Source organism: Hypanus sabinus, unplaced genomic scaffold (genome assembly GCF_030144855.1).
Source record: "Hypanus sabinus isolate sHypSab1 unplaced genomic scaffold, sHypSab1.hap1 scaffold_337, whole genome shotgun sequence".
Taxonomy (NCBI): Eukaryota; Metazoa; Chordata; class Chondrichthyes; order Myliobatiformes; family Dasyatidae; genus Hypanus; species Hypanus sabinus.
Genome location: NW_026781241.1, coordinates 35,766 through 179,944, shown reverse-complemented (window position 1 = coordinate 179,944; position 144,179 = coordinate 35,766). Strand labels below are relative to the sequence as shown.

At 47.0% G+C, this 144,179-nt stretch overlaps 2 protein-coding genes across 7 annotated transcripts in view; both read left to right on the top strand.

Moving 5' to 3' along the window:
• LOC132388509 (zinc finger protein 229-like) overlaps positions 1–16,438 on the top strand; it is an 18,536-nt gene extending 2,098 nt beyond the window's left edge. For 2 of the 6 annotated variants that reach the window (XM_059960882.1, XM_059960883.1), the window contains exons 2-4: positions 568–727; positions 2,554–3,567; positions 14,302–16,438. In XM_059960882.1, the coding sequence (XP_059816865.1) occupies positions 14,715–16,259 (1,545 nt within the window). In that variant the 5' untranslated portion in view covers positions 568–727; positions 2,554–3,567; positions 14,302–14,714 and the 3' untranslated portion in view covers positions 16,260–16,438. The remainder of the gene's footprint in view (positions 1–567; positions 728–2,553; positions 3,568–14,301) is intronic. The other 4 variants (XM_059960881.1, XM_059960884.1, XM_059960885.1 and 1 more) reach the window with 4 other exon arrangements.
• Positions 16,439–66,242: 49,804 nt separating this feature from the next.
• On the top strand, positions 66,243–126,145 carry LOC132388507 (NACHT, LRR and PYD domains-containing protein 3-like). The gene is made up of 14 exons (XM_059960878.1): positions 66,243–66,843; positions 76,423–76,582; positions 79,817–79,908; positions 81,503–81,669; positions 84,291–84,462; positions 84,561–84,626; positions 89,437–90,080; positions 90,510–91,186; positions 119,297–119,383; positions 124,065–124,235; positions 124,391–124,561; positions 124,717–124,887; positions 125,043–125,210; positions 125,375–126,145. The coding sequence occupies exons 3-14, from the start codon at positions 79,899–79,901 to the stop codon at positions 125,460–125,462; spliced, it is 2,592 nt and encodes an 863-aa protein (XP_059816861.1). The 5' UTR covers positions 66,243–66,843; positions 76,423–76,582; positions 79,817–79,898; the 3' UTR covers positions 125,463–126,145.
• The last annotated feature ends 18,034 nt before the right edge of the window (positions 126,146–144,179 follow it).

Here is a 144,179-nt window from a genome sequence, read left to right as displayed (position 1 = left end):
TGGTTAAGTAAACCTACCGAATGCTGAAAAGTCTGGAAACAGTGGACACGGAGAGGATGTTTCCATTAGACAGAGAATCTGTGATCTGACAGCACAGTCTCAGAATAAAGATGCTTCCCGTTAAAATTCATTTGAGTAACTTTTTTTGCCAAAAGGTGTCTGAAGTGTAGGATTTGTTGCCACAGAGTTTGCCTGAGGCTGCCATTTGGGTATATTTATGACGGAGATTAATATATTCAAGATTGCTAAGTAGCTACAGGGTTACAGGAGGAAGGCAAGAATATGGTGTTGGAATAAAAATCAACCATGGTTGAGTGGTGGAGCAGATGGGATGGATCAAATCACCTAATTCTGTTCCTTATGTCTTACCATAACTGAATGATGCCTCCTTCTGATCCCATATCGTTTTGTGTCATGTGAGAGACAATAACCGATTGTTCACTGAGATCATTACTGTATTGCCTTCAATGTTTAAATTTCAGTGAGATTTGTTCTTAGTAACATTAAGCAGACATGTTTGGATCTACTTTTTATTGTTAATGTGCTTCATTGTCTCTCTGGTTAAAGTTAGACCTGCGGTGCGAGGTTTATTGGAAGAAATACCGCAACTGGAAGCAAACCACGACTGAAGACGAGGGAACAGCAACAAATGAACCCAGCCCGAGGACTGAGAGCATCAACTGGAGAGAACCCATCTGACTCAGTGATTCAGTCAGGAGAAAGTTTGGTGAGTCTCATTCTCTCAAACACTGGTCCTTTAGACATCACATACCTGTACAAGGGAAGGTAGGAGATAGCTGGAGTGAAACTGAATGTGCCCAGAAGAACCAGTTATGCCTCTGTCAGACCCAATTGCAATCACTGCAGGTCTGGTACAGTGCTTCCAGCAGCCCAGCCCTTTAAAACCACTCCCAATCTGTGGAAATCGAATCCGGAGAAAGTCACTTAGAGACTATATAAGTACAAACTCTTTATCCCAAGTAACCGGGGCTTACTCAGTTACTCGCTCAAACAGGAACAGTCGATGTCTGTTCCCACTCAATTCACTAACTGACCAACAATTCCACTTACACCCCAGATATATCCATCCAGATACTCCCCACCCAAGACAGGCTGGAGCCAAAGCTACTTACTGCATGACAGCCCCTAAAGACAAATTACAAAACAGTCATAATGGCTTACACACACAAAACAAACTGACACTGTCCTATCTCCACACATGATTGCACAAGGAGATAAGCATCCTGAAACCCTGGCTAGCATCCTGAAACCCTCAAGAAGAAATATGGCTCAGCATGGCTTAGCACATTGGTTGATCATCAGCAGTTTCTGTCAGAAAAACAGGCTGCTATTTTTTTAATGAAGTGTTAACCCTTTTACCTTCTTTGATGTTAAAACCACTGTCTTTATTTGTATCTACTTATTATATAACAAATTAAGCACAATAACCAAAAGTTAAAGGTGTTACGAGTACACATAAGTGTAAATATAACTCCCAAACCAATGAGCTCAGGGAATACCAAGCTTTAAGTCTTGAGATGGTGAAGTATGAAAGTTCAGTTCATACACAGAATCAATGACGAGAGAGAGATATTGGTATTCGAAGGTGAATGTCGGGAGAAGGTAATTACGTTGAATTCCATAAACTCCACAGTGGTAAAACAGGAAAACAGTCGCCATAGGTCTTATCCGTCGTCGTTCTAAATCCACATACGAATTATCACTAAAAGTAGCTTATCACAGGGGTACTGTCTGCAAAGGGAATGACCACCCAGGCAAGGGTTGACACACAGGTAGATTCCGCAAGGTACTCCCAATCCAGACCCAACACACAAAGTATTACTGACAGTGATTTCCACAGAGTATCCCTTCTCACAAGTGTTTACCACATAACACACATTGACATTACATACCTGTACAAAGGAAGGTAGGAAATAGTTGGAGTGAGACTGAATGTGCCCTGAAGATCCAGCTATGCCTCTGTCAGACCCAGTTGCAATCACTCCAGGTCTGGTAATGTGCTTCCAGCAGCCCAGCCCTTTGAAACCACTCCCATTCCCTCACAGTGGTTACTCTTGCATCTTCTGAAGTCGCTTTTGGTCAGTTCTGAGTGGGGAGAGGGAAAGAGAGGGGAGTGTTTATACTGACTGTCTTTCAAAAAAAGTAATTGTTTGAACTTGCTGCAAACTCTCTACCCGTACCCTGTACTTTCTCAACTAAATTATTGACATAGATGACCAGTAGCAATGGGTTTAACCCCAGGAATCGTCACTAAGCATGGGACTCGAGTCCAAGAGACTCTCAGGGTCGGTGAGTGGCAGATTCAGCTGTGTGACTCTGTGAGGTTGGGTCCTGGGATATCAGTTTCTGATCCAAGTAAAATCGGTGGAAATCAAGCAGAATTTCAAGTTGCTGGAGATCTGCACTAAAATCTGAAAATGTTTGAAGTCATTCTGATGAAACGTTATTAACCTGAATTGTAGATCCCACAGCTGTTCCTTACCCGCTGAGTGTTTCTGGTAATTCCAGTTTCTTTTTATTACATTCACCCAGGACTGATTTGTACTTCCTGAAATGGACCTGATTTAACCTGGAAATGGAAATGACTCGTCCTGTGATAGGACATCAGTAAAGAAAGCACAGCTTTTCCCTGTCAATTATCTGGTACCATTTTGTCTGTTATTGCTGGAAATGTGTTCAGTACAGTTGTTGCTAATGAGGTTTACATGAACAATCTCAGGAATGATCAGCTTTATGTATGAGGAGCATTTGATGGGTCTGGGCCTGTGCGCAATGGAGTTCAGAGGGACGGTGGTGGTAGTGGAAGGATGTATGGTTAAGTAAACGTACCAAATGCTGAAAAGCCTGTATACACTGGAAAGGGAGGGGAGGTTTCCATTAGACAGAGTCTGTGATCTGACAGCACAGTCTCAGAATAAAGATACTTCTCTTTAAAACTGAGATAAGAAAAAAATTTTGGCTAAAAGATGTCTGATCTGTGGAATTTTTTGCCGTAGAGGTTGGTTGAGGATGCCATTTGGGTATATTTATGACAAAGATTAATATATTCATGATTGCTAAGTAGCTTCAGTGTTACTGGAGGAAGACAGGAATATGTTGGAATAAAAATCAGCCCTGGTTGAATGGTGGGCAGACCAGATGGATTGAATCACCTAATTCTGTTCCTGTGTCATATATCTTACCATGATTGAATGATGGCTCCTTCTTATCCCATATCATTCTGTAACATGTGAGGGAAAATAAAAGATGGTTCACAGAGATCATTAAATCTGCCTTCAGTGTTTAACTGTCAGTGAGTGCTGTTCAGAGTAACATTAAGCAGAAATGTTTGGTTCTCCTTTTTATTGTTAATGTGCTTCATTATCTCTGTGGTTAAAGTTAGACCTGTGGTGAGAGATTTATTGGAAGAAAAACCGCAACTGGAAGCAAACCACGACTGAGGACGTGGGAACAGCAACAAGTGAACCAGCCCGAGGACTGAGAGCATCAACTGGAGAGAACCCATTTGACTCGAAGATTCCAGTGATTCAGTCAGGAGAAAGTTTGGTGAGTCTCATTTACTCAAACACTGGTCCTTTAGACATTACATACCTGTACAAAGGAAGGTAGGAAATGGTTGGGAGTGAGACTGAATGTGCCCAGAAGAACCAGTTATACCTCTGTCAGAACCAGTTGTGAAGAAGCCCTCCCAATGTTCCCTTTAAACTTTTCGCCCTTCACCCTTAACCCCTGTCCTCTGGTTTTTTTCTCCCCTAGCCTCAGTGGATAAAGCCTGCTTGCATTCACTCTATCTATACCCATCATAATTTTATATACCTCTATGAAGTCTCCGCTCATTCTTCTATGCTCCAAGGAATAAAGTCTTAACCTGTTCAACCTTTCTCTGTAACTCAGTTCTCAAGTCCTGTCAACATCCTCATAAACCTTCTCTGCACTCTTTTAACCTTATTACTATCCTTCCTGTAATTCGGTGACTAAAACTGCATACAATACTCCAAATTCGGCCTCACCAATGCCTTATACAATCTCACCATAACATTCCAACTCCTATTCTCAATACTTTGATTCATAAAGGCCAATGTACTAAAAGCTCTCTTTACTACCCTATCTAGCTGTGACACCACTTTTAGGGAATTTTGTATCAGTATTCCTAGATCCTTCTGTTCTAGTGCACTCCTCAGTGCCCTACCATTTACCCTGTATGTTCTACTTTGTTTTTTCCTTCCAAAGTGCAATACCTCACACATGTCTGTATTAAACTGCATCTGCCATTTTTCAGCCCATTTTTCTAGCTGGTCCAGATCCCTCTGCAAGCATTGAAAACGTTCTTCACTGTCCACTACTCCTCCAATCCTTGTATCATCAGCAAATTTGCTGATCAAATTTACCAAATTATCATCCAGATCATTGATATAGATGGTAAATAACAATGGACCCAGCACTGATCCCTGTGGCACACCACTAGTCACAGGCCACCACTCAGAGAAGCAATCCTCCACTACCACTCTCTGACTTCTCCCATTGAACCAATGTCTAATCAAATTTACTACCTTACCATGTATACCTAGTGACTGAATCTTCGTAACTAACCTCCAATGCGGGACTTTGTCAAAGTCCTTACTGAAGTCCATACAGACAACATCCACTGCCCTGCCTTCATCCACTTTCCTTGTAACCTCCTCAAAAACCTCTAATAGATTTGTTAAACATGACCTACCACACATAAAGCCATGTTGACTCACCCTAATAGGTTCCTGTCTATCTAAATGCTTGTAGATCCTATCTCTTGGTACTCCTTCCAATAATTTACCCACTACCAATGTGAAACTTACTGGCCAATAATTTCCTGAATTACTTTTAGAGCCTTTTTTATAAAACAGAACAACATGAGCTATCCTCAAATCCTCTGGCACCTCTCCCGTAGGTAACGAAATTTAAAATATATCTGCCAGGGCCCCTGCAATTTCAACACTGGTCTCCTTCAAAGTCCAAGAAAATACCTTGTCAGGTCCTGGAGATTTATCTACTCTGACTTGCCTCAAGATAGCAAGCTCCTCTTCTATCTGAAAAGGTTCCATGACCTCACGAATTGTTTGCCTTATTTCCATTGACTCCATGCAAGTTTCCTTTGTAAATACAGGTGCAAAAAAAAACATTTAAGATCTCCCCCATTTCTTTTGGTTCCATAAATAGCCGACAACTCTGATCTTCAATAGGACCAATTTTATCCCTTACTATCCTTTTGCACTTAACATACTTGTAGAAGCTCTTGATTATCCTTCACCCCGACTGCCAAAGCAACCTCATGTCTTCTTTTAGCCCTCCTGATTTCTTTCTTAAGTATTTTCTTACTTTTTGTATACTCCTCAAGTACCGATCCCTGTTTCTTATACATGTCATACATCTCTCTCCTTCTTCATCAGTTCCAATATCCATCGAGAACCAAGGTTCCTTATTCTTATTCACTTTGCTTTTAATCCTGAGACTTTGTTCCCAGGGTGTCCTCATGGGCCGTCCAGAAATGATTTCAGCTGGTGACAACCCTGTTTTCCCCTGTGGGGTAATTATGTTGTGGTTTTTTGTGCCTTACAAATGACCAGGAAACGCAGAAGATTCTTCAAGAAGGGTTAAACTTTAATTTGCAAATCAAAGCTGAGACAGTCATTGAGCTAGTCGCTGATTGCCCACCGATCTCTGGACACAGCATTTTTTATAGTATTTGTCCAGTTGTATTAGCATATGTAATCGATCTATAGTTGCATATTACACGTACTACACATGCATCATGTCCCTATTGTTCTTATCAATTGGCTTAATCATGTTCTAATCTACATCTCTTAGCTACCTCTCATTAACATACCATTGTCTTCTACATTCCTAAGACTTCAGTCTCCTACCAAATTGAGTACATGCACAGCAAATAATAAACTCAGAACTGAGCAATGTTCTAATCTACATTTCTTTAGCTACCTCTCATTAACACACCATTGTCTTCTACATTCCTGAGACTTCATTCTACTAAATTGACATGCATAGCAAACTGACTAGTTACACAGCAAATGATACAAGTTTTATACTCCATAATATTTTTATACTCCAATACTCCAATATATCCCCCCTTTCTTGCACAGAGAAAGAAGACTAAGAGTCCGCGCACAAAAGCCTCAATAAACTCAAGCATTTATTCCCAAATCTCGGGTAAACTATAATTTTCTGCGCCAAGACCTCAAAGTATTCTCTCCCTGCTACCCTGGGCCGCTGAGCCAAAAACCTGTCCCCTTGTACCTGAGACAGGGAAAAAGACTCTGAAGCCCTTACAATCTACTCCCACACTGTCGTTTTGCTCTTGTTCATCCTGCAGGTGTTGCAGGCTGTAACGATACATTTTCGGTGTTTCTTTCTCCACTAAGCTTGCTTCAGTAATTGCCACGAGCATCGGAAATTGTTTGGTTGCAGCACGCACTACAAGAGATTTGAGACAAGGAAGAAAACAGCACAGCACAAGCGCACAGCTCAACAATTAATACTGACAGTTATTGCAATTTTAGTCAGCCATGCTCCCCATGCTCCGAGTCTACTTTTCAACCAACCAAAGAACTGATGTTCAAATCCTGCATTCTGTTTGACCTCCAACCGCAGATACTTTAGTTTATTCATTGCCCTGGTGAAAGACCCTTCTGGGCTAGTATTGTTCGGTATGAAAGTGCAGCATTGTTCTCCAAACATTACACACACACCCCCTTTTTCTGCCAAAAGCCAATCCAGTACCTGTCTGTTTTGCCACGCCATCCTGGTAGTTGCATCTAGCTGTTGCCCTAAGGCTGCCAGTGCATCATCGGTGTAGTTGATGAATCTCTGCTGATTATAGTATATATAGTTTATCCATTCAACATTTTTGCTGACCCCTATCACAGGTATGATAGCTTCCCAGCCTGCAGCAATCTCATGCAGTATCAGGCATGTCATTCGATTAGTTTGCATGCGGTAACTCATCAATGCTAACGGTAAAGCATCAACCCAATTAAGTTTAGTGTCTGCACAAATTTTATTTAGTTTGGCTTTCAGGGTTCCATTAATTCTCTCTACCATGCCCTGTGACTGAGGGTGGTATACATATCCAAATCTTTGCTTTATCCTCAGTGCCTGTAGTACCAATTTGACCACTTTCTGGATAAAAGCTGAACCATTGTCAAAGCTAAATTCTGTAGGTATTTCAAACCTTGGGATCACTTCATTTGTCAGAAGTTTTACCACTGTCTTTGCCCCTTGAGCTCTTGAAGGTACTGCCTCCACCCATCTGCTAAATTGATCGATTACTACCAGCATGTATCTTTTCCCTCTCGCTGTCTTTATCATATCTATGTAATCAATCACTAGATGTTTAAATGGTCCCTCAGGTACAGGAATGTGACCTAGTGGGGTTGTAATTCCCTTCCGAACATTATCCTGTGCGCATACCTCGCACTGTGACAAGACAACGTCCACTGAAGCCTGTAAATGAGGTGACCAAAAACCATCCTTTATTTTCTTTATCACTTCCCCCAATGCACAATGGTCAATCCCATGCGCTTCTGAAATCAGAATCGTCAGTCGAGGGGTGGGCACTACCAACAAACCGTCTTCTGTGCTCCACAAGCCTTCTGGGTTCTGCTTGGCTCCCCTTCCGTCTCCACATTGTCTGTTCTGCCAAAGTTGCCTTACCTTGTATTTCAATTAGGTCCTCTACCTCGGGTTCTGGAGTTAGGCTTACCTGGGAGGCAATGACAGCAGATGTTCACCCAGATGCTTTTCTGGCTGCCTCGTCCACAGCTTGATTTCCCTTTGTTATTACATCATTTTCCTTTTTATGTGCCTGATGTTTTACTATAGCCAATGCTTTAGGTTTCATTATAGCTTTTATTAAGTCGAGAATTTGCTGACAATGTTGTATGGGATCTCCGCTACTTTTTTTAAAACCTCTCTGCTTCCGCACTGCCTCGAGCAAATGGCAAACGCCATGAGCATATGCAGAATCAGTATAGATGTCTACTTTCTCACCTTCCATCATTTCTCACGCAGCTGTCAGGGCTTTGATTTCCGCTAGTTGGACGGAACACGGTTGGAGACAGGACTCCATCCTAATAATCTTATACCTCCACTGATCCTGCTGTACTACTGAGAACCCTGCATGATTTCCATCATAGTCCCTATAACAAGAGCCATCTACGAACAGAACCTTTTTATCTGCATCCTCTAGAGGTTCTGACTGTCAATCTGCACTCAATTTGGCAAATGCCATTGTCTTCCCTACACAATCATGGGGTTCTCCTTCATAGTCCAAAGGGCCAAAATCGACTATATTACTGGTAGTGCATCTCTGTATTGATATGTCAGGAAATGTCAATAGCATCTGATCCACTGCTATCCTGGCTGGCGTTAGCACAAATTTCCCTCTTTCCAACAATTATGCTACTTTGTGGTGTGTGGACAGAGTCACAGGATAGCCCAGGGTGACAAGTGACGCCTTTTCATATGCATAGTACAGCGCCGCCAATCCCTGATAACAGGGTGGATACCCCTGAGCCACCTCATCTAGTCTCGTACTGTAGTCTGCTATCGGCTGTTTTGCTTTTCCTGTGCCTGTCTCTTGTGTTAAAACCGCTGTGACATAACCCTCCTGTCGGTTGGATACATACAAATGAAAGACCTTCTCGTAGTCAGGCAAAGCTAATGCTGGTGCTGACTGCAATTCCTGCTTAATAGTATTGAAAGCAATCTCCGCCTCTCCATTCCACTGTAAGCCGTTCTTCAAATTTGTATGCCCTGCTTCTTTCATTATCTTTCTCAAAGGTGCCACAATCTCAGCGTATTCTCCTGTCCAATCTGAGCTGTACCCTGCCATTCCCAAAAACGTCATCATCTGCCCTACAGTCTGGGGTTTGGGGGCCTTAGTTATTGCCTCAATCTGATCTGGTGCTCTCGCCTTCACTCCCTTGGATATTACCCTGCCTAGGTACTCCACTTGCTGCGTGCAAAATTGCAGTTTCTTTTTGGATACTTTATGTCCTCCGTATGCCAGCTTCTCTAACAGAGTTATAGTGTCCTGCTCACACTGTTCCTTACTGTGGGAGCAAATCAACAGGTCATCCACATACCGTAACAATGTACTTTCCAATGGCATGCCCTCTAGGTCTGCCTTCAACACCTGATTAAAAACGTGTGGTGAATGTTTAAATCCTTGCGGCATTCTGGTATAGGTATACTGAGCACCTCTGTAAGTAAATGCAAACAGATACTGACACTGGTCGGCTAGAGGAATGCTGAAGAAAGCCAAACACAAATCAATCACTGAAAAGTAACTTGCTTCTGGTAGGACATTAGTCAAAAGCGTGTGTGGGTTGGGGACTACCGCTGGCCAGTCCTCTACCACATCATTTACCACATGCAAATCATGCACCAATCTCCACTTAGATTTATCTGCTTTTAAGACCGGCAGCAATGGGGTATTACATGGACTGTTTGTTCTTTTAAGCACCGCTATTTCAAGCAATCCCTGCACTGTCGATGCTATTCCCTCTTCTGCTTCTGGTCTTAGTGGGTATTGTGGTCTCCTGGGTGGAATTGCTCCTTTCTTCAGCCTTATTTCCACCGGACTAGCTGTTTTTATTTTCCCTACGTCCTTGTCAGGCTGTGACCACAGAATAGACGGCAAATCATCTAAACTTTTATCTTTCTGCTGGCCTGTACCCTTTCCCAGCAAGGGCAGGTCTGGTTGGGGAGTTATTTCGACCTCTCTCACTGTCCCTACCATATCTACACTTACCATTATTTTAATGCAATTGTTGTCTTCTGATACCCACACCTAGGGCGTGATTTTCCTCCACACTGTTATGGTTTCAGCACTCTTAATTAAGGTTCCTAAGTCTTTAGACTGATATCCCTTGTTTACCAACAACGTTATGTGGGGCACAGCCTCCGGTATCCTGTACCATTTTTCTAAAAAGGTGTTCTACTTAACTTGTAAAGCTGCCCCTTGCTTTCCAATTATCACAGCCTCCCCTTCCAGGTGCTGTTGGGTACATACCTCCAGGTGCCATCTCTCCTCTAACTCCCTGTTCTGAGTCTCGTCAAAAATCACTGTACAATGTAGCTCAGATTTGGGCGTTACGCCCTGGGTAATATAGCCTGCACGCCCTTTTTCCATTTTTCCCAGGTTTCCTGAATCTGATCTGCGATGTCTCCTATCCAAAAGACATTAGCCTTCTTGTCTTCTTGCACTATCAATTGAGCCCCTGCTCTTTCCACATTCAGCCCATTTCTAGTACATTCTAATTTTAATTCCAATTTCAATAAGGCATCTCTGCCTATCAAATTAATTGGAGTTTCTTTAAATACTGGCACCGGCAAAACAATTTCTTTATTTCCCATTCTCAACCGCACTGGAGCCGTGCACTGTGTCAACTGTGTTTTCCCCGAGAACCCTACCATCTTAATAAACTTTCCTGACATGGGAAGGTGAAGGGCAGACAGTGGCTGCACACAAGTGTACGTGGCTCCAGTATCTACCATCATTGGTGTCAGTTGTCCTTCTAACATAACCTGAACAATGGGTTCCTCATCTGCCTCCCTTGTTATCATTGGGTAATGTCCCTTCCCACTCGAGTTCTCGGGGCACCCCTAATACCTCGCATAGGGATTCACAGGTCCGCTTGGGCCTGTGGGGGCTTGTCCTTGATTAAACTTTAGTTCCCTTATCTGTTCCTGCCGGTGTGTGACAGGCCATGGGGTAAACAGACAATCTCTTCTCATGTGACCTGGCTGATTGCATACCCAGCACAATCTCTCTACCTCTCTTTCCCCCTGTCTCTTCACTGGTCCCCTCTGCCCCCCTCCTTGGGACTTCCAGTCCTGTCTGGGCTGTTTGAATTTAGTCTGTTCCTGATAGGGCATTTGTGGGAATGCTCCTCCAAAGATGATTATTGGCATGGGGTTTTCCAGCCCTTGTCTTACAGTATGATCGGTCCCTCCATATAGCGGTGCTTTGTCCAGTTCGATGGCTGTACTCGAGCCGGTGGTTGCTGGCAGCAACTTTTTGTTTTTCTCTTTTTCCTTCTTTTTGAGTTCTTCAAGCTGCATTTGTATTAACATTCTTTGCACCTCTTCCTGCTGCTCAGCCAACCTTCGTTTGTCTTTCCGGTATTTCTCAACCGCATGGACTATGTGGTCTCTAAATACTTGTGGGGTCATTGACGTCTGCCCAACCACTTCCTCCAGTTTGGATTTTACTTGTCGAGGCATTGCATCCAAAATGTTATGTCGGAACAGTGAGGTCATAAATAAGCTATTCTCCACCTCTTGTTCAGTCTCCAGTCTTCACCGTTTCAACTGGTTTTTGACGCAGGCTGCTGGGTTTTCAGTGTCTCCCAGTGGATCCCCTTTTAAGGCTTTGGGGTCCACTTTGGGTGGATAAAGCTTTCTGAGGGCCTGCCATACCCTCTGCCTCACTCTTTCAAACCCATCTCCATCAGTTCTTGGGTCGTTCGAGTTTACTATGCCAGCCATTTCCATTAGTTTGTTAAATTTGGAGGTTCCCATCAACCTTATCAACAGTGCCTTCAAATCTCCCATAGCCAATAATCGTCCTGCTGTTTCTTCTTCAAAGGCTCTAATCCATTTCCCTGCTCCTTCATGTAGATTGGGCAGAGTGGTTTTCAGCCCTTCTAGGTCCTGGGATCCCCAAGGGATATACTGCACTTGTCCTGATCCTTTAACTAACAAAGGCATCATTCTTCCTCCTTCTTCCCACCTGACCTGGCTCTCCTCCTCGCCTGACTCCCCATCTGTCTCAGGGGGTATGTCTGTACTGCCTCCCACACAAATGTCTCTGGGGTCCTCTCCTTCCCTTGGTCTCCCTGTGGAGTCCTTCCTTTCTGTCTTGATTCTATACTTGGTTGGCCCCTAGAGTATTTTTCGCATCTCTCCTGACAATCCCCTCTGAGTAACATATCTAGCTCTCTCTCTATTTCTGCAAGTTGTTCCTCTACCGCCTCCATCTGCCCTTCTAGGCTTATGCCTCCTCCCTCTTCCCCCAAATTCTCACATCCTCTCTCTCTCTACTTAACTCTTGCTCCTCCAATGAGTCACCTTCTCTTTCTTCCTGTTCTGATGAGCTACTTTCTTTTCTAGTCTGTTTATTTCTATAGTATAACCGATACTCCTCATACTCCTTTTCCTCTCTCAAGTATTTCATCCGTTCAATCTCTTCTCCCATTTCTCTCTGTACCTGTTCTATCTTTATCCTTTCTGCCTGTATCTCTTTCCATTTCGCCGCTTTTTCCTTCTCGTATTGTTTTTTTTTCCTCCTCATTATCCCAAACCTGTACTTCTCCCTGCATGTTTACCATTCTCGTCAGCAGGGGGCACTGCTTAGGGGTTCCTTCCGCATTATAGTGAGGGGGCTTTTCTGTTTCTTTCGCATCCGGGTACGGAGCTGAAGCCAGCTTCTCACCGTACCCTCCTCTCTCTCTAACAGGCTGTTTCTCCAGCACCTTATTGTCTTCCTCGCTTGTAATCAATATTCTGCCTGTCCCCCTCTGCCTTTCCGCCTCCATTCTGAAGAGTTTTTGCACTTCCATTTCTCGTTCTCTTTTTTGTCCTCTTTGCTTAGATTTATCTTTTGGTTTGTAATTTTTTAATTAGTCCCTCCATATCTTTGCACAAGCTTACATCAAACGTTCCTTCTCTTGGCCACTTTGTGGCCAGGTTTTTGGTTCTTTTCCCCATTTTTCTGAAGTTTTTGTGATCTCATATTTAATTAACAGGAATTTTTTGCTCAGAATCTCTACTGCCATTCCTTTACCTGTCAGGTTATTCTCTCTTTTTAAGGTATTTCAGAGATTCACAGTTTGTTTACTGGATAATATTATTTACTTTAATTCTACGCCTTGTCTAACACCACATGGACTTTTTCTTTACTAAATTTACTCTAATTCTACACCTAGTCTAATTTCCTTTCCCTGCCCGTTCAGCCCTTCGTTTCGTACGAAGCGGTACCTACAGTGATCTACCAACACCACGTGGACTTTTTCTTAACGTCTCATTAAATTATTTGTACTTACCCTCACTGCAGTGTTCTTGATCAATCCTCTGAGCCTCCTCTGTTAACCCCAACTCTGCCAGATTCTTTGGACCGGAGAGACCCTTCGGCAGTGGTTCCACACTTCAGAGACTCCAAGACCTCCCCAAAGCCAACCGAATTCTTAGTCCAAATTGTCGCAGAAAGCGCTTAACTTTTGTTTGGGTGCACCCTTAATTCTGTTAGCCTTGTGGGGATCCCCAGAGGGCTGGGAAGCATCCACAATCTGCCATTTCCTTTCTGCGGGTCTATTTCCGGTCCTGTTCCTGACGCCAATTATGTCGTGGTTTTTCGTGCCTCACAAATGACCAGGAGACGCAGAAGATTCTTCAAGAAGGGTTAAATTTTAATTTGCAAATCAAAGCTGAGACAGTCATTGAGCTAGTCGCTGATTGCCCCCCCCCCCCCCCACCCAATCCTCGGACACAGCATTTTTTATAGTACTTGTTCAGTTGTATTAGCATATGTAATCAATCTATAGTTGCGTATCACACGTACTACACGTACACCTTGCCACCATTGTTTCTACCAATTGATTTAATCATGTTCTAATCTTCATCTCTCAGCTACCCCTCATTAACACACCTTTGTCTTCTACATTCCTAAGATTTCATTCTACTAAATTGGGTACATGCATAGCAAAATAGCAAGCTTCAAAACTTGACCAAACTAATCTGCATCTCTTAGCTACCTCTCATTAACACACCTTTGTCTTCTACATTCCTAAGATTTCATTCTCGGTACATGCATAGCAAATAGCAAGTCAAAGCTGACTGCATAGTTTTGGTCCAGCAAAATTTATACTCCAATATATAACACTCCAATACATGTCAAGAAAGACTATTTGTGTGAGAGTGTTTCAGTTACTGTGGGGCGAAGAACCCATGCTGCTCAGCAGGAACAGGGAATAATACCAACGGAAAGAGTCAAACTGAGCCAGGAGACGGCAGAAATGCCCCATTCTTATAGAGACAGGAAGAGCATCAGGGAATTGATGGTCATTCCAGATACCAGCACTCTGACCAGTCAGGAGATGATTTCTCTGTCCAACTTGTGTTGAACCTCACTGTAACAGTGTGATACCAGATGAAACCTTGGCAACTCAAGTAATCTCATCTGAAATGTTGTCCTACACCCATTGATGGATTTTGTAAATCTTTTTACAGGTTAAAACTGAGAAGGAATTCGTCTCCAGGAAGCTCAAACACGGCACACCAGTTTTGTTGTCTCTGTCTAGATATTTAACAAGTGGAGCAAGGGATCCAATTGACCATCCTTCCTGCTCAGACTGTGGGGAGGGATTCACTCGGTCATTTGACCAACTGTCACACCTGTAACTTACACAGGAGAAAGGCCTTTCACCTGCTCAGACAGTGGGAATGGATTCACTCGGTTATCACAATTGAAGTTAGATCAGCAGGTTCACACACTGGGCAAGGCCATTCACCTGTTCTGTGTGTGAGAAGGGGTTCAGTCGGTCTTCTCACCTGTGAACACACCAATCAGTTCACACCACACTGGGCAGAGGCTGGTCATCTGCTGAATTTCTGGGAAAGGATTCACTCGGTCATCTGACCTAATGGCTCACCAGCGGGTTCACACTGGGGAGAAGCCATTCACCTGCTCAGTCTGTGGGAAAGGATTCACTCAGTCATCTACCCTACTGGTACATCAGCGAGTTCACTCTGGGGAGAAGCCTTTCACCTGCTCAGTCTGTGGAAAGGGATTCACTCAGTCATCCAACCTACAGAGACATCAGCGAGTTCATACTGGGGAGAGGCCGTTCACCTGCTCACTCTGTGGGAAGGGATTCACTCAGTCATTTGACCTAATGGCTCACCAGTGGGTTCACACTGAGGAGAAGCCATTCCCCTGCTCAGTCTGTGGGAAAGGATTCACTCTGTCATCCAACCTACAAAGACATCAGCGAGCTCACACTGGGCAGAAGCTGTTCACCTGCTCAGTGTGTGGAAAGGGATTCACTCAGTCATCCAACCTACAGAGACATCAGCGAGTTCACACTGGGGAGAGGCCATTCACCTGCTCAGTCTGTGGGAAGACCTTCACTCATTTATCCAACCTATGGAATCATCAGCGAGTTCACACTGGGGAGAGGCCGTTCACCTGCTCAGTCTGTGGGCAGACATTCACTAATTTATTCAGCCTACAGAGACATCAGCGAGTTCACACTGGAGAGAGGCCATTCACCTGCTCAGTCTGTGGGAAAGGATTCACTCGGTCATCCACCCTACAGAGTCATCAGCGAGTTCACACTGGGGAGAGGCCTTTCACCTGCTCAGTGTGTTGGAGAGGATTCAATATGTCATCTGACTTACGGAGTCACCAGCGAGTTCACACTGGGGAGAGGCCGTTCACCTGCTCAGTCTGTGGGAAAGGATTCACTCTGTCATCCAACCTACTGGTACATCAGCAAATTCACACTGGGGAGAAGCCGTTCACCTGCTCAGTCTGTGGGAAAGGATTCACTCAGTCATCTACCCTACTGGTACATCAGCAAATTCACACTGGGGAGAAGCCGTTCACCTGCTCAGTCTGTGGGAAAGAATTCACTCAGTCATCTACCCTACTGGTACATCAGCGAGTTCACACTGGGGAGAAGCCATTCACCTGCTCAGTCTGTGGGAAAGGATTCACTCTGTCATCTACCCTACTGGTACATCAGCGAGTTCACACTGGGGAGAAGCCGTTCACCTGCTCAGTCTGTGGGAAGGGATTCACTCGATCATTCACCCTAAAGAGTCATCAGCGAATTCACACTGCGGAGAAGCAGTTCACCTGCTCAGTCTGTGGGAAAGGATTCACTCAGTCATCTACCCTACTGGTACATCAGCAAATTCACACTGGGGAGAAGCCATTCACCTGCTCAGTCTGTGGGAAAGGATTCACTCAGTCATCTACCCTACTGGTACATCAGCGAGTTCACACTGGGGAGAAGCCGTTCACCTGCTCAGTCTGTGGGAAAGGATTCACTCTGTCATCTACCCTACTGGTACATCAGCGAGTTCACACTGGGGAGATGCCGTTCACCTGCTCAGTCTGTGGGAAGGGATTCACTCGATCATTCACCCTAAAGAGTCATCAGCGAATTCACACTGCGGAGTAGCAGTTCACCTGCTCAGTCTGTGGGAAGGGATTCACTCTGTCATCTACCCTACTGGCACACCAGCGAGTTCACACTAGAGAGAGGCCGTTCACCTGCTAAAAATGTGGGAAAGGATTCACTCAGTCATCCCACCTACTGGCACACCTGTCAGCTCAGAATGGGGAGTGATCATTGTTATGAATCCCTAGGTTTTGTTTGCTGTGGGGAGGGAGGGAGGGAGAGAGGGAGGGAGGGAGAGGGAGAGGGGGAGAGGGAGAGGGAGGGAGAGCAAATGTGTCTGACTTGCAGCTTGTTTACATCGCTCGCAGCTTGTTTAGTTTTAACCGAGGACACAGACACTCAGAGTCAGACGGAGATGAAGGAGGAAAAATGGAAGAATCGAAACCAGGGAACTAGTGGCCAAGGGCCACTGTTTGGAACTTTCCTTTGCCCACAAGGGTGGGCTAATTATCGATTCACCATACTCAAATGTGTGGTTGTCACCTCATTTGATCCGTAGGAGTGGATCTGATTTGGTTTATCCTGCAGAGACCACTTATGTGTTAACCCTTGCCTGGCCGTGGTGTGGTAATTCATTTGAAGACGATACCCCTCATGATAAGTCACTTCGGGTGATAATTAGTTTGTGGATTTAGAAGGATGACAGATAAAATCTACAGCCACTGTTGGTCTCATTTTACCACCATGGAACCTGTGGAATACGACATAATTGCCTTCTCTCAACATTTACCCTGGATTACAAATATCTCTCTCATCACCTATTCTGCGGTTGAACTGAACTTTCATACTTTACCATCTCAAGACTCCAACCCTTGTCTCCCCCGAGCTCAATAGTTTGCTAGTTATATTTATAAACATAACACTCATGAGGAAATTGCAGATGCTGGAAATTCAAACAACACACACAAAATGCTGGTGGAAAACAGCAGGCCAGGCAGTATCTATAAGGAGAAGAACTGTCAATGTTTCAGGCTGAGACCCTTCGTCAGGACTAACTGAAAGGAAAGATACTTAGAGATTTGAAAGTGGTGGGGGGAGGGTGAAATGCAAAATGATAAGAGAAGACCGAAGGTGGTGGGATGAAGCTAAGAGCTGGAAAGGTGATTGGCGAAAGTGATACAGAGCTGGAGATGGGAACGAATCATCGGACAGGAGGCCTCGGGAGAAAGAAAGGTGGGGGGAAGCACCAGAGAGACATGGAAAACAGGCAATTAAATATGTCAGGGATGGGGTAAGAAGGGGAGGAGGGGGCATTAACAGAAGTTAGAGAAGTCAATGTTCATGCCATCAGGTTGGAGGCTACCCAGCCGGTACATAAAGTGTTGTTCCTCCAACCTGAGTTTGGATTAATTTTGACAGTAAAGGAGGCCATGGATAGACATATCAGAATGGGAATGGGACATGGAATTAAAATGTATGGCCACTGGGAGTAGTCTGTTGCTGCTGGTTCATTTCTAAAGCGTTACGGTTTGTAACAAAATGGGGCCTGCACCTGGGATATGAACAAATTTAAGGATTGATTTAATATGGATTTCATTGGGGAAATCCCTTTTGATTAATTTGTGTGTGGAAAATCAGCAGCAATGGATGTTGATAGATATCTGGAAGTGTGAACCTCTCAGGCATTAGAGGACACCAGAAAGATTGAGTTGTTGAGTATTGCTAGAACGTTAATACTTGCTGAGGTGAAATTGACTATGAGGAGGGCACAGATGCAGAGGATAACAGCTGACCATGATGTATCTGAGGGTGTGTTTAAAGTGGAGGAGTTGGAGTTTCCTGAAAGTAAACATCATGAGCTTGAGCTCCAGTAGAAGTTAGAAAAATTGAAGATGGAGGCTCCGGAAAGGCAGAGACAGTTTCAGGCTGGAAAGGCAGAAAAACAGACAGAAAATTCTCTTACAAAGTGTAATTAAAGGGAAGGCTTAGCAAGCCTATTCTGCTTTGACAGTAGCTGAAGCAGCTGATTATTTACTTATTTATGCTGCCCCAATCATCGCCACTGGGCTATAAATATGCAGGAGCTGTGTGTGGTTCAGTGCTTTGCTCAAGGACACACACGCTGCCTCGGCTGAGGCTCGAACTCATGACCTTCAGATCGCTAGTTCACCACCTTAACCACATGGCCACGCACCACACATTATGACCCAGTGAAACAGGCTGTGCTCAAACCTTACGAGTTGGTCCCAGAAGCAGACAGGCAAAAGTTTAGAAATTTGAAGAAATCTATGAACCAGACATACGGAATTTGTTTATGAGAAATTTGTGTGTTTTGACTGCTGGTGCACATCTGAACATGTAAATGATGATTTTAACAGCTTGTAAGAGTTGGTTTTAATTGAAGAATTCAGAAGGTGCGTCCCTGATGACATAAAGACGTATTTCGATGGAAATGATGAAACATTTTCACATGAGTTGAATTGTCTTTTCCTAAACCTTACTTATATTATCTTTAATTATTTGGATGGAGGTTCGGAGTTATTAGCACTACTGTATACGTACTTAACATTATTGATGGCCCATGTTGGTTAGTGTTTTTTTTCTGGGGTCTTTTTTTTCTTTTTATTTCTTTGTTCATCAATGTTATGAGTTTGGGAGGTTATCTATTTTTATTATTATATATCTGAATGTCTATTTAAACTGTTAAATATGTACTCCCAAACACTTTGTATTCACGTTTCATTTATGTTTGTTTAAAATTAATAACAAGATTTAAAAAGAGAGCAAGAGAGAAGAATTGGTCAAAATTGATTTGAAAAGAACACAGGCAGGGATGAAAACAGAACAGCAATGGCTGGAATTTCTGGAAGCAATTCGGGAGGCACAGGGTATATACACATCACAAAGAGCAAGTAGTATTCTAAAGGTAAAGTGTCAAAACCGTGGCTGATAAAGAGAAACCAAAGAGAACGTAAAAACCAAGGAGAGGGCTCAGAACAAAAATTATTAGGAAGTTAGAGAATTGGGAAGCTTTTAAAAACAAACAGAATGCAACTAAAATAATTAAGAAGGAAAAGATGGAATACATAGATGTGCTAGCCTGCAATATTAAAGAGGATACCAAATTTTTCTTCAGGTACATATATTGTAAAAGAGAGGCTGAAGTGGATATCAGACCACTGAAAAATGATGCTGGAGAGGTAGTAATGGGGTGGGGGTGCAAGGTGATGGCAGATGAACTGAATAAGTCTTGTACGTCACTCTTATCTCTCGAAGACACCGGCAGGAATATGGAAGTCCCAGATGTCAGTGGTCAGAATGTGTAAAGTTACGTTACACGGGAGAAGGTTCTTTGGGAAACAGAGATGGTCTGAAGGTAAATAGGTCACCTGGACCAGATGGTGTACACCCCTGAGATCTGAAAGAGGTGGCTGAAGTGATGTGCAGGCATTAGCAATGATCTTTTGAGAATCGTTAAGGAAATAAAATCCAAAGAAGATTTTTCCTTCACTGCTCCCCCTCTCCCAGTTTCACCCATCACCTACCACTACTTCCACCCCTCCAACCCCCTCACTTCTTCCTCTGACGTCTCATCTTTTTTGTTCCCAGTCCTGATGAACGGTCTCGGCCCGAAACTTCGACTGTTTGCTATTTCCCATATATGCTGCCTGGCCTCCCAGGTTCCTGCAGCATTTTGTGTATGTGTTGCTTGGATTTCCAGCATCCACAGATTTTCTCCTGTTTTTGATAAAAGCAAAAGCAGGGTCACGTAATATAGCAAGAAAACAGTGGGAAGTGAGAGGATTGGAAATCTTTTACATAACCAACAGGAGACAACAAAAAAAAACACACTCACACTCACACACACAGGAGAGACATGATGAAAAATTAAGGTAAGTGAGCCAATAATATCAGGTATCAAAAGTTGTTCAGATATATAAAGAGTAAAAGAGAGGGAAGAGTTGATATTGTACCACTGGAAGATGATGATGGCGTGTTAGTAATAGAGCAAAGAAATCGCGGCCGAATGTAATAAGTATTTTGTGTCAATCTTCACTGTGTAAGACACTTGCAGTATAATACTATAAGACATAGGAGCAGAATTAGGCCATTCAGCCCTATCGAGTCTGCTCCGCCGTTCTATCATGGCTGATCCCGGTTCTCACACAACCCCATGCACCTGTCTCCTCGGCATATCCTGTAATGCCTCGACTGATCCATAAACTATCAGCTTTTGCCTGAAATGTACACACAGAGTTGGCCCCCACCGCCATCTGTGTCACAGAATTCCACAGATTCACTGCTCTCTGACTAAATAAAATCCTCCTCAACTGCTCTAAAAGGTTGCTCCTCCGTTTTCAGGCTGTGCCCTCTGTTATGGCTACCCCCACCATAGGAAAAGGCCTCTCCTCATCCACCCTTTCCGGACTTTTCCACATTCGGTGGGTTTCAGTGAGATTCAAGATTCAGGATGAGGTTTATTATCACCGGCATTTCGCGTGAAATTTGTTGACAGCAGCAGCAGTTCAATGCAATTCATATTCTGACATAGATAATAATAATAATAATAATAATAATAAATTAAAACAATAATCAACAAGTAAATCAATTATCTGTGATGAATAGATTATTAAAATGTGTAAAAACAGAAATACTGTATATTGAAGAGTGTCCAAAGCTTTCAAAGTCCATTCAGGAATCAGATGGCAGAGGGGAAGAAGCTTTTCCTGAATCACTGACTGTGCGCCTTCAGGCTTCTGTATCTCCTACCTGATGGTAACAGTGAGGAAAGGGCATGTCCTGGGTGCTGAAGGTCCTTTATAATGGACGCTGCCCTTCTGTGATACCGCTTCCTGAAAATGTCCTGGATTCTTTGTAGTCTCGTACCCAAGATGGAGGTGACGAGATTTACAGCCTTCTGCAGCTTCTGAACACCCTCCACCCACATTTACTAAACATAAGTCAGTGCAGGAGTACAGGCCCAAAGCTGGCAAACGCTTTTCATGCTTAACCCCTTCATTCCCGGAATCGTCTTCTTGAAGATCCACTGGACTCTCTCCAATGATAACACACATTTTCTAAGATAGAAGTCCCGCATACTCTAACTAACGGAATGTTAGCCTTCATTGGCAGAGGGATTGAATTCAAGAGCAGGGAGGTAATGCTGCCACTATACAGGGTACAGGTGAGGCCGCACCTGGAGTACTGTATCCAGTTCTGGTCTCCGTACTCGAGGAAGGATATATAGTACTGGCTTTGGAGGCAATGCAGAGAAGGTGAAACAGTTTGATTCCAGGGATGAGGAGGGATTGAGTCGGCTGGGACTTTTCTCTCTGGGGTTCAGAAGAATGAGAGGGAATCTTATAGAAATACCCAGAATTTTGAAAGGGATAGATAAGATAGTAGGAAAGTTGTTTCCATTGGTAGATGAGAGTAGAACTCGGGGACATTGCCTCAAGATTCAGGAGAGAAGAGTTAGGACGGAGATGAGGGGAAACTGCTTTTCCCACAGAATGGTGAATCTGTGGACTTCTCTGTCCAGGGAAGCAGTTGAGGTTTCCTCACGAAGTATATTTAAGATAGAGCTCGATAGGTTTTTGCAGAATAAGGTAATGAAGGGTTATAGGGAAAAGGCAGGTAGATGGAGCTGAGTTTCCTGACGGATCAGCCATGATCTTACTGCATGGCGGGACATACTCAATGGGCCAATGGCCGACTCCTGCTCCCATTTCTTATGTTCTGACGTGCGGCCTGAGGAGTGTCTTGTAAAGTATCAGCATTATCTCCTTGCTGATATATTCTACTTCACTTTAAATAAAGCCAGCATTGTATTTGCCTTCTTTACCACAGACTCAACCCGGAAGTTAATCTTCTGGGAGTCTTGCCCAAGGTCCTGGTGTCGTAGTGACGTCAGCGCCGGACTCCGTAACGGAGGTTCCCGGGTTTGAATACAGTCGGTCCTCTCCCGAGTACGCTTTCCATCCGTGCCGGGTTGAGTGTTGAGCTCGCAATTCGACCTCATAAAATAAAGAAAAATACTGTGAAATGTCTATGTGAGGAGAAGCGCCCTACACAACCTTCCGATTCGCGCCTTGTAAGGCATGAAAATGCCCGACGCTGCCCTGAGTCAGTCCTGAGTCGAGGACATCATCATCATCATCACGTTTCCTTCTGTACTTCTGTGGCTTGAACCTTCTCCCCAATCACATAACAGTTCACTATTGTTCCTTTTGCCGAAATGCACTATCGTACTTTTCCCAATATTGTATTCCATCTGCCACTTTCTTGATCGTTCTTCAAATTTGTCTGTGTCCTGCTGCAATCGCATTGCTTCGTCAGCACTACCATCGCCTCCACCTACCTTTGTATCATCCACAAACCTTGTCACAAAGCCATCAGTTCCATTATCCAAATCATTGACAAACAATGTGAAAAGCAGCGGTCCGAATACTGACCCCTGAAGAGCACAAGTCACTGCTGGCCAACCAGAAAAGGCACCTTTTATTCCCACTCGCTGCCTCTTGGCTGTCAGCCATTCCTCTATCCATGCCAGTATTACTTCTGACTTTTATCCTGTTAAGCAGTTTCATGTGTGACACCTTATCAGAAGCTTTCTGAAAATCCAAGTAAATGATATCCACTGCCTCTCGTTTGTCCATCCTGCTTATGACTTCCTCAAAGAACTCTAACAGATTTGTCAGGCAAGATTTCCCTGTATAGAACCTATGCTGGCTTTGACATTATATCATTAGTCTCCAAGTACACCAAAACCTCAACTGTTATCATGACTCCACACTTTCCCAGCCACTGAGATTAGGCTAACTGGACTATAATTTGCTTTACTTTGCCTTCCTCCCTTCTCAAAGAGTGGATTGGCATTTGCAATCTTCCTGTCCTGTCCTCCGGGACCATGCCAGAATCAAGTGATTCTTGACGTGTCATGACCAATGCATCTGTTATCTCTCCAGCAACCTCTCTCAGGACTCTGGGATGTAGTCCATCTGGTCCAGATGACTTATCCACTTCAAGAACCTGTGTTTGCCTCAAACGTTTCCTTTGTAATAGCAATGGCACTCACTCCTGTTCCCTGACACTCATGGATCTCTGGCACACTGGTGGTGTCTTCCACGGACAAGACGGATGCAAAGTACCTATCAAGTTCATCTACCATCTCTTCCCCATTTGTACCCCATGAGCATCATTTTCCAGTGGTCCAATATCAACTCTCGCCTCCCTTTCGTATATTTTATAACTGGTTGATATTATTGTATAGTTTGCTGTCATATTTCACCTTTCCCCTTACAGCTTTTATTTTTAATTTGCCTGTTGTTGGATGTTAAAAGCTACCCAGTTATCCAACCTACTACTCATTTTTGCTACCTTATATGCTTTTATACAGTTCTTAACTTCCTTTGTCAGCCACGATAGCCTAGCCCCGCTGTTTGAGAACTACGTCTGTGGGACATATCTATCCTGTACTTCATGAGCTATTCCCAGAAACGTCAGCCATTTCTGCTCTGGCGTCATCTCCACCAGCATCCTCCAATCCACCTGGGGAATCACCTCTCTCATGCCTCTGTAATTCCCTTTCATTCCATTGCGATACTACACATGTGACCTGTGCTTCTGCCACACAAATTGCAGTAGGACTTCAATCATATTATGATCACTGCCTTCTAATGGTTCCTTTACATTAACCTGCCTAATAAGATCTGGGTTATTACACAACACCCAATGTAAGATAGCAGTTCCCCGAGTAGGCTCAACCATCAGCTGCTCTAAAAAGCCATTTCGTTTGCATTCAATACATGCCCTCTTTTGCGATCTCACGCCAATCTGACTTTCCCGATCCTCCTGCAGAGTGAAGTCACCCACTACAGTTGTGTCATTAAATTTATTACATAAATGCCAAACATTCAGCAGTACCTGGGGCAGAAGTTAGGATACATTCTTTTACCAAGGAGAGAAGATGTTTTTGAAGCTGAAAGGCCTGAAGGTAGATAAGACACCGCAGAGTTCAGAAAGAGTTAGCTGAAGAGATTGTGAAGGCATTAGACTCATAAAACACTACAACACAGGAAAATGCCATTCGGCCAGTCTAGTCCGTGCTAAAGCATTAATCTTCCGAGTTCCAACAATTTCCACCTGGACCATCGCCCTCCATATGCTTCTCATCCAGTGACCTAAGCAAACTTCTCTTGAAGATTACAATCGTCCCTGCCACTTGCTCTGGCAATGAGTAATGATCTATCACAAATCACTAGATTTTGGAACGGTTCTGGTGGACCAGAAATTTGCAAATGCTACTCCACAATTTAAGAGGAAAATTATTGGACAGTTAGTCTGACCTTAGTGGTCAGGAAGATGTTAGAGTGTACTAAGAGTGTGTTTTTTGGGTACTGTAATTGGGGAAACATGATGAAGTAGGCCAAAGTCCGCAGGATTCTTTCGAGGAAATCTTGACTGACAAATCTCCTGGAATATTTTGCGGAAATAACAGGCAAGATAGATAAAGCAGAGGCAGTGTATGTTGTTTGCTTGGATTTTCAGATGATCTTCAACAAGGTACCTCATGCAAGGCTTATTGAGAAAGTAAGGAGGGATGGGATCCAAGGGCACATTGCTTTGTGCATCCAGAACGGGCTTGCTCACAGAAGACAAAGAGTGGTTGCAGACTGGTCATATTCTGCATGGAGGTCGGTGACCAGTGGTCTGTCTCAGGGATCGGTTCTGGGTCCCCTACCCTTCGTGACTATTATAAATGACCTGGATGAGGAAGTGGAGGTATGGGTTAGTAAATTTGCTGATGACACAAAGGTTGGGTTAGATTGCAGGGGGATATTGATAGTCTGCAAACCTGGGCTGAAGAGTGGCAAATGGAGTTCAACCCAAAGAAGTGTGATGTTTGTCATTTGCTTTGGTCAAATATGATAGAATATAGTATTACTGGTAAGCCTCTTGGCAGTGTGGAGGAACAGAGGGATCTTGGGGACGGAGTCCATAGGACACGCAAAGCTGCTATGTAGGTTGACTCTGTGGTTAAGAAGCCATACTGTGTATTGACCTTAATCATCCGCAGTCTTGAGTTTAAAAGCCGAGATGTAATGTTGCAGCTATATTGGACTTTGGTCAGACCCCACGTGGAGTACTGTGCTCAGTTCTGGTCGCCAAACTACAGGAAGGATGTGGAAGCCATAGAAAGGGTGCTGAGGAGATTTACGAGGGTGTTGTTTGGATAGGGGAGCATGCCTTTTGAGAATAGGTTGAATGAACTCAGTCTTTTCTCCTTGGAGTGGTGGAGGATGAGAGGTGACCTGATCGAGGTGTTCAAGAAAATGAGAGACATTGATCGTATGGATAGTTAGAGGCTTTTTCCCAGGGCTGAAATTGCGAGCACGAGGGCATAGTTTGAAGATGCTTGGACGTAGGTACAGAGGAGATGTCAGGGGTAAATTTTTTTACACAGAGAGTGGTGAGTGCTTGGAATGGGCTGCCGGCAATGGTGGTGAAGGCGGACACGATAGGGTCTTTTAAGAGACTCCTGGATAGGTACACAGAGCTAAGAAAAACAGAGAACTGTAGGTAACCCTTGGCATTTCTAGAGCAAGGACATGTTCGGCATCGCTTTGTGAGCCAAAGGGCCTGTAACGTGCCGCAGGTTTTCTATGTTTCTAAGGTGCTGCACGTGAGGCTGCTTAACAGGATCACAGCTCATGGAATTACAGGGAAGAAACTTGTACTGACAAGGGAGAAAGAGTCAGAATAATGTGGGCAATTCTGTTTTGCTGTCGGTAACAAATGCTGTTCTGTAGGGGTCAGTATTGAGACCGCATCGTTTCATGTTAAATCTGAATGTTATGGATGACGGCATTGATACCTTAGTGACGAACATTGCAGTTGATACAAAGATAGGTACGGGACAGGTAGTTTAGAGCAAAGCGGGAGTCTGCAGAAGGACTTCGATAGGTCTGGAGAATGCCAGCAAAGTAGCAGTTGAAATACAGTGTATGCAAGTCATGTACATTTGGTATAAGTAATTGGGCGTAGAGTAAAAATAAATGGGAGAAACTTGAAACAATTAGAGGTGCATAAGTGCTTGTAAGTCCTTGAGCAAGAGGCCCTAAAGAGTTGCTTGTAGCTTGAGTTGATTAAGGATGACAACTGCAATGTTAGCAAGGATGCTATACGATAGATTTATAATGCATTGGGCAGATCACTGTTCGTGCATTGTGAGCAGATTCCGAACTGTACTTACGTCTTATTATCTGAGCAAAAGATGTGCTCGTATTGGAGTGGGTCCGGAGAAGTGTCAAAGAATGATTCCAGGAAGACCAAGTGTGGATGATCTGGATGCGGAAGTACGTGGGAAGGGATTCACTCAGTCATCCAACCTACAGAAATTTATCAATATCCACTGCTGCTGATTTCTACACACAAATAAATCAAAAGGGATATGCCCAATCAAATAGATAATTAATCAATCAATAGCCCCCAAAACAACACGTGCCAGCCGGACACATAACAGGTGACTTTACATCTCACAACAGTGGATTCAGTAATGAAACCCGTGATTAATGTTGTTGTCCCTCTGAAATCATAAGAAACGCACTAAGGTGCATTTAAATGAGAGCGCATCCCCACAGGTGATGTCGCACAGACCCCCCTCGCGCCTGACGTCACGCATGGGCTTCCCACACCGGGATCTGCCCTTACGTGCACAGCGTCTTACGTCATCCATGCGCTGGTGAGCTCGGGCTTTATCAGTTTAATAGCTTGGCTAATAATCACGTGACCAGCCCTCCCCCACCGCTGTCAACAGAGGATTCGGGGCTGCGCTATTCCCATTGGTGCAAAGCGATGTCAATCACTTGTTACCACCAGTCGCAGAGGTGGACAAGTCGATGGGGCCTTTCCCCCGCTCTGTTCGCCTCCCGCTCCGGCCACATCACAGCGGAGTAAATGTCCATTTTTTGATTTATTTCCATTTCCCTCCAAGGGAAGTTGGGACGTTTGTGAAGCGTCTCAAGCGGCCAGAGTCTGATGTGTCGCCGAGAGGTGGAGACCGCTCGGCCCGTCAGTTTGATGCCAGCTCCCTGGGGAGAGAGAGGAGGGATTTTATTGAAAGGAAAAAGATGGTGTGAGAGGGAGCGGACAGAATGTTTGTCCCGGTGGAAATCTGTGAAAATGTCTGAGCCGAAGGTGCTGGCGAGCAGAGGGATTCACATGGCGGGGGGGGGGGGGGGGGAAACACCGACAGACTGTTGACCTGCAAGTGTGGCCAATAACAGGGGTAGGAGCTGAGTGGTTGGGGCAACACGGGGCTGCGGAAGATGGACATTTTTTGCACAGAGGATTTAAAAAGTGGTTGGAGAGTATTTGTATTAGAGAGTGCAATGAAGTTTCAACGGACTGATCCCTGAAATGGTTGGGTCATCATATAAAGAAAGATCAAATGTGATAACCCTTTCATTTAGAGAATCGAGGACTGAGAGGTGAACACATTGCAATGCACATCATTACCGGTTGAAACAGGGATCCCAGTCTCTGAAAAAGGGGATGGATGCCCATATTTTATAATAAAACCCCTATTGGTTTACCTTTAACTCCTCTCCCAGTTTTATGCTTGCCCTGGTCCTTCACATCCCCTTACCTGCTTAAGATTCAGCCCATTAGCAACAGTCAGCAATTCATTCTTTTTGGCTTTTGCTAATGCCTTATGGGTTGGTGCTTCCAGAAATTTATAAATGCCATCGCTGCTGATTTCCACACACAAATAAATCAAAAGGGATTTCCCCAATCAAATCGAGAATTCATCAATCAATAGCCCCCAAATTTGCTCATATTCCAGACGCAGGCCCCAAATTTGTTACAAACCATAATGCTTTAGAAACAAGCCAGCAGCAATAGACTACACCTGGAGTCTGGTTTTGATGTTAAATCTGTCTTTATTAGAATCTACTTGTAAAATTGCAACTTAAACAAGATAAACAGAAGTTAACAGTGTTAAGTTTATAAATGTGTGTAAATGTAACTCCCAAACTATTGAGCTCGGGGGAAACAAGGCTTACAGTCTTGAGATGGTAAAGTATGAAAGTTCAGTTCAACTACAGAATAGGCGATGAGAGAGAGAGAGAGAGAGAGAGAGAGAGAGAGAGAGAGAGAGAGAGAGAGAGAGAGAGAGAGAGAGAGAGAGAGAGAGAGTTATGATCCAGGGTAAATGGCGAGAGAAGGCAAATATGTAGAATTGCACAGGTTCCACGGTGGTAAAGCGAGAGAACAGTTGCTGGAGATTTTATCCGTCATCGTTCCAAATCCACATACAAATTCTCATCGAAAGTGACTTGTCACAAGGGGTATTGTCTTCATGAACTACCACACCACAGCCAGACAAGGGTTAACACAGGATGCGCCAAATCCGATCCACTCTTAAGGATCAAACGAGGTAACAACCACACATTCGATGTACGGTGAATCGATAATTAACCCATCCTTGTGGGCATAGGAAAGTTCCAAACAGTGAACTTGGCCAGTAGTTCCCTGGTTTCGATCCTTCCATTTTTCCTCCTTTGTCTCCGTCTGACTCTGAGTGTCTGTGTCCTCGGTTAAAACTAAACAAGCTGCGAGCAATGAAAACAAGCTGCAAGTCAGACTGAGTCGGCATCCTAGTCTCTGTCTCTCTCTCTTAAAATGACAGTCCACAGCAAACGAAACCCAGGGATTCATAACAACGGCCAGTCCCCACTGTGAACTGACTGGTGCGCCAGTAGTTGTGATGACCGAGTGAATCCTATCCCACAGACTGAGCAGGTGAATGGCCTCTCCCCAGTGTGAACTCGCTGGTGTCTCTGTAGGGTGGATGACCGAGTGAATCCTTTCCCACATGCTGTGCAGGTGAATGGCTTCTCCCCAGTGTGAACTCGCTGGTGACTCAGTAGGGTGGATGACCGAGTGAATCCCTTCCCACATTCTGAGCAGATGAATGGCTTCTCCCCAGTGTGAACTCGCCGATGATTCTGTAGGTGGGATGACCGAGTGAATCCATTCCCACAGACTGAGCAGGTGAACGGCTTCTCCCCAGTATGAACAGACTGGTGTGCCAGTAGTTGGGATGACCGAGTGAATCTCCTCCCACAGACTGAGCAGCTGAACGGCTTCTCCCCAGTGTGAACTCGCTGATGACTCTGTAGGCTGGATAAATGTGTGAATCCCTTCCCACAGACTGAGCAGGTGAAAGGCTTCTCCCCAGTGTGAACTCGCTGATGACTCTGAAGGATGGATGACCGAGTGAATCCCTTCCCACAGACTGAGCAGGTGAATGGCCTCTCCCCAGTGTGAACTCGCTGATGTCTCTGTAGGGTGGATGAGTGAGTGAATCTTTGCCCACATTCTGAGCAGGTGAACGGCCTCTCCCCAGTGTGAACACGCTGATGACTCAGTAGGGTGGATGACTGAGTGAATCTTTTCCCACATTCTGAGCAGATGAACAGCCACTCCTCAGTGTGAAGTCGCTGATGATTCTGTAGTTGGGATGACTGTGTGAATCCCTTCCCACAGACTGAGCAGGTGAACGGCTTCTCCCTAGTGTGAACTCGCTGATGACTCTGTAGGTGGGATGACTGAGTGAATCCCTTCCCACAAACTGAGCAGGTGAATGGCCACTCCCCATTATGAACTGACTGATGTGCCAGTAGTTGGGATGACTGAGTGAATCCTATCCCACATTCTGAACAGGTGAATGGCTTCTCCCCAGTGTGAACTCGCTGATGAATCTGTAGGTTGGATGACTGAGAGAATCCCTTCCCACAGACTGAGCAGATGAATGGCTTCTCCCCAGTGTGAACTCGCTGATGACTCTGTCGTTGGGATGACTGAGTGAATCCCTTCCCACAGACTGAGCAAATGAACGGCTTCTCCCCAGTGTGAACTCGCTGATGACTCTGTAGGTGGGATGACGCAGTGAATTCCTTTCCACAGACTGTGCAGGTGAATGCCAGCCCCCTGGTGTGAACACGTTGGTGTGCCATTAGGTCAGATGACCGAGAGAATCCCTTCCCCGAAATTCAGCAGATGACCAGCCTCTGCCCAGTGTGATCTGACTGGTGTGTCCACAGGTGGGATGCCCGACAGAATCCTTTCTCACACATAGAACAGATGAATGGCCTTGCCCAGTGTGAACTTGCTGATGTACCTTCAGTTGAAAGGACCAAGTGAATACATTCCCACTGTCTGTGCAGGCAAATGGCCTCTCTCCTGTGTAAAATGCTGGGCTTGCTAGTTGGTCAGATGACCAAATGAATCCCTCCCCACAGTCTGAGCAGGAAGGATGGTCGATTGAATCCCTTGCTCCACTTCTTAAATATCTAGACAGAGACAAAAAAACTGTTGTGCCATGTTTGAGCTTCCTGGAGACAAATTTCCTTCCCTTCTCATCATCATACGTTCATAATCCAGAGCCGCAAACTCTGCCCTGTGCAGATCCCCATCGGGTTTCTGACCCTGCTTCGTTGAACATCCAACAGATGTTTCCCCATTCTGCTTTCAGTCTTTAAAGGACAGGGGTGTTTTCAACAACCTTTAGAAGCAGGAAAAATGACACATAATGTGGAAATGAGTCGTGAATAAGGAGGTCATTCTTCCTCAGTCCAGAGATGAGAGGGGCGGAGAACATGTCAGACAGAACTGCAGTCAGCTCGTCTTCTTCAGTCTGCAGGGAATTCAAGGGGAACCTCTTAACCGACAGACTGGTGACTGGAACCCATCCCACAGGGAGAGCGAAAGGGGAACAACAGGGGAGGATTTAAAGGACTGCCCTGGAACAGAATCACTGGCAGGGTCCAGCTAGCCTGAATTGACTCTCTACTCTGCACTACGCGTGCTATAAATTAACTAAGTACCGGAGACCGAGTTTAAAATAGAACTGATTTATTTGTCTCAGATCCAGAATATTAAACTCCAGTTGTCACAAGGTTAGATTACTGAGTGAATCCCTTCCCACTTTCACAACGGGTGAACAGCCTCTCCCCAGTGTAAACTCAATGACGCACATTTGGTGGAGATGGCTGAGAGAATCTCTCCCGAAAGTCTGAGCAGATGATCGGCCTCTACCCAATGTGAACTCGCTGGTGTCTGAGTAGATTAGATGACCGCGAGAATCCCTTCCCACAGTCAGAGCAGGTGAACGGCCTCTCCCCACTGTGAACTCGCTGGTGTCTCTGTAGGTTAGATGACTGAGTGAATGTCTTCCCACAGTCTGAGCAGCTGAATGGCCTTTCCCCGGAGTGAACTGACTGGTGTGTCTGTAGGTGAGATGAGAAAGTGAATCCTTTCCCGCAGACTGAGCAGGTGAACGGCCTCTCCCCAGTGTGAACTCGCTGGTGTCTTTGTAGGTCGAATGGCCGCGTGAATCCCTTCTCACAGACTGAGCAGGTGAACGGCCTCTCCCCGGTGTGAAGTTGTTGGTGCTTCTGTAGGTCGTATGATCGATTGAATCCCTTCCCACAGTCGGAGCAGGAGAATCGCCTCTCCCCAGAGTGAACTACCAGGTGTCTCCGCAGGTAGGATGAATGAGTGAATCCCTTCCCACAGTCTGAGCAGGTGAACGGCCTCTCCCCAGTGTGAACACTCTGATGTACCTTCAGATGAGATGATCGACTGAATCGCTTCCCACAGTCTGAGCAGATGAACGGCCGCTCCCCAGTGTGAACTGACTCGTGTGCTTTTAGGTTAGATAACTGAGTGAACCCCTTCCCACACAAAAAACAGATGTATGGTCTCTCCCCAGTGTGAAGTCTCCGATGTGCCTTCAGCTGAAAGGACCGAGTGTATCCCTTCCCACAGTCTGAGCAGGTGAACGGCTTCTCCCCAGTGTGAACTGATTGGTGTTTCAGTAGGTGAGATGATTTACTGAATCCCTTCCCACAGTCTGAGCAGGTGAATGGCCCCTCCCCAGTGTGAACTCGCTGATCTGCCATTATATCAGATGACCTTCCCCACAAATTCAGCAGGTGACTGGCCTCTCCTTAGTGTATACTGACTGGTGTGTCCGTAAGTGGGATGACCGAGTGACTCCCTTCCCGCAGTCTGAGCAGATGAACGCCGCTCCCCGGTGTAAAATGACGGGTATGCCAGTAGGTCAGATGACCGAGCGAGTCCCTTCCCAGTCGAAACAGGTAGGATCGGGAAATATTGCACAAATGGATGATTGCACGATTGAAGGATGATTGCACGAATAGCCCGCTGCACTTTTTAAATATCTGGGCAGACACAGCGAGACTGGCCTGTTGTGTTCGAGATTCCCGTAGCCAAATTCCTTGTCGTGTGTAACCTGAAAAAAATAACAAAATCAATCAGTGTGTGAAGGACAACATTTAAGATGAGATCACTTGGTCGCCGAGGTGTGGTCTGACATCAAACTGTTACAGTGAAGTTCAACCCAAGTTGGAGAGAGAAATGACCTTCTAACTGGGCACAGTGCTGGTATATGGGATGCCCATCAAATTCTCTGATGCTCCTCCTTTCTCTATAAGAATCGGTGCAGACGAGTTATCAGGCGTAAGATTTTTACACAGAGAGTCGTCAGTGTGTGGAATGGGCTGCCGGCGACGGTGGTGGAGGCGGATACCATTGGGTCTAAGAGGGTCCTGGGCAGGTATATGGAGCTCAGAAAATTAGAGGACGATGGCTACCCCTGGGTAATTTCTCAGGTAATAACATGTTCGGCACAACTTTGTGGGCCGAAGGACCTGTATTGTGCTGTTGGATTTTTTCTATGTTTCTGCTGTCTCCAATCTGTGACTTGCCTCAGTCTGACTCTCGAATTGGTATTACTCCCTGTTTCCACTGAGCTGCGTTGGTGTCTGGCCCCAGAGCAACTGAAACAATCTCACACAAGTAGCCTATGTTGACTTTCTTTCATGTACTGTCAATCTAAAGTGCCACATTTTAAAGCCATGTAAATATATCCTGCTGAGATGAATAGTTGATCCACACAGCTGTTCAAAGAATTTAGAATGAATATTAGTATTATTTCAGTTTCTTGAATCAGAGTCATAGAATGTACAAGATAGAAACAGGCTCGTTGGCCATCTGCCCACTCCCATATCGCTACCATCCAGGTACCTGTACAAACCTCTAACTTGCTGAAATCGATCTCCCATGCACAACTTGAGCTGGCTGCTCATTCCACACTCGCACGATGACATGATGACGTTTCGCCTCATGTTGTCGTTAATGTTTCACCTTTCACCCCTAACCCATGACGTTTGGTTCTGGTCCCACCCAATCTCAGTAGCAAAAGTCAGCTTGAATTTACACTATCTATGCCCTCATAATTTTGGTACACTTCCATCAAATCTCGCCTCAATCTTCTGCGTTCCAAGGAATAAAGTCCAGTTCAATCTCTCCTTATAATCCAAGACCTCCAGACCTGGCAACATCCTTGTGAATTTTCTGAGAACTCTTTCAACTTTTTTAAAAGTCTTTCATGTGGATGGTGACCAAAACTACACACAATACTCCAAATAAGGCCTCATCATTGTCTTGTACAACGTCAACATAACATCAATCTCCTGTACTCAGTACTTCGGCTTATGAAGGCATATGTGCCAAATTCTTTCTTTTTATCCCTATCCAACTGTGACACATCGTTCAGTGAATTATAGACCTATGGTCCCATCCCTTTCTTCAACTACACTCCTCAGTGCCCTAACAGTCACTGTGTAAGACCTATCCTGGTAGATCCTACCAAAGTGTAATACCTCAAAACTGGATGCATTAAATTCCATTTTCCATTTCTCAAACCATTTCTTCACCTGGTCCGGTTCGCACTGCAAGCACTGCAAGACTGCAAGCAAGTCTTCTCTCAGTCTGCTAAACCCGCAGTCTTGTTTTCATCCACAAATTAGCTGTTACGGCCATCCATGTTATTACCCGGATTGCTGATATAGATGACAAACAACAACAGATCCAGCACTGATTCCTGTGGCTCACCACTAGTCACATGCCCGCAGTCAGAAAGACAATCATCTGCTACCACTGAATTCTGCCAGAGACAGTATCTCATCCAATTTATTGTCTCGTCTTGAAGGCTGAGTGACTGAATCTTCTTGACCAACCTCCCATATGAGACTTTGTCAAGTGCCTTGCTAAAGTCCATGTGGTCAACATCCACTGCCTTGCCTTCACCCACTTCCCTGATAACTTCCTCGAGAGACTCTATAAGATTGGTTAGACATGACCTACCATGCACAAAGCCATGGCATCTATCCACGTAGATCCAAATAATTATATATTCTGTTTCTGCACAAATGTTCCAATACGTTTCCCACTACTGATGTCAATTTCCTCGTTTATTTTTAGAGCCTTTCTTGAACAGAGGAACAACATTGGCTGTCCTCACCTGTCACTAAGGATGATTTAAATATCTGTGCTTAGGTCTCGACAATTTCTGCACTTGTCTTATGCAGGGTCCTGGGGAACAACTTGTCAGGCCCTGGGGATTGATCCACGCTAATTTTCCTTCAGACAGAAAACACCTTCACCTCTGTAATCTGTACAGGGTCCCTGAAGTTGATGCTGCCTTGACTCACTTCTACAGACTCTGTGTCCATCTCCTGTATAAATACGGACGCAAAACTACTATTTCAAACCTCCCCCATCCATTTTGTCTCCCGTATAGAATACCATTCTGATCGTCCAGAGTGGGCATGTTTCTGTTCTGACCTTGTCCATGTTTCTGTGACAGAGAAGCTGGTCAGACTTGACTGGAAGGGGAATCTGGTAGGAATGACGACAGAGCAGCAATGGCTGGAGTTTCTGGGAGCAACTTAGGAGGTGCATGGTAGGTACATCCCAAAGAAGTGGAAGCATTGTAAAGGCAGGAGGGCACAACCGTGGTTGAAATGAGAGACCAAAGCCAACATAAAAGCCAAAGAAAGGGCAAACAAACGAGCAAAACCCATAGGGAAGCTTTCAGAAACCAACAGAAGACCACTAAAAAATGTCATCTGAGCTCACGGCGTGGAATGATGTAGTCATGTTGTCATGATGTAATGATGTAGTCATTAATGAGTCTTGGCTGCACCCAACAGTCTGAGGCATTTAGAGGAACAAAATATCCGGGGCCTCAATATTTCTTGAAAACCAAGGTACCTTGCACCAGTTCCTTTTCAACTTTTATGTAGGCAAGCGTATACAAACTAGACATCCTCAATATTTCACTTCTGAAGGCCTCCCACTTACCAAGTACTCCTTTGCCAAAAATCATTCTGTCCCAATCCACCCTTGTCAAATCCTTAAATTTGAGCTTTCTGCAATTTGGAATGTCAAGTGCTGTCCAGGCCTCTGTTTTTCCGTATTTACTTGGAATCTCATGGCATTATGATCACTAGACACAAAGTGTCCCCATACACTAATTTCTGTCTCTAGCCCTGGATCATTTCCTAACCTCTACGTCGGGAATTCTACGTACTGATTAAAGGAACATTTGACGCCTCTACCCCATCTAGTCGTTTTACAGTATGGGAGTCCCAGTCAATATATGGAAAGTTAAATTCACTTACTAAATGAAAAATTGCTTCTTGGCATAGTCTGCGATCTCTCTATAAATAGGTTCCTGTAAATCCCTCAGACTGTTGGGTCAAACCAAATTCCAGTAATGGCTACAATATCATAATTCCATGCCCTGACGTCTGAACAACATCTGTCTTTTGTCAACAAAACAACCTCTCCCTCATTGTCACAAAAACTAAGGAGCTGATTGTGGACTACAGGAGGAAGGGAGACAGACTAACCCCCATTGACAGGATCTGGGGTTGAGAGGGTAAACAGCTTTATCAGTACTCCATCAGTACTGGAAAGGAAGGGGGAAGGGCCAGATGTTTGATTGATTTTGGAGAAGTGGGTTGTGGTCCTGTGAGACTTGGTTCTATTTGTCAGCAGCTCCCTATTCGCGCAAACTCCAATTTACCCAACAACTCTCTCTCGTTTAGGTATGATCGACGTCGCTTTCATATTTCACACAACCCTTTGCCCTGCGGGGAAACAGATAAACCTATACCCTGATATAGGAGACACCACTTACCTCTGAGACTGTAACCGGATGGCGTTCGGTGTGGTCCCGGGTAACCTCACTCTGACCTCCCGGGTGAGCGGCAGTGGATCTGGACCAGGGTGGTTAACCTGCGAGGAGAGTTCAGTCTGAGGTGAGGCAGAAATTGACACTTTTCGGCACCAATGGAACTAAATAACTCGCACGTCTCCTGACGACGGTTGTCTGGCAGATGACGGGCACACAAGGTTCCCCAAATCGTCTAAGCGTGAACCCCTCACCTTAATTATAAATTAAATTATTTAAATTCCAACTGTGTGTTGATTATTTACCAGCAGGGGGAAATAATCAATGCATAAAACTGGAAATTGAATAATTAATCGATTTACTATTTGTTTCCAATTCAACCCTATAATAAAATCATATCCCTCTTCGCAAGCCGTCATTATACTAAATTGCACTGATTAAATTGTCAGAGCTTTTCGTGTCAACACACCAATACGTATAACTGGACCACACGGCTGCTAGAAGCTGCTGCTGCAGATAATGAGGTCACGGCAGATCTGATCTAAAATGTAATTACGCGTTCACCCCCCCCCCCCCACCCCTGTCCATCCCCGAAACACTTCAATCCCGCTGTTTATCGACAATATCGGCCATAAACAGAGTGGAAGACTTTGCTTCCACTGGCCATTGAGGAGCAGAGTTCAAAACTCTCCCAATCGGCGCAGGAACAATCGATATTTCGTCTGAAATAAGACATTCTGAAAACGAAGCAGGTGTTTTGCTGTACGGATCTCGCTCTCTTGCTTTGAAACAGGTGGCCATTGTTCGAGAGCTGTTCTTAACCTTTACTTAACTTGTGGAAAATGTAAATTGTGCAAGCCGGTAACAGTCGGAAGACAAAAAGCACCACAGACAAAAGTGGCTTAAAATATCTCCTTGACCGCTGATCCAATGCACAGAGGACTGGCTAATTGGAAATAAAGATCCGAAATAAATATCAGAGGCTGAATTATTCTCACCGTAACTCCCCAAGAATATTCTGTGAGTGTGGATACCGTGTGTCGGTTCTGACAAATAACCCCGCCCATGCCCCACACGGATCTCTCGTAACCATGGCAACACACACAATACTGGAGGAACTCAGCAGGTCAGGCAGCATCTATGGATGGATGTCAATAGTCGACGTTACGGACCGAGTCCCTTCATTAGGACTGGAATGGAAAGGGCAAGCGGCCAAATGATTGACTGATTGGGAAGGTGCGGCTGGTTCTGTGAGTCTCGGAGCTCCGGGGCTGCGTGCAAGTATTTACCTGCTCGTACACATTCCTCTGAACAGGGAGCGGCCGTTATGCAGAGACTAAATTCAACCGGTTGGACAGAACACTGCCTTTCAAATCTAAAGGAAGTTTAACCCTTTCTGGTACAGGAAGAGATAGTCCCAATGACGTGCTGCACGGAACATTGCATGTGGTCTCGATCCCACAACGTTATCAGTTACTTTGCTGCGAGTTTCCAGCATTTTGCGTTTAATCTCAGACTCGCTTCATCTGGACATGTGCTCAAATAATTTTCAGGCTTTCTTCAAATAAGTCAAACCGAGGCATTACCAAAAGAGACATTCCGTAATATAACTGGGATCTCGTCCTGTTATTCTGAGTAGTTGTGTTTTAATGAGGGAGAGAGAGATCGGTGATGGGTCACTACCCCGTGGGATTTCACGTGTCACTATCGGGGTGAAAGGTATCTTCTGCTCGCACTCATTAAAAACCACCCTGGAAAGTATTTCTGGTTGAAGGCAACGGCATCGTTTCTCTTAATCCATTTGGACAATGATTGTCCCGTTAACATGTACATGTCAGGACTCCCTTCTCCCAGTAAATTCACTCCCGATTCCGACCAAAGCCGAGCCTCGCTGTAAACGCTGAATAGTTGTGCAGAATCATAAACAACACTTACCTCTGATGTTGCAGCCGGACGGCGTTCATTGTGGTCCCGAGAAATCACAGTCTGACTTCCCGGGTGACCGACAATGGTCCTGCCCCGGTGTGCTCACCGTGTACGGAGAGTTGAGTCTGAGCTGCTGCTCCCGAGGCCACTCGGCTGTGATGTGTCCGTCACTCATTACAGATGGACAGGACCGGGTGAGCCGGGGTAGAGCGGGACGGCCGCAGTCCGGGTCACACTAACTCTCACCGGCTCAGGACGGGTCTGACAGCGGGAGGAGGCGGGAGTGGTCACTCATTACAGATGGACAGGGCCGGGTGAGCCGGGGTAGAGCGGGACGGCCGCAGTCCGGGTCACACTAACTCTCACCGGCTCAGGACGGGTCTGACAGCGGGAGGAGGCGGGAGTGGTCACTCATTACAGATGGACAGGGCCGGGTGAGCCGGGGTGGAGCGGGACTGCCGCAGTCCGGGTCACACTAACTCTCACCGGCTCAGGACGGGTCTGACAGCGGGAGGAGGCGGAAGTGGGATCAATGTAGCAACCCTAAAGAGGAAAACAAACAGGCTGCGTTAACCTTTCTGTCCGGATTTCCGTGTGGATCTCTCCTTTTTCTTTCATCGTAACCAGTGGGGCGGAGTTTCTCTGTTTAACTCAGCGAGTCCCAGGCTGCGGATTTGATCCAGTCCGGGTTCTGGGAGGGTCTGAGCTCCGCCCCGTGTGTAAACAGGACTGCCTGGCGTAGGTACAGTTTCAACTCAAATGTCCCTTACCTGTTCAGGTACAGGGAGCCGCCTTTCTGCTGAAATTAATGCAAACACGTTCGACTACATATTCCAACTCATGTGGGAAAAAAATATAGTCAATGATTTTCTCAGCGCCTCTCGATTCAGAGGAGTTTATTAACTTTTATAAACTCCATCATTATGAGATTATTGTATTTCCATCCGGACAACTGCTGTCACAAGAAATCCCCTCGCTCACGGTTAACAGCGGGATTCGTTTCACAAGCAGTGATTGCTGAGTGTCATCCTGCCGGAAATATTTGTGGAATTTGTTTCACTTAAAATTCGGCTGTTCCAAATGGCCGGAAGTTTTACCAAGGGGGTGTGGTGATGGGCTGATTGAAAATGAGCTACCGGGGTGGGGTGGGGAGTAGTAGTGTGCTAATTAAAAATGGGACTCTCAGTTCCCTCTATCGCCTGACCTAATACTCACTCTCCCCCCATCCCTCTACCCCATGTAACCTATCTATACCCCTCATGACTGTGTAGACTTTCATTAAATCTCTCCCAAATCTTCTGCGTTTCATGAACAAAGTCGTAAACTTCTTTAATCTTCCCTTATAACTCGGGTCCTGCAGTCACAATAACATCCTTGTAAATTGTCGTTGTACTCTGTCAATCTTATTTACATTTTTCCTGTGGGTCGCTGACGTAAACTGCTCATAATACTCCAAATTAGGTCTCATAACCTTCCTAACTGACGCAATCTCCTGTACTGAATACTTTAACTTATGAAGGACAATGTGCCAAACATTTCTTTACTACCTTGTCCAGGTGTGCCGCAACGTTCAATGAAATGTGGACCTGTATTCCCAGGCGCCCTTGTTCTACCGCACTACTGAGTGCCCAACCGTGCACCGTGAAATTCCTATCCTGGTTGATCATCCCGAAGAGCAACAACTCGCTGGCCTGAGTTAAATTCCATCTGCCATTTCCAGCCCATTTTCCCCACCTGATGCAGATTCCCCTGCAAGCTCTGATAGTCCTCCTCGCTGTCAAGTGCATCTCAAACGTCGCTGTCATCCACAAATTTGACGATCCGGTTAATCAGACAATCATCCATATCACCGATATAGGTGACAAACAACAACGGATATCAGCACCGATCCCTGCGACATTCCGCCAGTCACAGGTCTCCAGTCAGAAAGGCAACCATCTGCTACCACTGTCTGCCTTCTCCCACAATGCCCGGAGAATGAACTTGATTGACCATCATCCGATGTGAGACCTTGTATAAAGTCTTACCAAAATCCATGCAGAAAATACCCAATGCCTTCCCTTCATCAATTTTCCTGTTAACATCCCTCTTCAAAAAAAAAACCTATAGGATTTTCTAGAAAACACGAAGTCCCTAAACAGGCCTGTTTGTTCAAATGTTAACTATTCTGGTCCATCCAATTCCTTCCACTACAGATATGAGGTGCAACTGTCCTATAATTTTCCCAGTTTAAATTTGGTGCCATTCCTAAAAAGTGGAACAAAATTACTTATCCTGCAATCCTCTGGTCGGTCTCTTGTCGCTGAACATAATTTGAACATATCCGCTACGTCCCTACAATTTCCGTGCATCAGGATCCAGGGGATCAACCTGTCAGCCGTTGAGGATTTATCTACCCTGATTTGTCTGAGCACCTCCTGATCGGTGACGTGTACAACGTCCATGGCCTCACCTCTTTGCCTCACTTCTACAGATTCTGTGTCCTTTTTCCGAGTGAGCACAGGTGCAAACATCCACCTCGGAACTTTACTATCTTTGTTGTCTCCACGCACAGATTACCATTCCGATAATCCAGAGGGTCATTTGTGTCCCCTGCAATCCTTCTGATTTTCAAATTCCTTTATAATCCCTTAGGATTCCTACTCATCTTCTCTGTAAAGCAACCGTATCCCACCTTTTGGCCTTCATATTTTCTCTCTCCATGTTATCTTGCTTTTCCTCGACTCCATAAGCATCGCATTTTTTTCGTGGAACATGGATGTGAGGGGATGGAGAGCAGATGAATGGGACTCGATAGATTAACACGTTCGACTTGGAGATCGGGAACTGTGCACAGTGAATCTCCTGCTGTGGGATACAGAGAATGAGAATCATGCGTGGTAAAGACTGGAATGGTGCGCAATAAGATCCAGAGACCGTGAATGAATCGTTTGTGGAAAATTCCCGTGTAAAATCGCAGACCAGGAACCTTGCGTGCTGAACATCCCCGCTGAGGTTTCCAAAGACAAGGAACCGCAATCTCACACTGGCTTTGTTCAGTGACTCAGGAAAAGCCATGACAACCGTTCTTGCAATTGTGGATAAATAAATACTTGTTCCAATAATCCTGACCTCGCCACATGTCAATCTCAACTCTGTTTCTCTCCAGCACCGTCATGCTCACCCTCCTGCCCCTCCGCAGAAAACACGTTCCCTCCTTCTGCCTCCAACCCGCCTCGCTCACTGTCGTCATTGAAGCCATCTCACTCCCCCGTTGTTCTTCGCCGTCCGACTTCGTCACCCTGTTTCTTCGCAGAGTCCACCACCCCTCCCTCCCTGCAGACCATCTCAGGTATCCCCGGTCACATCCCTCCATGTTTGCTGCCCCTATCACACACCGATTGCTCCTCGACGCACACCTCTCCTTCCGCATCCCACTCCCTCAGCCCCTCCTCGCCCCCGTTATTTCCCCTCCCCCTTTCAACCTCCCTAATCCTGTCTCATACTCATCTGTTTCTCCCTCACTACTATTCATATTCCTCACTCTCCCTACCCCTTACTCCTCCCTGGTCTCCTACCCTTCTCTCACCCTCGCTCTCCTTTTCACGTGCCCTCTCCTCTCGCTTATCCCACTCTTCCCCTACGCCTCTCATGACCCTCTGTCCCATTCCTCTGGCACCCTTTTTCGCTGCCCCTACATCACCCTCATATCAGCTATGGCCTCTGCTCTTTCCGCACTTGTCTCCCTCGGGGTCTGAGGGATCAACCTGTCAGACTCTAATTTGCTTCAATGAGCAAGCACGTCCTCTCTGTAATCTGTATCACGTCCATGACCTACTTCTGCTGTGTCTCACTTCTATAGATTCTGTCCGTTTCCTGGGTGAACACAGATATAAAAACTCCATTTAAGATCTCCCGCATTGTTTTTCTTTTGTCTCCGCGTCTAAATTACCATTCTGAAAATCCAGGGAGTCAATTTTGTTTTTGCAATCCCTTTGTTCTTAAAATATCTGTATAATCCCATCGGATTTCCATCACCTTGTCTGCTCGGGCAACCTCATGCCATCTTATAGCGATGCTGATTTCCTTCTTAAGCGTTCACTGTTATTCCTACTCTCCATAGGTACCACATTTATTCCAACCAGCCTCTGCATCACACACACCTCAATTTTTCTTTTTACCAAGGCTCAATATCTTTTGAAAATCAAGATTCCCAAAAAGTATTACTTTTCCTTTTTATTCTGACAGACCCAGAAAAGCTTAAATTCCCAAAATTTTACCTTGATGTTCTCCCACTGACATAGTCTATTTTCTTTTCAGAAAACAACGTGTTCCAATTGACACTTGTCGATTAAGGTGCGTATTAGGGTGGATCGGACCCAAGGGTTAATTAGCCCCGGGTTATTGCAGGAGACTAGAGATGAGATTGCCGACCCCTTGACCAGTATCCTTGTCGTCTTTTGACACAGGCAAGGTCCCGAAGGACTGGCAAGTGGCCAATCTTGCTGTTCTGTTTGTGAAGGGAACAAGGGAAAGTCCAGGGTGAATTGGCTGCCTGAATTCAGAACTGTATTGCGTATAGAAGACAGGTGGTAGTAGTTGAAGGGACATTCGAGTGGGAGGTCTGCAATGAGGAGAGTCTGCAGCGATCGGCGCTGGAGCCTCTGTCGTTTGTGCTGTTTTGTAAATGACCTGGTTTGGTGGGAGAGGAAAATACATTAGAGACCTTTAGGAGACGTTTGGGTAGGCACATATATGTAAGGAAGTTTGGGAGATACGGACATGACGTACGTCGAAGGGATGTAGTGATTTGCATTTTAGCTTGTTCGACACAACATTTTGGCGCATGTCCTGCCGCTGTGCTGTATTTTTCTGTGTTGTATGTGGACAGGTTCTCCAGTTTGGCCTGACTGAGTAATCACGATTTTTTTTGCCTGACTAGTGACGGCAACAGACCCTTTAATTACCCCGCCCCCCAACTTTGTTGTGTCTGGAACAACGGAACTGCGGAATATTGAGCTGCCAGTCCTATCACATTCCTCGCTCTCTACCTGTTACTCACCGTCTCACCATCCTTCATAATCCAGTTCTTCTACACCCTTCTCTTCTAACTCAAGCTCTCGCCTCCTCTAGTTACCCCGCTCTTTGTCCCTTCCACTCTCCCTCCTTTCCTCCCCTCTCCTCACACACTCTCTCTCTCCCCTCTTTCCATCTCTTTCTCTCTCGCTCCTTCTCATTCTCTCAACCTACCCACAGAGGGGAACACATTTTCAGCTTCCCCCTCAGGAGCTTCCACACACACCCCCTGCCCTTCCCCTCCCCCTTGATATAGTTCTTTATATTGTGTCATGTCGCGGTCGGGACTGCCGCGGGTTGATTTATTTAAAGACATCGTGAAAACAACAGCAGGTAATTCGAATGTGAGGTGAGCATAAAATCACCCGGTGCCTCTCCTGTTGCTAAGCGTATTTTCAATATGTCTGCTACCACCCCTGCAATTTCTGTAATTGCCCCTCTCAGTATCCAATTGAACAACTTGTCTCGCGTTGGGGATTTATTCACCCTAATTTGCCTCAAATCCGCAAACTCTTCCTCCTCCGCATTCTGTCCAGGGTCCATGACGTCACTGCTGCTTTGCCTTTCTTGGGTAGATTCTGTGTCCGTTTCCCGAGTTAACACAGATGCAAATAAACCATTTACAATCTTTCCCATCTTGTTTGTCTGCATTCATAAGTTGCAATAAATTGCATAAATTGATAATCTAGACGGTCAATTTTGTCCGTGACAATAATTTTGTTCTGCAAATATCAGTATAATCCCATAAGATTCTCCATCGCCTTGTCTGCTAGGGCAAATTCATGTCTTCTTTTAAACGTTCTGGTATCTTTCTCAAGTTTTTTTCGTACGTTCCCTCGACCCCAAACATACCGCATTTGTTTCTAACAATCTATACCTTTTATGCACCTGCATTTTTTCTTTACCAGAGCCTCAATATCTTTTGAAAACCTCGGATTCCCCAAACTGATACATTTAGCTCTTATTCTGAGAGGCACGTACAGGCCTTGAACTCTCATAGTTTCCCTTTTGGAGATCTCCTGTTTCCCACGTACAGGCTTTGAACTCTCACAGTTTCCCTTTTGGAGATCTCCTGTTTCACACGTACAGGCTCTGAACTCTCAGTTTCCTTTTTGGAGGTCTCCTGTTTCCCACTTCCAGGCTCTGAACTCTCATAGTTTCCTTTTTGGAGGTCTCCTGTTTCCCACGTACAGGCTCTGAACTCTCATAGTTTCCCTTTTGGAGGTCTCCTGTTTCCCACGAACAGGCTCTGAACTCTCATAGTTTCCCTTTTGGAGGTCTCCTGTTTCCCACGAACAGGCTCTGAACTCTCATAGTTTCCCTTTTGGAGGTCTCCTGTTTCCCATGTACAGGCTCTGAACTCTCACAGTTTCCCTTTTGGAGGTCTCCTGTTTACCACGTACAGACTTGCCAGAAAATTGCTGCTCCCAATCCACACGTCAAATCCTTTCCGATAGATTACTCCAGTTCAGAATCTCAACACGGTGCACTGTTTTTCACTGTTCAGTTGGATTTAGTAGCTTTGTGATCTCTAGAAGCAAAGGGTTTCCAAATACAAATTTCTGTCAGGAGCAGGAGGGCCATAATACGAGAAGATATAGGAGCAGAGTTAGGCCATTTGGCCCATCGGGTCCGCTCCGGCATTTCATTATGCTGATCCATTTTTCCCCGCAGCCCCAGTCTACAGACTAATCTCCGTATCCCTCTTGCTTGATCAATCAAGAGTCTGTCAAACTGCCTTAAATATAAATAAAAACTTCGCTTCCCTAGCTGCCTGTGGGAAATAGCTCCACTGATTCACCACTCTCTGGCTAAAGACGTTCCTGAGCATCTCCGCTTTAAACAATGCATCTCTATCCACACACGAGAAAATCTGCAGATGCTGGAATTCAAGCAACACACACAAAGTGGAACACAGCAGGTCAGGCAGCGTCTATAGGGGGAAGCACTGTCGACGTTTCGGGCCGAGACCCTTCGTCAGGACTAACTGAAAGAAAAGATAGTAAGTGATTTGTAAGTAGGAGGGTGAGAGGGAAATTGAAAATGATAGGAGAAAACTGGAAAGGGGGGGTGGGGTGTGAAGCTGAGAGCCGGAAAGGTGATTGGGAAAAGGGATACAGAGAAGGGGAAGGATCATGGGACGAGAGACCTAGGGAGAAAGAAAGGGGGAGGGGAGCACCAGATGGAGATGGAGAACGGGCAGAGTGATGGGCAGAGAGAGAACAAAAAGGGGAGGGTTAAGTAAATAAATAAATCAGGGAAGGAGCATTTCTGATGAGTTTTGGCGTGATGTGGGTCAACAAGCGCTGCTTGTGAAGTAAAGCCCGTTGTTGACGGCCGGCGACGGTTTTCTCGTGACAACATTTGTCCGGATGAAGACGCACTAATATCTTAATGTTAGTGTTACTAAATCAATATTATAGATTTTCTGTAATCGGGAATCTCTCAGAAATATACGACAGAAGTTGTTCAGATCTCCTCTGGGGGCAATTTGTCCAAAATGCTTGGTTTGATTTCAGCAGAACTGCGACTCCCGGTACCGGGACAGGTGAGGAATGTTTGAGCTCAAACTCGTCCAGCGTCGGGAAGCACGTCCCCACGGAAGGTGAAGAATAAAAACTTTCAGAATCCCTTCCACAGTATGGGAATTGTAAAACAAGGGGAATGTGAGATCTACACGGAAATCCGGACGGAACCTAGCTGCGACCGCGACTGACAGTCAACCCAGTCTTTAATATTCCCGTCTGTGCCTCCTGCATTTGCTCCAGTCCCCTCTCCTCCCGATGTCCGACACGTCCCAGACTGGCGAGGGTTTGCGGAAGCAGAACTGTTGTAATCCACATTTACCCCGTCTCACTCGGAACTGTGTACCTGTAATGGGCGACGGATGGAATATAACCGAATAGCCTCGGGAGCAGCGGCTCGGACTGAAATCTCGGTGCATGGTGATCACACCGGTCAGCCGGGAACTCACTCAACTCCGCCCCGTTTCAACATCAGAGGTAAATGGTGTGTCTGCTACTCCAGAAACAGTGAGCGTTTACCCCGCAGCTCGGCATCTGTCAGGATAGGGACGGAATACTAGGGGAGAAGGGAAATGTTCAACTAAACGAATTCATTTTTGACCAAATGGATTGAAAGAAACGATATTATTACCTTCAATCACGAATTCTCTGATTGGTTTGTACTGAGTCGGTGCAGAAGAACCTTTCGCTCCGACAACGACTTCCGAAATCTCTCAGAGGACAGATCACACACACACACACACACACACACACACACACACACACACACACACACACACACACACACATACACACACACACACACACGCACACATACACACATACACACACACACACACACACACACACACACACACACACACACACACACACACACACACACACACACACGGAATGTCGCCGTTCAGAAAGCCACCGATCACAGATCGATTTATTTAATTAAATTGCAAAATCGCACATTAAAACAACAGATGATGGGAGTTTGAGGTAAAATTAAAATACTGTTATCTAATAAAGTCTGATAGCAATTGTAGCAAGTGGACATCAGATTGCAGACACTGGAGAACCTGCTTTTCTATATCATTCTTTTTATAGTGTATTCCCTGTAACAGAAGAATTTAAAGACAGTATTGAGACAACTTTGTTCACAGTTGACTGTGAGCGCGGAATGTCGAACCATTTGGATTTGTTTTCAGCAGAGAAGCCGCTCCCGCTCTGAGGAATGTCTGCGTGTCGGAATCCGCCCTGCGGACAGGCAGCAGCTTGACACAGAAAACCGCGCGGTGAGTCTCACAGAACAGCAACCCGGCCCCTCCCCCGCAGCTACTAACTGAAGTCCGTCTGATTGTCTAATATGAAGGAAGAAGAAAGCGACCTGAAAATATAACCAGACGGAAAAAGAACATTCTAGGATAATTAAGGTGAGAGTAATTCAGCTTCTGATATTTATTTCCGATCTTTATTTCCAATCAGCACCTTATCTGTGTTTTGAATTGTGACCCTCCTCTGCCGGAGGTGAGATAATTGATCCTGCAGTTTTCGTCCGAACTATTGAGATCGTCGAGATTTAAACAGTTCTCTAATTAGGGGTTAAGATTTCAAAGCACGCTGGTGAAAGGCTGTTTCGGCAAAAGGAGTTCCGTTTCCAATAAGAATTCTTGTCATTTCAGATGAATTCGTGTTGTTCTCTCTTTGCGAATGTGTTTATTGTGGGTGTTTTAAGCTGATTTCCTCAATGTCCTGTCGAAGCGAAGACTTTAATTCTGTTCAAGGCCTCCATACTGTGAGCAAAAACGAGGAAGTCTGCAGATGCTGGAAATTCAAACAACACACACAAAATGCTGGTGGAACACAGCAGGCCAGGCAGCATCTATAAGGAGAAGCACTGTCGACGTTTCGGGCCGAGATCCTTCGTCAGGACTAACTCTGTTTAATTCTGTTCAAGGTCCTGAAAAAGAGTAAGCATTGGGGGTGGGAGACGGGGTGTCCAGTTACAGAAAGCCGCGGGCGGCACTGCGGAACAAAAGCCTTGAATTCACCGTGTGGGGCAGAAGTCCGAAAGGGCAGAGAGGACAATTTCTCCGTGGTATCTGACCAGTTATTCTCAACCGATGAGTACAGTCCAAGGTGTAAGTTACCTCTCGCAAAACCAAAAACAAACACTGCAGTAATTATATCATCCAGTGCGCTGACTTAGATGTTACGCGACAATGGACCCAGCGCCGATCTCCGCGGCACCCAACTACTCACTGGCGAGGGTCAGTCCATCTTCTACCCCTTACTGACTTCTCCCGATAAGCCGATGTCAAAGCCAGCTTAACACATCACTTCGAATGCCAAGCCTCTGAAATCTCTTAACTAACCTCGCACGTGAGATCCTGCCAAGTACCTTTCTAAATTGTTCCAAATTGTTCTGGATTATTTTCAATTCGGTAGATCAACTGTCTTTTCTCCCAGAGTAGGAGGGTGTCACGATCTGGTCCATTAGCGACACATTTCAGTTAATTTCCCTTCCCTTGTGTTCCAGGGGGCTCCTTGATTCGGGCACCTGATCCTCTTTCGAACCGGCAGCACATCTAACCGCTGCTGGTTCGTCTCTGGGTTTGTGTGGCATTGCTCGTTCCGGGCCGCCAAGAATTTGGACCGTCTTCCGAGCCAGTGCGGCAATGCACATTTGGGCCGCTGAGAATAGTGGACTCTAAGTTGCTTCGGTGCCCGGGGTTGCTTTGTGAATTTTGTTGTTTTCCTGGCTAGCTGAGTTGTCGGCCGTTTCCCCCCACTCCGAGCCACGATACGAATGGGCTGTCATTGTTTAGTTTTGTCGTCTCGTATACAGCTGGCCGATTGCCGCTATTTCGAATGAAGATACAAGTTGTCTGTCGTTGTTTGTTTTTGTTCTCTTGTGTCCAGCTGAGTATCCCAGGCCGTTTTGCCGCTACTCCGAGCCAAGATACGAATGGACTCTCGTTGTTTGGTTTTGTCGTCCCCCGTCCAAATCCAAGTCCAAGTCCAGCCTCCGTGTCCGAGTCCAAGTCCAAGTCCAGTCTCCGTGTCTGTAACCACTCTTTTCCTTCTGTGGGCAAGCCAGATCTGGATCCACAAAGCAATGTCCCCTTGGATCCATTACTTCCTTACTTTCTCAATTAGCCTTGCATGGGGTACAGTATCAGCTTCCTCACTGAAATCCATATACACTACATCTACCGCTCTACCTTCAACAATGTAGTTAGTCACATCCTCAGAAAATTCAGTCAGACTCGTAAGGCACGACTTGTCTTTGACAAAGTCACGCTGACTATTCCTAATCATATTATGCCTCTCCAAATGCTCATAACTAATGCCTCTCAAGATCTTCTCTATTAACTTACCAGCCACAGAATTAAGACTCACCTGTCCTGGGCTACCCCTACTCCATTTTTTTGAATGAGGGAACAACATCCACAAACTTCCAATCATACTTCTGTTATCCTGCTTTATATTATTGGATAGTCTGCCCTCATATTTCATCTTTTCTATTTTTATAGCTTTTTTAGTTGCCTTTTGTTGGATTTTAAAAGCTTTCCAATCATCCATCTTCCTACTCAGCGTGCTGCCTTATTTGCCATTTCCTTGGCTTTTATGCAGTTCTTAACTTCCTTTGTCAGCCATGGTTGCCTACCCGTAGCATTTGAGAATTTGCTCCTTTGTGGGGCATAATAATCCTGTGCCTTGTGATCTTCTCCCAGGAATCTCAGCCATCTCTGCTCTGCCGTCATCCTGTCAGTATCCTCCTCCAGTCCAGCTGGGCAAGCTCCCCTCTCATGCCTCAGTAATTCCCTCTGTTCCAATGCGATGCTGATACGTGTGAGTTATGCTTCACCTTCTCCAACTGCAGAATGAATTCGATCATATTATGCCCACTACCTCCTAAGGGCTCCTTGACGTTAAGCTTCCTAATAGGATATGGATTATTACTCAAGACCCAGTCTAAGATAGCCTTTCCCCGAGTAGGCTCAAGCACAAGCTGCTCTAAAGAGCCATCTCGTAGCCATTCAATAAATTCGCTCTTACCAACAGAGACACACCACAGCCTCTGACCTCCTGCCTGTCCTTTCGAAAAAAATGTATATCCTTTGATATTTATCTCCCAACTATGGGCTTCTTTCAGCCCCGAATGTCTCCCAACAGCTCTAGTAAATATGCCCACGAGGATGTAGGCCCCCCTCGGATTTGGTACAGGTCGCACCCGCACAATTGTGAAATTACCATGTGCAACAGCAGTATTTCATTGATTTTCAGGCCATTGCAAGCTGCAATGATATACTGACACTCGAGTCTGTGTGGTGTAGCCTCTGCTGAGAACAAACCCTGTTAAAGCGAAATGTCCCAACATAGCATTTTTTTTTAGTCCTGTGCAAATACCAACCAGTAATTTACATTTATATACGTCAGGTATCGTTAGGTATTTTCTATGAATTGAATTGTCGGATTCTTTGACACTGTGATTAAGGAGAAGTGGGAATTGGAAGGAAGCTCTGTTCCCATTTCAACGTGTACAATGCGAACGGGATATACCTTGCAGGCAGGTCTGCTGGAGTTGCTGGTGTCTGTTTAAACTCGCCTGATATGAGAGAAGGAAGCTGCGTGTTAGGTCAAATGATGGAGCAGTGGATATAAGTGTAGACTCGACGTTCAGAGACTGTGTAAGGATAAGCTGTGGACAGGGCATCATAGAGTCAATTGGATGCTTTGAAATGTGTTCATGTCAATGCAGTAAGTATGAAGAATAGCAGTAACAGTACAGTGTACAGTAGATAGATGATACATGTCTACACCGTCTTTTATGAGTAAAAGTCGTAAACAGTAAGGAAATAATCACACTGGGAGTATTCTATCGCACCTCCCCACCCCAGTGTTCACCGGGACAAGGAGTAGCAGACACGGATTCAGTGTAGGTGAATGTCCGAAACAGGAAACGTGTAACACAAACAAAATGCTGGAGGAACTCAGCAGGTCATGTAGCAACTATTGAAAAAAGAAAGTAACAGTTGACGTTTCAGACCGAATCCCTTCAACAGGATTAGTGCAATGGCAGGAGAGGTGTGATCGCTCTGAAAGTATTCTATAGCCTCCCCTCCCGCTAACGGCATTGGGACAATGAGGAGATGATAAGCTGGTAGCTTCTGGAAAGGTGAAAATATAACTTGATTCTTATAGTTGATGATTTCAATTTCCCTAGTGTTGATTCTCACCTCTTTATTAAAAAATGCTTCAGAATACTGGGCAGAATGTTATGCGAGTCCCGGAAGAATTCCTGACATACCATGTGGATAAGCTAGCCGGATGAGATGCCGTAGTGTGTCTAGCACTAGGCAGTGAACTTGATTAGGCGCCAGACATCTAGGTGGGTTTCCTTTTTGGAGGTGAAGCGCAAACTAGGGAATGAGGTTTATGGTGAGAGGGGAATATTTAAAAGGTATATGATCCTCAGTTTTTCAAATGTGTAGTGAGTTTCCAGAGGACTAGCAGTATCATTCAAGAAGCAGTTTAGATTGGTGCATAGAGGCTCGGGGCCCGGAGCGATTTGGGACTATCACGGGAAATTGGGAGCATCATGGTTGTCACTGTGGTCAGCATAGTCCCACTGGGCAGAAGGGACTGTATGCGTGGTCTGTGACTCTATCTTTGGGATGCAACAGATATCAGTGGACAGGCATGAAGATATGGTGTGAATGTTGGTGGTAATGGGGAACGTTTGCTCCCTACGCCGACTGCTGCTCCGATACAGAGGATGAAAATACTGTCATGTTTGCAAAGTAATCGTGCTGTCTCTGACTCACCAATTAGAAACAATCTCACTCGGTGTCTGCTTGTTTTGTGTAATTCAGAACGCCAGCAGCAGGCGGGGCTTTCCTCCACCTGGACCAAAGTGTAAGGAGGATGAAAATACTGTCATGTTTGCAAAGTAATCGTGCTGTCTCTGACTCACCAGTTAGAGACAATCTCACTCGATGTCTGCTTGTTATGTGTAATTCAGAACGCCAGCAGCAGGTGGGGCTTTCCTCCACCTGGACAAAGTGTAAAGAGGCGGGGCCCTGAGGGAGGATACAGGTAGGTGAGAAGAGGCAAAAAGTCATTGACGGGAATAGAGCGAAATTTGTTTACCCGGAGGAGGAATTGATTTCATGCATTCATGTTGGAGGCTACCAAGGAATACAAGGTGGAATCGCTAACAAGAGAAAATCTGCAGATAACACACACAAAATGCTGGTGGAACACAGCAGGCCATGCAGCATCTATAGGGAGAAGCACTGTCGACGTGTCGGGCCAAAATCCTTCGTCAGGTCTGTGTCTGCTGAGTTCCACCAGCATTTTGTGTGTGTTGTTTGAATTTCCAGCATCTGCAGATTTCCTCGTGTTTGCTCTTTAAAATCTTCAGATGCTGAACATCAGTAATACACATAAAATGCCGGAGTAGCCCACGCAGGCCAGACGGCATCACGGAAAAGAGTAAACAGTCGGCGTTCCGAGACCTAGAGTCATGTTGAAGGAGTTTGTATTATGTTGGAGTAATCATCAGATTGGTTTAATGGCCGTCAATCACAGGAATGGCCGTGTTTTTCGGTGCCTATGACATGGACCTTGTTCCTAACTGCAACAGTCGCTGTGTCAGAGCTTCACAGCCTCTTTCTGTTGAGGGCCAGGAGAGGGTTGAGCGGTAAATCTGTGGCATTCTGCTCACCCCATTCCCCTTCCTGCCACCGTGAGTTACTATCATCGCTCTCTCCTGCAAGACTCTTGTCAATCCCGTCACGCCAGACATCCGGATTTCTTGTCTCTCTCCACTGTCGACCTCATTTCAAACCACCCCTCCCTCTGCGATTCACTTCCTCAACCCCCTCCACTGGTGAGATCTCTTTTTCTCAATCCTCTCCCTCCTGTGGGCATCTCTCTTCCCCATCAACCCCTCCTGCGCAATCCCTGTTGTCCATCCCTCTCCTGTGTGAATTATCCCACTAACTCCTTTGGATTATTTCCCGCCCAAACTCCACCTTCTATAGGACTTCCTTGCATCCATCCCCCTAGTCCCCTCTGACCCTCTCATGTCAGAAATATTTCCCTCCGTCGGCTAGTCAGTTTACCGAGCACACTGGAGCTGGGGTCTGAGGGGCATTGACAGACTGACACTTCCGGAAGGTTTGATGCTTCGTGAATTTTACTTTGTTTCATTGTAAAGATAAGGGAGAGGAACAAGACCTACGGACCCAACAATTTCTTGCCTTCCGATTACACCAATATGACCAATTAACCCACGGAACCGTGCACCTATGGAAGTGGGAGGAAACTGGAGCACCCGGTGGAAACACACTCAGTGACGGGCGGAATGGACAAACAGACAGTCTCGGGAATGGAACCCGGTCGTTGGTGCTTTGATAGCAGAATGCTCACTGCTACACTACAGTGCAGATCCTAAATTACCCATGGCAGAGAAACTCCTCCGGACCCAGGGTTTGATTCGCTTTGCTTCTCTTTTTTATTCTGTTTGTTTAGACTCGGCTGGAATGACGTGATTGATTCAGAGTGGAAACCGAGTCTGCGGTACTGAGGAACCCGGAGTGTAAAATACAGAGACTGTGGTAAGTACCAGACTGTGGGAGATTGTGTTTACAGTCACTGGGTGTCTGACACTGAACATTAATGTGATCCGTAACTGCGTTACTGATAAACACTGGGGATTTGTACCGCTTTTGAGCAGCGGCCAATCTGAATCCGCAGTGTCCGCTGAATCCGAAGACGTCGCCAATCAGGTTTGCCGACTGAGTACGTAAAGCATCGGCGCGCGGCAGGGAGGCTGGGAATTGTACAGAAGAGTCGGTTTGTTCCTGAATTTGGGGGGCGGGGGAAATAAATCCCTAGCAAGGAATAAATCCTTGGTAGCTGATTCACAACAGTCCACGGGTTGATTACACAAAGATCCGATGTAAATATCGGAAGTTGTATTATTCACTCCTAAATTCCACAAGTATGTTCTTGGATCTGTTTTGAAGTCGTTGAAACTGCCCCGCTCACTACACCAAACACTCCCTCTCGCCAGTCTGGGAAGAGGCCGGGTTACTGATTGATTCGGAAGGTTCGGGTTGTTGTTCTGAGAGACTCTGGGCTCAGGTCTGTGTGACAGCAGCGGCCTGTCCGCCCGCATTCCTCAGAACAGGGAGCGGCCTTTCTGCTGAAATCAGATCCTACCGGTTCGGCGATTCACTGTCATTCACGTGTGAACAACACCACATTAATATTGTATGTAACCATTTCTGCTGCAGGGAAGAGAGATAGGATGATTAACGTGATTCAAAGAAAACTACCTGGGGTCTTCAACTCGCAACTTTACCAGTCAATCTACCCCGTTCGCAGCGAATTTCCAGCATTTTATTTGTACTCCTGATTCGCGTCATCTGCATTATTATAAAATATTTTTAAATTTAATAAAAAACAAATTATAGAAAAACGAGTTTGTAAGGAAAGATCAAGTAGGTTCGAACTTTATACCTTTGAACGAAGAGGATCGAGAGGAGGTATAACAGAGGTAGAGAAAATCATGAGGGGGATTGAGAGGGTAAACACAATCAGTCGATTTCCACTGAGGTTGGGTGGAGCTACAACCAGAGGTCATTGGTTAAGGGTTGAAGATGAAAAGTTTCAGGGGATCCTGAGGGGAATCATCTTCACTCAGAAGGGCCAGAGAGTGTGGAACGTGCTGCTGTCTACACATGTTACAAGCAAGTTCGATTTCAACCATTAAGAGACAGTCTGGATGGGAGGGGTGTGGAGAGCTTTGGCCCCGGTACAGCACGAAGGGATTAGGCAGTTTAAATGGCTCAGCCGAAAGGCCTGTTTTTGTGCTGTAAGTTTCTATGTCACCTTGATCTCTGATTCATAACAGAGACAACGGGTTAACTAAACAAAGATCAGAAATAATTATCAGAATTTTTATTTTTCACAGCTTAATTCCCCAAGAATATTCTAACAAGGAGGACAGGTTCTGAGGAATTTTCAAGCTGCCCCTTCTCTCTGACCCACGAGCTGATCTGTCGTAACCATGGTAACACACAAAATGCTGGAGGAACCCAGCAGGACAGGTAACTTCTTTGGAATGGAGAAATAAGTCGAGCTTTCGGGCCAAGACCCTTCAGTGGAACTGGAAAGGAAGGGTAAAGAGGGCAGACCATGGATGCGGGTGGTTGTTCTGTGAAACTCGGAGCTCAGGGTCTGTGTGGAAGCATCGGCTGGACCCCACATTCCTCGGAACAGGGAACGGCCTTTCTGCTGGAATCAAATCCGACCGGTTCGACAATTCACTGTCATTCAGGTGTGAAATCATTCACTTTTATAATGTATTTGACCATTTCTGCTGCGGGGAAGACTGATAGAACCATTAATGTGTATTTAAGAAATTTACCTGGGGTCTCGAACCCGCAACAATACCCGTTACAGGGCTGCGAGTTTCCAACATTTTATATTCCCCGAGGACTCGCATCAGCTGCAATTACTGTACAAGTATTTTCAGGATTCCTTCAAAGAATCAGTCCGTGGCATTCTTAACCACAACATTAACTTGGCTATGTTCCCAGTTACGGCTGCCAGTAATTAAATGTTTCCTGTAACCGCGAGGGTGAGGGGGAGGGACAGCCCGATGGAGAGTGCGGGTTGAAAGGGTGAACAGGCGGAGGAGGGGCAGGATAAGTGTGTGAAAGTTGGAGAGGAGGAAGATGAAATTGCGTCAGGAGCAGGAAGAGTGGGAGAGAGTTAAAGAGATAGGAGACATGGAGAGGGCGACAGAGAGGGGGACGACAGAGAAAGGGGACTGGAACCGCTGGAGGAAAAGGGGAGAGAACGGAAGGGATAGATAGAGGGCGGAGATAGAGGGAGAGTTTGAGATAAAGGGTGTGAGGCAACGGGAGAGGGTAAATGAGAGGGGTAGCAAACGCGGCTGGGAGAGAAGAGAGTTTGAGAGAGGGTGAGTTACATGTAAGGAAGGGGGAATAGGATAGGAGAGAAAGGTGGGGAAAAGGGGAGAGTGGTGAGGGTTCAGCAGAATGGGAGTGACGATGATGCAGAGGGGTGCGAGGAGGGTTGATTGAGAGAGAGGAAGGGGTGTGCACGAGCAGGCGAGTGGGAGGGGTGGGAGAAAAGTATAGTGAGTAAGATGGACGAGAGACCGGGAAGCACAGGGGAGAAGAATGAGTGAGGTGGGCGGAAAGGTCAGAGGGGTGTGGAGGGTTAATCTTTGCATCTCACGATCACAATACCACCAGACTCAAAGGAAATATGAAAAGGGTTATCTGCATGGGTTGAGATTAAAATTTGGAAAGGACAATTTTGATAGTATCAGAAATGAACTGGCCACTATGGAATGGGACAGGCTGTTTTCTGGCAAAGGCTTTCTAATAATCGGGAGACCTTCCAAGGTGAAATTTTGAGAGTATGAAGTTAGTATGTGCCTGTCAGAATAAAAGGCAAGGATAACTGGTTTAGTGATCCTTGTTTTTTTGAGAAATGTTGAGGCTCTGGTTACGAGATAAAAGGAGTTCATTAGTAGGTAAAGGCAAGTCGGTAATCATTGAATATACAAAGTGCAAGGTAACACTTAGAAATAAATCAAGAGTGCTAAATTAATGCTTTGGGTGAAGGCCGGTACTAACGGGTTATACAGATTAGAACAAAAGCATTGCAAGGAATAACATTGGTCCTCTGAAAGATCAGAACAGCAAACCATATATGGGGCCAAAGGAGACGTGGAGATGACAAGATGGAGGAGTTGGATATTCTGCACCTGAACTTACTGAGGAGATGGATACAGAGTCTCTATAAGTACTGAGGTCCTGGATCCTCTGTGGATTAGAGAGGATACTCTGTTTCAGAAAGGGTCAACAAGTCTGTGAGAATGTTTTAGGCAGGTGAGTCTGATATCAACAGTGGGAAAGATATTGGGAGCTATTCTAAGGGATACGATATATAAATTATCTGACAGACATTGACTGATTATGGATAATCTACATGGAGTCGAACGTGGTTTGTCTTGTCTCAGCAAACTTATAGATATTTTTGCTGGTGTTACCACGAAAGTTGATGAAGACAAGGCAGTGGATATAGTCTTCATGGTCTTCAGAAGGGAATTGCCAAGGTCTGGCATGGGAGGATAGTCAGGAAGGTTCAGACACTCGGCTTTAAATAAACTGGATAAGACATTGTCTTGGTGGGTGAAACCAGAAAGTATCAGTTGATAGATAAATCTCTGACTGGAGGCCTGTGACTAGTGAAATGCTGCAGAGATCAGTGCTGGCTCCGTTGTTCTTTGTCATCTAAAACAACAATCTACATGATAATGTGGTCAACTGGATCGGAAAATTTGCAGAGAACGCCAAGATTAGGGGTATGGTTGATAGCGAGGAAGGTTATCAGGACTTGCAGAGGGAATTGGACTAGCTGCAAAATGGGCTTAAAAACGTCAAAGGCAATTTAACGCTGACAAGTGCGAGGTGTTATACTTCGGTAGGAACAGCCAGGGTACGACTTTAGCAGTGAACGGTAGGGTACTGAGGAGTGTGGAAGAACGAAGGGATCTGGGGTGTCAGGTCCGTAATTCATTGAAATTAACGTGACAGTTAGATAGGGTCATAAAGAAAACTTTATCAAACATTCGTCTTCATTAATCTATGTATTGAGTACAGGAGATGGGATGTTATGTTGAACTTATATAAGACTTTGGAGAACAGTGTGAAGGATTAGTCACCGACCTGCAGTAAAGATGTCAATAAGGTTTTAGGATACTGAAAAATTGTATATTTTGAGACAGATAGGGTAAGTGTAAACAATATTTTTCCACATGGTGAGTGGGACTACAACCAAAGGTCATGGGTGAAGAGTGAAAGATGAAAAGTTTAAGAGGAACATGAGTGGAAACTTCTTCACTCAGAGGGTCGTGGAATGAGCGGCCAGCAAAAGTAGTGCATGAAAGCAGTATGTCACTGTTTAACTGATCGTTTGGATGGCTGGGGTATGGTGGGTTATGGCCCCGGCGCCGGTCGATGAGGTTATTATTTCGGATGGTAGGGGTATGGTGGAATATGGACTCGGCGCGGGTCCATGAGATTAATAATTTGGATGGTAGGGGTATGGTGGACTATGGCCCCGGCGCCGGTCGATGAGATTAATCATTTGGATGGTAGGGGTATGGTGGAATATGGACTCGGCGCGGGTCCATGAGATTAATAATTTGGATGGTAGGGGTATGGTGGACTATGGCCCCGGCGCGGGTCGATGAGGTTAATATTTCGGATGGTAGGGGTATGGTGGAATATGGACTCGGCGCGGGTCCATGAGATTAATCATTTGGATGGTAGGGGTATGGTGGACTATGGCCCCGGCGCAGGTCGATGGGATTAATCATTTGGATGGTAGGAGTATGGTGGACTGGCCCCGGCGCAGGTCGATGAGATTAATCATTTGGATGGTAGGGGTATGGTGGACTATGTCCCCGGGGCGGGTCGATGAGATTAATCATTTGGATGGTAGGGGTATGGTGGACTATGTCCCCGGGGCGGGTCGATGAGATTAATCATTTGGATGGTAGGGGTATGGTGGGCTACGGCCCCGGCGCGGGTCGATGAGATTAATCATTTGGATGGTAGGGCTATGGTGGACTATGGACCCTGAGCGGGTCGATGAGATTAATCATTTGGATGGTAGGGGTATGGTGGACTATGTCCCCGGCACGGGTCGATGAGATTAATCATTTGGATGGTAGGGGTATGGTGGACTATGTCCCCGGCACGGGTCGATGAGATTAATCATTTGGATGGTAGGGCTAAGGTGGACTTTGGACCCTGAGCGGGTCGATGAGGTTAATATTTCGGATGGTGGGGTATGATGGACTATGGCCTCAGCGCAGGCCAATGAGATTAGGCAGTTTAAATTCCTCGGCGGAAGGACCTGTTCCTGGTCTGTAATTATCTATGACTCTATTACTCCTCGATCTCCGATACATAATACAGACAACGGGCTGATTAAATGATGGTCCAAAATAAATATCAGATGTTGAATTATTCAGACCTAATCCTCCCCCCAAATAAAATCCAACAGCATGGATGTGTTTTGAAGTAGTTTCTCACTGCCTCGCCCACTGTAATAAAAAGATTACAAGGGACAATGCAGGTCCTCTGAAAAATCAGAACAGTAGTGCATAAATGGAGCCAAAGGAGATGGGGGAGATGAGATGGAAGAGATGGATTTTCTGCATCTGAATTTACTCGGGAGATGGATAGAGAGTCTGTATAAGTACTGACGTGCTGGATCCTCTGCGGTTAGACAGGAGGTGTTTGCTGTCTTCAAGAAAATTGGGGAGGATAAATCCCCCGGGACTGACAAGGCCCCTCCTCAGAATGTGGGAGGCAAGGACAGAAATTACAGGGGGCCTGGAATAGATAATTAAATCACCCTAAACAACGGGTAGGGTAGTTCAGGGCTATTCCTCTGTTTCAGAAAGGGTCTAAAACTCTGTGAGAATGTAATAGGCAGGTAAGTCTGATATCAGTAGTGTGAAAGATATTGGAAGCTATTCTAAGGGATAACATATATATGAATTATTTGATAGACATTGACTGATTATGGATAGTCAGCATGGCGTCGTACGTAGTTGGTCTTGTCTCAGCAATCTTATAGATATTTTTGAGGATGTTACAACGAAAGTTGATGAAGACAAGTCAGTGGATATAGTCTTCATGGACATTCGAAGGGAATTACCAAGGTCTCGCATGGGAGGATAGTCAAGAAGGTTCAGACACTCGGCATTCAATAAACTGGATAAGAAATTGTCCTAGTGGGTGAAACCAGAAACCAGAAAGTAGATTGTTATCGCTCTGACTGGAAACCTGTGACTACTGAAATGCTGCAGAGATCAGTGCTGGCTCCGTTGTTCTTTGTCATCGAAAACATCAATCAACATGATAATGTTAACTGGATCAGCAAATTTGTAGAGAACGCCAAGATTATGGGTGTAGTGGATAGTGAGGAATGTTATCATGACTCTCAGCGGGAAATGGACCAGTTGCAAAAGTGGGCTAACAAACGTCAAAGGTAATATAAGGCGGACAAGTGCGAGGTGTTACACTTCGGTAGGAACAGCCGGGGTACGACTTTAGCAGTGAAGGGTAGGGTACTGAGGAATGTGGAAGAACGAAGGGATCTGGGTTGACAGGTCCGTAATTCATTGTAAGTAACGTGACAGTTAGATAGGGTCATAAAGAAAACATTATCAAACATTCGTCTTCATAAATCTATGTATTGAGTACAGGAGATGGGATGTTATGTTGAACTTGTATAAGACTTTGGAGTACAGTGTGAAGGATTGGTCACCGACCTGCAGTAAAGATGTGAATAGGGCTGTAGGATACTGAAACATTGTAGAAGGGTGTTGCCGGGTCTGGATGACTTGAGTTATAAGGACAGGTTTATGAGGTTGGAAGATTGAGAGGAGATTTGATCGAGGTATACAAAATTATGAGGCATATATGTAGGGTAAGTGCAAGCAAGCTTTTTTCACCCAGGGTGAGTGGGACTGCAACCAGAGGGCATGGGGGAAGGGTGAAAGATGAAAAGTTTAAGAAGAAGATGAGCGGAAACTTCTTCACTCAGAGAGTCGTGGAATGAGTGGCCAGAAAAAGCAGTGCATGCGAACATGGCCTCACTGTTTAACTGATCGCTTATGGTCGGGGTATGGTGGACTATGTCCCCGGCGCGGGTCGATGAGATTAATCATTTGGATGCCAGGGGTATGGTGGATTATGTCCCCGGGGCGGGTCGATGAGATTAATCATTTGGATGGTAGGGGTATGGTGGACTATGTCCCCGGCGCGGGTCTATGAGATTAATCATTTGGATGGTAGGGGTATGGTGGAATATGGCCCCGGCGCGGGTCCATGAGATTACTAATTTGGATGGTCGTGGTATGGTGGGCTATGCCCCGGCGCGTGTCGATGGGATTAATTATCTGGATGGTCCGGGTATGGTGGACTATGGCCCCGGCGCATGTTGATGAGATTAATTATTTGGATGGTAGGTGTGTGATGGGATATGGACCCGGCGCAGGTCGGTGAAATTAATAATTTGGATGATGGGGGTATGGTGGGCTACGGCCCCAGCGCAGGCCGATGAGATTAATCATTTGTATGGTAGGTGTGTTGTGGACTATGTCCCCGGCGCGGGTCTATGAGATTAATCATTTAGATGGTAGGGGTGTTGTGGACTATGTCCCCGGCGCGGTTCGGTGGGATTAATCATTTGGATGGTAGGGGTATGGTGGGCTCTGTCCCCGGCGGAGGCCGATGAGATTAAGCAGTTTAAATTCCTCTGCCTAAGGGTCTATTTCTGTGCGGTAATTATCTATGACTCTATTACTTCTTGATCTCCGATCCACAATCCAGACAACGGGCTGATTAAATGATGGTCCAAAATAAATATCAGATGTTGAATTATTCACACCTAATCTCGCCCCCCAAATAAAATCCAAAAGCATGGATGTGTTTTGAAGTAGTTTCACACTGCCTTGTCCACTGTCCCACACGTTCCCACTCGCCAATCTTTCGTAACCATGGTAACACTGAAGATGCTGCAGGAACTCAGCAGGTCTGGCAGCATCTGTGGAACTGAATCATTAATCTATGTTTCGCACCAAGACCCCTCAGTGGAATTGTAAAGGAATGAGGAAGAGGACAGATCATTGATTTGGAAGATGCGGGTTGTTGTTCTGTTTGACTATGAGCTCAGGGTCTGTGTAAAAGCAGCTTCCTGCCCGGGCGCATTCTTCAGAACAGGGAGCGTCCTTTCTGCTGAAATCAAATTGGACCAGTTTGACAATTCGCCCTCATGCGGGTGTGAAAAAAGTCGCTTCAATATTGTATTTAACAATTTCTGCTGCAGAATAATACGATTAAAAACTGCAACGTGATTTATAGTAAATTGCCTAAGGTCGTGAACCCGCCACGTTACCAGTTATAGTTGCTGCCCTGTTTTCTGCGGGTTTACAACATTTTATGTTCACCTGAAACTCACATAATCTGCTGCTGTTTTAAAAACTATTTTTCATGATGCCTTTAAATAAATCAACCCTTGGTATTCCCAACCTCGTCATTCCACAATATAAAGAACATTATCAAGTATCTGGAACCTGGTTCAGTCCCAGTCAGAGTTACCAGTAAACTTTTAAATAGGTTTGGTGTACAGCTGAGGGAAAGGAGAAGGGACACGGTGATGTGGATGGTCAGGGGGTGAACAGGGCAGGGGAATGGCAGGGTGTGGGTCTGGTAGTTGGAGAGGGGAATGCTGAAAATGTGCTTCACTGTTTGGGGCAGGTAGAGGAAGAGAGAAGGAGGAGCGAGAGAGAGAGCTAGGGAAAGAGAAGGACAGAGGAGAGAGGAATAGGTGAGGAGAGAGAGAGAGAGCGGAGGACAGGGAGGGGAGTGAGGGTGAGTTACAGGAGGAGATTGTCAGAGAAAGGGTCTAAAGGATGGTGAGAGGGTGAGTGAGAGAGGTAGAGAGCGTGTGTGTGGGATAAGTGAGAGAGAGGCGGAATAATAGGGGGAGGGGGAGGGAGTAGGGAGTGGGGAAAGAGTAAGGAATCAAAAGTTTAAGTACGATATGATAATGTCCCGATGGTGATAAGACTAATAATTCAGTGTAATAATTATTGAAGGACAGGCAGATCAGCTACTGTAGCCATTAGACTTGTTTACAGGACGATAGGCCTGGCGGCTCAGAATTTCAGGGTTCAGGTGTTTTAGATGCAAGAATCTGGGCGGGATGAAAGGGGGGTTGCGGCGTTACTAGTCAGGGAAAAGATCACATCATTGCTCAGACAGGACAGACTGGAGAACTCTTCCACAGAGAACACAGAACAGCTCAGCACAGGAACAGACCACGTGGCCCACAATGTTGTGCCAAAGCACCTCAGAGGTAAATCAAAGCACACAGACACTAATCCCTCCTACCGACACCATGTCCATATCCCCAGTCTTCGTTACATCAATGTGCCTATCCAAACGTATCTTAAAACCCTCTAATATCTCTGCCTCTCCATCCATACCAGGCAGCACATTCTCTGAACGCGACTCTGAATAAAGAAGCTTACCCCTCACATCCCCCTTGAAGCCACCCCCTCCTGCCTTCAATGCGTGCACTCTGGTATAAGACATTGCAACCCCAGGAAACAGATAACCCCTGTCCACTCCATCTAAGCCTCTCATAATATTTTCAACCTCTATCAAATCTCTGCTCAGCTTTGTTGCTCCAGTGAACAACAAATTTACTCAGCTTCTCATGATAACTCATACTCTTTGTACAGGGTAGCATCCTTGTAAGCCTCTTCTGCACACTCTCCAAAGTCTCGACATCCTTTCCATACTGGAGTGACCACAAATGTATCAGTTCTCCAGATGTGGCCTTATTAGAGTTTTATAAATTTGCAATATAATCTCAAACTTTTGATCTCAATGCCTCGACTGATATTGCCAAGCGTTCCATAAGCCTCCTTAACCACCTTAGTACATAGAACATAGAACAGTACAGCACAGTACAGGCCCTTCGGCCACAATGTTGAACCGACCCTCAAACCCTGCCTCCCATATAACCCCCTACCTTAAATTCCTCCATATACCTGTCTCTTAAACTTCACTAGTATATCTGCCTCCACCACTGACTCAGGCAGTGCCTTCCACGCACCAACCACTCTCTGAGTGAAAAACCTTCCTCTAATATCCCCCTTGAACTTCCCTCCCCTTACCTTAAAGCCATGTCCTCTTGTACTAGGCAGTGGTGCCCTGGGGAAGAGATGCTGGCTGTCCACTTTGTCTATTCATCTTAATATCTTGTACACCTCTATCATGTCTCCTCTCATCCACCTTCTCTCCAAAGAGTAAAGCCCTAGCTCCCTTAATCTCTGATCATTATCCATGCTCTCTAAACCAGGCAGCATCGTGCTAAATCTCCTCTCTACCCTTTCCAATGCTTCCACATCCTTCCTATGCTGAGGCGACCAAAACTGGACACAGTACTCCAAGTGTGGCCTAACTCGAGTTTTATAGAGCTGCATCATTACATCGCGTCTCTTAAACTCCATCCTTCGACTTATGAAAGCTAACACCCCATAAGCTTTCTTAACTACCCTATCTACCTATGAGGCAACTTTCAGGGATCTGTGGATATGTACCCCCAGATCACTCTGCTCCTCCACACTACCAAGTATCCTGCCATTTACTTTATTGTCTTGGAGATTGTCCTTCCAAAGTGTACCACCTCACACTTCTCCAGGTTGAACTCCATCTGCCGCTTCTCAGCCCACTTCTGCATCCTATCGATGTCTCTCGGCAATCTTTGACAATCCTCTACACTATCTTTCTGAATAAGCCTACCGTGTGAAACCTTGTCAAATGCCTTACCAAAATCCATGTAGATCACATCCACTGCACTACCCTCATCTAAATGCCTGGTCACCTCCTCAAAGAACTCTATCAGGCTTGTTCGGCATGATCTGCCTTTCACAAAACCATGCTGACTGTCCCTGATCAGACCATTATTCTCTAAATACCCATAGATCCTATCTCTAAGAATCTTTTCAAACAGCTTTCCCACCACAGACGTAAGGCTCACTGCTCTATAATTACCTGGACTATCCCTATTACCTTTTTTGAACCTTATCGACCTGTGTAGCCACTTCCTTTGAGTTATGACTTTGGATCACGGATCTCTCTGCTCAGCAAAACTGTTAAGGATCTTGTTCCTGACAGTGTACTGTCTCCTTGCATTTTGCCCTATCGAAGAGCTGCACCTCAGATTTATCTGGGTTAAACTCCAAGTGCTATTTCTCAGCCACATCTGTGACTGTTCTACGTCATGCTGTATTTATTGGCAGTCGACAATTCCACCGGTCTTGGTATGATACGTAGATGTACTAACCGACTCTTCTGCATTTTCTGCGGATCATTTATACACAGCACCGACAGCAGAGGTTCCGATGCAGATGCCTGCGGAGCTCCACTAATTCCAGACCACCGCCTCGAGTTAGTCTCTTCAGCCGCTACAACCTGTCGTCCATGCACAAACCAGTTCTGAATTCAAACAGCGAATTCGCTGCGGATCCCGTGCATCCTCCTCTTCTGGATTAGCCTCCCATAAGGGACGGTCAAATGGTTTACTAAAATCCATGTAGACAACATCCAGTGCCCCACCGCCATCAATCTCTCACATCATCTTGTCGAAACGCTCAATCAATTTGGTACGACACGACCTAACAAACACATAGCCAAGCTGGCTCTCCTAAATTAGGCCATGGTTTCCTAATGCTCAAAAGCCCTAACCGAATAATTTCCTTCCGCAACTTCATTCCACCTGACGTGAGACCCATCGGTCTACAGTTCCCAGGATTTTCTCCTTAATCCTTTCATAAAGAGAGTTGCAAAATTATCGGCTTGCCTGTTCTCCGGGGCCTCGCCGGTGACTTGAGAGGACAGAAAGATACTGGGCAAGGTCCCAGCAATCTCATCTCTTGCCTCGTAAAATAAAATGGAGTAAATCCCAAAAAGCTCTGGGGACCCATCCACCTATCAAATGTTATGGGTAGTACACCAGGGAGTAGGGTTGAGGAGGGGTAAAAAAGGATCAGACATGAGTAAATGGCAGAGCAGACTTGAAGGGCCGAAAGGCCTAATTCTACTCCTATGTCTTACGGTCTTTAGCCTTAATACTCATTAGGAGGCCCAGCATCCCCTCGTGTGTTTCTCTTTGATCAAAACTTCTAGAGTTTAACTTTTCCTTCCTGACTATTTTTGATCAGATTTATTCCAGTTGAGTGTGAATACATATAGCCGAACGAGTTTGATTTAATTTCAGAAGAAAGTCAGTTCCCTGTACCTGAACAGGTAAGGGACGCTGGAACTGAAGCTATATCTATTCCGGGCAGTCCAGTTTACACACGGGGCGGAGCTCAGACCCTCCCAGAACCCGGACTGGATCAAATCCGTAGCCTGGGATTGGCTGAGTTAAACAGAGAATCTCCGCCCCACTGGTTGCGATGAAAGAAAAAGGAGAGATCCACACGGAAATCCGGACAGAAAGGTTAACGCAGCCTGTTTGTTTTCCTCTTCGGGGTTGCTGCATTGATCCCACTCCCGCCTCCTCCCACTGTCAGACCCGTCCTGAGCCGGTGAGTGTTAGTGTGACCCGGACTGCGGCAGTCCCGCTCTACCCCGGCTCACCTGGCCCTGTCCATCTGTAATGAGTGACCACTCCCGCCTCCTCCCGCTGTCAAACCCGTCCTGAGCCGGTGAGAGTTAGTGTGACCCAGACTGCGGCAGTCCCGCTCTACCCCGGCTCACCCGGTCCTTTCCTTCTGTAATGAGTGACCACTCCCACCCCCTCCCGCTGTCAGACCCGTCCTGAGCCGGTGAGAGTTAGTGTGACCCGGACTGCGGCAGTCCCGCTCTACCCCGGCTCACCCGGCCCTGTCCATCTGTAATGAGTGACCACTCCCGCCCCCTCCCGCTGTCAGACCCGTCCTGAGCCGGTGAGAGTTAGTGTGACCCGGACTGCGGCAGTCCCGCTCTACCCCGGCTCACACGGCCCTGTCCATCTGTAATGAGTGACCACTCCCGCCCCCTCCCGCTGTCAGACCCGTCCTGAGCCGGTGAGTGTTAGTGTGACCCGGACTGCGGCAGTCCCGCTCTACCCCGGCTCACCCGGCCCTGTCCATCTGTAATGAGTGACCACTCCCGCCTCCTCCCGCTGTCAGACCCGTCCTGAGCCGGTGAGAGTTAGTGTGACCCGGACTGCGGCAGTCCCGCTCTACCCCGGCTCACCCGGCCCTGTCCGTCTGTAATGAGCGACGGACACATCACAGCCGAGTGGCCTCGGGAGCAGCAGCTCAGACTCAACTCTCCGTACAGGGTGAGCACATCGGTGCAGGAACATTGTCGGTCACCCGGGTAGTCAGACTGTGATTTCCCGGGACCATATTGAACGCCGTCCGGTTACAACATCAGAGGTAAATGTTGTCTACGATTCTGTAAAATTATTCAGCGTTTACAGCGGGGCTCGGCTTTGGTCGGGATCGGGAGTGAATTTCGTGGGAGAAGGGAGTTCATGCTAACGAGTCAATTACTGACCAAATGGATTCAGAGAAACGAGGGTGGTTTCTACCGATTGGGAGCAGAGGGCGTCTTTCTCCCCGGTAGTGAGATGTGAAATATCCCACGGGCCAGTGACCCGTCACAGATTTCTCTCAAACAAGAGGAAAAAGCAAATGCTAGAAATCCGAACAACAGACACAAAATGCCGGAGGAACTCTGCAGGCCAGGCAGCGTCTATGGAAAATAGTACAGTCGACATTCGAGAGCCCAGTAATGTTATTTACATTGTGCCTTTGGTTCTACTGCTCTTCCCTGTAGAAGAAGGGGTTAAATGCAATATTAAACTTTCTTCATATTTGAATAACAGTGTTTTGTTGAACCGGTTTGGATTTGAATTCAGTGGAACGGCCGCTCCCTGTTCTAAGGAATGTGACAGACAGGCAGCTGCTTGCACGCAGACCTGAGCACCGAGTCTCACAGAACAACAAGCCGCACCTTCCAAATCAGTCAATCATCTGCCCTCTTCCCCATTCCAGTCCAGTCCGGATGGCGGGACTCGGTCCGCAACGTCGACTGTTTACACCCATCCTTAAATGCTGGCTAACCTGCTGAGTTCTCCCAGCACTCTGTGTGTTGCCATGGTTACGTGTGATACGTGTGGGTTTGTGGGCGGGATTAATTGTAAGAAACGGTACACAGTATTTACACTGTCAGAAAGCTCTCACACTCTTGGGGAATTGGCTTAAGAATAATTCAGCTTCGGATATTTATTTTGGATCTTTATTTCCAAACAAGTTGTCCCTGTATTGAATCAGCGATCAAGGAGATATTTGTTTATTTTGAGCCATTTCTGGCGGCTTTGCTTTTTCTGTTCCCAGTGTTAGAATTTTCTGAGCTTGTGACTCAACACATTTCTGAAGTAAGAAATGCAGATGTAGTGTATGTGCATTTCAGCAAGGCATTTGATAAGGTAACCCATACAAGGCTTATTGAGAAAGCAAGGAGGCATGGGATGCAAGGGGACATTGCTTTATGGATCCAGAACTGTCTTGCCCACAGAAGGCAAAGAGTGGTTGTAGCCGGGTCATATTCTGCATGGTGACCAGTGGGGTGTTTCAGGGATCTGTTCTGGGACCCTTACTCTTCGTAGTTTTTATAATTGACCTGGATGAGGAAGTGGAGGAATGGATTAGTAAGTTTGCTGATGACACAGATGTTGGTGGTGTTGTGAATAGTGTGGGGGTCTGTCAGAGGTTACAGCGGGACATTGATAGGATGCAGAACTGGGCTGAGAAGTGGCAGATGGAGTTCAGTCCAGATAAGCGTGAAATAGTTCATTTTGGTAGGTGAGTCTCACAAACAGCAACCCGGCCCCTCCCCCGCAGCTACTAACTGAGGTCCGCCTGATTCTCTGATACGAAATTGGAAGAAAACGACTTGAAAATATATCCACACGGAGACTGAACATTCTTGGTGAATTAGGTCAGAATAATTCAGCTTCCGATATTTATTTCGATCTTTATTTCAAATCATTCTGTGCTTTGGATTAGTGATCAATAGCTCATTCGCTCCATTTTAACCCCCTTCTGTCCGCGATTGTATTTGAGATCCTGCAGTTTCCTGTCAGCGCCATTGAGATTTTCCACAGTTTATGTCAAGATTAAAAACAGATCTCTAACCAGGGTTTACGTTTTCAAAGTAAGCATGTGAAAAACCTTTTCGGACAACACGATTTCCATTTCCAATACTTGTCATTTTAGATGTTTGAGACATTTTAGATGTTTGCTGTGGGTGTTTCGAAATGATCACGCTGACATCCTGTAGCAGCAAAGATTTTGATTCCTTTCAAGGCCACGGGAGACAGTAAGCAGCGCGTGTGGGCCGGTGGTGGGAAAAGGTGGTATGACCGGTTACAGAAAGAGACAGGCGGCAGGCGGGATTGCGGAGCGAAAACCATGATTTCATTGCACGGGATAGAAGGCTGGATGGGATGAGTGGCCGATTTCTGCGTGGTATATTTACAGTAAAGGTCTGACTCCAGAGTTATTGGAAAACAATTTAAAAAGTACGGACTATCTCTCATGCAAAATACCTGTCTCTGAACCAAAAACAAACATTGCAGCAATTAAATCAACCAGAGTGCTAACAGAGCTTAAAAACAACAATGGACCCAGCACCGATCCCCGAGGAACCCAGTCAATGGTCTCCAGTCAGAGGACCAAAAGATTTTCTACCGCTTACTGGCTTCTCCCAGGAAGCCGATGCCGAAGCTATGTTACCATCGCTTCCTTAACGTTAAGTCACTGAGGCTTCTTGACTTAACCTCCGATGTGGGAATCTGCCGAATGCCCTGGTAATTTTTTCTAAATTATTCAATTGTTTTTTTCATTCGGTGAATTACCTCTTCCTTTCCCCCCCAGAGCAGGAAGTGTCACGTTGTTCCAGTCTGATAATTCATGAATAACATTTTTGATTATTCGCTCACAGTTGCACTCAGACCCCACCCTCTGCCTTACAGTGTGTTTACAGAATTCACGTTTATATACCCTACTACTGCACCCCTTTCGCCACGAGAATTATCATGATCTGGCTCTGTTTTCCCTGCCCTCCCTCCATTCACACAGTTTTCTAAACTTCCCAGTCAGCGTCCTCTCTGTGTTTCTCTAAATCAAAACCCTACTTTTTATTTTGTTCTTCTTATTGTCAGCTGTATGTTATGCAAAACTGTATCCGAGATCTTCTGAGTATCGATATGGAGGCCTCGATAGAATTTCTTAACTATTCCTAAATCAGCATATTTCAGTCGGGCCTGTTTGCGATTACGGGGATATGGCTGTAAGATGCCCTGGTCTGGGTGCTCATTATTACAGATCACACGAATGCTATGAAGAAACAGTAGCTCAAAAGTAAAGACATTAAGTGAGGGAGGGTTCCGAGTGTTTTCAATTTTGATATAAATTTGATGCAAAGTGGGTGTGATTGTAAATCAATGTCAGCAGGGAAATGATGCTGCGAAAGGAGTGAACACCAGTGAGTCTGCAAGAGATGTTTGAGATTTGGAACAGTTCTCTAACCGGGTGTTACAACTGCAAAGCAAGCGTGCAAAGAGCTGTTTGAGTTGGAACATGAGTTCCCTTTTATCAGAACTTGCCGTTTCCGATAAATGTTCGCTGTTCTCTCTTTGAAAGTGTGTTTATTGTGGGTGTTTTGAGCTGATCTCCTGAAAGTCCTGTAGAAGCAAAGACTGATTCTGTTCAAAGGCTCGATACACAGCAAACAGTTGGGGAAGTGAGGGTGTGACCAGTGACAGAAAGCAGCCGGCGGCATTGCGGAACGAAAGCCATGAGTTCACTGCTTGGGGCAGAAGGCTCGGTGGGGTAGTGGCCAATTTACTCCTGCTATGTTTACAAGAAATGTTCTGACTGCAGGCTGATTATAAAGCAATTTAAAGAGGTCGACCAAGCCTCAATAGTTTTCTTTACTTTTCAAAAAGAGAAAAATAACTGTTTCGAGGATGATTGTACTGGCGTGGATGTTATGTAGCCTCTTCCCTGATGGACTGATGTGAGTGGGACAAACAGTCCCGGACTAGGGTGTGTGGGACCTATGGTAAATTTTCCACCACCTTTCTGTGAATATGTGCTTGATGGCAGGTCGGTCTTGCTCAGGAGTCTGGATTCGCAATCGGGTGAGCAGAGTGGACAGCAATGGTCTCAGCACAAGGCTGAGGGTCACAGAGGTTGACGATGATGGGAAGACAGTACCAGTTGTGCACTCTGACTGTCTGTCGTCTGTTGGTTAGGGAGTCCACCACCCAGTTGCACAGTGGTGTGTTTAGACGGAGGGGTGGGAATTTGTTCACCAAGGTTTGTGGGACAACAGCGTTGAATGCCGAAATGGAATCCAGAAACAACATTTTGACCTAATTGTCTTTTTTTAGGCAGGTCAGGCCAAGGAGAATGAGAGATGCAATGCCATATGCCACTTAGCAATTCAGTCGGTAAGCATACTGGTGAGTGACCAGTGAACAAGAGTGACCAGTGAGTTTTTGATGTGTGCCGTTATCAGCCGATCAAAGCACTTAATGCTGGTTGGCGACAGCTCCACTGGGCAGTAGGTCACTTTGTTCCGAATATTTAGAGTTCCGTGGTACAGGTGGTTGATTTGAAGCACATGGGAACAGCAGCCTGGATGATTGAAGTGCTGACGATAGCGGTGCAGACATCAATGTGCATATGTACACTCTTTCTGCGAGCTCAGCCTGGATGCTTTCTGGCCAGAGTCCTCATTAACTTTGCTGTTACCGACATTGGATGCTCAGCTCTGAGGGGGGTAGCTTTCCTAGCTGGCTTGTGTTGTGTGCTTCGAGGCATTGTTTGGAGTGCCAGGGAGGGGGCGTCATTGGTACAGTCAAGCCTTGTGTAGTCTGTAAACCCTTGATGCCCAGCCACATACACCAGTGTTCGTTTCCCAGGGTTAGTGCCAGTGAGGGGGCGTCATTGGTACAGTCAAGCCTTGTGTAGTCTGTAAACCCTTGATGCCCAGCCACACACACCAGTGTTCGTTTCCCAGGGTTAGTGCCAGGGAGGGGGTGCCATTGGTACAGTCAAGCCTTGTGTAGACTATAAACCCTTGATGCCCAGCCACATACACCAGTGTTCGTTTCCCAGGGTTAGTGCCAGGGAGGGGGTGCCATTGGTACAGTCAAGCCTTGTGTAGTCTGTAAACCCTTGATGCCCAGCCACATACACCAGTATTCGTTTCCCAGGGTTAGTGAGTCCAGCCTCGTGTAGTCTATAAACCCTCGATGCCCAGCCACATACACCAGTGTTCGTTTCCCAGGGTTAGTGCCAGGGAGGGGGTGTCATTGGTACAGTCAAGCCTTGTGTAGTCTGTAAACCCTTGATGCCCAGCCACATACACCAGTGTTCGTTTCCCAGGGTTAGTGAGTCCAGCCTTGTGTAGTCTGTAAACCCTTGATGCCCAGCCACATACACAAGTGTTCGTTTCCCAAGGTTAGTGAGTCCAGCCTTGTGTAGTCTGTAAACCCTTGATGCCCAGCCACATACACCAGTGTTCGTTTCCCAGGGTTAGTGAGTCCAGCCTTGTGTAGTCTGTAAACCCTTGATGCCCAGCCACATACACCAGTGTTCGTTTCCCAGGGTTAGTGAGTCCAGCCTTGTGTAGTCTGTAAACCCTCGATGCCCAGCCACATACACCAGTGTTCGTTTCCCAGGGTGAGTGAGTCCAGCCTTGTGTAGTCTGTAAACCCTCGATGCCCAGCCACATACACCAGTGTTCGTTTCCCAGGGTGAGTGAGTCCAGCCTTGTGTAGTCTGTAAACCCTTGATGCCCAGCCACATACACCAGTGTTCGTTTCCCAGGGTGAGTGAGTCCAGCCTTGTGTAGTCTGTAAACCCTTGATGCCCAGCCACATTCACCAGTGTTCGTTTCCCAGGGTGAGTGAGTCCAGCCTTGTGTAGTCTGTAAACCCTCGATGCCCAGCCACATACACCAGTGTTCGTTTCCCAGGGTGAGTGAGTCCAGCCTTGTGTAGTCTGTAAACCCTTGATGCCCAGCCACATACACCAGTGTTCGTTTCCCAGGGTGAGTGAGTCCAGCCTTGTGTAGTCTGTAAACCCTTGATGCCCAGCCACATACACCAGTGTTCGTTTCCCAGGGTTAGTGAGTCCAGCCTTGTGTAGTCTGTAAACCCTTGATGCCCAGCCACATACACCAGTGTTCGTTTCCCAGGGTGAGTGAGTCCAGCCTTGTGTAGTCTGTAAACCCTTGATGCCCAGCCACATACACCAGTGTTCGTTTCCCAGGGTGAGTGAGTCCAGCCTTGTGTAGTCTGTAAACCCTTGATGCCCAGCCACATACACCAGTGTTCGTTTCCCAGGGTGAGTGAGTCCAGCCTTGTGTAGTCTGTAAACCCTTGATGCCCAGCCACATACACCAGTGTTCGTTTCCCAGGTTGAGTGAGTCCAGCCTTGTGTAGTCTGTAAACCCTTGATGCCCAGCCACATACACCAGTGTTCGTTTCCCAGGGTGAGTGAGTCCAGCCTTGTGTAGTCTGTAAACCCTTGATGCCCAGCCACATACACCAGTGTTCGTTTCCCAGGGTTAGTGAGTCCAGCCTTGTGTAGTCTGTAAACCCTTGATGCCCAGCCACATACACCAGTGTTCGTTTCCCAGGGTGAGTGAGTCCAGCCTTGTGTAGTCTGTAAACCCTTGATGCCCAGCCACATACACCAGTGTTCGTTTCCCAGGGTTAGTGAGTCCAGCCTTGTGTAGTCTGTAAACCCTTGATGCCCAGCCACATACACCAGTGTTCGTTTCCCAGGGTGAGTGAGTCCAGCCTTGTGTAGTCTGTAAACCCTTGATGCCCAGCCACATACACCAGTGTTCGTTTCCCGGGGTTAGTGAGTCCAGCCTTGTGTAGTCTGTAAACCCTTGATGCCCAGCCACATACACCAGTGTTCGTTTCCCGGGGTTAGTGAGTCCAGCCTTGTGTAGTCTGTAAACCCTTGATGCCCAGCCACATACACCAGTGTTCGTTTCCCAGGGTTAGTGAGTCCAGCCTTGTGTAGTCTGTAAACCCTTGATGCCCAGCCACATACACCAGTGTTCGTTTCCCAGGGTGAGTGAGTCAAGCCTTGTGTAGTCTGTAAACCCTTGATGCCCAGCCACATACACCAGTGTTCGTTTCCCAGGGTGAGTGAGTCCAGCCTTGTGTAGTCTGTAAACCCTTGATGCCCAGCCACATACACCAGTGTTCGTTTTCCGGGGTTAGTGAGTCCAGCCTTGTGTAGTCTGTAAACCCTTGATGCCCAGCCACATACACCAGTGTTCGTTTCCCGGGGTTAGTGAGTCCAGCCTTGTGTAGTCTGTAAACCCTTGATGCCCAGCCACATACACCAGTGTTCGTTTCCCAGGGTTAGTGAGTCCAGCCTTGTGTAGTCTGTAAACCCTTGATGCCCAGCCACATACACCAGTGTTCGTTTCCCAGGGTGAGTGAGTCCAGCCTTGTGTAGTCTGTAAACCCTTGATGCCCAGCCACATACACCAGTGTTCGTTTCCCGGGGTGAGTGAGTCTGAACCGAAGGGCACAGAAACAATAGAGCAGACAGATCGAATAGACCTGCGAGTTAACCTCAATACACAGAGGCGGTGAGTACCTGGAGTGAGCTGTTCAGTGTTTGCATCACTGGTTATCTACCTCGGGTTCAGTATCCTCACAGTGTTTGGAAATTCACACTCACTGTCGCCTGTCTGTGAACAGCTGTATATTATATATAAAAAAAATAAGATGCTGGAGACCTGAAATCAAATCAAAAAAATGTTCAACGTCATTTCGATTCAGGGTGTTGGACCTGAAAGATCATCTATTCACAGATGATCTTTATCTGCTGAATGTTCATTTCGTTTTCAGCTTTTTAGTACATTGCTTTGGAAGGGGTTAAGTCTCTTGGGAAGGGCAGTTGTGTGGAACTGGGAAATTTGGTTCAAAACTATCAGGTTGAATCTGTGTTGATGCCGCCCAATGTGGAAAATGGGAAAGATGTCCTAAACTCTCAGTGTGGGCTGTGACCCAGTGAGGTTGGATCCCGGGATAGATAACACTAATTTTTTAACCAGATAAAATTAATTCGGGGATCAAGCTTCCCGGGTTTATGAAATGATCAGTTCGTAGTTCTGTTCTGTGCTCAGATATTTGATTCTATAGTTCCTTTGGAAGAAAAGTAGGGAATTGAATTTCCAATTCTGTCCCTCACAGGGTGAGCCTGTGATTAAACATGTAGTTTTGTGTTTGCACCAGTAGAAATAGACCGGGGTTTCAGAATTCAATTCACATTTGGAAATCCCCCCTCACTCTCACCTATCTATCTGCCAGTGGGAGTCAAAGAGAAACTCAAGATGCTGGAGATAGAACAGAACATGGAACAGTGCATCACAGGAACAGGCGCTTCAGCCACAGTGGTGTGCTAAACCAGCTAAAAAAGAAATCAAGCCCCCACCAAAAGAAAACTAATCCGTCTGTCTTAAACAATATCCATATCCTCTCGATCTTCCTCACACACATGTGCCTATCTAACCGTGTCTTCAAAGACTCCGATGTATTGTCTTCCACCACTATAACTGACAGCTCATTCCAGGTATTCACCACTCCCTCCCTGAGTAAAACAACTTACCCTCACATTTCCTTTGCAACTATTCCCTCACACGTTCATTGCATGTCCTCTGGTATTGGACATTTCTAACCAGTGAAACAATACTCCCTGACTACTCTGTCAATGTATTTCATAATCTTACAAACCTCTGACAGTTTTCCCCTCAGTCTCCGCCGCCCCAAGGTAAACAACACAGGATTTCCAGTAAAAACTGGGTAATATTTGAATCCATTCTGACGAAAGGTTAGGAAACCGAATTGTTAACTTGGTCCTCTCCCCACGGCTGTTCCTTACCTGCTGAGCATTTCTAGTGATTCCAGTTTCTCTTTATTACATTCACTCTGGAACATGTTAAATTTCCTGTGAATGGAGCAGTGCAGCTGCGCTCGTTTTGTAATTGTAGGACAGTAAAGAAATCAAAGCTTTTCCCTGTAAATTATCCTGGTACCAGTTTTCTATCCTTTTAATCCCGGACATCTGTTCAGTACAATTGTTGAGAACAAGGTTCACAAAATAAGCCGGGGAATGATGAGCTTTATGCATGTGGGGCATGTTATAGCCCTGGGCCTGAGTTCAGTGGAGTTCAGAAGGATGCTGGTTGTGGGGGGGGGGGGGGGGAGTGATTATTTATACCTACTAAATAACAACAAGCCTGGATATATTGGGAATGGAGAGGATGTCTTGATTAGACGGAGTGTCTGGGATCTGTGTGCAGCCTCAGAATAAAGAAGCTTCACTTTAAAACTGAGACGAGACCACTTACTTTAGCCAAATGTTGGTTGATCTGTGTAATTTGATGCCACAGAGGGTGGCGGAGGCTATCGTTGGGTACATTCATGTTCTGAATTGCTAAATAGGTTGAGTATTATAGCAGGGAAGCAAGAATACGGGGTTGGAAAATTAATCCTCCATGACTGATTATGCAACAGACTAGAATGACCGAATCACCGAATTCTACTCCTATGTATCATGACTTGTATCTTGTACCTTGACTGAGCCCCTGTATATGTATCCCATCACAAACAAGAGAAAATCTTCAGATACTGCGAAGCAACACACACAATATGCTGGAGGAACTCAGCAGACCAGGCAGCATCTATGGAGAGTCGAGTTAACGTACAGATGCTGCCTGGCCTGATGAGTTCCACCAGCATTTTATGTGTATTCCTTTGTATCCCTTGTTAGGTTTTGTAAAGTGTGAGGGACAGTTCCAGATTTCTTCACTCGGATCATTATATATGCATTCAAGATTTAAATTTCAGTTTAATGCTTGGTGTTCCTTTCTGTTGTTAACATGCTTCATCGTCTCTCTGGTTAAAGTTAGACCTACAGTGAGAGATTTACTGGAAGAAAAGCTCACAACTGGAAAGAAATAACAACTAAAGACGAGGGAAGATCAACAAGTGAACCAGCCCGAGTACTGAGAGCATCAACTGGAGAGATCCCTTAGTTTCCATTGATTCAGTCAGGAGAAAGTTTGGTGAGTCTCATTTACTCAAACACCGGTCCTTCAGACATTACATATCTGTACCAAGGAAGGCAGGAAATAGATAAAGTGGGACTGAATACATGTAGAAGTGCCAGTTATGTCAGTAGCAATCACTCCAGATTTGCTAATTGCTCTCAGCATCCCAGCTCTGTGAAGCCACACACATTCCCTCACATTGCCTGCTCATTTCAAACTCTTATCGGTTCTGTTGTTTCTTTGCTTGGCTGTGTTAGGTGGCAATCATCTCAAAATGCGTTGAGAATTTTCTCCCTTTATGAGACCCGCAGCGCTTCCTGCTGTAGTTATTGCAGAAATGTGGAATTACCGTGAACTACAGCAACATGTCATTGACTCCTCTATCTATTGCAAGCTACAATGATACACTTGCCCTCGAGTATATCGTCGTGCAAGCCTCTGCTAAGAGCAAACCCTCTTGAAGCCAAATGTCCTAGCACCACATTTAATTCAGTCCTAACTAGCAAATGGCAACCAATAATTTACATTTACATAGCCTGGCGACATCAAGTAGTCTTCTTCCAATAAATTGCCAGAACCTATGAACCTGTGCTTAAACAGAACTAGGTTTTGCAATTTCCCTTTTGACCCGGTACCAAAGTCACAGGTAATACCTTTACTTGACATGAACGAATGCCCTTGCAACCGGAATTGCTTTAAATTCAGTCATTTTTTGATGGGAGGCAGCGTGTTGGGTCAGATGATGAAGGAGATGATATTAAGGTAGATGCAATGTTCAGAAAGACTGTGGAAGGGTTGACTGTGGAAAGGGCGTCGTGCAGTGAAAAGCAGCAACAGTTTCCACTCTCCACTCCCTCTTTCAACCTCCCTTTTTTTTGCTGTAGTTAATCGGGAGAGTTAGGAACTCGTTCTCCTCACTGACCAGTGAAAGAAAAGCCTTTGTTTCCATTCGAAGCCCAGCTTCTTCATAAAAAGTGGGATTGAAGTTTTATCGAGATGAACATGGGGCAATGCGTAACGAAAGTTTAAATCAGATCAGCAGCAGTTTCGAAGGACCGAATGGTCCACTTATGCATTTTGTGTGTTGATTAGACAAGTTCTGACAGTTTAATTAGTGTAACACAATATAACATCAGCAAATTAATTATATTGTGGAACTGACAAGAACCATTACATTTATTAAGTATATACATGGGGATTGGTGTATTAACCCCAGTGGGTTGCGGATTGACCATGACTCATTTGGTGAGCTGGCCAGGACGGTACGGGACCGAGGGACGTGCTCCCCGTTCCCTGTTACTGACTCTACAGTTTCCCCATCGACCGCGTGCACCAGCCCACTGCTCATGCGTCTCACGGAGCGCCATCACGCTTGCGCTCCCGAGCTGACATTTTGACAATTTAAGCATGCTGCGCGTGCCCGGTATCTCGTGTGAAGTGATGTGAGATTTACTTATCCCTCACTGGTGACAGCAAATGCCAATTTAGCATACCAACCAACGGGAATATGGGTTTCGTCATTAAGGAGTTTCCTCCCTGGACCCCACCACGCGTTTCCTAACCTGACTCCCGGGAAAGATCCAACAAGCTCGTTTTTTTAATGCTGCTCTTCCTCTCCAAGGAGTTAGCGGAGCTGCAATGGCGACAGTGGGAGTACAGGGGGTTTATTTCCTCTGAAGTAGCGAGGATAAAGAAGGCTTCAGTATATTTGTAGCAGACACCGGTAAAGTGTTAACCTACAAGTGCGGTGTTGAGTGATTTTGTGAACAAGTCACGATCTTACTATCTGACACGGTGGGCTGGAGGGACCCAGCGGATGCCTTTTGTTTGAGGTGTCTGGGTTTAAACAACAGAGTAAACAGACCCACCTTGGGCCAGCAGGCTCACCAAGGGGGTGTTATGGGGACGGATGCTTGGTGCATGGTTGCTCCCTGTCTGCATTAGCGATTTATCTGAGGAATAAAATGCAACAATAAGTCTGTTATTGACTGAAAACATTTATATTTATTATTGCATTTAGTTTATGATAAAATCATTGTCCAATTTATGTTCAAACTCAATAGTCAGTCAACCATACATGAAAGCTGATGAATACAGTGAAATAAAACAACGTTACTGCACACCAAGCTGCCTTGTTGGAAACTGCCTATCCAAGATTTCACAAGGTCAGGCTCATTGTCTAGTAGTATTATGTAGCCATCATCATCTCTGGTGTCCTCCCCTTCCTTTACCTTCTGTTTTACCATCATGGAATACTGTTTTCTCTTGATGTGGCCAACCTATTAGAGTTTCTCATAGGGCACAGCGGATGTCCAGGTATCTCCATTTCCTTATGGATTTGCTGTAGTTTATTATGGTCCACACTGTTGAGGGCTTTAGAGTAGTCAATAAAACACAGATAAATACTTTTCTGGAAGTCTCTCAATTTCTCCATTATCCAGCGTAGGTTAGCAATATGCTCTCTGGTGCCTCTGCCTCTTCTAAAACCAGCTTGTACATCTGGCAGTTCAGGTTCCATATATTGCTGGAGTATTGCTTGCACAATCTTTAGAATTATCTTTCTAGCTTGTGAAAATGTTCAGTAATTTGAACAATCCTTTACAGTTCCCTTCTTGGGTATGGGGATAAAAACACATCTTAATCCAGCATAAAGGTCATTGTTGTTTCTAATTTTTTCCCAGATCTTCTGGGAAATTGTATGCAACACATTTACAGCATCATCTTTTAGAGTTTTAAACAATTCAACCGGAGTCCTGTCACATCCTGCAGCCTTATTATTGGCAATGATTTCTATGGCCCATTCGACTTCACTTTCCAGAATGCCTGGCTCTAGATCGATGAGGGAGTCATTGCAGATGTCTTCGCTGTTGGATCTGTCTGCAATTCTTCTGTGTGTTCCTGCCGACTCCCTTTGATGTCCTTTGCTTCTGTAAGGTCCTTCCCTTCTTTGTCTTTTCCTATGCTCATTTTACATGAAATGTTCCTTTGATCTCCCTAACATTTAGCAAAAGTTCTCTTGTGTTTCTTTTTCCAATTCTGTTGGCTTCTTCAGCTTCAGTGCATCGCTCCTTTAAGAAAGTTTCCTTATATTTCCTTGCTATCATCTTGAACTCTGTGTTCAGTTGGAGGTCTTTGTTTCAATCTCCATTTGCTCCCTGAAATGTAGGAGAGTGAGCAGTGACCTTACAAACATTGTTTAAATTATGAAGGGCGGAGTAACTGACTCACTCCTTTATTTGTGTAATTCAGGTCACTGCCAGCAGGTGGAGCTTTCTGCCACCCAGACGGCAGACAAGAAGACGACAACCAACCAACGTCAGTCAGAGTCAGAATGGACACAAGTATGTTCACTGAGCTCATTCTCATTAAAACTCTGTCCTTATGGTACACGTGTAGTCAAATTATCAATAGTTCAGAGGGATAAACTTGGGCAATAACTGGGCAAAAGAGTGCCATCAAACGGGGTCATTTTTCCACCTGGTAAAGCGACTTTGAGCACTGGAACAATTCACCAGCTCCAGCGCAGGGACCTAACGAGGGGAATGATCGAATCGCTCCGCTCACCCCACAAATCTTCACCTGAGTGAAAGGAGAAGGAGCCCCTGAATAAGGTGGCTGTGGGTAACACTCAGACAGGAAGACAACAGCGGGCAATGTAACAGTAGAGGGAACAGATAGAATTTCCGTCAGCATTTGGTAAGGCCTGATGTGGGAAATGCCTCCGACAGCCAGCGAGAGAAATAGATGTTGTTTTCTGTTTGGAAGGGCAATGGTGAATTCTCCCCAGATAAACGGGTTGTTGCACAATGGAGGTGAGGGGAGTTCCCGGTGTTTGTTTTCTGTGGCCGAGTTAAAGAAGGTTATATTGAGGGAGGATGGGCTGGGTGCAGGAGACAGTGAACAACAGAAATTGTACACAGGGAATCTGGGGCGGGGGTGGGGGGGGCTACTGAAGCAATGAAATGTCCTTGGCGAATAGGATGAAAGTAAAACAAAATAAGAAGTGGAGAGGGCACCGTACAAAATGCTGGAGGAACTCAGCAGGTCAGGAAGCACCTATAGTGAAAAAAATAACCTTCAACGTTTCGTGCTGAGGATCTGTAAATTGATTTCAAAGTCGTCTTGGGTACATAAAATGGAGTCAGCACCAGAGGAGCGTTGTTCTGGCTGAAGGTCTGTGACCAGTAGTGTTCGCAAGGATCGATGTTTCGCCATGTGTCGTGTGTGTGAATCAAACAGGTTAATCATATGATGTACTGGGTGGACTTATTCGTTGATTTACAGAGTTGGAGGAGTTGAATAAATTTGGGACTGTTGTCAAAGTGTTCGGCATCCAGTTAGAAATAGGAACACAGTGTCACCAAGTACAGATAATTCAGGCAAATGTGAGAAGTTGCATTTTGAGAGGTCAAATTCGCGCGCAATGTGCACGGTGAATGTTGGGACTGATAATAAGATTGATGTACTGTCGGGTCCTGTGATGGGTGTGCACAGCTCCCTGAAGGTGGCAACACAATTGGTAGTGTGCTAACGATGAGTTGAGGTATTTGTTAAGGTTAGACTGTAACTGGATACGCATTGGTTAAGAGACAATTTCAGTATTGTGCACAAATCGAGAATGATGTGGAGGGTCTGTAGAGGGTGCAGACGAGTTTCACCACAAAAACCTGAGGTAACAGGTCTGTTTAGATGGTAAAGTTTAAAGGGGATTTACGATGCAGGTTTTCTACAGAGAGTGATCGGTGTCTGGAATGAGCTGCCGAGGGAGGGACTGGAAACAGATATTCAGCAGCGTCTGAGAGGCATTTGAACTCATGAGTAGGCCGGGAACGGGGGACATTGACCGTGTTCCTGAAAATGGGATTGGTTTAAAATGGCATCATGTCCGCATACGTATGGTACATCTACTATTTTATGTTCTATGACCGACTACAGATCTGAACTCCGCCATCTCCGCCTTCCTGTCAAATTGTGACGATCACCAACTGTTTCGGTTGACGAGATTCTACATGGAGCGACTGGAGCAGACGATTGAGGAGGGCGTGGAGGGAGTCAGCTTCATGTTAATGGGCGAGGATCACTTCACCGGGCAGGAGTATCACGTAAGTGGAAGGGACATACACTGACTGTATATTCTACTGAATCTATCACAAACCGACAGAACCGTTGTAACGACACCTCTGGGCTGTAAAAATCCTGTAATGCTTGAGGTCAACATCAAGAAAAGAGTTTTCATCTGCGAAAAACCCTGAACTTTTATTAACCAACACAATCCTCTCTCCAGTTTGCTGATCACATTCATTTATAGACAGATTAGGATACAGGCAATGATTGACTGGTGAATTTAGTGATGTGACACTTGACGGACATTGCAAGTGGACAGATAACCACTCTACACCACTCATCCCATCATGTTCCCAATGTTCGACCTTAATGGCCACTCACCAGTCTGCGTTCTCCTGATGACCCACGGGTTTCCCACAAATCAAATATATAGTGACTTATTTCTCAGCTCATTCTCGGTCGACCTTCAACCCCATCGTCAGTTCAACACTGACTGTCATCTCTCATTTGAACTGCTGACCCTTTTTTGATCAATATCCCAACATGCCTCATGGTTCTGTTACCTTCTGTTCCTTGTGCCTTCCAATTTGAGTTTGTAATTACCATAGCATATACTGTTAAGATGGGAAGTGCAACATTAGTGCCACTGAAAATATTCCAAACATCTACAGCTAACAGAGAATTACAAGGAAACAGCTTTCCAATGGTCCACGTGCTACTGGACTGCGTTCACCTATTACCACCTAGAATGAATCTTAGTGAAGAGCCAGACACCATACTGAGCATTGCATTCCACATGAGGCAGCTGAGAATTTCAGTCCAAACTTCTTACTCAACATTACCACCGGTCGGCTTTGGTCTGTGACACATACACAATAGTCCTGAGTTTGCTGGCTGCTCCTCACTGCCAGTTCCCAGCTGTTGGCTGGCACTGGACCCTTCATGGATCCTGGCAGTGAAGGGTGAAGCTGCTGCGGTTCACCAGGGATTACCCTGGCAAAACTCAACAGTGGCCCGGCCATAGTTTCACCTAGTTATAGTCATCAAACCTTACAGTACAGCAACAGGCTCTTCTGCCCACCTAGTCCACACCGACGTATTATCTGCTTAGTCCCATTGATCTGAACTCGGACTGGAGACGTCCAAAACTCCCCCATTGAATGAACTTATCCAAACTGATCTTAAATAATCAACTTGAATGTACATCGACTAATTAAGATGGCAGCTCGTTCCACGCTCTTCAGCAACCTCTGAGTGAACAGGTTCCCCTTCACTTTGCCTTTCACCTGTCATCATTACACTATGATCTCTAATTCCAGTCTCACTCAACCTCAGTAATAAATGCATTTTCACAATAACTCTCTGTATACCTTTTATAAACTTGTATATCTCTTTCACATCTCTCATGGTCCTCCTACACTCTATGGAATAATGTCCTAGCCTATTCACACTTCCTCTATATCTCAGATCCTCAACACCTGGTCACAATCTGTATTTTATTCTGCATTCGTTCAATCTTATTGACATCCTTTCAGGAGGTAGATGTACACATTGCTTCAATTTAGCCTCTGAAACATCAACTTCGACATAATATCCCAACTTCTGTATTCAATATTTTGATTTATGAAGCCCCATGTCAAAAAAGCTTTACAACGCCATCTACCTTCGATAACACTTTCAAGAAATTTTGGACCTGTATCACTTTGCAGTATCTCATCACACTTCCTACTCTTGTCCTTGGTACCACCGTGGACCAAAACCTGCTCATGCTGCCCTTAAGAAAGTTTCAGAGTCGATACGAGGTATCACTGACCTTGGTAACACACCATCCAAAAATCCTGTTCTCGTAAATAGAATCTCCAGTCTATTCTCCTGATCATTTTATTCCCCGTCAGTGCAGCACAGCACTTCTCATCCCTTCCGAGTCACAAAGCCAAACTCAGAGCCAGAGGCATAATCACCGTGGCTTTCCTCTGCAAGGCCATACCCCGAAACAGAAAGCCGTATCCCAGTTACAAAGAGTTTCCTGTAGTGGCTGCCTGTTCCCTTCCCCCTCCTGACAGTCACCCAGTTCCCTGTGTTCCGGGCCTTGTGTACAGCTCCCTCCCTGTATAGCCTGAGTCAATCTCTCAGCCTCCGGAATGATCCTGAGTTCACCCAGCTCCAGCTTCAATTCCTCAGCACAGTCTGTATTGAGCTGCAGCTGGATGAAATTCCTGAAGGTGTAGTTATCGGGGACACTGAACGTCTCCCTGTCTTGCCGCACCCTGTAGGAAGAGCATCCCACTATCCTGCCTGGCTTTCCCACTGTTCTAACCGTGAAAAAGAGAAGGGAAGTATTACCCAAGATCAATCCAAGCCTCCGCCTCTCCTCAATGAACCCTCTCTGACACAAAGCATCAATAACCTACTCTATCTCTGGCTCACTCACACTATGACTGCTTTGCTTAAACATTGCCAAGTGGATAAGTACCCCGCAATCTGTGGCGTTCAGAAAGTCATCATTGGCCATGCTAACTTCTTTTAATTTCTTTTTCCTGCTGCGAACAATTGCTGTCAGTGATTTGCGACGAGCAGAATGTGCTGGGTCTGTCCATGTTCAGGGTAGATTTGAACCCATCCCTCCGTTCCTCAATATATTCCCCATTGTTCATTACAGAGCGTGACTGAGCTCGCGAAGAAGGGAAACCGAGCGGGCGCTTCCAAACTCCTCCTGGATCTGGTGATGGAGAGAGGCTCCGGGGCCCGGAAGGTGATGTGGGAATCCTTTGTGAAACTGCACCACCATTTACCGAAGCTGAGCAGAATATTGAATGAAATACGGGAGCGAGGTACGGTGTACAATACACTGTGTGTTACAGATGTAAATGCTGATGAGTTTACAGTATTACACAGAACAGACTTCATGCAGGTAAATCTGTTTGAACAGGTGACGGCCAGTTCGCCTACATGGACACTGAGCGGGATTTCTCTGAAGTGCCCAAACATCTGAAAGGTAAGTGATGGAACGGAAATCTGAAAGTCTGTATTTCACACTGAGAGTCTGAATACGTCTCTGTAGAGGCCTGTTTAGAGACTGTCAGTCTGGGAGACAGGTTTTTGTTGTTATTTCACACTGAGAGCCTGAATACGTCTCTTTAGAGGCCTGTTTAGAGACTGTCAGTCTGGGAGACAGGTTTTTGTTGTTATTTCACACTGAGAGTCTGAATACGTCTCTTTAGAGGCCTGTTTAGAGACGGTCAGAGTCTGGGAGACAGGTTTTTGTTGTTATTTCACTCTGAGAGTCTGAATACGTATCTTTAGAGGCCTGTTTAGAGACTGTCAGAGTCTGGGAGACAGTTTTTGTTGTTATTTCACACTGAGAGTCTGAATACATCTCTTTAGAGGCCTGTTTAGAGACTGTCAGAGTCTGGGAGACAGGTTTTTCTTGTTATTTCACACTGGGAGTCTGAATACGTGTCTGTAGAGGCCTGTTTAGAGACTGTCAGAGTCTGGGAGACAGGTTTTGTTGTTATTTCACACTGAGAGTCTGAATACGTGTCTTTAGAGGCCTGTTTAGAGACTGTCAGAGTCTGGGAGACAGGTTTTTGTTGTTATTTCACTCTGAGAGTCTGAATACATCTCTTTAGAGGCCTGTTTAGTGACTGTTAGAGTCTGAGAGACAGGTTTTGTTGCTGTGGCTGGAGGACACGAAGCAATTTGCATTTGTCACAACACCTTTTCTGTGGGGCCGAGTATCTGGAGATTTGACAAAACTGAAGCCAAACCATTCCAATTGGAACATCCAACTCCAGCAAGGGAAATCTCGCACCTCTGATCCAAAGTGGAGCCGAGATTTGTTGTTATTCCTCCATACGAACATGACATGGGAGCAGAATTCGGCCATTCAGCCATTCAGTCTGCTCCGCCAATCCATCATGGCTGATCCCCGATTCCACGCAACACCATACACCTGCCTTCTCGCCATATCCTTTGATGCCCTGACCGATCAGGAACTTCTGCCTTCATTACATCCATGGACTCGGCCTCCACTGCAGTCTGAGGCAGAGCCTTACAGACAGTCATTATTCTCTGGCTCAAAGAGTCCTCCTTACCTGTTGTAAAGGATCGCCCCTCAATTTTGAGGCCCTGGCCCCTAGTTCTGGATGCACCTGCCACAGGAAACATCCTTTCCACATCCACCCTATCTGGTCCTTTCAACATTCTGCAGGTTTAAAAGAGATTCCCTTGCATTCCTTAAAATTCCAGTGAGTACAGGCCCAAAGTTGCCAAAACACACCTCATATGTTAACTCCTTCATTCCCGGAATCATCCTCCTGAATCTCCTCGGGACTCTCTCTAATGACCACACATCTTTTCAGAGGTACTGAAAAGCTGTTGACAACACACCTGCAGTGCAGCCTGACTATACAGTCTTGTAAAGGCTCAGCATTTATATTCGATTCCCTTTTTTGCCACCTTTACCACAGACTCGACCTTTAAACTAATCTTCTGTGAGTTTTGCTCGAGGCTCCGATGTCCCTTTGAAGTCGCTCTGCACCTCTGATTCTTGGAACTTCTTCCTATTTAGTTAATAGTCCGCTCCTTTCACCAAAATGCATTATCATACATTTCCAACAATGAATTCCATCTGCCACCTTTTAGCCATTTTTTCCAATATGTCTCAGTCCTGTTGCAATCGCACTACCGACCCCTCCACCTATCTCTGTATCATCCGCAAACTTTACCACAAATACATACATTCAATCATCTAAATCATTGATAAACAATCTGAAAGTCAGCGGTCCCAATACTGATCCGTGCGGAACACCACCGGACACTGGCAGCCAACCAGAAAAGGCCCCTTTTATTCCCACTCGCTGTCTGCTGCCTGTCAGCAATTCCGCTGCACATACCAGTATCTTTCCTGTGACGCCATAGATTTTTATCTGGTTAGGCAGACTCATGTGCGGCAGCTTATCAAATGCCTTCTGAAAATCCAAGTAAATGGTATCCACTGACTGCTTTGTCCACCCTGCTTCTTACTTCCAGGATGAATTCCAACAGAAACCATGCTAACTTATATTGTCATTAGTCCCCAAGTACCTCAAAACCTCAAACTTAATAAGAGATTCCAACTCTTTCCCAGTCGCTGAGGTTTGGCTAACTGGCCTATAATTTCCCTTCTTTTGTCTTCCTCCCTTCTTAAAGAGTAGAGTGGCAATCGCAATCTTCCAGTCCTCCGGACCATGCCATAATAAAGTGATTCTTCAAAGATCATGACCAATCCAGTTGTCATCTCTTCAGCAACCTCTCTCAGATCTCTGGGATGCAGTCCATCTGGCCCAGGTGACTTTGCACCTTAAGAGTTTTCAGTATGCCGAGATGTTTTTCCTTTGTGATAGCAATGGCACTCACTGCTACTGCCTGTCACTCGCAGACTGCCAGCGTCTGGAACAGTGAAGATATATGCAGAGTGCACATTCTCCAGTGTTCCAGCATGGACTCTCACCTCCCTTTTAATCTTTATATAACTGAAAGAAAGTGTTTATTATCCTGCTTTATATTATTGGCTTTGCTGTCCTCATATTTCATCTTTTCCCTACTTATAGTTTTTTTAGATGACTATTGTTATCTTGTACGCCCTTTCCTCGGCTTTTATGCAATCCTTAACTTCCATTGTCACCCATGGTTGCCTACACGTGTCACTTGAGAACTTCTTCCTCCGTGGGCCGTATCCATCCTGCAACTTGAGACCTATTCCCAGAAGCTTCAGCCATCTCCGCTAGTATCCTTCTCCAATCTACCTGGGAAAGCTTCTCTCTTGTGCCTCTGTAATTCGCTTTATTCCATTGCGATACTGATACTGTAAGTTATGCTTCTCCCTCTCAAATGGTATTATGAATTCACTCATATTATGATCACTATCTCTTAATGGTTCTTTTACATTAAGCTCCCTCATAAGATCAGGGTTATTACACAACACCCAATCAAAGACAGCCTTTCACTGAGTTGTCTCAAGCACAAGCTGCTCTGAAACGCAATCGCGTGGGAATTCAATATATTCCCTCTCTTGCAATCTGATTCCTGACGTTCGTTTGACTTTCTTATTCCCCGTGCACATTGAAGTCCTTCATTACAACTGCGTCATTGGCTTTAACACACGCCTTTTCCAACTCCCTTTGCAATCTCAACCCCACACATTCGCTATTTTCAGGCCAATATAGGGTCCCTATAAAGCTTTTTTTTTTAACTCTTACAGTTTCCTATCTCCACCCACAAAGCTTCAACATTCTCTAACCCTATGTCACCTCTTTCTACAGATGTGATTCAACCTTGAACCAGCACAGCCACATCACCAACGCCTATGCCTTCCTGCCAGTCCTCTCGATAAGACGTAAATCTTTAAACGTTAAGCTCCCAGCTATGGTCTTCTTTCAGCCATGACTCAGTGATGCCCACGACATCATAATGACCAATCTCTAATTGCGCCAAAAGTTCGTCCACCTTATTCTGAATGTTCCGTGCATTTAAACACAAGGCGTTCAGTCCTGCATCTGCGCCTTTTTGAATGCTGTCTATGCAGTACAATTTAACAGTTTGCTCTCTCTGTATTTGAAAACATTCATTGGCTTGTCCACCCTAACATTCATCTTAAACCCATCATCTACTTGTGAAACTGCTGGTTCATCCACAGTTCTATTGTCCTAGTTCCGGTCCCCCGGCCATTTTAGGGTAAAACACTCCCAACAGCTCCAGTAAATCTGCCCATAAGAGTATTGGTCCTCATCGGATTCACATGCAACCCGTGCCTTTTGTACAGGTCCTACCTACCCCGGAAGTGGTCCCAATTATCCAGAAATCTGAATTCCTGCCCCCTGCTCCAAATGCTCTGCCACACATTTCTCTGCCACCTCATTCTATTCCTATTGCCACTGTCAGGTGGCAAAGGCAGCAATCCTGAGATCACTACTTTTGAGTTCCTGCTCCTCAGCTTTTTTCCTAACCCCCTGTGTTCTGTTTTCCAGACCTCCTCCCTTTTCCCTTCCCTACGTTGTTGTTACCAATGTTTGTCACAACTTCTGACTGCTCAACCTCCCTTCTCAGTATATTGTGAACGTGTCCAGAAACATTTCGGACAATGGCACCTGAGAGGCAAAGTGCCATCGGTGTCCACAGAATCGCCTGCCTGCCCTCCTGACTTTAGAGTTCCCCATTACCACTGCCATCCTCTTCAGTTTCCTGCTCTTCCGCACATCATCGGGGAATTGCCTGGGTTCATGTACCAGCTCCTCGGAGAATTAGAGACTGTAGACCAGTGCGGGGTGTGTCACATCGTGACTGGCTCAGCCTGGAAAAGGAAACAGAAATTATGTTCCTTTTCTGTGGCTCAGCACTGACAGCTTAATCCTAAAGGAGTGTCAAGAACATGGGTTCCATTGTGAGAGAAGTAAAAGTCAGTAGAGCAAGTAAATGCCCCCCTCCTCCACTGTTACCCTCTGCGGGGTTGCACAGTTCAGCAGAAGCTGAGCAGTGAAAGCAGTGAAACCACCCGCTCCACACAACACTCTCCTCTCCAGAATCACGTGTGCACTTGGTGCTCGCTGGAACACCGGGGAATCTGCAAACTACCAACAGAGGGGAGAGTGGAGCCTTTAACAGCGGATCTGAGTCAGATCAGAAATGTTCCTGGGCCGTCGTTCATTTTCAGACACTCTAATCTCTGATCACCCGATTTCACCCGAACAGTGTCTTTAACGAGTATATGTTGTATGCTCCATGTACATCAGATCAGGCATTGACAACCTATTTCTTTCCGTCATAAGATGTTCGAAGGAAACACATGGAGACTTTGCGGACACAAACTGAAACACTGAGAGTGAACACGATCCTGATGAGGGAGAAGGTGAAGGTTTTCCAGCTGGATGATCGATACGCTGAGCTCACGGTCATTTCTACTGTTCGAGATCGGAAACTGGTGGAACATGAGCTGCTGGCAAGAGGCAGAGATCACGAGGAGTGGAGAGAAAAAGATCTCCGTGGTAAGCTGGAAAAAATCCGTACTGATCAGTTATTCAAGAAGAGCTTTGTTCAAAAATTGCAAAGATACTTCTTTGGAAACAAATCAGGGATATCCGCAGCAGTGGCCGGAGTCCCAGGGATCGGGAAAACAACAATGGTACAAAAGATTGTTTATGACTGGGCCGCGGGGAAGATATACCAACAATTCCAGTTTGTCTTCAGTTTCAAATTCCGGGATTTAAACACCATTAACTGTAGAATAAACCTGAAAGAACTGATTCTGCATCATTACCCCTACTTTGGGAATATGCTGGGAGAGATCTGGAAACAGACAGAGGGACTGCTGTTCATATTCGATGGTTTGGATGAATTCAAGGACAAAATCAACTTTGTTGATCGTCGGAGAGACACAGAATCACAGTACGCAGATCCTGAATTCAAGTGCAAGGTGTCTGATATTGTGTACAGTTTAATCCAGGGCAAGCTGCTCCCAGGGTGTTCAGTGCTGGTGACCACCCGTCCCACTGCGTTACATTTATTGGAAAAGGCAGACATCAGTGTCTGGGCTGAAATCCTGGGATTTGTTGGTGAGGAACGGAAGGAATATTTCATCAGGTATTTTGAAGATCAGACGGTGGCGGAAGCTGTTTTCAAACATGTGGAGGAGAACGAGGTCCTGTATACCATGAGCTACAACCCCTCCTACTGCTGGATCCTTGCTCTGGCACTGGGCCCCTTCTTCACACAAAGAGTCAGGGACCCACTGCGTGTTCCCAAGACCATCACCCAACTGTACTCCTACTATATTTACAACATCCTGAAAAACCATGGCCGTGAGATTGAGAACCCGCGTGATGTGTTACTCGGGGTTGGTCAGATGGCCTTCAGAGGAGTTCACGAGAGGAAGATTGTGTTTACAGATGGAGATTTGATCAACTACAATCTGCAGCCTTCCCAGTTCCTGTCTGGGTTCCTGATGGAGCTTTTGGAGAGAGAGGATTCTGCCCGGAGCGTGGTGTACACATTCCCACACCTCACTATCCAAGAGTTTGTAGCTGCAGTCGCACAATTCCTGAATCCACATCCCGGGGATATCCTGAAATTCCTCACTGAAGCCCACAACACGACAGATGGACGATTTGAGGTATTTCTTCGTTTTGTTGCTGGTCTCTCCTCCCCAATGACAGCTCGGGGCCTGGAAGAGTTTCTGGGTCCATTTCCTCATCAAACAACCTGCCGGGTGATTGACTGGGTGAAGGAGGAGGTTCAACGCCAGAGTGGAAACACAGAGAGTGAAGCTGGTAAAAGGAGCCTCCTGAACACATTGCACTACCTGTTTGAGTCTCAGAATCGTGGACTGGCTCAGGCCGCACTGGAATCTGTGGAAATGCTTTCATTCAGTGGAATGACACTGACCCCGATGGACGGCGCGGTCCTGTCTCATGTCATCGGACTCTGTGATGCAATAAAACACCTGTACCTGGGGATCTGCCACATTCAGATTGAAGGAATACAGCGGCTGGGACCCGGGCTGTACAAGTGCCAGGATTTGAGGTAACTTGGTTTATCTCTCACTCTGAACTGTGAGACTGTCTCATTGTGTTGTTTCAATGTAAAGGGATTTCGGTAAATTTGTAGTAAATCAGATAGTGAAAAATTGTGACAAATGCCCAGGGGATCGGTCAGTAATTCCCCAAGGACGGGAGGGTTCTGAGGTTCCTTGTGAAGGGATGTTGGACACTTCATCAGATCAGTGAACAACGACTATTGGTTTAATGGTAGTAAATCACAGGAATGGCCGTGTTTCTCGCTGCCTGTGACACGTCCATTGACAATGTTCCTTCTCACTGTTACTGACACCCAGACCGACACTGATTGCAGCAGGTGGGTCAGAGATTCACACCCCCTTCCCGGTGAGGGAAAAGAGACCGTCAGCAGACTGTCCCAGTGAGGAAAGAAAGAAATACCATTGTGAGATTGTCCTCCCACTGCCATTCCCCGTGTGTGACTTTGCTCACTTCCAGATAGGCAAAGAGCGAGGGCGCATCTCCTCTGGGCCTCTGTTCAGACCCAACACACACGTAAAAAAATTTCTGCATCCTCTCATCTTGCAGGATTATCGTTTACCCTTGGAATCCTCCTGTGGGACCTCTCATCCCAAACCCCCTTCCATTCTTTGGAATCTCGCCCCCATCCCCATTTTCTCATCCTTCTGTGGGATGTCTTTTCCACACAACCCCACCCCATGAAATCTCTCCTCCCCATCCTCCTTCCTCCTGTGGGATCTCTCCTCCCCATCCCCCTTCCTCCTGTGGGATCTCTCTTCCCCATCTCCCTTTCATCCCGTGGGATTTCTCTTCCCCATCCCCCTTCCCAGTGTGGGATCTCTCCTCCCCATCCCCCATCCACCTGTGGGATCTCTCTTCCCCATCTCCCTTTCACCTCTGAGATCACTCTTACCCATCCCCCTTCCTTCTATGGATTCTCTTCCCCATCCCCCTTCCTCCTATGGGATCTCTCTCCCCCATTGACTTCTTCCTGTTGGATCTCTCTTTGGCATGCCCCATTGTCCTGTGGAATTTCTCTACCCATCCCTCTTCCCCCTGTGAGATTTCTCTTCCTAATCCCACATCCTCCTGTGGGAACTCTCTTCCACATCCCTCCTACTCCTGGCCAATCTCTCAACCCCTTCCCCCTTAATCCTGTTTAATCTCTCTCTATATCCCCCTTCCTCCCATGGGATCTCTCTTCCCATGCCTCATCCTGCTGTGGGATCTCTCTTCCACACTCCCATGCGGTCTGTGGGATCTCCCTTCCCCGTCCCCTTCTTCCTGTGGGGTCTCCCTTCCCCGTCCCCTTCTTCCTGTGGGATCTCTCTTCCCCATTCCCCTTCGTCCTGTGGGATCCCTCTTCCCCATCCCCCTTCCTCCTGTGGGTTCTCCCTACCCCATCCCCCTTCCTCCTTTGGGATCTCTCCTCCCTATCCCCATCTCGCCTGTGGGAACTCTCCTCCCCATAGAATCATAAAATCATAGAACACTACAGCACAGAAAACAAGCCATTCGGTCCTTCTAGTCTGTACCGAAACCTTATTCTGCTAGTCCCATTGACCTGCACCCAGTCCATAACCCTCCAGTCCTCTCCCATCCATGTATCTATCCAATTTATTCTTAAAGCTTAACAGTGAGTCCATATTTTCCACATCAGATGGCAGCTCGTTCCACACTCTCACCACCCTCTGAGTGAAGAAGTTCCTCCTAATGCTCCCCCCAAACCTTTCCCCTTTCACGCTGAAGCCATGTCTGCTCATATTTATCTCTCCTAATCTATGTGGAAAGAGCCTATTCGCATTTACCCTGTCTATACCCTCATAATATTGTAAACCTCTATCAAATCTCCCTTCATTCTTCTATGCTACAAGGAATAAAGTCCTAATCTGTTCAATCTTTCCTTGTAACTCAACTCCTGATGACCCGGCAACATCCTAGTAAATTTTCTCTGCACTTTATCAAACTTACTGATATCCTTCCTATAGTTAGGTGACCAGAACTGCACACAATACTCCAAATTTTGCCTCACCAATGTCTCATACAACCTCACCATAATATTCCAACTCCTATACTCAGTACTTTTATTTATGAATGCCAGGATGCCAAAAGCCTTCTTTACAGTCCTGTCCACCTGTGATGCCACTTTCAGGGAATTATGTATCAGAACCCCCAGCTCCCTCTGTTCCTCCGCTCTCTTCAGTGCCCTACTGTTTATCGTGTATGTCGTACCTTGATTTGTCCTTCCAAAATGGAACACATCACACTTGTCTGCATTAAATTCCATCTGCCATTTTCTGGCCCATTCTTCCAGTTGGTTCAGATCCCTCTGCAAGCTTTGAAAGCCTTCCTCGCTGTCCACAACACCTCTATCTTAGTGTCATCCACAAACCTGCTCATCCAATTTATCACATTATCATCTACATCATTGATATAGACAACAAACAACGATGGTCCCAGCACAGATCCCTGAGACACACCACTAGTCACAGGCCTCCAGTCTGAGAAGCAATCATCCAATACCACTCTCTGTCTTCTCCCACACAGATAATTCGAATCCAGTTTACAACCTCTCCATGGATACCTAGTGTCTGGACCTTTAGAACTAACTTATTACGTGGGACCTTGTCAAAGGCCTTACAAAAGTCAATGTAGACAACATCCACAGCCTTGCCTTCATATGCATTCTTGGTAACCTCTTCGAAAAACTACAGGATTCATTAAACACAATCTACCACACACAAATTCATGCTGACTATCTTTAATCAGCCCTTGGCTGTCCAAATCCTTGTATATCCGATCTCTCAGAAAACCTTCCAATAATTTACCTACTACTGATGTCAGGCTCACTGGCCTGTGTTACGTATTCAGGCAACAATAAATATATGAGTTCGGCAAGGGTTTCTTATAACAATCAACACGTTTATTAAACACAGAAAACAAACACCCCAAAAGTAAACAAACACTACCGTAACCGGAAACAGCTGCTGAGCGGCTGTTCAAACAGTTCGTAAAGTGATATTCCAGAAACAGTTCTTTAAAGTGGTATTGCCAAAAGTTCGATATGCTCACAGTCCATCTAAAAGGAGAGACTTTTAAGACGATTTAGGTTCTCTTTCACGTCGTTTGCTTCGATCCCCGACGTCGAACTTCCCACGAAGAATTCACGAAACAGAACGGCTTAAAGGCACTGACCTTTCCTTCTCCACTACCTTCAATCCTTTCTAGTTAAACCTAGGAATTAACAAGAAGATAGTCAATGAAATCCTTCCAAATAAGGATCAAACAAAGGTCGCCCCCGTTTCACCGTAGAAAGCGATTCTCCTCGATCTTCACTCTCCACTAATTCCGAACTAGCAGAATCGTAAAGAACCTGCTGGCAATGACCTCTTAAACTTTAGGCATTAAATAAAAACTTCATCCTTCAGCTAAACTGCGTCATCACTTCAAACACGCAGTGGCATGAAATCAACCTGGCAAATCCAGCCACGAACTGCCCCTCCTCACAGGGTGGGGTCTACCTTTTATAACCTGTAAAAAAAAAACCATCACATGATCTCTACTGGCGGGAAAATGACGTCATTCCACCATCACAAGACCATCACCTCAAGACCAGCACAGCTTCAAACCCAGTCACGTGACAAGGGCTCCACTGTCATGTGTCACGAGTACATAACACCTGTAATTGCCTGGTGTACTTTAGGAGCCTTTTTCAAACAACGGAAGAACATGAGCTACCCTCCTATCCTCCGGCACCGCACCCGTGGCTGAGGACATTTTAAGTATTTCTGCCAGGGCCCCTGCAATTTCTACATTAGTCTCTCTCAAGATCCGAGAAAATATCAAGTCAGGCCCGGAGATTTATCTACCTTTATTCACTGTAAGGCAGCAAGCAGCTCCTCCTCTTTAATCTCTATATGTTCCATGACACTACTGTTGGTTTCCCTTAATTCTATATCCGCTATGCCAGTTTCCTGAGTAAACACTGACACAAAAAACTGTTTAAGATCTCCCCCATCTCGTGAGGCTCCAACATAGACAACCACTCTGATCTTCCAGGGGACCAATTTTGTCCTTTACTATCCTTTTACTCTTAAATTACTTGAAGAAACCCTTTGGGTTTACCTTCATATTATCTGCCAAAGCAACCTCATGTCTTCTTTTTGCTTTCCTGATTTCCTTCTTTAATATTACCTTACATTTTCTATACACTTCAAGTACCTCATTTGTCCCTTGTTGCCTATACCTGCTAAACACCTGCTTAACCACATCGCCAATATCCGTTGAAAACCAAGGTTCCCTCTGCCTGTTAACTTTGCCTTTATTCCTGGCAGGAACATGCAGACTCTGCGCTCTCAAAATTTCACCCTTGAAGGTGTTCCACTTACTGAACACATCCTTGCCAGAAAACAACTTATTCCAATCCACTTTTCCCAGATCCTCTCTCATTTCCACAAAATTGGCCCTTCTCCATTTTAGAACCTTAACTGGTGGACCAGTCCTATCCTGATCCAAAATTATCTTGAAACTAATGACATTATGGTGACTGGACCAAAAATGTTTGCTTAAAGATACTGCTGTCACCAGACCAGTCTGGTTCCCTAATAGGAGATCAGGTACTGCACCCTCTCTCGTTGGTACCTCAACATATTGATTTAGAAAACTTTCCTGAACATATTTGATAAACTCCACGCCATCTGACTCTTTCTCAGAGTGGGCGTCCCCATCAATATGCGGAAAGTTAAAATCCCCTTCTATTACAACTTTCTGTTTCTGACATTGGTCTGCTACCTCTCTACAGATTTGCTCCTCCAATTCTCTCTGCCTATTGGGCGGTCTATAATACAACCCTATTAGTGTGGTCACACCTTTCCCGTTCCTCAGCTCCACCCATATGGCCTCTGTAGACGAACCCTCTGGGCTCTCCCGTCTACACACAGCTGTGATATTCTCCCTGACTGGTAATGCCACTCCATCCCCTTTCATCCCTCCCCCCTATCACATCTGAAACAATGGAAACCCAGAACATGAAGCTGCCAGTCCTGCCCCTCCTGCACACCAAGTCTTAAAATAGCAATAATGTCAAAATTATCATGTGCCAATCCACGCCCTAAACTCATCGGCCTTACCTACAATACTCCTTGCATGGAAATAGATGCACCTGAGAACATTTCTATCACGTACACACCTTTGATATCTGCCTATACAAGCAGTCATTGCATGACCCTTACCCTCCACCACCTCACTATCTGCTCTCGCACTCTACCCCCTCCACCTACAATCTAGTTTAAAACCCCCGGAGCAGAACTTGCTAAGCTACGGGCAAGGATATTAGTCCCCTCCAGTTCAGGTGCAACCTGTCCAATTCAAACTGGTCGCACCTCCCCTGGAAGAAATCCCAATTGTCCAGAACCATGAACTCCTCCTTCATGCACCATCTCCTCAGCCACGTATTTAGCTGCATTATCTTCCTATTTCTAGCCTCACTAGCACACGGCACAGTTAGCAATCCACCTGTGTGATCTCGCGTTCCCAACGCCCTTTCATCCTCTGGGCTCTCTGTTCCCACTCCCCCTTCCTTCCAACAGTTGGATCTCTCCTCAGCATCCACCTTCCTCCTGTGGGATCTCTCATTCCCATCCCCCTTCCTTCTGTGGGATCTCTCAGTACCATCCCCCTTCCTGCCGTGGAATCTTTCTTCCCCATCCCCCTTCCTTCTGTTGGATCGCTCATCCCCATACCCCTTCCTCCTGTGGGTTCTCTCATCACCAGCTCCCTTCCTCCTGATGAATTTCTCTTCCCCATCCCCATTCCTAAAGTGGAATCTCTCTTCTCCACACCCCATGCTCCTGTAGGATCTCTCTTCCGCATCCCATTTCACCCTCTGGGGCCTCTGTTCCCATCCCACTTCCATCTGTGGGATCTCACTTCCCCATCAACTTCCTGCTGTTGGATCTCTCTTCCGCATCCCCCTTCCTCCTGTGGCATTTAACCTCCCCACCCATTTCTTCCTGTGGGATCTCTCTTCCCTATCCCATTTCCTACTGTGGGTTCCCCATCCCACTTCCTCCCGTAGCATTTATTTTCCCCATCCCTCTCCCTCCTATGTGATCTCTCCTACTCATCCCCCAACCTCCTGTATGATCCCGCTTCCCCACCCACTTCCTTCTGTTTCGTTTCTCGTCCCCATCCCCATCATCCTATGGGATCTCTATTCCCCATTTCCCTTCCTTCTGTGAGATCTCTCTTCCCCATCCCACTTCCTCCTGTGGGACCTCTCTTCCCAATCCCCCTTCCTCCTGTGGGATCTCTCTTCCACATCCCCCTTCCTCCGGTGGGATTGCTTTTCCCCCTCCCCTTTCCTCCTGTGGGATCTCTCTTCCCCTTCCCACATCCTTCTGTGGGATATCCCTTCCGCATCTTCCCGCCTGAGTGAACTCTCCTCCCCACACCCCTTCATAGAATCATAAAATCATAAAACACCAGCACACAGAAAACAAGCCATTCGGCCCTTCTGCTCTGTGCTGAAACTTTATTCCACTTGTCCCATTGACCTGAACCCAGTCTATAACCTTCCAGACCTCTCCCATCCATGTATCTATCCAATTTATTCTTAAAGCTTAAGAGTGAGTCCACATTTTCTACATCAGATGGCAGCTCGTTCCACACTCTCACCACATTCTCAGTGAAGAATTTCCCCCGATACCTTTCTCCTTTCACCCCGAAGCCAAGTCCTCTTGTAATTTATCTCACCTAATCTATGTGGAAAGAGCCTATTCACATTTACCCTGTCTATACCCCTCAGAGTTTTGTAAACCGCTTTGAAATATTCCCGCATTCTTCTATGCTCCAAGGAATAAAGTCCTAACCTGTTCAATCTTTCCTTGTAACTCAACTCCTGAAGACCCGGCAACATCCTAGTAAATCTTCTCTGCACTCTTTCAATCTTACTGATATCCTTCCTATAGTTCAGTGACCAGAACTGCACAGAATACTCCAGATTTGGCCTTACCGATGTCCTATACAACCTCAACATAACATTCCAACTCCTATACTCAGTACTTTGAGTTATGAATGCTAGGATGCCAAAAGCCTTCTTTACAACCCTGTCCACCTGTGACGCCACTTTCAGGGAATTATGTATCTGAACTCCCAGATCCCTTTGACCCTCCGCACTCCTCATTGCCCTACCAGTTTCTGTGTATGTCTTACCTTGATTTGTCCTTCCGAAATGCAACACCTCACACATTTCTGTATTAAAGTGGTGAATAGTGGTGTGCCTCAGGGATCTGTACTGGGTCCAATGTTGTTTGTCATATACATTAATGTTCTGGATGAAGGAATGGTAAATTGGATTAGGAAATATGCAGATAATACTCAGATAGTTGACGTTGTGGATAATGAAGGTTTTCAAATCTTGTTGTTCAAAGATTTAGGCCACTGCGAAGAGTGGGCTGAAAGATGGTATATGGAGTTTAATGTTGATATGTGTGAGGTGATACATTTTGGTAGGAATAATCCAAAAAGGACATATATAGTAAATGGTAGGGCACTGAGGAATGCAGTAGAACAGTGATCCAGGAATAATGGTGCATAGTTCCCAGAAGGTTGAATCTCATGTGGATAGGGTGGTGCAGAAAACTTTTGGTATGCTGGTCTTTATAAATCAGAGCATTGAGTATAAGAGTTGGGATGTAATGTTAAAATTGTACAAGGCATTGTTAATACCAAATTTGGAGTATTGTGTACAGTTCTGGTCACCTAATTATAGGAAAGATGTCAACAAAACAGAGAGAGTATAGAATAAATTTACCAGAATGTTACCTGGGTTTCAGCACCTACGTTACAGGGAAAGATTGAACAAGTTAGGTCTTTATTCTTCGGAGCATAGAAGGATGAGGGGGGACTTGAAAGAGGTATTTAAAATTATGAGGGGGATACATAGAGTTGATGTAGATAGTCTTTTTCCATTCAGAGTAGGGGAGAATCGAACAAGAGGGAATGAGTTGAGAGTGAAAGGGCAAAAGTTTAGGGGTAACACAAGGGAGAACTTCTTTACTCAGAGAGTGGTAGCTATGTGGAATGAGCTTCCAGTCGATGTGGTAGAGGCAGGTTCAATTTTGTCATTTAAAAAGAAATGGATAGGTATATGGACAGGAAAGGAATGGAATGGGGGGTTATTGGCTGAGTGCAGGTAGGTGGGGCTAGGTGAGAGTAAGCATTCGGCACAGACCAGAAAGGCTGAGATGGTCTGTTTCCGTGCTGTGATTGTTATATTGTTAAATGTCATACGTCATAAATTCCATCTGCCATTTTTTGGCTCATTTTTCCAGTTGGTCCAGATCCCTCTGCAAGCTTTGAAAGCCTTCCTCGCTCTCCACAACGCCTCCAATCTTAGTGTCATCAGCAAACCTGCTGATCCAATTTATCACATTATCATCTAGATCATTGATACAGACAACAAACAACAATGGTCCCAGCACAGATCCCTGAGACACACCACCAGTCTGTGAAACAATCATCCACTACCACTCTCTGTCTTCTCTGACACAGCCAATTTCAAATCCAGTTTACAACCTCTCCATGGATACCTAGTGTCTGAACATTTTGAACTAACTTATTACGTGGGACCTTGTCAGAGGCCTTACAAAAGTCCATGTAGACAACATCCACAGCCTTTCCTTCATATGCATTCTTGGTAACCTCTTCGAAAAACACTACAGGATTCATTAAACACAATCTACCACATACAAAGCCATGTTGACTATCGTTAATCAGCCCTTGGCTGTCCAAATCCTTGTATATCCGATCTCTCAGAACAACTTCTGATAATTTACCTAGTACTGATGTCAGGCTCACTGGTCTGTAATTACCTGGTGTACATTTGGAGCCTTTTTCAAACAACGGAACAACATGAGCTACCCTCCAATCCTCCGGCACCGCACCCCTGGCTGAGGATATTTTAAATATCTCTGCCAGGGCCCCTGCAATTTCTACATTAGTCTCTCTCAAGATACGAGGGAATATCATGTCAGTTCCGGGGGATTTATCTACCTTTATTCGCTGTAAGGCAGCAAGCAGCTCCTCCTCTTTAATCTCTATATGTTCCATGACACTGCTGCTTGTTTGCCTTCATTCCATACCCGCTATGGCAGTTTCCTGAGTAAACACTGACGCAAAAAAACTGTTTAAGAACTCCCCCATCTCGTGAGGCTCCAACATAGACGACCACTCTGATCTTCTAGGGGACCAATTTTATCCTTAAAATCCTTTTACTGTCAATATACTTGTAGAAACCCTTCGGGTTTACCTTAGCATTATCTGCCAAAGCAACCTCATGTCTTCTTTTTGCCTTCCTGATTTCCTTCTTTAGTATTTGCTTACATTTTCTATACTCTTCAAGTACCTCATTTGTTCCTTGTTTCCTATAGCTGCTAAACACCTACTTAAGCAGATCGCCAATATCCCTTGAAAACCAAGGTTCCCTCTGCCTGTTAACTTTGCCTTTAATCCTGGCAGGAACATGCAAACTCTGCACTCTCAAAATTTCACCCTTGAAGGCGTTCCACTTACTGAACACATCCTTGCCAGAAAACAACTTATCCCAATCCACTCTTCTCAGATCCTCTCTCATTTCCACAAAATTGGCCCTTCTCCAATTCAGAACCTTAACTGGTGGACCAGTCCTATCCTTATCCATAATTATCTTGAAATTAATGACATTATGGTCACTGGACCCAAAATGTTCACCGACACATACTTCTGTCACCTGACCTGTCTGGGTCCGTAATAGGAGATCAGGTACTGCACCCTCTTTCGTTGGTACCTCAACATATTGATTTAGAAAACTTTCCTGAACACATTTGACAAACTCCACACCATCTAACCCTTTCTCAGAGTGGGAGACCCCGTCAATATGTGGAAAGTTAAAATCCCCTAACGATTACAACTTTCTGTTTCTTATATTGATGTACTACCTATCTACAGATTTGCTCCTCCAATTCTCTCTGACTATTGGGCGGTCTATTATACAACCCTATTAGTGTGCTCACACATTTCCCGTTCCTCAGCTCCACCCATATGGCCTCTGTAGAAAATCCCTCCATCTACCCACAGCTGTGCTATTCTCCGTGAATCGTCATGCCACTCCTTCCCCTTTCATCCCTACCCCCATCACCTCTGAAACAACGGAACATGAAGCTGGCCCTTTAAAAAAATATAAAAGTGGATAATTCTCCGGATCCTGACAGGATATTCCCCAAGACCATGAGGGAGGTTAGTGCAGAAATAGCAGGGGCTCTGACAGAAATATTTCAAATTTCATTAGAAACAGGGATGGTGCCGGAGGATTGGCGTATTGCTCACGTGGTTCCATTGTTTAAAACGGGTTCTAAGAGTAAACCTAGCAATTAAAGGCCTGTCAGTTTGACATCAGTGGTTGGTAAATTAATGGAAAGTATTCTTAGAGATGGTATATATAATTATCTGGATAGACAGGGTCTGATTAAGAACAATCAACATGGATTTGTGCGTGGAAGGTCATGTTTGACAAATCTGATTGAATTTTTTTAAGGGGTTACGAGGAAATTTGACGAGGGTCAAGCAGTGGATATTGTCTATATGGACTTCAGCAAGGCCTTTGACAAGGTTCTGCACAAAAGTTTAGTCAAGACGATTCAATCGTTAGGTATTAATATTGAATTAGTAAAATGGATTCAACAGTGGCTACATGGGAGATGCCAGAGAGTAGTGGTGGATAACAGTTTGTCAGGTTGGAGGCCGGTGACTAGTGGTGTGCCTGAGGGATCTGTATTGGGTCCAATGTTGTTTGTCATATACATTAATGATCTGGATGATGGGGTGGTAAATTGGGTTAGTAAGTATGCAGATGATACTAAGGTAGGTGGTGTTGTGGATATTGAAGAAGGTTTAATAACTCTGCAGAGATATTTAGGTCACTTAGAAGAGTGGGCTTAAAGATGACAGATGGAGATTAATGCTGATAAGTGTGAGGTGCTACATTTTAGTAGGAATAATCCAAATAGGACATACATGGTAAATTATAGGGCATTGAAGATTGCAGTAGAACTGAGTGATCCAGGAATAATGGTGCATAGTTCCCAGAAGGTTGAATCTCATGTGGATAGGGTGGTGAAGAAAACTTTAGGTATGCTGGCCTTTGTAAACCAGGGAATTGAGTATAGGAGTTGAGATGTAATGTTAAAATTGTACAAGGCATTGGTAAGGCCGAATTTGGAATACTGTGTACAGTTCTGGTCGCTGAATTATAGGAAAGATATCAACAAAATAGAGAAAGTATAGTGACGATTTAATTGAATGTTACCTGGGTTTCAGCACCTAAGTTACAGGGAAAGATTGAACAAGTTAGGTCTTTATACTTTGGAGCTTAGAAGGTTCAGAGGGGACTTGAAAGAGGTATTTCAAATTATGAGGGGGGTAGATAGAGTTGACGTGGATAGGCTCTTTCCATTGAGAATAGGGGAGATTCAAACAAGAGGACATGAGTTGAGAGTTAGGGGGCAAACGTTTCAGGGTAACACAAGCGGGAATTTCTTTACTCAGAGAGTGGTAGCTGTGTGGATCTTCCAGTAGAAGTGGTAGAGGCAGGTTCAGTATTGTCATTTAAAGTAAAATTGGATAGGTATATGGACAGGAAAGGAATGGAGGGTTATGGGCTGAGTGCGGGTCAGTGGGACTGGGTAAGAAAATGCGTTCGGCACGGACTAGAAGGGCCGAAATGGGCTGTTACCATGCTGTAATTGCTATATGGTTATGTAGTTATTAGTCCTGCCCCTCCTGCAACCAAGTCTTACTAATAGCAATAATGTCGAAATCATCATGTGCCAATCCACAACCGAAACTCATCTGCCTTACACACAATACTCCTTGCATTGAAATAGATGCAACTGAGAACATTTCTATCACATACGATTCATTGATATCTGTCTATACAAGCAGTCCTCGCATGACCCTTATCCTCCTCCACCTCACGATCTAATCTAACAATCTGGTTCCCGTCCCACTGTGATCTAGTATAAAACCCCCGGAGCAGAACTTGCTCACCTACCGGCAAGGATGTTAGTCCCCTCCAGTTCAGGTGTAAACTATCCAATTCAAACAGGCCCCACATCCCCTGGAAGAAAGCCGAATTGTCCAGAAACATGAACCCCTCCCTCATGCACCATCCCCTCAGCCATGTATTTAGCTGCATTATCTTCCTACTTCTAGCCTCAGTAGCACATGGCACGGGTAGCAATCCACCGGTGGGATCTCGCTTCTACATCCCCCTTCGTCCTGTGCGATATCCCTTCCCTATCCGGCATCCTCCTGTGGGATCTCTCCCCCAACCCCTCCCTCCTGTGGGTTCTCTCTTGCCCATCCCCTTCCTCCTGTGGGATCTCTCTTGCCCATCCCCATTCCTCCTCTGGGAACTCTCTTCCCCTTTCCCCTTCCTCCTGTGGAAACTCTCTTCCCAATCCCCTTCCTCCTTTGGGATCTCTCTTGCCCATCCCCCTTCCTCCTGTGGGATCTCTCTTCCACATCCTCCATCCTGCTCTGGGATCTCTATTCCCCATCCCCCATCCTCCGGTGGTATTTCTCTCTCCCACCCCCCTTCCTCCTGTGGGTTCTCTCTACACCATCCCCCTTCCCTCTGTGGGATCCCTCTTCCCCATCCCCAGTCCTCCTGTGGGATCTTTCTTACCCATCCCCCTTCCTAATCTGGGAACACTCTCTTCGCCATACCACTTCCTCCTGTGGGATCTCTCTTCCCTATCCCCCTATGCGATCTCTCTTCCCCATCCCCCTTCCTCCTCTGGGATCTCTTCCCCATCCCCCTTCCTCCTGTGGGATCTCTCTTCCCCATCCCATTCCTCCTGTAGGATCTCTCATCCCCAAACCTACTCCTTCTCTGGCATTTCTCTCCCCCATCCCCCTTCCTCCTGTGGATTCTCTTATCGAGATCCCCAGCCCCCTTCCGACAGTGGGATCTCTCTTCCACATCAGTCTTCCTACTGTGGGATATCACTTCCCCATCTCCATCCCTTCACTGGGATCTCTCACCCACATCCCCCTTCCACCTGTGGGATCCCTCTTCCCATTCCCATTTCCTCCTGTGTGATCTCTCTTCACCATCCACCTTATTCTGTGGGATCTCTCTTCCCCATCCCCCTTCCTCCTGTGGGATCTCTCTTCCCGATCCCCCTTATAACTGTGGGATCTCTCTTACCCATCTCACTTCCTTATCTGGGATATCTCTTCCACATCCCCCTTCCTAATCTGGGAACACTCTCTTCGCCATACCCCTTCCTCCTGCAGGAGCTCTCTTCCCCATCCCCTTCCTCTTGTGGAATCTCTTAACCACCCCCTTCCTCCTGTGGGATCTCTCCTTCCCCATCCCTCCACCTTCTCAGGGATTTCTCTCCACATTCCACCTTCGTCCTGTGGTTTATATCTTCCCCATCCACTTTTCGCCGGTGGTATCTCTCTCTCCCATCTCCCTTCCTGGGGGAAATCTCTTCGCTATCCCCCTTATTCCTGTAGGATCTCACTTCCCCATTCCCTTCCTCCTGTGGGATCTCTCCTCCCCATCCCCCTTCCTAATGTAGGATCTCTCATCCCCAAACCTCCTTCTTCTCTGGCATTTCTCTCCCCCATCCCCCTTCCTCTTGTGGATTCTCTTATCTAGATCCCCAGCCCACTTTCTGCTGTGCGATATCTCTTCCGCATCCTGCTTCCTCCAATGGGATAACTCTTCAGCATTCCCCTTCCTACTGTGGGATCTCTCTTCCACATCAGTCTTCCTCCTGTGTGATCTCTCTTCACCATCCCCCTTATTCCTGTGGGACCTCACTTCCCCATCACCCTTCCTCCTGTGGGATCTCTCTTCTCCATCCCACTTCCTCCTGGGAGATCTCTCTTCCCCATCCCCCTTATTCCTGTGGGATCTTCTTTACCCATCTCCCTTCCTTATCTGGGATATCACTTCCACATCCCCCTTCCTCCCCTGGGAACACTCTCTTCGCCATAACCCTTCCTCCTGTGGTATCTCTGTTCCCCATCCCCCTTCTTCCTCTGAGATCTCTCTTCTCCATCCCCCTTCCTCCTGTGGGATCTCTCTTCCCCATCCCCCTTCCTCCTGTAGGATCTCTCATCCCCAATCCACCTCCTTCTCTGCCATTTCTCACCCCCATCTCCCTTCCTCTTGTGGATTCTCTTATCTAGATCCCCAGCCCACTTTCTCCAGTGGGATCTCTCTTCCGCATCCTGCTTCCTCCTACGGGATAACTCTTCACCATCCCCCTTCGTCCTGTGCGATATCCCTTCCCTATCCGGCATCCTCCTGTGGGATCTCTCCCCCAACCCCTCCCTCCTGTGGGATCTCTCTTGCCAATCCCCTTCCTCCTGTGGGATCTCTCTTGCCCATCCCCCTTCCTCCTGTAGGATCTCTCTTCCCCATCCCCTTCCTCCTGTGGGATCTTGCTTGCCCATCCCCATTCCTCCTGTGGGATCTCTCTTCCACATCCTCCATCCTGCTCTGGGATCTCTATTCCCCATCCCCCATCCTCCGGTGGTATTTCTCTCTCCCACCCCACTTCCTCCGGTGGGTTCTCTCTACACCATCCCCCTTCCCTCTGTGGGATCCCTCTTCCCCATCCCCAATCCCCCTGTGGGATCTTTCTTACCCATCCCCCTTCCTAATCTGGGAATACTCTCTTCGTCATACCCCTTCCTCCTGTGGGATCTCTCTTCCCTATCCCCCTAGTTCCTCAGCGATCTCTCTTCCCCATCCCCCTTCCTCCTCTGGGATCTCTTCCCCATCCCCCTTCCTCCTGTGGGATCTCTCTTCCCCATCCCCTTCCTCCTGTAGGATCTCTCATCCCCAAACCTACTCCTTCTCTGGCATTTCTCTCCCCCATCCCCCTTCCTCCTGTGGATTCTCTTATCGAGATCCCCACCCCCCTTCCGACAGTGGGATCTCTCTTCCACATCAGTCTTCCTACTGTGGGATATCACTTCCCCATCTCCATCCCTTCACTGGGATCTCTCACCCACATCCCCCTTCCTCCTGTGGGATCCCTCTTCCCATTCCCATTTCCTCCTGTGTGATCTCTCTTCACCATCCATCTTATTCTGTGGGATCTCTCTTCCCGATCCCCCTTATAACTGTGGGATCTCTCTTACCCATCTCCCTTCCTTATCTGGGATATCTCTTCCACATCCCCCTTCCTAATCTGGGAACACTCTCTTCGCCATACCCCTTCCTCCTGCAGGAGCTCTCTTCCCCATCCCCTTCCTCTTGTGGAATCTCTTAACCACCCCCTTCCTCCTGTGGGATCTCTCCTCCCCATCCCCCTTCCTCCTGTAGGACCTTCCTTCCCCATCCCTCCACCTTCTCAGGGATTTCTCTCCACAGTCCACCTTCGTCCTGTGGTTTATATCTTCCCCATCCACTTTTCGCCGGTGGTATCTCTCTCTCCCATCTCCCTTCCTGGGGGAAATCTCTTCGCTATCCCCCTTATTCCTGCAGGATCTCACTTCCCCATTCCCTTCCTCCTGTGGGATCTCTCCTCCCCATCCCCCTTTCTCATGTAGGACCTCACTTCCCCATAACCCTTCCTCCTGTGGGATCACTGTTCCCCATCCCCCTTCTTACTCTGCGATCTCTCTTCTCCATCCCCCTTCCTCCTGTGGGATCTCTCTTCCCCATCCCCCTTCCTAATGTAGGATCTCTCATCCCCAAACCTCCTTCTTCTCTGGCATTTCTCTCCCCCATCCCCCTTCCTCTTGTGGATTCTCTTATCTGGATCCCCAGCCCACTTTCTGCTGTGCGATATCTCTTCCGCATCCTGCTTCCTCCAATGGGATAACTCTTCAGCATTCCCCTTCTTACTGTGGGATCTCTCTTCCACATCAGTCTTCCTCCTGTGTGATCTCTCTTCACCATCCCCCTTATTCCTGTGGGACCTCACTTCCCCATCACCCTTCCTCCTGTGGGATCTCTCTTCTCCATCCCACTTCCTCCTGGGAGATCTCTCTTCCCCATCCCCCTTATTCCTGTGGGATCTTCTTTACCCATCTCCCTTCCTTATCTGGGATATCACTTCCACATCCCACTTCCTCCCCTGGGAACACTCTCTTCGCCATAACCCTTCCTCCTGTGGGATCTCTCTTCCCCATCCCCCTTCCTCCTGTAGGATCTCTCATCCCCAATCCACCTCCTTCTCTGCCATTTCTCACCCCCATCTCCCTTCCTCTTGTGGATTCTCTTATCTAGATCCCCAGCCCACTTTCTCCAGTGGGATCTCTCTTCCGCATCCTGCTTCCTCCTACGGGATAACTCTTCACCATCCCCCTTCCTACTGTGGGATCTCTCTTCCACATCAGTCTTCCTCCTATGTGATCTCTCTTCACCATCCCCCTTATTCCTGTGGGATCTCTCTTCCCCATCCCCCTTCCTCCTGTGTGATCTCTCTTCACCATCCCCCTTATAACTGTGGGATCTCTCTTACCCATCTCCCTTCCTTATCTGGGATGTATCTTCCTCATCACACTTCCTCCTCTGGGATCTCTCTTGCCCATCCCCCTTCCACCTGCGGGAGCTCCCTTCCCAATCCACTTCCTCCTGTGGGATCTCTTCCCCATCCCGCTTCCTCCTGTGGGATCTCCCTTCCCCATCCCCTTCCTCCTGTGGGATCTCACCCCAATCCCACTTCCTCCTGTGGGATCTCTCTTCCCAATGCCCTTATTCCTGTGGGATCTCTCTTCCCCATCCCCCTTCCTCCTATAGGACCTCCCTTCCCCATCCCTCCTCCTTCTCAGGGATTTTTCTCCACAGTCCATCTTCCTCATGTGGTTTATATCTTCCCCATCCACTTTCCTCTGGTGGTATCTCTCCTTCCATCTCCCTTCCTCCTGGGGGAAATCTCTTCACTATCCCCCTTATTCCTGTAGGATCTCTGTTCCCCATCCCCCTTACTCCTGTGAGATCTCTCTTACATCTCCCTTCCTCCTGTGTGATCTCTCTTCACCATCCCCCTTATAACTGTGGGATCACACTTACCCATCTTCCTTCCTTATCTGGGATGTATCTTCCTCATCACCCTTCCTCCTCTGGGATCTCTCTTCCCCATCCCCTTCCTCCTGTGGGATCTCTTCCCCATCCCCTTCCTCCTGTGGGATCTCTCTTGCCCATCCCCCTTCCTCCTGTAGGATCTCTCTTCCCCATCCCCTTCCTCCTGTGGGATCTTGCTTGCCCATCCCCCATCCTGCTCTGGGATCTCTCTTCCCCATCCCCCTTCCTCCGGTGGTATCTCTCTCTCCCACCCCCTTCCTCTGTGGGTTCTCTCTACACCATCCCCCTTCCCTCTGTGGGATCTCTCTTCCCCATCCCCAATCCTCCTGTGGGATCTCTCTTCCCCATCCCCCTTATTCCTGTGGGATCTTTCTTACCCATCTCCCTTCCTTATCTGGGATATCTTTTCCACATCCCCCTTGTTCCTGTGGGATCTCTCTTCCCCATCCCCTTCCTCCTGTAGGATCTCTCATCCCCAAACCTACTCCTTCTCTGGCATTTCTCTCCCCCATCCCCCTTCCTCCAGTGGATTCTCCTATCGAGATCCCCAGCCCCCTTCCTATAGTGGGATCTCTCTTCCACATCAGTCTTCCTACTGTGGGATATCACTTCCCCATCTCCATCCCTTCTCTGGGATCTCTCACCCACATCCCCCTTCCTCCTGTGGGATCCTTCTTCCCATTCCCCTTTCTGTTGTAGGATCTCTCTTCCCGATCCCCCTTATAGCTGTGGGATCTCACATTCCCCTTCCACCTTATTCTGTGGGATCTCTCTTCCCCATCCCCCTTCCTGTTGTGGGACCTCTCTTCCCGATCCCCCTTATAGCTGTGGGATCTCTCTTACCCATCTCCATTCCTTATCTGGGATGTATCTTACTCATCGCCCTTCCTCCTCTGGGATCTCTGTTGCCCATCCACCTTCCTCCTGGGGGATCTCTACACCACCCCCCTTCCTCCTGTGGGATCTCTCTTCCCAATGCTCTTATTCCTGTGGGATCTCTCTTCCCAATCCCCCTTCCTCCTGTAGGACCTTCCTTCCCCATCCCTCCTCCTTCTCAGGGATTTCTCTCCATAGTCCACATTCGTCCTGTGGTTTATATCTTCCCCATCCACTTTTCGCCGGTGGTATCTCTCTCTCCCATCTCCCTTCCTCCTGGGGGAAATCTCTTCGCTATCCCCCTTATTCCTGCAGGATCTCACTTCCCCATTCCCTTCCTCCTGTGGGATCTCTCATCCCCATCCCCCTTCCTCCTGTGGGATCTCTCTTCTCCATCCCACTTCCTCCTGTGAGATCTCTCTTCCCCATCCCCCTTCCTCCTGTAGGATCTCACTTCCCCATTCCCTTCCTCCTGTGGGATCTCTCCTCCCCATCCCCCTTCCTCCTGTGGGATCTCTCTTCTCCATCCCACTTCCTCCTGTGAGATCTCTCTTCCCCATCCCCCTTCCTCCTGTACGATCTCTCTTCCCCATCCCCTTCCTCCTGTGGGATCTCTCTTCCCCATCCCCCTTCCTCCTGTGGGATCTCTCCTCCCCATCCCCCTTCCTCCTGTGGGATCTCTCTTCCCCATCCCCCTTCCTCCTGTACGACCTCTCTTCCCCATCCCCCTTCCTCCTGTGGTTTATCACTTCCCCATCCACTTTCCACCGGTGGTATATCTGTCTCCCATCTCCCTTCCTCCTGGGGAACTCTCTTCGCTAACCCACTTCCTCCTTTGGGTTCTCTACCCAGTCCCCCATTCTGCTGTGGGAACTCTCCTCCCCATCCCCATTCCTCTGGTGGTATCTCTCTCTCCCATCTCCCTTCCTCCTGGGAGAAATCTCTTCACTATCCCCCTTATTCCTGTAGGATCTCTGTTCCCCATCCCCCTTACTCCTGTGAGATCTCTCTTGCCCATCTCCCTTCCTCCTGTGTGATCTCTCTTCACCATCCCCCTTATAACTGTGGAATCACACTTACCCATCTTCCTTCCTTATCTGGGATGTATCTTCCCCATCCTCCTTACTGCTGTGAGACCTCTCTTACCCATCTCCCTTCCTTATCTGGGATCTCTATTCCGCATCCCACTTCCTCCTGTGGGATCTCTCTTCCCCATCACTTTACTCCTGTGGGATCTCTCTTATCCACCCCCTTTCCTACTTAGGGATCTCTCTTTCTCATCCCCTTCCACCTGTGACATCTCTCTCCCCACCCCCCTTCCTGTAACGGGAGCTCTCTTCCAAATCCGCTTCCTCCTGAGGCATCTCTCTTCCCCATCTCCCTTCCTTCTCTGGGATCACTCTTCCCCATCCCCTTCCTCCTGTAGGACCTCTCTTCCCCATTCCCTTCCTACTCTGGGATAACTCTTCCACATCCCGCTTCCTCCTGTGGGATCTCTATTCCCCATCCCACTTCCTCCTGTGGGATCTCTCTTCCCCATCCCCCTTCCTCCTGTGGGATCTCTCTTCCCCATTCCCCTTCCTCCTGTAGGACCTCTCTTCCCCATCCCCTTCCTTCTGTGGGGTAACTCTTCCACATCCCCCTTCCTCCTGTGGGATCTCTCTTCTCCATCCCACTTCCTCCTGTGAGATCTCTCTTCCCCATCCCCCTTCCTCCTGTACGACCTCTCTTCCCCATCCCCTTCCTCCTGTGGGATCTCTCTTCCCCATTCCCTTCATCCTGTGGGATCTCTCTTCTCCATCCCACTTCCTCCTGTGAGATCTCTCTTCCCCATCCCCCTTCCTCCTGTGGGATCTCTCTTCCCCATTCCCCTTCCTCCAGTAGGACCTCTCTTCCCCATCCCCTTCCTTCTGTGGGATAACTCTTCCACATCCCCCTTCCTCCTGTGGGATCTCTCTTCCCCATCCCACTTCCTCCTGTGGGATCTCTCTTCCCCATCCCCTTTCTCCTGGAGGACCTCTCTTCCCCATCCCCCTTCCTCCTGTGGGATCTCTCTTCCCCATTCCCCTTCCTCCAGTAGAACCTCTCTTCCCCATCCCCTTCCTTCTCTGCATTAACTCTTCCACATCCCCCTTCCTCCTGTGGGATCTCTCTTCCCCATCCCACTTCCTCCTGTGGGATCTCTCTTCACCATTCCCCTTATTCCTGTGGGACATCACTTCCCCATCCCCCTTCCTCCTGTGGGATCTCCCCTCCCCATCCCCTTCCTCCTGTGGGATCTCTCTTCCCCATCCCCCATCCTGCTCTGGGATCTCTCTTCCCCATCCCCCTTCCTCCTGTGGGATCTCTGTTCCCCATCCCCCTTCCTCCTGTGGGGTCTCTCTTCCCCATTCCCCTTCCTCCTGTGGGGTCTCTCTTCACCATCCCCTTTCCTCCTGTGGGATCTCTCTTCCCCATCCCCTTCCTCCTGGAGGACCTCTCTTCCCCATCCCCTTCCTTCTCTGGATTAACTCTTCCACATCCCCCTTCCTCCTGTGGGATCTCTCTTCCCCATCCCACTTCCTCCTGTGGGATCTCTCTTCCCCATCCCCCTTCCTCCTGTGGGATCTCTCTTCCACATTCCCCTTCCTCCTGTAGGACCTCTCTTCCCCATGCCCTTCCTTCTGTGGGGTAGCTCTTCCACATCCCCCTTCCTCCTGTGGGATCTCTCTTCTCCATCCCACTTCCTCCTGTGAGATCTCTCTTCCCCATCACCCTTCATCCTGTACGACCTCTCTTCCCCATCCCCTTCCTCCTGTGGGATCTCTCTTCCACATTCCCTTCATCCTGTGGGATCTCTCTTCTCCATCCCACTTCCTCCTGTGAGATCTCTCTTCCCCATCCCCCTTCCTCCTGTGGGATCTCTCTTCCCCATTCCCCTTCCTCCTGTAGGACCTCTCTTCCCCATCCCCTTCCTTCTGTGGGGTAACTCTTCCACATCCCCCTTCCTCCTGTGGGATCTCTCTTCCCCATCCCACTTCCTCCTGTGGGATCTCTCTTCCCCATCCCCTTCCTCCTGGAGGACATCTCTTCCCCATCCCCTTCCTTCTCTGGATTAACTCTTCCACATCCGCCTTCCTCCTGTGGGATCTCTCTTCCCCATCCCACTTCCTCCTGTGGGATCTCTCTTCACCATCCCACTTATTCCTGTGGGACATCACTTCCCCATCCCCCTTCCTCCTGTGGGATCTCCCCTCCCCATCCCCTTCCTCCTGTGGGATCTCTCTTCTCCATCCCACTTCCTCCTGTGAGATCTCTCTTCCCCATCACCCTTCCTCCTGTACGACCTCTCTTCCCCATCCCCTTCCTCCTGTGGGATCTCTCTTCCACATTCCCTTCATCCTGTGGGATCTCTCTTCTCCATCCCACTTCCTCCTGTGAGATCTCTCTTCCCCATCCCCCTTCCTCCTGTGGGATCTCTCTTCCCCATTCCCCTTCCTCCTGTAGAACCTCTCTTCCCCATCCCCTTCCTTCTGTGGGGTAACTCTTCCACATCCCCCTTCCTCCTGTGGGATCTCTCTTCCCCATCCCACTTCCTCCTGTGGGATCTCTCTTCCCCATCACCTTCCTCCTGGAGGACCTCTCTTCCCCATCCCCTTCCTTCTCTGGATTAACTCTTCCACATCCCCCTTCCTCCTGTGGGATCTCTCTTCCCCATCCCACTTCCTCCTGTGGGATCTCTCTTCACCATCCCACTTATTCCTGTGGGACATCACTTCCCCATCCCCCTTGCTCCTGTGGGATCTCCCCTTCCCATCCCCTTCCTCCTGTGGGATCTCTCTTCCCCATCCCCCATCCTGCTCTGGGATCTCTCTTCCCCATCCCCCTTCCTCCTGTGGGATCTCTGTTCCCCATCCCCCTTCCTCCTGTGGGGTCTCTCTTCCCCATTCCCCTTCCTCCTGTGGGGTCTCTCTTCACCATCCCCTTTCCTCCTGTGGGATCTCTCTTCCCCATCCCCTTCCTCCTGGAGGACCTCTCTTCCCCATCCCCATCCTTCTCTGGATTAACTCTTCCACATCCCACTTCCTCCTGTGGGATCTCTCTTTCCCATCCCCTTCCTCCTGGAGGACCTCTCTTCCCCATCCCCATCCTTCTCTGGATTAACTCTTCCACATCCCACTTCCTCCTGTGGGATCTCTCTTCACCATCCCCCATATTCCTGTGGGACATCACTTCCCCATCCCCCTTCCTCCTGTGGGATCTCCCCTCCCCACCCTCTTCCTCCTGTGGGATCTCTCTTCCCCATCCCCCATCCTGCTCTGGGATCTCTCTTCCCCATCCCCCATCCTGCTCTGGGATCTCTCTTCCCCATCCCCCTTCCTCCTGTGGGATCTCTGTTCCCCATCCCCCTTCCTCCTGTGGGGTCTCTCTTCCCCATTCCCCTTCCTCCTGTGGGATCTCTCTTCTCCATTCCACTTCCTCCTGTGAGATCTCTCTTCCCCATCACCCTTCCTCCTGTACGACCTCTCTTCCCCATCCCCTTCCTCCTGTGGGATCTCTCTTCCCCATTCCCTTCACCCTGTGGGATCTCTCTTCTCCATCCCACTTCCTCCTGTGAGATCTCTCTTCCCCATCCCCCTTCCTCCTGTGGGATCTCTCTTCCCCATTCCCCTTCCTCCTGTAGGACCTCTCTTCCCCATCCCCTTCCTTCTGTGGGGTAACTCTTCCACATCCCCCTTCCTCCTGTGGGATCTCTCTTCCCCATCCCACTTCCTCCTGTGGGATCTCTCTTCCCCATCCCCTTCCTCCTGGAGGACCTCTCTTCCCCATCCCCTTCCTTCTCTGGATTAACTCTTCCACATCCCCCTTCCTCCTGTGGGGTCTCTCTTCCCCATCCCACTTCCTCCTGTGGGACATCACTTCCCCATCCCCCTTGCTCCTGTGGGATCTCCCCTCCCCATCCCCTTCCTCCTGTGGGATCTCTGTTCCCCATCCCCCTTCCTCCTGTGGGTTCTCTCTTCCCCATTCCCCTTCCTCCTGTGGGGTCTCTCTTCACCATCCCCTTTCCTCCTGTGGGATCTCTCTTCCCCATCCCCTTCCTCCTGGAGGACCTCTCTTCCCCATCCCCTTCCTTCTCTGGATTAACTCCTCCACATCCCCCTTCCTCCTGTGGGATCTCTCTTCCCCATCCCACTTCCTCCTGTGGGATCTCTCTTCCCCATCCCCTTCCTCCTGGAGGACCTCTCTTCCCCATCCCCGTCCTTCTCTGGATTAACTCTTCCACATCCCACTTCCTCCTGTGGGATCTCTCTTCACCATCCCCCTTATTCCTGTGGGACATCACTTCCCCATCCCCCTTCCTCCTGTGGGATCTCCCCTCCCCACCCCCTTACTCCTGTGGGATCTCTCTTCCCCATCCCCCATCCTGCTCTGGGATCTCTCTTCCCCATCCCCCTTCCTCCTGTGGGATCTCTGTTCCCCATCCCCCTTCCTCCTGTGGGGTCTCTCTTCCCCATTCCCCTTCCTCCTGTGGGATCTCTCTTCCACATCCCCCTTCCTCCAGTAAGACCTCCGATCCCCATCCCTCCTCCTTCTCAGGGATTTCTCCCCACAGTCCACCTTCCTCCTGTGGTTTATATCTTCCCCATCCACTTTCCTCTGGTGATATGTCTCTCTCCCATCTCCCTTCCTCCTGGGGGAAATCTCTTCGCTATCCCCCTTATTCCTGCAGGATCTCTGTTCCCCATCCTCCTTACTGCTGTGAGACCTCTCTTACCCATCTCCCTTCCTTATCTGGGATCTCTATTCCGCATCCCACTTCCTCCTGTGGGATCTCTCTTCCCCATCACTTTACTACTGTGGGATCTCTCTTATCCACCCCCCTTCCTACTTAGGGATCTCTCTTTCTCATCCCCTTCCACCTGTGACATCTCTCTCCCCACCCCCCTTCCTGTAACGGGAGCTCTCTTCCAAATCCGCTTCACCCTGAGGCATCTCTCTTCCCCATCTCCCTTCCTTCTCTGGGATCACTCTTCCCCATCCCCTTCCTCCTGTAGGACCTCTCTTCCCCATCCGCTTCCTACTCTGGGATAACTCTTCCACATCCCGCTTCCTCCTGTGGGATCACTCTTCCCCATCCCACTTCCTCCTGTGGGATCTCTCTTCCCCATCCCCCTTCCTCCTGTGGGATCTCTCTTCCCCATTCCCCTTCCTCCTGTAGGACCTCTCTTCCCCATCCCCTTCCTTCTGTGGGGTAACTGTTCCACATCCCCCTTCCTCCTGTGGGATCTCTCTTCTCCATCCCACTTCCTCCTGTGAGATCTCTCTTCCCCATCCCCCTTCCTCCTGTACGACCTCTCTTCCCCATCCCTCCTGTGGGATCTCTCTTCCCCATCCCACTTCCTCCTGTGGGATCTCTCCTCCCCATCCCCCTTCCTCCTGTGGGATCTCTCTTCTCCATCCCACTTCCTCCTGTGAGATCTCTCTTCCCCATCCCCCTTCCTCCTGTACGACCTCTCTTCCCCATCCCCTTCCTCCTGTGGGATCTCTCTTCCCCATCCCCCTTCCTCCTGTGGGATCTCTCCTCCCCATCCCCCTTCCTCCTGTGGGATCTCTCTTCCCCATCCCCCTTCCTCCTGTACGACCTCTTCCCCATCCCCCTTCCTCCTGTGGTTTATCTCTTCCCCATCCACTTTCTACCGGTGGTATATCTGTCTCCCATCTCCCTTCCTCCTGGGGAACTCTCTTCGCTAACCCACTTCCTCCTTTGGGTTCTCTGCCCAGTCCCCCATTCTGCTGTGGGAACTCTCCTCCCCATCCCCATTCCTCTGGTGGTATCTCTCTCTCCCATCTCCCTTCCTCCTGGGAGAAATCTCTTCACTATCCCCCTTATTCCTGTAGGATCTCTGTTCCCCATCCCCCTTACTCCTGTGAGATCTCTCTTGCCCATCTCCCTTCCACCTGTGTGATATCTCTTCACCATCCCCCTTATAACTGTGGGATCACACTTACCCATCTTCCTTCCTTATCTGGGATGTATCTTCCTCATCACCCTTCCTCCTCTGGGATCTCTCTTCCCCATCCCCCATCCTGCTCTGGGATCTCTCTTCCCCATCCCCCTTCCTCCTGTGGGATCTCTCTTCCACATCCCCCTTCCTCCTGTAGGACCTCCGATCCCCATCCCTCCTCCTTCTCAGGGATTTCTCTCCACAGTCCACCTTCCTCCTGTAGTTTATATCTTCCCCATCCACTTTCCTCTGGTGGTATGTCTCTCTCCCATCTCCCTTCCTCCTGGGGGAAATCTCTTCGCTATCCCCCTTATTCCTGCAGGATCTCTGTTCCCCATCCTCCTTACTGCTGTGAGACCTCTCTTACCCATCTCCCTTCCTTATCTGGGATCTCTATTCCGCATCCCACTTCCTCCTGTGGGATCTCTCTTCCCCATCACTTTACTCCTGTGGGATCTCTCTTATCCACTCCCCTTCCTCCTTAGGGATCTCTCATTCTCATCCCCTTCCACCTGTGACATCTCTCTCCACACCCCCCTTCCTGTAATGGGAGCTCTCTTCCAAATCTGCTTCCTCCTGAGGCATCTCTCTTCCCCATCTCCCTTCCTTCTCTGGGATCACGCTACCCCATCCCCTTCCTCCTGTAGGACCTCTCTTCCCCATCCCCTTCCTACTCTGGGATAACTCTTCCACATCCCGCTTCCTCCTGTGGGATCTCTCTTCCGCATCCCACTTCCTCCTGTGGGATCTCTCTTCCCCATTCCCCTTCCTCCTGTGGGGTATCTCTTCCCCATCCCCCTTCCTCCTGTGGGATCTCTCTCCCCCATCCCCCTTCCTCCTGAGGGGTCTCTCTTTCACAACCCTCTTCCTCCTGTGGGATCTCCGTTCCCCATTCCCCTTCATCCTGTGGGATCTCTCTTCCCCAACCCCTTTCCGCCTGTGGGTTCTCTCTTCCCCATCCCCCATCCTCTTGTGGGATCTCACTTCCCCATACCCCTTCCTCCTGAGGGATCTCTCTTCCCCATCCTCCTTTGGGATCTCTCTTCCCCATCCCCCTTCCTCCTGTGGGGTCTCTCTTCCACGTCCAACTTATTCCGGTGGGGTCTATCTTTCGCATCCCTCTTCCTCCTGTGGGGTCTCTCTTCCCCATCTTCCTTCCTCCTGTGGGATCTCTCTTCCCCATCTCCCTTCGTACTGTGGGCTCTCTCTTCCCCATTCCCCTTCCTCCTGTGGGGTCTCTCTTCCCCATCCCCTTCCTCCTGTGGGATCTCTCTTCCCCATCTCCCTTCCTCCTGTGGGCTCTCTCTTCCCCATCCCCCTTCCTCCTGTGGGGTCTCTCTTCCCCATCCCCTTCCTCCTGTGGGGTCTCTCTTCCCCATCCCCCTTTCTCCTGTGGGCTCTCTCTTCTGCATCCCGATTCTCCTGTGGGATCTCTCTTCCCCGTCCACCTACCTCCTGTGGGAACTCTCTTCCCCGTCCCCCTTCCTCCTGTGGGATCTCTCCTCCCCGTCCCCCTTCCTCCTGTGGGATCTCTCTTCCCCATCCCTCTTCGTCCTGTGGGATCTCTCTTCCCCATCCCCTTTCCTCCTGTGGGGTCTCTCTTCACCATCCCCCTTCCTCCTGTGGGATCTCTTTCCCCCATCCCCCTTCCTCCTATGGAGTCTCTCTCCCCCATCCCCCTTCCTCCTTTGGGGTCTCTATTCTGCATCCCCCTTCCTCCTGTGAGATCTCTCTTCCCCATCCCTCTTCCTCCTGTGGGATCTCTCTTCCCCATCCCCCTTCCTCCTGTTGGGTCTCTCTTCCCCATCCTCCTTCCTCCTGGGGGATCTGTCTTCCCCATCCCCCTTTCTCCTGGGGGATCTATTTTCCCCATCCCTCTTGTGGGATCTCTCTTCCCCATCCCGCTTCCTCCTGTGGGGTCTCTTTGCAACATCCCCCTTCCTCCTGTGGGATCTTTCTCCCCCATCCCCCTTCCTCCTGTGGAGTCTCTCTCCCCCATCCCCCTTCCTCCTATCGGATCTCTCTTCCCCATTCCTCTTCCTCCTGTTGGCTCTCTTCTCCACCCCCCTTCCTCCTGGGTGATCTCTCTTCCCCATTCCCCTTCCTCTTGTGGGATCTCTCTTCCCCATCCCCCTTCCTCCTGTGGGGTCTCTCTTCACCATCCCCCTTCCTCCTGTGGGATCTCTCTCCCCCATCCCCCTTCCTCCTGTGGAGTCTCTCTTCCCCGTCCACCTTGTGGGATCTCTCTTCCCCAGCCCCCTTCCTTCTGTGGGGTCTCTCTTCCCCATCACCCTTCCTCCTGTGGTATCTCTCTTCCCCATCCCCCTTCCTCATATGGGATCTCTATTCCCCATCCCCCTTCCTCCTGTGGGATCTCTCTTCCCCGTCCACCTTCCACCTATGGGATCTCTCTTCACCATCCCCCTTCCTCCTGTGTGGTCTCTCTTCCACATCCCCCTTCCTCCTGTGGGATCTCTCTTCCCCATCCCCCTTCCTCCAGTGGGATCTGTCTTCCCCATCCCCCTTCCTCCAGTGGGATCTGTCTTCCCCATCCCCCTTCCTCCTGTGGGATCTCTCCTCCCCATCCCCCTTCCTCCTGTGGGATCTCTCCTCCCCATCCCCCTTCCTCCTGTGGGATCTCTCTTCCCCATCCACCTTCCTCCTGTGGGATCTCTCTTCCCCGTCCCCCTTCAACCTGTGGGATCTCTCTTCCCCATCCCCCCTTCCTCCTGTGTGATCTCTCTTCCCCATCCCCCTTCCTCATGTGGGATCTCTCTTCCCCATCTCCCTCCCTCCTGTGGAATTTCTCTTCCTAATCCCCTTCCTTCTGTGGGGTCTCTCTTCACCATCCCTTTAGCTGGGGTCAGTCTATTTCACTGTGTCCCATTGACATTTCTGCATTTCTGTGTGGAACATTTTGTTGAGCCATCTGGAAATGAGAGAGAATATGTGGACTTTACAGGGTCACACTGACAGACTACATTTTCGACATTCGTCGAATACCCTGGAGCTGGGCAGTGAGGGTCATTGACAGTGATGGGAACTCCGATCAGTGATTTACTGAAGGGTTTAATGTTTCCTGAAATATCCGAGTGAGAGAAATTCCCTCAGATCCACGGTTTGAATCACTTTGTTCATCAATCTGTCTGTTTGTGTTTAGACTTGGGGAGAACGACTTGGGAGATTCAGGAGTGAAACTGGTGTCTGGGGCTCTGAGGAACCCGGAGTGTAAAGTACAGAAACTGGGGTAAGTACCAGACTGTGGGAGATTGTGTTTACAGTCACTGGGAGTCTGACACTGAACATTACTGTGATCAGTAGAAACAAACAAACATAGAAATCATACAGGACAATACAGGCCCTTTGGCCCACAAAGCTGTGCTGAACATGTTTCTACCTTAGAATTACCTCGGTTTTACACATAGTGCTCTATATTTCTAAGCTCCATGTAACCATCCTGGAGTTTAAAGATCCTATCGTTTCCGCCTGCACCACCGCTGCCAGCAGCCCATTCCACACACTCACCACTCTCTGTGTAAAAAATCTTACCCCTGACCTCTCCTCTGTACCTACTTCCAAGCATCTTAAAACTATGCCCTCTCATGCTAGCCATTTCAGCCCTGGGAAAAAGCCTCTGACTATCTGCATGATCAATTCCTCTCATTATCTTGTACACCACTATCAAATCACCTCTCATCTTCCGTCACTCCAAGAGAAAAGGCCGAGTTCACTCAACCTATTCTCATAAGGAATGCTCCCCAATCCAGGCAAAATCCTTGTAAATCTCCTCTGCACCCTTTCTATGTTTCCCACATCCTTTCTGTAGTGAGGCGACCAGAACTGAGCACAGTACTCCAAGTGGGGTCTGACCAACGTCCTGCATAGCTGCAACATTTCATCATAAAACAATTATAGCATGGAAACAGGCCATCTCGGCCCTTCTAGTCCGTGCCGAACGCTTACTCTCACCTAGTCCCACCGACCTGCACTCAGCCCATAATCCTCCTTTCCTGTCCATTTACCTATCCAATTTTACTTTAAATGACAATACCGAACCTGCCTCTACCACCTCTACTGGAAGCTCATTCCATACAGCTCCCACTCTCTGACTAAAGAAATTCCCCCTCGTGTTACCCATTTAACTTTTGCCTCCTAACTCTCAAATCATGTTCTTTTGTTTGAATCTCTCCTACTCTCAATGGAAAAAGCCTATCCACGTCAACTCGATCTATCCCTCTTAAAACCTCTCAACTCTTAAACGTTACTTCTCGACTCTTAAACAATCCTACAACTGATGAAGGCCAATACACTGTATGCCTTCTTAACTCTAGAGTCAACCTGCATAGCAGCTTTGAGTGTCCTATGTACTCGGACCCCAAGATCCCTCTGATCCTCCACACTGCCAAGTCTTACCATTAATACTATATTCTGCCATCATATTTGACCTACCAAAGTGAACCACTTCACACTTATTTGGTTTGAACTCCATCTGCCACTTCTCAGCACAGTTTTGCGTCCTATCAATGTCCCGTTGTAACCTCTGACAGCCCTCCACACTATCCACAACACCCCAAACCTTTGTGTCATCATCAAATTTACTAACCCATCCCTCCACTTCCTCATTTATTGTGATTTATAAAATTCACAAAGACTTGGGGTCCCAGAACAGATCCCTGAGGCACTCCACTGGTCACCGGCCTCCATGCAGTATATGACCCATCTACAACCACTCTTTGTCTTCTGTGGACAAGCCAGTTCTGGATCCACAAAGCAATGTCCCCTTGGATCCCATGCCTCCTTACTTTCTCAATAGGCCTTGCATGGTGTACCTTATCAAATGCCTTGCTGAAATCAATATACACTGCAACTTCTTCCTTCCTTCATCAATGTGTTTAGTCACATCCTCAACAAAATCATTCAGACTCGGAAGGCACAACCTGCCATTGACAAAGCCATGCTGTCTATTCCTGATCATATTTTGCCTCTCCAGATGTTCATAAATACTACCTCTCAGGATCTTCTCATCAACTTACCAACCACTGAAGTAAGACTCCCTGGCCTATAATTTCCTGAGCTATCCCTACTCCCTTTCTTGAAAAAGTGAAAAACATCCGCAAACCTCCAATCCTCCGAAACCTCTCAGATCCTCAGTGATGATGCAAAGATCATCGTCAGAGGCTCAGCAATCTCCCCTCTCCCTTCCCACAGTAGCCTGGGGTACATCCCTTCATGGCCCTGTGACTTATCCAACTTGATGCTTTCCAAATGCCCCAGCACAGTTTCTTTCTTAATATCTACATTCTCAAGCTTTTCAGTCCACTGCAATTCATCCCTACAATTGCCAAGATCCTTTTCCATCATGAATGCTGAAGCAAATGATTCATTAAATACCTCCGCTATTTCCTCCGGTTCCATACGCACTTTTCCATTGTCACACTTGTTTGGTCCTATTCTCTCACGTCTTATCCTCTTGCTCTTCACATACTTGCAGAATGCTTTGGGGTTTTCCTTAATCCTGTCTGCCAAGGCCTTCTCATGGCCCCTTCTAGCTCTCCTGATTTCATTCTTAAGCTCCTTCCTGCTAGCCTTATAATCTTCCAGATCATATCATTACCTCATTTTTTGAATCTTTAGTAAGCTCTTTTCTTCTTGACTAGAATTACAAAGGCCTTTGTGCACCATGGATCTTGTACCCTACCATCCTTTCCATGTCTCATTGGAACGTACCTACTCAGAACCCCACGCAAATATCCCCTGAATATTTTCTACATTTCTTCGGTATGTTTCCCTGAGAACATCTGTTTCCAATTTATGCTTACAGTTCCAGCCTGATAGCCTCATAGTTCTCCTTACTCCAATTAAAGGTTTTCCTAACTTACCTAATCCTATACCTGTCGAAGGGTATGGTAAAACAGACAGAACTGTGATCACTATCTCCAAAATGCTGTCCCACTGAGAGACCTGATACCTGGCCTGTTTCATTTCCCAATACCAGATCAAGTACAGCCTCCCCTCTTGTAGGCTTATCTACATATTGCGTCACAAAACCTTCCTGAACACACCTAACTAACTCCACCCCATCAAAACACCTCAATCTAGGGAGATGCCAATCAATATTTGGGAGATTAAAATTTCACACCTCAACAACCCTGTTATTATTACTCCTTTCCAGAATTTGACTCCCTATCTGCTCCTCGATGTCCCTGTTACTGTTGGGTGGTCTATACAAAACACCCAGTAAAGTTATTGACCCCCTTCCTGTTCCTAACTTTCACCCACAAAGACTCCGTAGACAACCCCTCCATGACATCCTCCTTTTCTGCAGCCGTGCCTCTATCTCTGGTTAACAGTGCCACGTCCCCACCTCTTTTGCCTCCCTCCCTGTCCTTTCTGAAACATTTAAAGCCTGACACTTGAAGTAGCCATTCCTGCCCCTGAGCCATCCACGTCTGTCTAATGACCACAACATCATAGCTCCAAGAGCAGATCCACATTCGGAGCTCATCCACTTTATTCATCATACTCCTTGCATTAAAATGGACACATCTCAAATGATTGGACTGAATGTGTCCCTTCTCTATCTCCTGTCTATCCTCCCTTTCGCATTCTCTCCAAATTTTCTCTATTAGTGAGCCAACCTTCCTCTCCTCCATCACATCAGCTCATTTCCCACCCCCAGCAATTCTATTTAAACTCTCCGCAACAGCCTTAGCAAACCTTGCTGCCAGGATATTGCTCCCCCCCCCCCCCGGGATTCCAGTGCAACCCGTCCTTTCTGTGCAGGTCACACCTGCTCCAAAAGAGGTCCCAATGATCCAGAAATCTGAATCCCTGCCTCCTGCTCCAATCCCTCAGCCACATGTTTATCCTTAACCTCATCCTATTCCTATTCTCACTGTCTAGTTGCACAGGCAGTAATCCTTTTTCTGAACTTACATCCTAACGCCCTGTAGTCTGTTTTCAGGACCTCTTCCCTTTTCCTACCTATGTTATTTGGAACAATATGTACCACGACCTCTGGCTGTTCTCACTCCCACTGCAGGCTATCTTGGATGCGATCTGAAAATCCCGGAGCCTGGCACCTGGGAGGCAAACTACCATCATTCATGTGTTTCATTCCTGCATCCAAAGAATCACCTGTCTGACCTGCTAACTACAGAATCCCCTATCTCTACTGCCATCCTCTTCCTTTCCCTGCCCTTCTGAACCACAGGGCCAGACTCTGTGCCAGAGACAAGTCTACTGTTGCTTCCCCACCACCCTCCCCCCCCCCTCCCGAGGCCGTCCCTCCCTCCAGCAGCACATGATCAGGAGTACTTATTGTCAAGGTGTACAGCCACTGGGGTACTCTCTAGTATCTCCTTCTTGCTCTCTAGTGCCTGCTTGTTGCCCTTCCTTCTCCTGACTGTGACCCACTTCTTCAGTCTCCCGTGGCCCCGGAGTGACCACCTGCCTGTAACTCCTCTCTATCACCTCCTCGCTCTCCCTGACCAGACGAAGGTCATCGAGCTGCATCTCCAGTTCCCTAACTCCGTCCCTAAGGAACTGCAGCTCGATACGCCGGGTGCAGATGTTGCCGTCCGGGAGGCTGGGAGTCTCCAGGATCTCCCACATCTGACACCGAGCACAGAAACCCAGCCTCACACACATACTCTCTGTCTGTATTGTAAACAGATAACCTACCTCGCCTCGACCCTTTATCGCCAAAGCCCCGTTGAGCCAAAGCCTTCCTACTCTGTCTCCCGCTCCTCTGACGCTCGCTCTGTAAATCTGTCTTCCTTTTAAACTCTTCTCGCTGTTCCCACTGGCCGACTTGCGCAGTCGTGCTGAAGAAAAAATATCAGTAATTGTGTTACTGATAAACAACGGGGATTTGTACCATCTCCTGTCTCTCTGTGTCCTTCACCCTCACTCTCTCTCATCTCCAGGCTGAGGGAGGTCGGTCTCACAGATTCTGGTGCCGAGGATCTCGCCTCCGCTCTCAGTACAAACCCATCACTGACGGGGCTGAGCCTGAGTTATAATAAACTGGGAGATTCAGGAGTGAAACTGGTGTCTGCGGCTCTGAGGAAGTCAGAGTGTAAAATACAGAAACTGGGGTAAGTACCAGACTGTGGGAGATTGTGTTTACAGTCACTGGGTGTCTGACACTGAACATTAATGTGATCAGTAATCGTGTTACTGATAAACACTGGGGATTTGTACCGTCTCCTGTCTCTCTGTGTCCTTCACCCTCACTCTCTCTCATCTCCAGGCTGAGGGATGTCGGTCTCACAGATTCTGGTGCCGAGGATCTCGCCTCCGCTCTCAGTACAAAACCATCACTGACGGGGCTGAACCTGGGTGATAATAAACTGGGAGATTCAGGAGTGAAACTGGTGTCTGCGGCTCTGAGGAAGTCAGAGTGTAAAATACAGAAACTGGGGTAAGTACCAGACTGTGGGAGATTGTGTTTACAGTCACTGGGTGTCTGACACTGAACATTAATGTGATCAGTAATTGTGTTACTGATAAACACTGGGGATTTGTACCGTTTCCTGTCTCTCTCTGTCCTTCACCCTCACTCTCTCTCATCTCCAGGCTGAACAATGTCGGTCTCACAGATTCTGGTGCCGAGGATCTCGTCTCCGCTCTCAGTACAAACCCATCACTGACGGAGCTGAACCTGAGTGATAATAAACTGGGAGATTCAGGAGTGAAACTGGTGTCTGCGGCTCTGAGGAACCGGGAGTGTAAAATACAGAAACTGTGGTAAGTACCAGACTGTGGGAGATCGTGTTTACAGTCACTGGGTGTCTGACACTGAATATTAATGTGATCAGTAATTGTGTTACTGATAAACACTGGGGATTTGTACTGTCTCCTGTCTTTCTATGTCCTTCACCCTCACTCTCTCTCATCTCCAGGCTGAACTATGTCGGTCTCACAGATTCTGGTGCCGAGGATCTTGTCTCCGCTCTCAGTACAAACCCATCACTGACGGAGCTGAACCTGAGTGAAAACTCTCTGACAGACGGATCTGTCCCCGGTCTCCGCCGCCTCATACTGACCCTCCCGAGTCTGAAGTGGATCTGGTGAGTGTTTTTGTTAATGTTCAATGTGATAAAATATCAGCGGATCCGCGGGTTTTCTGGTGATATTTGTCTGTGAGTGTTGTTGAAACATTAACCCCGGTCCCCTGTTACTGACACTGTTGTGTAATCTGTTTATTTCATCTTTATTCTCCCATCTGTTTCAGGCTGTTGGTGAATCAGTTCAGTGAGACCGGGAAGAAGGAACTGAGATCTCTGCAGGAACCCAGACCCGGACTGACAGTGGATCTGTGAACATCCGAATGTGTGAACATCCCCGCCCGCGGGATGGGGACATTTGGCCGACTCCCCGCCCTCCCCTTTAACTCCCGCCCTTACCTTTAACGCCGCCTTTAACGGCCGCGCGCCGGGGCTGATTCCCGACGGTTTTAACTGGACCGGCTCAAGCCTCGCGCTGTGTGCGTCGCTCGGAGAGGTCCCGCAGTGACGTGTTTCCGCCTGTTGCCCGGCGGGGCAGCTTCCGCCGGAAGTGCGTGTACGAGACTCCCCACGTGGCACCCCGGGGAATTACCCGGACGGGAAGAGCCCGGGGGTCCGGGGCTCAGTCTGGGACACCAGTGTCCCGGGGTGGGGGGGATGATCCCGGGAGAGAATCCTTTTGCCCCCTTTGCTGAGGACGGTGTATTCGGCAGCCTGGCCCATATAATGATGTTAAATTGACAAATCCCTCGGCAGTGACCCTGGATCTGCAGCGATCCCGGACACGGCCCTGAAGTGTGATTTTATAATCATCGGTTCCCCGATGCAGAGTGACGGTGAGAAACGGGACTGATTATTCAACCGGTCACCCGTTGTCGCCGGTCAGTTAATTGTGTCTGACTGTGAGTGAGTCGGGAGCAGCTTATTTATTCCCGCACGTCAGCAGCTCACACATTGTTTAATTACATTTGTCTTGATGAAATCAATAAACCACTGTAACTTCCTGTCTTGGTGTTGGACTTGAGTCTCATTAGAGGTTCTTTGATGAAATAACAGGCAGGATAGACAAAAGAAATACAGTGGATGCTGTTTGCTTGGATTTTCAGATGGTCTTTGACAAGGTCTTCCACATGAAGCTGCTGAACAAGATCACACCTCATGGTATTACAGGAAAGATACTAGCATCGGTCGAAGATTGGTTTACTGGCAGGAGACGGCCAGAACAATGCAAACCGATTCTGTTTGCTGCCGGTGGCGAATGGCGTTCCGCTGGGTCGGTATTGAGACCGCTTCTTTTCATGTTAAATCTGAATGATAGGGATGACGGAATTGATCCCTTAGTGAGGAACTTTGCAGTTGATACAAGGATAGGTACGGGACATGTAGTTTAGAGCAAAGCAGGAGTCTGCAGCAGGTCTTCGGTAGGTTTGGAGAACATGCAACGAAGTAGCAGATGAAATACAGTGTATGCGAGTGTACGGTCATGTACACTTGTTAGAAGGAATAAGGGCGTAGTAAGACAATTAAATGGGAGTAAATTCAAAAATCGGAGAGGCATAGGTGCTTGGGAATCCTTGAGCAGGAGTCCCTAAAGTTTTGCTTGCAGATTGTGTTGATGAAGGATGACAACTGTAATGTCAGCATATCAGATCAAGGTTGTGACACTATTGTTTTAAAACGCATTGGTCAGATCGCTCTTGGTGTTTTGTGAACAGTTTCCGGCCTTCTATCTGAGAAACAGATGTGCTCGTATTGGAGGGGGATCCGGAGAAGGTTCGCGAGAATGATTCCAGTAACGAATGAGGAGCGATAGATAGCTTTGACCCTGTACTCGCTGGTCTGGAAGAAAGAGAGGGGATCTGATTGAAACCTATTAAATATTGAAAGGCCTCGACAGAGTGGCCATGAAGAAGATACACCCTGTACTGTGTGAGTCTGGGACCAGAGGCCACGGCCTCAATATACAGAGCACCCACTGAGAGCAGAGATGAGGAGGAATTTCTTTAGTCAGGGAGTGGTAAATCTTTAGAATTCATTGCCACGGTCGGAGTAGACACCAGGTCACTGAGTGTATTTTAAATGGATGTTCAAGGGTTATGGGGATAAGGCAGGAGAATGGGGTTGAGAGATAATCAATTGGACTCGAAGGAATGGCGGAGCAGACTTGATTGGCTGAGCAGCCCCTGTATGATATCTCATGGCTCATGGTCTGAAGAAGAGGCCAGTGAAGTTGCATTTGGGTTCGCATATTGTTAGGGTATCCACGCCTGGATTATTGTATTCAGTTTTGGTCAGTCTGCTATAGGAGAGAGGACGTCAAGTTGGAATGAGTGCAGGGGAGATTTACGAGAATGGTTCCGGCACTCGAGGGACTGAGTTCTGGAGAGAGGTTGGACAGGTTGGGACTTCACACCTTGAAGTGCAGGAGATTGAGTTGACCTTATGCAGGTGTTCCAAACTATCAGTGTACAGAAATGGGGAATGTGTGCAGTCCTTTTCCCCACCTTTGTGGAATCAGCAACCAGAGGCTACCAGCTTAAGGTGAGAGGGAATTGATTTAATAGGGATCCCAGGGGAAAATTATTAACCCACTCTCTCTTCCGGTTCATTGTTTAACTAACACGATGAGCGCACTCCCAGGTGTGGAGCAACACCTCATATTACATCCGGGTAGTTTACAACATGATGGCGTGATCATCGGTACCTTTACCTTCTACCTCCATCTATTCTTTTCATCAACCCACACGGCCGTCTCCTCCATTCTGTCTTCTCACTTCTCTCTTCTCCACTGCGGATCGACTCCCTTTGGTTCCTCTTTTACTTCCTTTTCTCCCCATTGTCCGCTCTCATTTCCGATCAGATTCCTTCTTTTCCGTCCTTTACATTTACCACCTCACAGCGTCTCAGTTCATCTCCCACCTCGCCCACCCACTCACCTTCGCTCTTATCTGGCTTCACCTATCACCTACCAGCTTGGGCTCTTTCCAGTCCCCGCACCATCTTATTCCGGCTTCTCCCCACTTCCAGTCCTCATGAAGGGTCTCGGCAGGAAATCTCTGCTTTGCTTTATCCCCTCTATAGAAGCTACCGGACCTCCTGACTTCCTCCAACATTTTGTGTCTGTGACTCTGCATCTCCAACATCTGCAGAATCTCATCGGGATGGAGAGCAGAATGCAGAGACTACATCGGGTCTCACTGATGTCGAGGAAAACCTGGAAAACTGGAAACAGCAGATGATCCCAACAGGCACGATGTTGAAAAGTTGCCTCAGATGGAAGGTTCGTTTCGGACCCTAACTCTTGGTGAGGAGTGTAGTTTGGGGCAGGTCTAGTACTTCATCCACGTGCAGAATTGGCTTCCAGCACTCTCCACCCTGCCTTATCGCCGCAAACCTCTCACTTTTGTGGACAACACTGCCACTTGGCGGTGATTTGCCGCAATAACAGGAGCCCCTGATTTGTGGACTCCATTGTCACCAGGTGGCGCTCTGCCGCAATAATTCTGAGAGACAGAAAAGTGACGCTTCAGCCTGCTGAAATGTTTATTCAAGATTCAGGGTTGTTTAATTCCATTTTCAGCAGACAAATGTGATGGAGGTCGAAATAATTCTTACTCCAGCACCAATGCAACACAACAACACAATAGTTAAAACATATCTCCACAGCTTACATACTGTGCACGGTTTGATTGCATGTTCATAAAGTGAATAAAAACGGGGTGGGTGAGGAAGGATAACTATCGTTCACACTGTCAGAGGGTTGGGTTTACCAGGAGACAAAGACTGCAGGGACGAGAGGTTTTCTTTTGACTAATACACTGTGTGTGGACCACGCTGGCAATTCTGGTGTTGTGACCCGAATAGAGACAAACACCACGCTGTCCACTCCACCAACAACATGGCACAGCCGGACACATAACAGGGGACTTTACAGTGGGTCGGGCAGCATCTGCGGTTGGAAATGGACCGTCAAAATTTCAGGCCGAGACCGTCGCTCTGGACTGAGAGTGGAGGGGAAATAGTCAGAGAAAAGAGGTGTGGTGTGGGGATGGGCAAGAGCTGGAGAGTGAGAGGTGGATCCAGGTGAGGGGGGAGGTTGGAAGGTGGAAATAGTGACAGGGGTGGGAGGTGAGTGGTTGGGCAACACGGGGCTGCAGAAGATTGAAAATAATTCCACAGAGGATTAACAAAGTGGTTAGAGAGTATTTGTTATAGAGAGTGCAATGAGGATTCACCAGACTGATCCCTGGAGTGGTGGGTCATCATATGAAGAAAGATCAAATGCGATAACCCTTTCATTTAGAGAATCGAGGACTGAGAGGTGAACACATTGAAATGCACAACATCATTAACGGTTGAACCAGGGATCCCAGTCTCTGAAAAAGGGGGTGTACAGTCCGGGACTGAGATGAGGGGAAATGTCTCCACTCCGAAGGAGATGAATGTCCGTAAATCCCCACCACAGAAGTAGAATCCCCTACCTGGAGATTCTACACCCTCCAACCCGATACAATCTCTTTCTAACGAGTTTATTTAATATTTTACTAAAAAAGTAACACATCCCTACTACCAACAACACACACAAAATGCTGGTGGAACACAGCAGGCCAGGCAGCATTTATAGGGAGAAGCGCTGTCGACGTTTCGGGCCGAGTCCCTTCGTCAGGACTGACTGAAAGGAAAGAAAGTAAGAGATTTGAAAGTAGTGGGGGAGGGGGAAATGCGAAATGATAGCAGAAGACCGGAGCGGGTGGGATGAAGCTAAGAGCTGGAAAGTTGATTGGCGAAAGTGATACAGAGCTGGAGACGGGAAAGGATCATGGGACGGGAGGCCTCGAGAGAAAGAAAGGGGTTAAGGAAGCACCTGAGGGAGATGGAGAACAGGCAAACAACTAAATATGTCAGGGATAGGGTAGGAAGGGGAGGAAGGGCATTAACGGAAGTTAGAGAAGTCAATGTTCATGCCATCAGGTTGGAGGCTACCCAGCCGGTATATCAGGTGCTGCTCCTCCAACCTGAGTGTCTCGAAGCTCTTCGCTTCTTTTTGGATTCCAGACCTAACCAATTCCCCTCTACCTCCACTCTCCTCCGTCTAGCGGAATTAGTTCTTACTCGCAATAATTTCTCCTTTGGCTCCTCCCACTTCCTCCAAACCAAGGGTGTAGCCATGGACACCCGTATGGGTCCCAGTTATGCCTGCCTTATTGTTCGCTGTGTGGAACAATCCATGTCCAAGTCTGTACGGGTATCCATCCCCCTCTTTTCCTTCGCTACATCGACGACTGCATTGGCGCTGCCTCCTGCACGCATGCTGAGCTCGTTGACTTCATTAACTTTGCCTCCAACTTTCACCCTGCCCTCAAATTTACCTGGTCCATTTCCGACTCCTCACTCCCCTTTCATTATCTTTCAGTCGCCATCTCTGGAGACGGCTTATCTACTGATATCTACTATAAGCCTACAGACTCTCACAGCTACCTGGACTATTCCTCTTCCCACCCTGTCTCTTGCACAAATGCTATCCCCTTCTCGCAATTCCTCCGTCTCCGCCGCATCTGCTCTCAGGATGAGGATTTTCATGCCAGGACGAAGGAGATGTTTTTCATTTTAAACAAAGGGGCTTCCCTTCTTCCACCGTCAACTCTGCTCTCAAACGCATCTCTGCCGTTTCCCGCACATCTGCCCTCAACCCATCCGCTCGCCACCCCACTCGGGATAGGGTTCCCCTTGTCTTCACCTACCACCTCACCAGCCTCCAGGTCCAAAGTATAATTCTCAGTAACTTCCGCCACCTCCAATGGGATCCCACTACCAAACACATCTTTTCCTCCCCTCCCCTTTCTGTTTTCCGCAGGGATCGCTCCCTACGCCACTACATTGTCCACTCGTCCCCCCCCCCCCATCCCTTCCCACCGATCTCCCTCCTGGCACTTGAGGGCAGGGTGAAAGTTGGAGGCAAAGTTCAAGCTGATTCTGGATCCACCGTGCAAGGTCTCCTTGGATTCCATCTCTCCTTACTTTCCCAATGTGCTTTGCATCGGGAACCTTATCAAACGCTTCACTGCAATCCAAATACACTACATCTGCTGCTCTACCGTCATCAATATGTCAGTTACATTCTCGAAGAATTAAAACAGGCTCGTGAGGCACGGTCTGCTCTTGACTAAGCCATGCTGACTATTCCTTATCAGGTTATGTCTCTCCAAATGTTCATAGATCCTCTCAGGTTATTTTCCAACAAATTGCCCAGCACTGAAGTATGACTCACTGGTCTATAATTTCCTGGGTTATCTCTTCTACTTTTCGTGAACAAGGTAAGAAAATTTGCATCCCTCTAATCTTCGGGTAATTCTCCCGTCCCTATTGATGATGAAACGATCATAACCAGAGGCTCAACAATCAGCTCCCTCAATTCGCACTGTCGCCTGAACAATATCTTGTCCGGTTCTGGCGAATGGTCTGACTTACTGCTTTTCGAAGCTTTTCGGTATGTTGTTACTATTGGGGTATATATGAAAGACAGCCAATACAGTTTCTGCCCCCTCCCCTTCTGTTCTGTAGTATTAACACGAATGGGGGTAATGTTGTTTGAATGGTAGTAATCAGTCATATCCAACTTCACTCGCGATCTGCATAGTACCCCAGCTTTATAAAACAGTCCCAAGCTAAATCGTCAATCACTTTCGAAGAATGAATATTGAAGAAGTAGGGAATATTTCTAAAACAGAGCAGAACGCAACAGTATCTTTGGTACAATATTTTGCAATCAGCTGCTGCTAACAAATGGTGTCAAATCGATCAAACATAAAAGTGATAGTGAACCGAACAGAATATTCAGTGGCTACAACTCTCAGGACAGAGACCACACTGTATAGCGGGGTGATTTCCAAGAAAGTCACGGGTCAGTAATAATAGCTGAGCTGCAAGGTTTGATCTCCAGGATGGCTGTAGGTAGATCGCCGATTGCATGGACATGAAGTGCCAAGTAGAGCACGTGGAGGGGCCGCAGGATCCCAATCCCTGTGTAGTTGGATTTTCAGAAGGCCTTTGACAAGGTACCACACGATGCTGCTTAACAAGCTACGGTCTCATGGTATAACTGGAACGAATGTAGTGTGGATAAAGCAATGGCTGAAAGAATGGGAATATTTCTGTTTGGCTGCCGGTAGCGTCCCACAGGGGTCTGTGTTGGGCCCGATTCTTTTCACATTAAATGTCAATTATTTGGGTGATAAGATTGATGGCTTTGTTGCAAAGTTTGCAGACGATATGACGATAGGCGGAGGAGAAAGTAGGTTGTAGGAAGTAGAGAGGGTACAGAAGGACAAACAGGTTAGGTGAAAGGGCAAAGAAATGGCAGATGGAATACGGTGTTGGGGAGTGTATATTTGTAGAGGAAATGAAAGGATAGGGTATTTACTAAATAGAGAGAAAACACAAAAACCTGAAGCGCAAAGAGACTTGGGAGTGCATTTGCAGGATTCCTTAAAGTTTAAGTTTCAGGTTGTGTATGTAGTGGGGAAGGCAAATATAAGGTTAGCATTCATTCCAAGGGGAATTGACTATAAAAAAGGATGTAATGTTGATGTGATTGCAGACAGAGACAGCGACAGTATGGGTCAACTGATTTCTACCGTTACTTTAATAGTCCGAGGCGCTCTTGCCACATACACTTGTTCGGGCTCACACTAAAATAGTCAGGCAAAGACTTCACAGAAAATATAAAGAAATGACGTCAGATAAACTGTCTCACGAGATCCCCGGCTTCAGGATGTAATCTGTCATGTCAGTCCACAAAATAAAGAGGTTGTTCCACAGTTTGGATACCAGCTAAGTCGCTTCACACAAACAGCAAGAGAGAATGATTGACTCTAGTCGTTTATTTAAACCAGCAGAGCGGCTGGTAGACGCAGCTTACAGCTTCACACACCACACGATCAATGTCAGTGGTGACTCGTAATCCATTTGAGATTCCTCCCGGTGGAAAGGGGTAAGGATCTCACTCAGAAAGGTGACTTCGTCGTTCTTGGATGTGTTAACATCGCCTGTTTGACGTTTCATTTGTTAGAGTACAGACCTAATAAAGCATCGGTGAGATCTCATTTACAGTATTGTGAGCAGTTTTGGACGCCTTAGATCAGCAGTTATGTAATGTAATCACAGAGGGTTGAAAGGTTGTTCACGAAAGTACCTCCGGGGCTGTCGTATGAAGAACATTGGATGGCATGAATTCACAAGAATTCATAAGAATGAAGGGTGAAAGGCCTTGATAGAGTAGATGTGAAGAAGATATTTCTTATGGTGGGAGAGTCAACCACAGGACACACCCGCACATCCTTTTATAAAGGAGAAGAGAAGGAATTTATTTAGCCAGAGATCGACGAGCCTGTGAAATGTTTTGCCTCACGTAGCTTGCAGGACAATTCTTTAGGTATATTTAAGGCAGCATTGATAGATTCTTGATTGACACGGCATGAAGGGAAACGGGGAGAAGACAGGAGACTGGATCGGAGAGAAAAAAATGGATCTGCCATGATGATATGGCGGAACAGTCTTGATGATCTACATGGCCCAATTCTGCTCCAACATCTTATGCTGTGACAGCTTTATAACCTCCCGACTCCTGAAATCAGCCCCTCAGCTGATAAGGTCAAGAATGTCATATGCTTTCTGTCGTCACGCTTTCATCCTTTGCAGCCACATTGAGGGAGATGCGGACTCCGACACCAAGATCCACCTGCTCACCAACGCTGCTAAGGGGCTTGCTATTAACAGCAAGTTGTCCCTTGACATTTGATCTGTCAAAGTCCAACACTCCACATTCGCGCCATGTTAAACACCGTCTAATATTCAGAGAGTTCTGTTTAACCGCGCAGATAGTGGCGGGTGCCTGGAATGTGCTGACGGGTGTGGTAACAGAGGCAGCTACGTTAGAGTCTCTTTACAGACGCTTGGATAGGCACATTAATATGAGGAATATGAGATTGTATATGTAGGAGGGATTAGATTTTGGTATGTTTACTTACCTGTTATCTGGTTGGGCACAACATTGTGGGCCGAAGTGCCTGTTCCTGGTCTGTACTGTTCCGTGTTCTGTGTTGTACAAGGAGATTATTGCTGACTTCAGGGAAATTCTGGCGATATATGTTCACATCCTGACGGGGTGTCATCTCCGCATTTGTGAAAAGCTGGCGCAGAAATTGCAGGGACCGTGGCAGAAGTATTACAAATGCTCTTAGCCGAAAGTGATGAGGATTGCTGGTATTGTTCGGTTGTTCAAAAAAGGCCCGTTCGGGTAAGCAGAGAAATTAAAGGCAGCTCAGCCTAACATCAGTCATGGTTAAATTGTTGGCAGGCCTTCGAAGGGATTGGATATAGAAAAAAAAATGGATTTCCTTGGTACTGCGGTGTACTGCATTTGCAGAAGCCATCGAGATTCAGAGCATGGCGGCCAGTGGTCATGGCTGATAGAATTTCATGCAGACATAGAAACATAGCAACATAGAAAATAGGTGCAGGAGTAGGCCATTGGGCCCTTCGAGCCTGCACCGCCATTCAGTATGATCATGGCTGATCATCCAACTGAAAACCCTATACCTGCTTTCTCTCCCTACTCCCGATCCCTTTAGCCACAAGGGCCATATCTAACTCCCTCTTAAATATAGCCAATGAACCGGCCTCAACTATTTCCCGTGGCAGAGAATTCCACAGATTCTCCACTCTTAGTGTGAATAAATTTTTCCTCATCTCGGTCCTAAACGGCTTCCCCTTTATCCTTAAGCTGTGACCACTCGTTCTGAGCTTCCCCAACATCGGAAACAATCTTCCTGCATCTAGCCTGTCCAATCCCTTTAGAATTTTATACGTTTCAATACGATCCCCCCTCAATCTTCTAAATTCCAGTTAGTATAAGCCGAGTCGATCCAGTCTTTCTTCATATGAAAGTCCTGCCATCCCAGGAATCAATCTGGGATGATTCCATCTATGGCAAGAATCTCTTTCCTCATATTAGGGGACCAAAACTGCACACAATACTCTACGTGCGGTCTCACCAAGGCCTTGTACAACTGCAGTAGATACTCCCTGCTGCTGTACTCAAATCCTTTAGCTATGAATGCCAACATACCATTTGCCTTTTTCACTGCCTGCTGTACCTGCATGTCCACCTTCAATGACTGGTGTACAATGACACCCAGGTCTCGTTGCACCTCTCCTTTTCCTAATCGGCCACTATTCAGATAATAATCTGTTTTCCTGTTCTTGGAACCAAAGTGGATAACCTCACATTTATCCACATTAAATTGCATCTGCCATGCATTTTCCCACTCATCTAACCTATCCAAGTCACCCCGCATCCTCTTAGCATCCTCCTCACAGCTAACATCGCCGCCCCGCTTCGTGTCATCGCAAACTTGGAGATGCTGCATTTAATTCCCTCGTCTAAATCATTAATATATATTGTAAACAACTGAGGTCCTAGCACTGAGCCTTACGTACCCCACTAGTCTCTGCCTGCCATTCTGAAAAGATCCCGTTTACTCCCACCCTTCGCTTCCTGTCTGCCAACCAATTCTCTATCTACATCAATACCGTACCGCCAATACCGTGTGCTTTAAGTTTGCACAATAATCTCATGTATAGGACCTTGTCAAAGCCTTTTGAACATTTAAATATACCACATCCACTGGCTGTGCCTTATCCACTCTACCAGTTACATCTTCACAAAAAATTCTATAAGATTAGTCAGACATGATCTTCCTTTCAGAAATCCATGCTGACTTTGTCCGATGATTTCACCTCTTTCCAAATGTGCTGTTACAGCATCTTTGATAACCGACTCTAGTATTTTCCCCACCACTGATTTCAGACTAACTGGTCTATAATTCCCCGGTTTTTCTCTCCCTCTTTTTTTTTTTAAAAAAAATGGAGTTACATTAGCCACTCTCTAATCCTCAGGAACTAATCCAGAATCTACGGAGTTTTGAAAATTATCACCAATGCATCCACTATTTCTTGGGCTACTTCCTTAAGAACTCTGGGATTCAGACCATCTGGCCCTGGGTATTTATCTGCCTTTAATCCCTTCAATTTACCTAACACCACTTCCCTACTAACATGTATTTCTCTCAGTTCCTCCATCTCACTGGACCCTCGGTCCCTTACAATTTCTGGAAGATTATTTGTGTCCTCCTTAGTGAAGACAGAACCAAAGTAGTTATTCAATTGGACTGCCATGTCTTTGTTCCCTATGATCAATTCACCTGTTTCTGACTGTGTAAGACCTACATTTGTCTTGACCAATCTTTTTCTTTTCACGTATCTATAAAAAAACTTTTACAGTCAGTTTTTATGTTCCCTGCCAGCTTTCTCTCATAATCTTTTTTTCCCTTTCCTAATTAAGCTTTTTGTCCTCCTCTGCTGGTCTCTGAATTTCTCCCAGTCCTCAGGTGCGCCGCTTTTTTTGCTAATTTATGATTTTCTTCTTTGGACTTGATACTATCCCTAATTTCCCTTGTCAGCCACGGGTGCACTACCTTCCCTGGTTTATTCTTTTGCCAAACTAGGATGAACAATTGTTGTAGTTCATCCATGCGATCTTTAAACGCTTGCCATTGCATATCCACCGTCAACCCTTTATCATTTGCCAGTCTATCTTAGCTAATTCACATCTTATACCTTCAAAGTTACCTTTCTTTAAGTTCAGAACCTTTGGTTCTGAATTAACTATGTCACTCTCCATCTTAATGAAGAATTCCACCATATTATGGTCACTCTTACCCAAGCGGCCTCGCACGACAAGATTGCTAACTAACCCTTCCTCATTGCTCAATACCCAATGGGTAGAATGACCTGATGTCTAGTTGGTTCCTCGACATGTTGATTCAGAAAACCATCCCGCATACATTTCAAGAAATGCTCTTCCTCAGCACCCTTACTGGCTGACTGACAGGAAACAAAGTTTAGCGATTAACGGGTCCCTTTCGGAATGTCAGGCTGTGACCAGTGGGGCACCGCAAGGTTCGGTGCTGGGACCGCAGCTGTTTACGACATCCATTAAAAATTTAGATGAAGGGATTAAATGTAACATTAGCCAATTTGCTGATGACACAAGGCTGGGTGGCAGGGTGAAATGTCAGGAGAATGTTATGAGAATGCAGGGTGACTTGGACGGGTTGGGTGAGTGGTCAAATATATGGCAGATGCAGTTGAATGTGGATAAATGTAAGGTTATCCACTTTGGTGGCAAGAACAGGAAGACAGATTACTATCTAAATAGAGTCAAGTTAGGAAAAGGGGAAGTACAAAAAGATCTAGGTGTTCTTTTACATCAGTCAATGAAAGTAAGCATGCAGGTACAGCAGGCAGTGAAGAAAGCTAATGGCATGCTGGGCTTTATAACAAGATGAATTGAGTATATGAGTAAAGAGGTCTGTCTGCAGCTGTACAGGTCCCTGGTGAGACCCCACCTGGAGTATTGTGTGCAGTTTTGGTCTCCAAATTTGAGGAAGGACATTCTTGCTATTGAGGGAGTGCAGCGTAGGTTCACAAGGTTAATTCCCGGGATGGCGGGACTGTCATATGTTGAAATATTGGAGAGACTGGGCTTGTATACACTGGAATTTAGAAGAATGAGAGGGGATCTGATTGAAACATATAAGATTATTAAGGAATTGGACACGCTGGAGGCCGGAAGCATGTTCCCGCTGATGGTTGAGTCCAGAACTACAGGCCACAGTTTAAGAGTAAGGGGTAGGCGATTTAGAACAGAGATACGGAAAAACCTATTCACCCAGAGAGTCGCGGATATGTGGAATGCTCTGCCTCAGAAGGCAGTGGAGGCCAAGTCTCTGGATGCATTCAAGAGAGAGATAGATAGAGCTCTTATAGATAGTGGTGTCAAGGGATAAGGGGAGTGGGCAGGAACATGGAACTGATTGTGTACGATCAGCCATTATTACAGTGAATGGTGGTGCTGGCTAGAAGGGCCGAATGGCCCCTCCTAGACCTACTGTCTATTGTCTATTGTCTATTACCAATTTGGTTCACCCATTCCCAACCTCACTACTACTGTTAAGGGGCCTGTTCACAACTCCCACCAGCGTTTTCTGCCCCTTAGTGTTATGCAGTTCTACCCATATCGATTCCACATCCTCCAGGCTAATGTCCTTCCTTTCTATTACGTTAATCTCCTCTCTAACCAGCAATGCTACCTCACCTCCTTTTCTTTCCTGTCTATCCCTCTTGAATATTGAATATCCCTGGATGTTGTGCTCCCATCCTTGGTCACCCTGGAGCCATGTTTCTGTGATCTCAACTATATCATATTCATTAATAACTATCTGCACATTCAATTCATCCACCTTGTTAGGAATGCTTCTCGCATTGACACTCAAAGCCTTCAGACTTGTTTTTACAACACTCTTAGCCCTTACACAATTATGTTGAAAATTGGCTCTTTTTGCTTTTTGCCCTGGATTTGCCTGCCTGCCACTTTTACTTTTCACCTTACTACTTTTTGCTTCTACCCTCATTTTACACCCCTCTGTCTCTCTGCACTTGTTCCCATCCCCCTGCCACATTAGTTTAAATCCTCCTGAACAGCAGTAGCAAACGCTCCCCCTATGACATTGGTTCCAGTCCAGCCCAGGTGCAGACTGTCCTGTTTGTACTGGTCCCACCTCCCCTAGAGCTGGTTCCAATGCCCCAGAAGTTTGAATCCCTCCCCCTTGCACCATTTTTCAAGCCACGTATTCGTCTGAAATATCCTCCTATTTCTACTCTGACTAGCACGTGACACTGTTAGTAATCCAGAGGTTATTGCCTTTGTGGTCCTATTTTTTAGTTTGCCTCCTAACTCCCTAAATTCACCTTGTAGGACCTCATCCCGTTTTTTTAAACCTATATCGTTGGTACGTATGTGCACCACGACGACTGGCTGTTCACCCTCCCGTCCCAAAATGTCCTGCAGCCACTCAGAGACATCCTTGTCCCTTGCACCAGGGAGGCAACATACCATCCTGGAGTCATTTTTGCGGCCGCAGAAACGCCTATCTATTCCCCTTACAGTCGAATCCCCTATCACTATAGCTCTCCCACTCCTTTTCCTTCCCTCCTGTGCCGCAGAGACCCCCATGGTGCAATGATGTCGGTTGCAGCTGCCTTCCCCTGATGGGATATCGCCCCCAACAGGATCCAAAACAGTATATCTGTTGAGGAGGAGTATATCTGACACGTGTCAGGTGTTGCCCTGTGGGAGGACCAGCCAGGCTAAGACTCACACAGCGAATGGTGGGGAAATGAGGTGTGCGGGAGAAAGGAGGGATCTGAGAATACAGTTCCGTAATGCCTAGATAGGCTCTTGGGACATTGGCCTTCATAAATCAAAGGGCTGAGGACAAAGATCGTGATGTTATGTTGAACTTGTTTAGGGATTTACCGAGGACATACCTGGAGTAATGTGTTCAACTCTGGTCACCCAACACAGGAAAGATATCAATACACTTGCGATATTACAGAGAAAGTATCTAATTCCAGAGTGCATGTATTTCAGGTGAAAGGGAGAACACTGCATCGTTTGTCATTTTACCACCATTCATGTATTGTTTAATTTCGTCTAATGTTTTCTCTTTGCCTTACAGAGCTACTGTAGGAATCAAGTTATATAAGACAGCAATATTGAATCTGATTCAGAATAATTAACGGAGATGTGTATTGCAAGATTTTCTTTCATACGCATAGTGGTGTGTGTCCAGCGTGAATGCCAGGGGTGTTGGTGGAGCCAGATGAAATAGAAGCTACCATGAATGTGTGGAGATAGGAGGGTGCGGACCTGGTTTAGGCAGAGGGGATTGGTTCAGTTAGGCATGCATTATAGATCAAGTCGTTTACAACAACGCCCTGAGCAGAAGGGCCTGTTCCCCTGTCCCCTGATGTACAGTTCGATGTTGCTGAGACCACAGCTGGAGTGTTGTGTGCTTATCCGGTCGGCCGCCTCAGGGAGGATGTGATTCGTCTGGAAAGGCACAGAAATGAGACAGGAGTTTTGCTGCCGGGACCGGAGGACTGGAATCAAAAGGTGACTGGACAGTGACTGTGCAATGATCCCAGTACTGATGGCGATGCAACACTGATTCCGCATTCCTCCAGCACAGACCCCACTGTCACAATCCAATTGTAGGGTGATGTTAAAGGTGGCAAATAGCACAAATGGTTCATAATTCACAAACATTGTCTAAGATGATGTATTCGCCGCAAGAGGTAGTGCCTGACATAATGGCGAGACTGTAAGGGGATTGTTTTTGATTTCTTCATAAGTTAAGTAAAGGTCTGCAGATTTTATTTAGCACATAAAACGACTCGACCACGGTCTATTCACAAAATCCTACGAAATCACAGCAAATGTGCACTGCTCCCGGACGGGCCAACCGCCACCGCAGTCGCACAGTGCAGTCGGTAAAACTACGAAAATGAATGTGAATTTCCTCCCCTCCCTTACCTCCAGCAGCACAGTGATTGTGGGTAGAAGTTAGAAACAGGATGTGTCACTCCAGTGGAGCTGCATAATAGACTCCAGCAGTCAGCGTGAAATTGAGACTACCTGAACCTCTGGTAGTTTTAATCATTTCCATTCGTTTCCCTCCCACTCTCTTAAGTTCCAAGAAATAAAGAGCCATCCTTGCCTACTCCCTATGGATTTTTTCCAGGTTGACGTTTCTCTCTCTCTCTCTCTCTCTCTCTCTCTCTCTCTCTCTCTCTCTCTCTCTCTCTCTCTCTCTCTCTCTCTCTCTCTCTCTCTCTCTCTCTATCTCTCTCTCTATCTCTCTCTATCTCTCTCTATCTCTCTCTATCTCTCTATCTCTCTATCTCTCTATCTCTCTATCTCTCTATCTCTCTATCTCTCACTCGCACACACACTCACACACACAATATCTATCTCGTTCTCTCTATCTCACCATCCCCACACGTACCCCACTCTCGTTTCGACACCTCATTCAGTCATAATTTCACGTCTTCCCTTGCAACCGCGTTCATGTCTCCCCGCTCTGCATACTGTCCCGGTGCTGCCGATCGCTGGGACGATGCGCCCGGGATAAACACCTGTGAGCAGGCGGTAAATCTGGGTTGCGCTCAGGATTTGGCTTTATTAATGAAGTGAAGCACCGAGGTGACCGGATATTTCACCGCGCTGATCACCTGCTCCCTGAATTTCGACTGAGTGACCACGTAAATAAATGTGTTCGTGCAGCAGCTGAAATTCCTCAGCAAAACTCCGACGTTGTGGAAGATCCATTCAGAATCATTGAAATCGAATCCTATTCCTTTGATCTCGTAATACATGAAATTTACAACGTTCGTCATCCACAGGAGGATGAAGCTGCCGGAGAGGGTGAAGAGTAAAACCACAGACCTCCTCCGGCTCTCCATCTCCAGGTCACTACGATCCTCCTGGTTGCTCTGACCCCTCAGCCCCTTCCGGACTCGATTGGCCGCTAAAATGTGCCTGACTGTCAGAGCGTTGAGCAGCAGAATCATAGCGAAAGGGATGAACGGAGTTAAAACCGTATCCAGCCAACCATTTGCTCTCCACCAGGGGTCAATGGAAATATAGTCCATGATTATACAGAACCACGGTACATTGTCGATTATCAAGCTAGGTTCCCATAAGAAATAGCGGGTAATGTTTTTCAGACAGCACAGTACGGAAGTTGTTGTTAGAATCACAGCCGCAGTTTTCCCGGTGCAGTATTTTGTTTTCAGATTCTGGCAGCAAATCGCTACAAAGCGATCAACAGTGAAAGCGACGGTGAACCAGACAGAACAGTATGTGGCTGTGAACCTCAGTACCTCCATAACCCTGCACACAGGAGTAATGTCCAGAAAACACCGCGGGAAGTAATAATTTTTGATTCGAAACAAAATTACCTCGATGACAACGTTCAGTAGATCCGCCGCTGCCATGGCCACCAGGTAGCGGGAGGTGCAGGTAGAGAGGCCGCACTTCCCCCGGGACAGGATCACAATCGCCACTAAATTTACTGTAGAGAAAGAAGTAAAGATGAGAACAAACACTGGGCATTACTGAACACATTCCGCGGCAATTAACACGTGATGAAGAGTGCGAGGGTCGGTTACGGCTGCTAATTGAACATCAGACACGGGTCACACTGTCTTTGACCTGCCACCTTCAGAGCGGTGTTAGAACGATTTGTGGGGAAGCGTGGGCGACAAAAACGATCTGCATGACGAACGGTCCGTGCTGATCCGGATTCCAGTCGCTGATGGGGCCGGTTTCACTGATTGAACCGTGTCTGATCAGGCCTCTGGAAAATCCGCATCTGTTGGGGCTGAGAAGGGATCCAGGGGGACGCAACGCACGGAAAATACAAGAGAAAATCAGCAGCTCTGGCGTCATATAAGGAAAGTTACACCCACAACATTTCGGGCCGAGAGCCTCTGTCAGGACTAAACGGTGCTCCAATTTACGACAGGACTCAGAAGCAAAGCAAGGGTCAATTTATTAACCAGAAGCCCGGTGGCTCGCCTAATGGATTAATCCTGCAGCGTAGCTCAACTCGATAACACTCGTCAGCAGATCCATGGACACGGGTTCCAGTGATCCAGCTCAATTACTGACCAACAAGCCGAGGAATCTGACGTTGGCAAACTCGAAAGTCAAACGTGAAACACAGGACCACGTGTTCAGCTTGTTTAATAACTCAGAAACAGTGAACTTACTAAAATATTCCCTGACGCAATTGCTCATAAAGCTGCCCGTCCCCGACATTGGTACAGCAAGGGACAAGGTCCCATTAAAATCATCCCAGTCACACGTTCCCGCAAAGATCCTGTCTCCATAGCTGGGCAAGTTCGGACAAGGTCCCATTAAAAACCCTGGCAATCTCATTTCCCCGGTGAACCGCCTGACCCCATCAATGGGACAAGACTGCAACAGGTCTCATTAGAACTCTGCCAGTCCTACTTCCACTCAGAGTTGCCTGTCCCAAGCACTGGGGCAGGTTAGCAGAAGGTCTCATTAAAGCCTCGCCAGCGTCATTTTCCCGGAGAGATGACTGTTCCCAGCACCGGACAATCTCTGGTCAAGTTCCCATTAAACACTGCGAGTCTTACTCCCGCGGAGTGCTGCCTGTCCCCGTTTGTACAACTCTGGAAAACGTTCCATTAAAAACCTGCCGCTCTTACTTTTCCGGAGGGCTGTCTGTCCCTGTACTGTTAAACGTCTGCCAGTATTACAGTCCCGGACGGCTGCCCCCCAGGTAACTGGTAAAGATCTGGACAAGGTCCCGTGAGGAAGTGCTCATCACACTTTCCCGCAGACCTGCTTGTTCCCAGCGCTGGTACAAACCTGGACAAACTCCCATTAATACCGTGTCAGCCTCACTTTCCCGGAGACCTGCTTGTTCCCAGCGCTGGTACAAACCTGGACAAACTCCCATTCATACTTTGTCAGTCTCACTTTTCCGGAGACCTGCTTGTTCCCAGCGCTGGTACAAACCTGGACAAAGTCAGATTAATACCCTGTCAGTCACACTTTCCCGCAGACCTGCTTGTTCCCAGCGCTGGTACAGACCTGGTCAAACTCCCATTAATACCCAGTCAGTCTTACTTTCCCGCAGACCTGCTTGTTCCCAGCGCTGGTACAAACCTGGACAAACTCCCATTAATACCCAGTCAGTCTCACTTTTCCGCAGACCTGCTTGTTCCCAGCACTGGTACAAACCTGGACAAACTCCCATTAATACCCTGTCAGTCACACTTTCCCGCAGACCTGCTTGTTCCCAGCGCTGGTACAGACCTGGTCAAACTCCCATTAATACCCAGTCAGTCTCACTTTCCCGCAGACCTGCTTGTTCCCAGCGTTGGTACAAACCTGGACAAACTCCCATTAATACCCAGTCAGTCTCACTTTTCCGCAGACCTGCTTGTTCCCAGCACTGGTACAAACCTGGACAAACTCCCATTAATACCCTGTCAGTCTCACTTTCCCGGAAAACTGCTTGTTCCCAGCGTTGA

Bases quoted from the DNA above. Each gene is read 5' to 3' on its own strand.
- LOC132388507 (XM_059960878.1), top strand. The intron at 84,627-89,436 runs GTAAGTGATGGA...TTCCGTCATAAG, and splicing joins AGTGCCCAAACATCTGAAAG to ATGTTCGAAGGAAACACATG. The intron at 125,211-125,374 runs GTGAGTGTTTTT...CATCTGTTTCAG, and splicing joins CCGAGTCTGAAGTGGATCTG to GCTGTTGGTGAATCAGTTCA.